Below are 136,862 nucleotides of genomic sequence, written 5' to 3'. Positions count from 1 at the left end.
GTGGTGCATGCCTGCAGTCTGGATACTTGGAAGGCCGAGACAGGAGGGTCAAGGTTTGGAGACCAATCACAGCAATGTAGTGAAATTCTCAGCAACCTAGTGAGACTGTTTCAAAAACACAAATTAAAGGTCTAGGGATGTAGCTCAGAGGTAGGTCATCCCTGTGTTCAGTCCCCAGTACCATACCATACACACATGCACACACGCAGAAATAAAAGAGCAAAGGTATAAATGTAATGCTCTTATTGACTTGGGGCCAAAATACGATAGTCGAAACTGAAATGTAGACAGAGATGGATACTCAGTGATTAAGGTGATGACTGGGCAGGTGACACACACTTGTAATTCCAGTACTTAAGAGACTGAGACAGGAGGAGCATAGGTTTGAGACCTGTCTCAGAAATTTAATGAGAGCTGGGTGTGGTGGCACACACTTGTAATCTCAGCATTTTGGAGGCTGAGACAGGAGGATCCAGGGTCATGGACAGCCTCAGCTACTTAGCCCTTTGCAACTCAGTGAGTTCCTGTTTCAAAATAAAGAATAAAATATAGGCTGGGGGTGTAGCTTGGAGGTAGAATGCCCTTGGGTTCCATCCTTAGTACTGAAAAAGGAAGGAAGGAAGGAAGGAAGGAAGGAAGGAAGGAAGGAAGGAAGGAAGGAAGGAAGATGATTCTCAACAACATAGCAAGACTGTTTCAAAAGCAAAAACGACGAGCTGGGCATGGTGGCACATGTTTGTAATCCCAGTACTTGGGAGGCTGAGACAGGAGGATTATAAATTCGAAGCCAGCCTCAGCAACTTAGTGAGGCCTTCTGCAATTTGGTGAGAACCTGTTTCAAAATAAAAAGAACAAAATAGGGCTGGAGGCGTAGCTCAAGGTAGAATGCTCCTGGGCTCCATTCCTGATACAAATAAAATAAAATAAAATAGGGCCGGGGTGTAGCTCAGAGGTAGAACGCTCCTGGATTCAGTTCCCAGCACACACACACACACACACACACACACACACACACGCACAAAGATGAATGCGATGTATTTGGGTAAGACTGGTGCAGGAATGACTTTACCACAGTTATATTTATATGGGTTTTTAGAGTAGTCTCATAAACTTTTATTGAATCATGCATGAAAATGGAAACTTCAGTTTTTCTCTGATAGCTGTCCTTTAGTAAAATTGAAAATTTGTCAGGCCAGTTTTCATGCTTTTAACCATTTTAGACATTCAAAGAAACATAAATTGGAAGAGATTTTAAGCCTTCCTCGCCTTCCTCTTTGTAAACGATGGAACTGGTGCTCCGGGTGATGAGATAACTTGCCTAACCTGCCAAATTGGTGGCAGTGCAAAATTTATGTCACTTTGTGGGCACATCCATAGTGAGGCAGTGGCTCGCATTTATTTAATAAACCTTCAATTTTCTTCGAGATAATTTCCCTTCACTTAGCATCACTCCCTAGAAGCCAGGCGCGGTGGCCTGCGAGCCTAGTACTTGGGAGGCTGGGACAGGAGGGTCACAGGCTCAACACCAGCCTCAGTGACTTAGCGTAGACCCTCAGCCACTCAGTGAGTCCCTACTTCAAAATCAAAAGTAAAATAGGGCCGAGGCTGTAGCTCAGATGGTAAATGTCCCTGAGTTCAATCCGCAGTACTGTACACACGTGCAAAAAAGAAGAGCTCCACAAACCTGGAAATTATACTGGGGTCCTAACTGTGCGGCTTTCTGTCTTGTGCATTAACGTTAAAAAGTAAAGGACTGAGCCGGGCGTGGCGGCACGCACCTGCAATCCCAGTACTTGGGAGCCTGAGACGGGAGAGTTGCAGACTTAACAGCAGCCTTAGCAATTTAGCAAGACCTTCATTTTAGTGAGACCTTGTTTCAAACTGAAAACTTAAAAATAGGCCTGGGGTATAGCTCAGAGGTAGGACACCCCTGGGTTCCGCCCCAGCACTACAGAAGAAAAGGTGAAGGAGCAAGCTACTCTGGAGGTGAGGCAGGAGGATGAAAATATCAAGGGCAGCCCGGGCAACGGCACAGCCGCCGTCTCAGAATAAAACCGCAAAGGGAATGGAGCTCAGTGGAAGAGCACCGGCCTAGCGTGTGTAAGCAGCACAAAAGGTGTGGGCCAACCTAAACAGGGTTAGCAAATTGGCAAGCTGACTAGTATATTCATTGATATACTAGTCTTCCCTTTTACAGACATATATACAATTGAATTGTACTATACTTCCCTTTTTGTTCTCTTCCTTTATCCAGACCAAGGGGGGAGGAGAGAGAGAGAGAGAGAGAGAGAGAGAGAGAGAGAGAGAGAGAGAGAGAGAGAGAGCAGCTAACCTATAATCAACCCCAGCCGCTTCAGAGGTTGAGATATACTGGCTGTGGCAGCACACGGCTGTAATCCCAGTACTTGAGAGGCTGAGACAGAAGAATTTCAGGTTCAAAGCCAGCCTCAGAACTTAGTGAGGCCCCTTTCCTAAATACAAAACTAAAATAGAGCTGAAGGTGCAGCTTGGAGTTATAATGTACACACACACACACACACACACACACACACACACACACCCCGAGTCTTTTCAGATTATCAGTGTGTATCCAATGTCCTCCAAATTTCAAAACTGTTTATTTTGAAAGAATGAGAGAAATAAGACAGAGGTATCAACTACCGAGAACAATGACACTGAAGAAAATACAATTAGTATTTCCCTGACATGACCCACCGCCCCTTTTCCCATCCCCGGCACAGGACCTTCAAAACCATCAAAGCACGCTGAACAGGAGAAACAGCAGTACTGCTCGGTCCAACTAACCCATGCCTGTCCTTCCCCCAGTCAGCTCCAGGCAGCAGATGGCCAGAGAGGAGGGCTCCAGTGTCCCTCGGCCTGCACCACCACGAGCCAAGGGCAGTGGAGAATCGATGGTGTGCTGGATCTGCCTGGCAGGGATCTATAGCTCCTCTGCTGCGTCTCGGATGGCTTCAGACAACAGCTAGTGTTGAGATTCTGACTCCTACCAGGACCCAGTTCTGCCCCCTCGACTGCAACAGCAAAGCAACTGTGGCTAGGAACCGAAAGCAGGAGAAGCCAGGCAGCTTTGGCTCACGGAAATCCCGCGGAGATGTCTGCTACCACGTTTACTGCTTCGCTTTTAAGCTGCTAGCGAAAGAACTTGATAAGCTGGGCTTTTATGAAGGCGAAGTGAAATGTCCTATTTCAATCACTTGGATGATGGACGAAGCCGGGCATGGTGGCATACGCCTAGAATTCCAGTCCTTGAGAGGCTGAAACAGAAGATTTCAGGTCCGTGGCCAGCCTCAGCAATTTAGCGAGACCCTGTTTCAAAACAAAAAATAAAAAGGTTGGATGTGCAGCTGAGAGGTAGAACACCCCTGGGTTTGGTTCCCAGTACCACAAAGAAAAAAAGAATTGGACTTAATTCACTGCATCTATCTATTGTTTGAACCAAATGCAATATGGAGTATTTAAAAGCGAAGCAAGTAGCCGGGGCGATGGCTCACACCTGTAATCTCAGCACTTGGGACTGAGTCAGGAGGACTGCAGGTTCAAGGCCAGCCTCGGCAACTTAGCGAGACCCTCGGCAACATAGAGATACCCCGTTTTAAAATAAAAAAATTAAAAAGTTGGGGGTGTAGCTCGGAGGTAGAATGCCCCTGGGTTCAACCCCAGTACCACACACAAAAAGTAAAGGAATTCTTTTTCCTAAATTGCTGAGTTTAGCTAGGTGCTATGGCACGTACTTGTAATCCCAGCCCTTGGGAAGGTGAGACGGAAGGATCACAGGTTCAAGGCCAGCCTCCGCAGCATAGCAAGGCCCTCAGCGGCTCAGAGAGACCCTGCTTCAAGAAATAAAAAGGACTGGAGATGTAGCTCAGTGCTAGATTGCCCCTGGATTCGGTGCCCAGAACCCGAAACATAAATAAATAAAGTGGTGAGTTTTAGTTTGATGTGGAGAGGGATCCCCTCCACGTGTGGAAATAGGTCACTCGTTTTATACCAGCAGGAGACTTCTCTTCCTAGGGGTTTATTTTATTCTACCTTAGCTGGGGTCAGTTTAGAAAGGGAAGGATACCTTTGCAGGATTAGTTCAAGATCAGAGCCTTCTCTACACGTGCGCGCGCACACACACACGCACACACACACGCACACACACACACACACGCACACACACAGTTAAATACATTTGCCCACACATGACCTCGGAGTCACCGGTGGGCGGAGTCCATCTCACAAATACACTTCAATAGTAGCTGTGGACATGTGCATGCAGCAGGGTGTGAGCCCCGGAGTGAGGAAAGATGGCGCACGAATGTCGACGTGGGGAGGGCCAATGACCTCGCACAGCTCCCCAAGAGAAAGAAATCAGATGAAAACTACACACAGACAGCTCCCTGGGTGTCGGGGCAGCTTCCCGGCAAGTCCGCTCACGTGCTCGCGCGTGCCTATGACACCTTCACTTTGCCCTGAGGGGCCTTCACATACAAGGAGGGCGCCTCCTCGGCGGGCGCCGAGGCCTTCTTCTCCGAAGACCGGTCCTCCGGCTTGCGGGCAATGAGCAGGCGGCAGGTGAGCAGGATGCCGAACACCAGGGCGTGCGCGTAGCGCTTGAGAGGGTCGCCCACCAGCTGGTGGAAGAAGAGCACGGCCAGCACCAGCAAGAGGAGGAAGAAGTTGGCCACGTCCTTGGGGCGCCCGGGCACGAGGGTCATGACGATGCCGCAGGCGACCTCCAGGGCGCCGATGCTTTTGCGAAGGAGGATGGAATTGATGCCCATCTTCTTCAGCAGCGGGAGGGCTCGGACATAGCTCTTGTAAGCACGTTTCTAGAGCGAGCAGAAGGAAGGACTGGATTAACCATGACTGTAACAACAGGAAACACAAGCGGCGCTCCCCTCCCCTCCCCTGGCAGCGCACCGTTCACTCTGTCCCCTAAATACAAGTCTTGTGCCAGGCCTGGGGGTGCACGCCTGTAATCCCAGGACTTGGAAGGCTGACACGGAGGGTCACAGGTTCGCGGCCAGCTTCAGCAACTTAATGAGGCTGTCTCAGCAACTGGGAGAGATTCTGTTTCAAAATAAAAATGTACCTGGGAGTAGTGGTGCCCGCTTGTCATCCCAGTGCTTGGGAGGCTGAGACAGGAGGAAGGCAGGTTTGCGGCCAGCCTCAGCTACTTAGTGAGGCCCTCAACAACTTAGTGAGACCCTATTTTCAAATAAAATATAAAATAGGTCTGGGAGTGTAGCCTGGAAGTAGAAGGCCCCTGGGTTTAATCCTCAGTACCACACACACACACCAAAAAAAAAAAAAAAAAAAAAAAAGGATTGGGGTTGTAGATTAATGGTAGAATGCCCCTGGGTTCCACCCCCAGTACTGCACAATAATAAATAAACAAACAAATAAATAAAATACAGAATAGGGCTGGAGGTGTAGCTCAGAAGGAGAATGCCCCTGGCTTCCTTCTCCAGTACTGAAAAAAAGAAAATTGAATAGAATACAAAATAGGGCTGGTGTGTAGCTCAGAGTAGAAAGCCCCTGGGTTCAGTCCCCAGTACTTCTCACAGTGAATAAATAGATAAATAAATAAGGAGATAAAATGAAAATAAAGACGGCTGGGGTCTAGCTCAGGAGCAGAATGCTCCTGCATTCTATCCGCAGTACCCAAAACTAACAAAATTTAATCTGAGCCTCATTTTCATGAGTAAAGAGTACAGAGGACACTGGCCTCAGGTACAGATTTTAAATTTAAATTTGGTTTGCACCAAACATTCATTCATCAAGGAAAATAATGTCTATGAGTAACAAAAGGCCAAACATTCTTTGGTGCTGGGGTTGAATTCAGGTGTATCCTAACCCAGAGCTGCACTTTCTCTTTATGTATTTATTTATTTATGTATTTATGAATTTATTGGTGCTGGGAATTGAACCCAGTGGCATTCTACCTCCAAGCTACATCCCCAGAATTTTTTTTCTTATTTGGAAACAGTCTCACTAGGTTGCTGAGAGCTTCCCTAAGTTGCTGAGGCTGGCCTCGAACCTGTGATCCTCCAGTCTCAGTCTTCCAAGTACTAGGATTACAAGTATGCGCCATCACACCCAGCTTTCTATTTTTTATTTTATTTCTTTATTTATCAGTGCTGGGGATCGAATCCAGAGCATTATACCTCTGAGCTAGTCCCCTGGCCGTGCGATCCTCCAGTCTCAGACTCTCAAATACTAGGATTACAGGCCGGTGTCACCATATTTTAGGTTAAAGCAGGGATTTTTTTTAAAAGAGAAATTAGGAAGCCGGGTGTGGTGGCGCAGGCTTGTAATCCCAGCATTCGGGAGGCTGAGACCGGAGGATCGTGGTTCGCAGACAGCCTCAGCTACGTAGTGAGGCCCTTTGCAACTCAGTGAGACCCAGTTTCAAAATAAAAGAATAAAACATAGGGCAGGGGGTGTAGCTCGGAGGTCGAATGCCCCTGGGTTCCATCCCCAGACCCGCAAGAAAGAAAGAAAGAAAGAAAGAAAGAAAGAAAGAAAGAAAGAAAGAAGTTAGGAGTGAAGTAGATACCAACAGGTGGAGCGGTGGAACCCTAGGCTAAGGTGAGCCTGCCCGCACGGAGCAGACGGAGGTGAGGCTCAGAGGTGATGCTGAGGGGCCCCTTTCCCTCCTGTCAAGCTACACCCTGCTCCCTCCTCCTCCACACTCTGATGAGGGCAGCAGAGGGACACTGGGGGAAGAAGTCTACGCCCAAGGGGCTTCCTTGACGCCTCTGCTAGTAAGCAAAGGTCCTCGATCCTCAGTGTAAGAGACGGACGCAGGACGCGAACCCTCCGCGTATCGTCTGAGTGGCTGAAGATAACCGCTCCTCAGACAAGACTAGATTTGGGTCTGTTCTCTACGGAATCTTTAGACTGGGGCCAAATTCCAGGTCTCTAAACCAACTTCCAAAGACTTCCGCACTCTTTTATTCTCTCAATTCCGGGTAGCTGCACATCCCTCCCGCAGTTGTACGGTGGCCTCCTAATCTGCAGCTGTGGCCATTTTCAAGCAGCAACAGCTGCTTTCTGGCCTCCTTTTGCTGAGGAGGAAACTATATATGGATAAGTCATTCCATCCCGTCTACTTCAGGATATGTTCCTCCAAGATCTCAAAGAGGAAATGTCGTTTGTTAAGATGGGGTTAATCGTGGGCGGCTCTTGACATTATAGGGGTCCCTTTGTTCTTTCCCCTTGTGGAGTGAGAGAGGGCCGTGCGAAGAATCCTACTACTTATCGCCGGCCCGTTATTGTACTTGGTCCAGGCCACCTCAGCTCTGACAGTAGAAGGGTCACAAGTCTTGAGTCCATAGTAAGTCGGTCTCTAAAGACTGTCATTAGTAAACCAAGAGCTGACCCATTCACTTTCCCAAAAGGCTCCTGCAGTTCACTTGGTGAGGTCTGTTTTCTTTCCACTGAAAAGATGCAGACCCTGAAACCAGTTTCCTTGTAGGGGAAAGAAGCAGGAAAAGAGAGGGTTTAGTCAATGTTTCAAATTCTTTTAATCAAAGGCAATCATCCAACAATACTCTTGGAGGGGCACCCCCCCTTCTCTCTCTCTCTCTCTCTCTCTCTCTCTCTCTCTCTCTCTCTGCATTTATTTATTATTTATTTATTTATTTATTTGGTGGTACTAGGGATAGAACCAGGGGCCTTCTACCTCTGGGCTACACGCCCAGACCTATTTTATATTTTATTTTGAAAACAGGGTCTCTTAAGCCAGCTGAGGCTGGCTTCAAATCAGCACGATCCTCCTGTCTCAGCCTCCCAAGCACGGGGATTACAAGCGTGCGCCACCACGCCCGGCTCTGTTTGAGTTTTTATGTTGTTTGTTTTAAAACAGAGTCTCAGCTGACGATGGTGGCACACACTTGTAATCCCAGTACTTGGGAAGCTGAGCCAGGAGGATGACAGGTTCAAAGCCAGCCTCAGCACCTTAGCAAGGCCCTCTGCAACTTAGTGAGAAGACCCAGTTTCAATATAAAAATAAAATCGCATTGGGGACATAACTTGGAGGCAGAATGCCACTGGGTTCCATCCCCACTACCAAAACACCCCACACAAACAAACAAAAACAAAACCGGGTCTCTCTAGGTTGCTGAGAGTCTTTGTATGCAGCTGTGCCTAGCCTTGAACCTGTGATCCTCGTGTCTTAGCCTCCCAAGTACTGGAATCGTGGGTGTGTGCCACTATATCCAGCTCCCTTTTTATTTTTTATTTTAAAACTGTGTCTCTCTAGGTTGCTAAGGGTCTCACTAAACTGACGAAACTGAGCAACCTGTGAGCCTCCTGCCTCAGCCTCCCAACTACTGGGATTGTAGGCATGTGCCACTGTACCCAGGTGGACAGGTAGTCTTAAAATGAGCTAAATTCAGCCTGGTGCAGTGGTGTGCTCCTGTGATCCCAGTACAGGAAGATGCCAGCCTTAGCAATTTAGTGAAACTGTTTCAAAATAAAAAAAATAAAAGTCAGACGGAGTGGCATGCATTTGTAATACAAGCCCTTGAGAGGCTGAGACAAGAAGATCACAGGTTTGAAGATAGCCTCAGCCACTTAGTAAGACACAGTTTCAAAATTAAAAAATGAAATCAAATAAGGCTAGGGATATAGTTTGGAGGTAGGATGCCCCTGGGTCCCATCCCCATACCACAAAGAAAAACTAAAACTAAAAATGATAATTAAACTGGGCGTGGCGGCCCACACTTGTAATCCCAGTACTTAGGAGGCTGAGATAGGAGGATTGCAGGTTCAAGGCCAGCCTCAGTTACTTAGTGAGGTCTTTGCAACTTAGAGAGACCCTGTTTCAAAATAAAGAATAAAAAATAGGGCTGGGGGTGTAGCTCAGAGGCAGAATGCCCCTGGGTTCAATTCCCAGTCCTGCAAAATAATTAAATTAAATTAAAAATAAATAATTAACTACAAGGGCTGGAGTATAGGTCCGAGGTAGAATGCCCCTAGATTCAATCCCCAATACAACAACAACAACAACAACAACAATAATAATAATAATAAAAGGGCCAGGGTGTAGCTCAGAGGTAGAAGGGCCCTGAGAATGGCCCTGAGTTCAGTTCCCAGTACCATAAGGAAGTGCTTAATTTCAATTTTACTTTGGTCTCTAAATTGCTTGGGGAATATCACTAAGCATCTTATGACCTCAGTTTCTCCTTCTGTTAGTCAAGTGATCACGTGGAGATTTAGTCGAAGAATCATAATGCACACATTTCAGTATTCACTAACCGCACAGTGAGGAATCCATTTGCCAGCCCGAGTAACTATGTTCGCGATAGCAGTGCTGCATCGGTCAGGGCCGATCTCGAGGCCTGAGGACCAGTGGAAAGGCGCGGGCCTTGAGTGGAGGCGCCGAGCCGTCTGGGGTCGGACCTCCCCCTCTGTACCTGCTCTTTACTCCGGGGCCCATGAGCTCGTAGTAACGCCATTACACTCGGACAGCTTAAACCATCAAGTCACATTCACTTATTACAACTAGTGACCAGCCTGTCAGCTAACAGACGACGGTGATCTGATCCATTTTACTTCACAGCTGCCAGTCAGGTGAAAGGAGGAACAACTGGGCTAGTCTCCTGGATGATATAATCACAGCGGGATGAGGCCCAGCGTCCGTGCCTGCAATCCCACTACTTGGGAGGCTGAGATAGGAGGCTCACAGGGTCGGAAGCCAGCCTCGGCAAATTAGCAAGACTCAGCTACCTAGGGAGACCCTGTTTCAAGAAGAATATCATGTTTCCATGTAGCATAAGTGCATGGTATGTAGAACTAGCATATATGTCAGATGTATGTGATATGTGTCATATGTATATATATCAATAAATATAAAATATACCATTTGTATTCTCTATATTTTATATACACACACATTTGCATAAGGTTGGAAAGTATGTAAAACTCTCTTCTGCTGGTAGGAGTGGGGCAGTAATTACCCTGGGGAAGGCAGTCGCTGCGAGGGGCCCTCACACGGGAGTATTCTGAAAGCTCCTTGCACTGTACCGTCACGCGCACATTTTGGTATATACCGTACTCCGGCATTTGGTAGGCCAAGCCAGGAGCCTTGTACTTCCAGGCCAGCCTGAGCAATTTTATTTATTTTGGGATGCTGGGGATTGAACCCAGAGACCTTCTGCCTGTCACTCTGTCTCAAAATAAAATATAAAAAGTGCTAGGAGCTGTGTGTGGTGGCACACATTTAGTCCTATAGTACTTGGGAAGCTGAGACAGGAGGATGGCAGGCTCAAGGCCAGCCTCAGTAATTTAGTGAGAACCTGTCCCCCCTCTTTCTCCCTTTCCCTCTCTCTCCTCCCTCCTCCCTTCTCTCTCTCTCTCTCTCTCTCTCTCTCTCTCTCTCTCGGTGGTAATGGGGATTGAACCCAGGGATAGTCTACCTCTGAGCGACATCCCCAGCCCTATTTTATTTTTATTTTCCATTAGGGTCTTACTAAGTTGACAAGAGTCTCACTACTTAAGAAGGCTGTCCTCGAACCTTTGATCCTCTTGTCTCAGCCTCCCAAATACTGGGATGAAAGGCGTGAGAACCTGTTCCAAATAGGCCGGGCAGGATGGCACATGCCTGTAATCCCAATACTTGAGAGGTAGAAACAGGAGGACTGCAAGTTTGAGATCAGCCTCAGCAACTTAGCGAGATCCTGTTTCCAAATAAAAAATAAAATAAAAAGGCCTGGGGGTGTAGTGTAGAGGTAGAAAACTCCTGGGTTTGACCTTTAATACTACAGAAAAATAAATAAATAATAGGACTAGTCATTTAGCTCTGAAGGAGACCGCCCTTGGGTTTAGTACACACACACACACACACACACACACACACACACACACACACACACACACACACACACGGTGCCGGGGATAGAGCTCACTGGTAGAATGACTCTAGGTTCAATTTCCAGTACTGAAAATAAATAAACTTTAAAATAAAATTCACAGAGAAAGAACTGTATGTTAGCAGAAGAGGGTACTGACAAAAATAGATTTTGGTTAAAAATCTCAGACTGGTTGCTATGTTAGAACCTAAAGCCAACCTAAGTGCTGCAAAACGTACTGACTCATGTTGGATTCTCCAGAGTCACCATAGGAAAAAAGCCAGCAATGGATCAGGGCGCATCATTTCGTGCAATGGAAAGCCCAGCACAAGTCTAATTGCCCAACAGCCATGTGAGTGGCGAACACCTTTGGAGCATTGTATTCCACTGTCACGGAATACCCACCTAGAGAGGAAGTCGGCTAGTGTGCCTTCTAGGGCCAATCAAGGGGCTCTGAAACACGCTCAGCTGGGCCTACTGAGCACCCCGCTTTCTGCCAGCGGATTGACCTTGTGATGGCTGCCGCGTGGGCTAAACGGCCGCTTGTCATGTCAGGGGCTCAGCTCGCTCTCTAAGGGGGTAAACGTGGTTGGAAGCGCAGTCTCCATACCGATGGCGGCTAGCGTATTGTCTCTTGGAAAGCGATTCATGGCAGTGATTGGAAGTACAAGACTGCCGGGAACATTCAACAAGGTGTCCGACCCTTGGGAGTGGCTCCCCAGGGTGTCACAAACTGGAGGAGTTTAACCCCAGATAACCCATCAATCAAGTCAACAAACCTGGACTATGAGGGGAAGCCAGGCGGAGGCGTGGCCCACCCGACTCAGAGCCAAGAGTTTGGTGCCTTCTCATTAATCCACATGGCTGCCCCTATGCTTATAGAATGGAGAGACTGCCACCAAAATCAAACAACACACACACACACACACACACACACACACACACACACACACACAGTAACATCAGTGGGTTCTGCGCCCCTGCCTGTAATCTCAGGACTTTCCAGGCTGAGACTGGAGGACTGCAGGTTCCTGGCCTGCCTCAGCAAATTAACCAGAGCCTCAGCCACTTAGCAAGACTTTCAAAATCAAAGACAGAAAATAGGGCTGGGGGGTATAGCTCCAAGGTAAAAGGCCCCTGGGTTTGATTCCCAGTACCCCCTCCCTCAAAAACGCTGAATGTCAAATTAAAGGCAAGTTAACTCTTCATAGTTCCCAGTACTGCACTGGGAGCAGCGTGGCCGCACCTGGAAGCGCTGCCTCCCACTTTAAGGTAAGGAAGGCATTCCGTCAAAGGCGTGGCTGATCGAGTTGGATTCGCAGGATTCAGCGCACTCTCTAATCACATTGCTGACTCTGGAGGAGGTTTGAAACATGCCAGATGGGCTATTCAGAAACGCATCTGCTAGCCCCGGCGGGGTCCGCAGCACAGCACCCGGGCGGGGGAGGGCGAGGGGATGGTCAATCCTGGCTGACCCCATAACGCGGTGCTCACCCGGGGCACAGGAAAATAGCTCGCTTCTTCGAAATGCTGGGTTTCAGTCCCCTAAACTGAGGATTCAGATTCGTTTGAAAGCTACTGAATAAGCGAGACCCTGTTTCAAAATAAAAAATAAAAGAGGCGGGGTGTAGCTCTGAGGTAGAAGGACCCTGAGTGCAATCCGTAGTGCCAGAAAGAAGGAAGAGAGCGACTGCAGAAAACAAAGCCACTTAGAATCATCACTACACCTGACTTGTTTGTTTTTCCCATGCTGGGGAGCCTCCTGGTGTGCTAGGCAAGCGCCACACCGCGGAGCTACATCCAGAGCCCTAATGGAGCATTTCCTTTTCTTTCTCAGGGTTGAGTCAAGGAGCATCCATCCCCGAGCTACACCCCCAGCCCTTTTTCTTTTCAACAGGGTGTACATTGCTAAGGCTGGCCTTGAGCCTGGGTGCTCCCGTCCTCCCAGAGCGTTTCTTGAACATCTGTAGCAAACACTGGACACTCGCATATGCAATTTCAGTTCCTATTCACTCCCTTCGGAAGAAGCGTATTTGTCCCAAAGCCAAGACTGTAAGATCTAAAGCCACTAAGCTCTCCACTAAGCTCTCCTGCGTCTCTGGTCTTCGATCTGCTTGTTTTTAGCAGTGATTTCTTCTTTTTTAGTTTTTGGGGTATTAGGGAATTGAACCCACTGCGTTACACCGCAGTCCATCTTATTCACTTATTGATTTATGTTGAAATGGTCTGTCTCCCTAAATAACTGAGGCCGGCCTTGGAACTTTGCTGCTCCTCCTGGCTCAGCCTCCGCATACTGAGATGACAGGCATGCACCAGCACTCCCAGCTTAGCTGTGATTCTTCGTGGAGGGAATAACACTGGAGAACACCAGTGGTTTTATTTATTTATGTTTTGGTGCTGAGGATTGAACCCAGGGGCATTTTATCTTTGATGTATACCCTCGGCCCTTTCTTTTCATTTTTTATTTTATTTTTATTTTTTGCAGTACCAGAGATGAAACTCAGGGGTCTTGGACCTCCAAGCTGCACCCCAGCCCTATTTTTATCCATTTTGACACAGTGTCTCCCTGAGTTGCGGAGGGCCTCACTAAGTAGCCGAGGCTGTCTGCGAACCGCGATCCTCCTGTCTCAGCCTCCCGAGTGCTGGGATTACTAGTGTGCGCCACCACGCCGGGCTTTTGTTAAGTTACACTGGTCATCTCCTGTCTGAGCCTCCCAAGCACTGGGATTAGAAATGTGCACCGCCGCATCCAGTACCCTGCAGGTGTAGAACAACGGTCAAAACTGTCAGAAAAGCAAAATCGTTTTCTAAATTTGAAAAAAAAAATGGTTTTGAAGTAAAACCAAACCCCAAAGTAAAGAACGGGGAGTTGAACTCTTGTGAGAAGAAGAGGAAGAACATGCCAGGTGTTTTTAAAAATCAGTTGTCAGTTCTGTCATTAAAAATCTACCAATTTTAACCAGGATTAGTTTTGGCATCAAAAAAAGTCTACCCATTTTAACCATGAATGGCCCCTCTACCGGGAATGTTGAGTCATGGGCTTGGCTTTTCATCTCTACCCCAAAACAGCTCCCGTGACCTCGGATAAGTCGGTCAACTTGCTTCAGTTAATCTACCTGTAAAATGAGAGTGACTAATGAAATAACTCGACCTCTCTCTCTGCTCTCTGATGTCTTAAGGAACAAATAAATCTTCAAACAATGACAGAGACGATTGGAGAGTGTATGGGAAAGACCACTGCAGTCAGTATGTGCCGAAGCCCATCAAGGCCGAGGAACTGCTCCTAAATGGAAAGCAGAGAGTCCCAGCTACCGTCCCATCTGCTGCAGGCTCGGGGTCTGGAGTAGCTGTTGGCCCTTCTAAGAAGCCATGGCCGGCTCCTGAACTTGCTCATCGTCAAGAGCAAGGCTAAGGCAGGATTACAGGTTCAAGCCTAGCCTCGGCCATGTAGCGAGCTCATGTTTCCAAATAAGAAATAAAGAAGGCTGGAGATGGAGCTCAGAGGTAGAAAGTCCCTGTGTTCAACCCCCAATACCAAAAAGAAAAAGCAAATGAAAAAAGTCAGAAGGGCGGTGACCAGACTGAGCCCTTTCTTTGTACTAGATCTGAATTCACCCTCATCCCGCAGGCTTGAGAATAAAGCGGGCCAAGCCTATGCACTGTGTAGCCCCATGCCACAGGCCCATCTCCAGCCTGGGGAGGGGCAGTGGGAACATCTTCACGCTGCCTCCCACTTAGGCTTTCCACACACACACACACACACGCGCGCGCGCGCACACACACACACACTTAGACTACAACTATTTAAATGTTCTTGTGTATGATGTGGCATCTTCACATCTGATTCTTCTTTCTTTCCTTAGGCTGCACCAGACAGCTCCACTCCCCAGGAAGAAAGCAATCTCATCAACCCACTGGCGGCTGGTCCTCCGGAGCTCCTGCCAAACTGGTAGGGAGCTTCCCGGTGACTCCATCTTAGTCGCACTCACTGCAGAACCCAACCCGTGCACTTAGGGCGCAGCTTGCGGGATCCGTAACGCAGCCGCGCAAGATCTGCAGAGCAGGGAACCCGGGTACGGTTTCCCTAAGGAAAGGGGACGCTTAAAAATACCTGCGGTGCGCGTCCATGCGCACCGAGATGCGGACCTACAGAAGTAAAGCCAAGACACACACAGCGGCATCCCCGCCCCGTCCGGTCCCTCGGCCCCCACCCCTTCGAGCCCTGGTGGCTCCTGCTGCCCCCCCCCCATATGCATTCTGACCTAATTTCAATTCCATCTGGTCAAACGTGCAGGGCGGAGGGGCCGGAGAAGCCTGTCGGGGATTTGCCACCCGCCCGACCTCGCGCAGAGTCCCGCCACCCTCCCCCACCCGCATCGCAAGGGCGAGCCCCGGGCCCAGCCCAGGACACGGATCCCGGGGCGGCTGGGAGGGGTCGCGGGTCCACGGGAGGCCGTTCTTCCCAGCCTCGGCCCCACGGCGTCCGCCCTCCGCTCCCCGTCCTCAGCCCATTTCCTCCTTGACCTTGAGAGCCCATCACCCGCGGGCAGGCGCAGGGGTCCCCTCGCGGGGCGGGGCGGGCAAGAGGGAAGGTGGTGCGAGGGGCAGACGGAAGGCGCTGGAAGCATCCCTCCTGCTCCGGGCACTCCGGGCGCCGGGTCCCACTCGCTCGGGAGGCTGCCGCGGGCCTGGCCCGGAGAACGCGGGCGGCAGCGTGGGGCGCCGGGGCCGGAGGAGAGGCGCACTTGGCAGATCGGGCACACCGAACCCGCAAACCAAGTGACCTTTCTTTGGGCTGAGCCTGCTTTGTGTTCGGGAGGCAGCCGCACGGCCGGGCCAGCGCACCCCCCTTTGTTCCCCTCTAAAATACAGCAACTCTGCCGCTGGCTCAACTCTCGGCTCCCGGAGGCGGCGGCTCTGGGCGGCGCTGGGCGGAGGAGGGCTCCTGACCGACAGGTGCGGCCAGGTCCCAGCCCTCGGCCACTCGGGCGGGGTGGGGGCTCGCCGGGGGCCTCCCCCGCGGGCACCCCGGAGTTCCCCAGCACTTGCTCCCGCAGGGCCCCGTCCAGCGGCTCCTTCGGGGCCGCAAAGTTGTTGTGGAGTAGGGAGGATGGGGTGCAGGTAGAGGGGTGGGACGGGAGGCGGGGACCTACCATCTCACTGTAGGCATCCTTGCTGAGCCTGGGGGTCAACTTGATGGTCCCCATGAAAACAAAGAAGAGTCCCAGGGCCACCGACAGGGCCACGATGGTGACGGTTCTCGGGGATGCCATGGGGGTCACCAAGGCAGGTCCCAACTAACGCTCCGGCTGGGCGCGGCGGGTCTAAGCAGAGGGGCGCGGCGGAGGCGGCGGGCGCCGGAATGACAAAGAGAGAGGGAGCTCGAGAGGAAAATTGAGAGATCGAGATGCAACCCTCTCACTACGACGAACGCTGGGTCCTAATGCCCTTCGCCTGCCCTCCCCGGCCAAAACGACTCCCGCGTTGGCGAAGCCCGGAGCCCAGGCGTGGGCGCAGGCTCACGAGCAAGCTGCGAGCTCGCGCCTCCAGCAGGCACCGAGCGGTACTGAGCGGCCCCTCGAATGAGGGATTAGGGCAAACTCCCCCCAGGCGCATCTTCTCCGCCCCAGCCTCCTGGACTGACTTTCTTTCTTTCTTTCTTTCTTTCTTTCTTTCTTTCTTTCTTTCTTTCTTTCTTTCTTTCTTTCTCCTCCTTCTCCCCCCTCCCCACCACTCCAGTTCCTTTTTATTTGGAAACAGACCTCACTATCCTTGCCGAGGGGCTCACTAAATTGCTGATACTGCCCTCGAACCGGCGAGTCTCCTGTCTCAACCTCCTAAGTACTGGGATTACAGGTATATGCCACCACGCCTGGCTTTACTTTTCACTTTTTGAAACAGGGTCTCACTAAGTTGCTGAGGCTGGCCTAAAACTTTCAGTCCTCTGAGTCTCCCTGAGTTGCTGAGGCTGTGCTCAAACCTGTGGTCCTCCTTTCTCAGCCTGCCAAGTACACCACCCATTCCCATCACTCTTATTTGAAAATAACCCTTTTATTATTTCTTTGTTTATTGTACCAGAGTATGGACCCAGAGGTATTCCACCTTTGGGTCACACCTCCAGCTCTGTTTCTATTTTTTTTTTTTTTTTTTTTGGTGGTACTGGGGGTGGAACCCAGAGGCTTTCTATCCACGTAGTTCAACAACTTCCAAATGACATGATAATGTGAATACTACGTACTCATTATAAAATGTGCAAAATACTAAGTCATAGGAAGCAAAATAACTTATGATCCCACTGTGAAGAAAACCCAGGGGTGCTCTATTATTTTGATCTTGAGACAGGGTCTCACTAAATTCCCCAGGCTGACCTTGAAATTGCAACCCTCCGGCTTCAGTCCCCCAAGCCGCTGAAATCACAGGGGTCCACCATTGCATCTTGCAAGTACCATTTTGTGAAGCTCCTAGGTGCCAGGTGTGGTGGTCCACATCTCTAATCTGGTTCTTGGGAGGTTGACATAGGAGGATCTCAAATTCAAGGCCAGCCTCAGCAACTTAGTGAGAGTCTCAGCAACTTATCAAGAACCTGTTTAAAAATTAAAACAACAACAACAACAACAACAACAACACTAAAAGGGCAGGGGTATAGTTTGGAAGTACAATGCCCCTAGGTTTAATCCCCAGTGCCAAGACAAAACAAAAAACAAGAAAAGAAAAAGGAAACAAGAAAAGTTCCTGGGCGGGCTTGGGATGACCCCGGTGACGGAGTGCTCGCCCAGCACGCACAAGGCCCTTAGTTCGACCCCAGCCCTGAAGAAGAAGTGAAAAACTCTCCCCTGTGACTGAAATGAAAAGCAAGGCTGGAGGTGCCCTTTTAATTATTTATTTAGGTACTAGGGATTGAACTCAGAGGTGTTCTACCTCTGAGCTACACTCCCAGCCCTATTTTTAAAATTTCTTAAAAGCTTTCTGTGGTACTGGGTATTGAGCCCAGGGACATTCTACCTCTGAGATACACCCCCGGTCCTATTTTACTCTTTTATTTTGAAACAGAGGCTTGCTGAGTTGCTGAGGCTGACGGAGAATCTGCCATCCCCTCTCTCAGCCTCCTGAGTACTGGGATGGCCACCAGGCAGGCTACAAGCCAGCTTTTACTACTTGCCTGGCCTAGGGCAAGGAGACAGATGGAGGCCCACTTGGTGAATTGAAGGACCAAGCGAAGCAGGAATGCCCATGCTTGTTACTACTGGGAAGCAATCTTTGTTATGGGAGAAACTATTGCTATTGAGAGAGGAAGGGTCTGACAAGTTCATTTGTCTTTTCTCTTACGAAGCACTTCCGAAGCACTTCCGCTGCTCAAATTCTCCCTGCACCTCCAAGCACCATTGACTTCGGTAGCAGGAAAAGTCGCACACCTTCATAGCACTGGACGCATTTGCCTTCTGTTTCCAGGAGGAAGAGTCGTCCTTACATTTGAATGATGCTAATTATGAGAGCCAAGTGGTTAGTTGTTGGTTTGTTTTACATTTTTTTCTTTTTGTGTGTACTGGCGCATTTTGCCACTGAGCTAGACCCCCAAACCTTTTTATTTTTTATTTTGCAGCACATCTTGCTAAGTTGTTAAGAGTTTTTCAAAGTTGCTGAGGCTGGTTTCAAACCTGCGATCGTCCTGTCTCAGGCTCCCAACTACTGGCATTGCAGGTGTGTGCTACCCTGTCCAGCTACCACGCCTTCTTTAACAAGTTTGCTTTCGTTGTGTGTGCTGGTGCACATGTATAATTCCAGTTTGCCGAGGAGGCTGAGGTAGGAGGGTGCAAATTCAAAGCTAGCCCTGGGCAACTTATTGAGATCCTGTCTCAAAATAAGTAAAAAACACTGAGAATGTAGCTCAGTGGTAGAGTGGTTTAGCATCAATCTCCAGTAACTCCCTAAAATTAATTTTTAAAATTTTTATTGTAGTCCTGGAGATTGAACCCAGGGGTATTCTAACTCTAAGCTATATTCTCAGACTTATTTTATTTTGGTACTGGGGATTGAACTCAGAGGTGTTCTACTCCCAAGCTATATTCCCAGCCCCTTTTTATTTTTTATTTTGAAACAGGGTCTCACTAAGTTGCTGAGGGTCTGGCTAAGTTGATCAGGCTGGCCTTGAACCTGTGATCTTTTTGTTTCAGCCACCTAAGTCCTGGGGTTCAGGTATAGTATCTGACCCTATTTTATTTTAATTATGAAACAGGGTCTTGCTAAGTTACCACATGCTACTAGTGGGATTATGGGGTTGTGCCACTATGGTCAGTGTTACGATTAGATATAGAATATCCCCTGAAGAACTCATGAATTAATGCTCAGAGTTGATAGACTTATTCCATAAAGGTTATAATCTCATTAATGGATACATTCTTTTTAATGGATTTACTGGGTAGTAACTTAGGGAGGTAGAGTGTGGCTGGGGGAGGTATATCTCTAGGGGTGTGGCCTTTGGAACTATGCTTTTTTAAAATTTGGTGGTACTGGGGTTCCTGGAAACCCTTCTACCTCTGGGCTACACTCCCAGACCTATTATAAATAAATAAATAAATATACATATATGTGTGTGTGTGTACATATATATATATATATATATATATATATATATTTTTTTTTTTTAATTTGGAAACAGGGTCTCTTAAGCCAGGGAGGCTGGCTTTGAATGCGATCCTCCTGTCTCCGCCTCCCAAGCGCAGGGGGATTACAAGTGCACCACCACGCCCAGCAGAACTATGCTTTTGTCTTTGAATTCCTTTGTCTGCTCTCTGGTGTCCGCCTCCATGATGTAAGAGTAGTCTTGCACTGCACTCTCCCTCTTTCTGCTTTCTGCTGCCATACCCTGAGCTCCATAGACCTAGCCTGACATGGCCTGGACCTCGGAAATCTTCAGAATTGTGAGCAAATAAAATTTTCTTCCTCTAAGTTGTATGTTCAGTTGTTTTGGACTACAGCACTGAGAATGCTACTTGAAACAGTAGGCTGAAAGGTAGTTTTTGTTTTGGTATATTTGTTCTTCATTCCAGTAAGAATGGTTTAGTTAATAGAGAGTTATTTGTTGAGATCTGACCAGGTGTCAAGTGCCATTCTAATTATTTTATATACATAATCACATTCATTCCTTACATCAATTCCTAAAAGTAGAAACTAGGATTATTAGGCCATATGTGTGTGTGTGTGTGTGTGTGTGTGTGTGTGTGTGTGTGTTAGTAGAGATGGAATGCAGAGGCATTCTACCTCCGAGTTACACCCCCAGCCATAATTTATTCTTTTATTTGGAAACAGGGTCTCACTAAGTTGCAGAGGACCTCACTAAGTAGCTGAGGCTGACCGTAAACTTGGGATCTTCCTGTCTCTGCCTCCCAACTCCTGGGATAACAAGTATGCACTAGCACACCTGGCTGGGAAATCTGGTTTGAAAGCATAAATCGGACCACCCACAGAGATCCCCATTCATTGTTCCGGTGAGTCCCCAGCACTGGCATTTTTAACGAGTTTCCAAACGCTTCTAATACCGTTACCCAAAATCTCAGTGACCGCAGTGGCGTCTGAGAGAAGCACAAGGTCCAAAGGGGAAACTGAAGTGAGAGGGCGAGGCTGGTAGGATGAGTGTTAGATTCAGCTGCGCCTCTGTCTGCTACTGTGGGCAATATATATTCTCTAGAAGGTTGGCGCGAACCACAGCTCACAGGAGAGCTGGCACCGCGATGGCTTTCCTCAGCTTTCCAAGCTAGTGCTAATGGAGACCGTCCACAGGATCAGGCTGAATGTGTCCGTTCTATCAAAACCTCAACTGACAGGTAGCTGTACTTGGCAAATACTGCTCTGAGATTTTTAACCCTTTGACTGGGTGTGGTGGAGCACTCCTGTAATCCTAGTACTTGGGAGGCTGAGACAGGAGGATCGCAGCTTCTCAGCCAGCCTCAGCTATTTAAGCGAGGCCCTCTGCAACTTAGTGAGACTTTGCTTGAAAATAAAAATAAAATAAAATAAGGCTCGGGGGCGTAGCTCGGAGCTAGAACGCCCCTGGGTTCCATCCTGAGTACCACAAAAACAGTTGGGCTGGGCTGGGGCCTAGCTCAATTGTAGGCCACCTATATGCCTTTTTAGCATGCACGAAAGCCTTGGGTTAGAGCCCTTCCCCCCCACCCCCATCCAAAGTGGAAGCGCAGGCCTTACACAGCTGAATTTAAATGCCAGTTTCATCAATTACTATGTGACCTTCGACAGTTTTTCTTCCTTTCTGTGTATCAGTTACTCTTGTGTGAAGGGCGGCGGCCGATGTCCTCTTGTGTAGAACAGGTTCCTGTGTGAGATGAATGGGTGCAGCCCTGGGCAGTGTGCGGACTCCACCCATGCGGGAGACTCATTACTGTCACAGGCTCTTCTGTGCAGTCACTTTCATTTCCAACAGGATGGAGTTCCTTCAGAAAATGCCCTAATTCACAGTTTAGGAGCCAAATAGCCCCTCTTAACTCAGAGGGGATGAGGCAGGAAGTTTTTCATCTACCAAAATAGAACATAAAAGCAATCAGGCTGAGCTTGGTGGTGCAGGCCTGTGATTCCAGTACTGAGAAGGCTGGGACGGGAGGATAGCAGGTTGAGGACAGCCTCAGCAACTCTGCAAGGCCCTCTGCAACTTAGATCCTGTCAGAAACCAAAAATAAAAAAGGGCTGAGGTTCTATATTGGAGGTCTAACTCCCCTGAGTTCAATCCCTGTACCCCCCCACGCACAAAGTAAAAGTAACTGAGTCCTACTATCCCATTAACTTACAGTGACTTAAAAAGAATTCCAAGAATATAGATACTATCATTTAAGAATGTAGAAACTAGTATCTTTATTTATTAATGTGTGTGTGTGTGTGTGTGTGTGTGTGTGTTACTGAGGTTTGAACCCAGTGACAGTCTACCTCTGAATTGTTCCCTTAGCTCTTTTTTATTTTATATTTTAAAACAAGGTCTTGCTAGGTTGCCGCGAATCTCCCTAAATTGCTGGAGCTGTCCTGGAACCTGCGATCCTCTGGTGTCAGCCCTCCCAAATAGTGGGATGACAGGTGGATGACACTTCACCCGGTAAAACCAGTGCTTTTTTTTAGTACTGGGGATTGAATCCAGAGACAGTTTATCTCTGAGCTACACTGTCAGCTGTCGTGCGCAGTGACGACTCTTACACGATCTTCCTCAAGCAGTTTTATTACCCCAGGTTCTTATACAGTTCCCGTAGATCTTCTCCATCTTTCCCCCATCACTCCACCAACCCTCTTCCGTGGCACTCTACGTCTCTGCTGCAGCACACACCGGTCACCGTGGTGGCTTTGTGAACATGTCCGTCCCAGCTCGGAGCCCGGAGCAGTCCGCCAAGGAACTGCTCTTCCTGTCCACCAACCCTCTTCTCCCCGCCCGCTAGGGCATGCGCGCTTTTTAACCTTCTCCTGGGCGGGCAGGTGGTAGCACGAGGCGCTGCGTCACTAATCATCCGTAAGGCACCTGATAGGGCTCACTGCGCAGGCTCAGGGCACCGCCAGCCTCGTGAGCCTCGTGACTTGGCTGCAAGCCCAGGCGCCATCTTGAGTCCACGCTGGCAACAAGCCTGGGTGCCACCTCGGTCCTGCCGAGTGGGCCCCGACAGTCAGCCCCTTTTAGTTCTGATTTTGAGACAGGGTCTACATTGCTGAGGGCCTCGCTAAGGCTGGCCAGGGACCTGAGATCCTCCTGTCTTCCCGTCTGAGTCTGCCAGGTGCTGGGATTACAGATGCCACTGCACTCGGTGGAACTAGTGTCTTTATGAAGGTTTTGCTGAGGACGGATTTGAAGAAGATGGAAATTAGAGCCGCTGGGTTGTTGCGGAGCTTGTGTTCTTGTGCTGAGTCTCAGGAATAAAGCCCAGGTTCACGTACTGATGATGTTCCAGTGTGGTTCAGGACATGAGCTAGAGATTCTTAGATTATTTCTCTACTTCTCGGAATGAGGGACGAGTCCTTAGCGCTGGAGAGCTAATAACACTGAGTTGCAAATTTCCACATTATTACTGTTATTTTTTTGGTGCTGGGAGTTGAGCCCAGGGGCATTCTACCACTGAGCTACGTCCCATCCCTTTTTTATTTTGGAACAGGCTCTTACTACACTGCTGAGACTGGTCTTGAACCGGCGGTCCTCCTGTTTCAGCCTTCCAAGTACCGGGACTCCAGGCCTGGGCCACCATGCCCAGCTCCACACAATTTTAAAAAGCGAAGAGTTGGGGGCTTATTAAATGAGCAAATTAACATTAGTGCCAGTCACGCAAATGCAGGGTGGGAAATATGTGTTACCCTAGAAACCAGAGTATAAAGACAGCTAGGTAGTGTGGCGACAGATTCCAGAGTAATTCCTCCCACACAACACAACTCCTCTGCCGCATGCCCACTGGACCCTCATCTGTCCAGCACCCCCGCGCCTCCTCTCTGGCTCCCCCGTCTTTGGAGGTGCTGCTCTCCTAAGCAGGCTCATCAGAACGCTCAGTGTTTAGCAGCGAGCCGATGGGCCCCTGAAGTAACGCGCGTCTCCGAACACAAGAAGTACAGTGGAGAAAAACATTAGACCCGTAAATCAGGAAATGATAGACTTCTCCAATTGAAAAACTTTCAAAAGAGAAGGCTCGGAGTGGATGAAACTAGCCATCTGTGACTCTTCCCAGAAGCGACTCCTGGTAAATACAATTTGCAGATATGCTGCAGACGAGATTAAGAGGCTTCCCAATATCCCACCTGGGAGCTCCCAGCCCGGAATGTGACTCTCGGAAGATGAGCTGTTACCTTGGAAACGGTGGCGTGTACTGAGGATCGGAGGCAGGTACTGTCGTAATGGCAGAAGATTCTGGTAACTAGTTAGACATAGTGGGGAAAGCACACTGGAGAGGCGGGGTTTCTGCGGCGCTTTTCCAGCAGCAGGAACAGCCTGGTGGACGTGTTATAAATAACGCAGCCAGAGAGCTCCCTCCACTCGCTCACGTGACAGTGACCTTCTGATTACTAGTTTGGTTTCTTGGGCACATTAATAGCCGGCAGGCATGGAACTAGAGAGCAGATAAGATATTTCTGGCACTGGAAAGAATATTCCTCGCTGGTGTTTGACTTGTAAATCTGCAAGTTAGCCCCTCTGAGTCGAATCGCCCTTCCTTCCCTTTTTCCTTCCCTCCCTTTTTCCTTCCTTCCTTCTTTCTCCTTTCTTTCTTTCTCTTTCTTTCTTCTTTCTCTCTCTCTTTCTTTCTCTCCCTTCCTTCTTTCCTGGAACTGGGAATTAAACTCAGGGGAGTTCTACCTCCAAGCCACACCCTCAGCCCTATTTTACCTAGAATCCTCCCGTCTCTGCCTCCCAAGGACTGGTATTCAGACATGTCCTGCCAAGCCTGGCTCGGTCCAATCATTTCTGCATGAATAATAAGATGTACTTCTCAGTTACAGAGCCTGGACTAGGTGGGCTTCACCAAGATTGACCAATGCACTTTTCTTTTCTTACTGGAGATTAAACGCAGGGGCATTCTATCCTGAGCTACACCCTCAGTCCATTTCATTTTATTTTAAATTTTGAAACAGGGTCTCCCTGCACGTTACGATCCTTGTATCTCAGCCTCCCTAGTACTGGGATTACAAGCATGTGCTGCCGATCTGGCTTACAACCCTTTCCCCCTTTTTTATTTTAAGAGTCCATGGAGACATTTTATTTGTATGTATGCTTTATGTCCCCATAAAAGAAAATTCCAAACCAGGCATGGCGGCACGCACCTGTAATCCCAGTACTTGGGAGGCTGAGACAGGATTGTAGGTTCAAGGACAAGCTTAGCAAGTAATGAGCCTCTCATAAACCTAAAAAGACCCTGCTCCAAAATAAAAATAAAACAGGGCTCGGGGTGTAGCTTGGAGGTAGAATGTCCCCGGACTCATTCCCAGCCAAATAGTTGGGAGGGGAGCTGATGACTCCGCTGTCATTCTGGGTCTTTGACTCATACTCCACACTTGTCTGGTCTGCTTTGTGAGGCTTTAAAAAATTTCCCCGCTCTGTGATCACTAATGATATTAAGCTCATCACTGTCATCATCCTCCATCCTTCATCATTACAGTTAGAACCTAGACAGTAATCTGGAAGCATGACCTGGGAGCATGGTCTGGCAAGGGTCTAGCATTTGACTCTCTTTTTGGCATTGTTGATGCTTTTTTGCGGCACAGGGGACGGAGCCCAGGGGCACTCTACCTCCGAGCTACACCCCCAGCCCTAGTTTTTAGTCTTAGTTTTTGAAACAGGGTCTCACTGAGTTGTGAAGGGCCTCGCTAAGTAGCTGATCCTCTGGTCTCAGCCTCCTGAACGCCGGGATGACGAGCGCGCGCCACCACGCCCGGCTGATTTGAGTGCAGATTTACACTTGGCCTTTACACACATTGTATGTTATATCGACTTGTCGATGGCATGATTTTTAAAATATTTTTATTAAATTTTTTTTGGTACTGGGAATTGAACCCAGAGGCCTTCTACCTCTGAGCTCCATTTCCCAGACCAATGTTATTTCTTATAACAAAGAAACAAAGTCTCACTAAGTGGCTGAGGCTGTCCTTGAAGCCCGGATCATCCAGACTCAGCCTCCCAAGTACCAGGATTATAAGCATGTACCTACCATGCTCAGCTTCAATGGCATAATATTTTTCCGGGTTTATTTTGGGGGTGGGTGGGTGGCGGTACTAGGGATGGAACCCAGGGACATTCTACCTTCGAGTTATACACCCAGCTCTATTTTGTATTCTTTGTTTTGAAGCAGGGTCTCACTGATTTGCAAAGGGCCTCACTAAGTAGCTGAGGCTGTCCTTGAACCATGATCCTCCTGTCTCAGCCTCCCGAATGCTGGGATTACAAGCGTGCGCCACTGCGCCTGGCTTAAATTAAAACTTTTTGTGGTGCTGGGGATTGAACCCAGAAGCATTCTACCTGTGAGACATACCTTTATCTAGGAACAGCCCTCACTAAGCTGCTGAGGCTGGCGGCGAGCCCCCAGGCCTCCTATCTTAGCCTCCCAAGTACTGGGAGCACAGGTATGCATCACCACATCTGGCCCATCTTGAGAAATCTTTATAAATTTTTATACTTTTATTGGTGCATTTTAATCATGCATCATAACGAAAATCTTCATGAATGTCCACAAAATGAACACACTTGTGTGACAGGTGCACAGATGAAGAAGTCCAAGATTGCTGCACTTGACTTCCCCCTGCCTAAGGTATTTTGTTATTTTGTTATTTTTATTTTTTTGGTGGTACTGGAGGTGGAACCCAGAGGCTTTCTACCTCCGGGCTATACTCCCAGACCTATTTTATATTTTATTTGGAAACAGGGTCTCACTAAGTAGCTGAGGCTGGCTTTGAACCTGGTCGATCTTCCTGTCTCAGCCTCCCAAGTACAGGGATTACAAGCGTGCGCCACCACACCCGGCTATTTTTTTTTAAATTTTTTGTACTGAAGATTGAACCCAGGGGTGTTCTACCTCTGAGCTACAACCCCAGATCTTTTTCAAACATTTTTATTTATTTTTATTTTTAAAATTTATTATTTTTATTTTGTGGTACTGGGGATTGAAACTGGGGGCATTCTACCTCCAAGTTCTACCTCCAACCTCATTTTCGTTTTTATTTTGAAACAGGCCCTCGGTAGATTGATGAGAATCTCACTACTTGCTGAGCCTTCGAGTGCACAGTGATTCAGTCTCAGCCTGCCAGTACTGGGATAACAGACATGCATCATCACGCAAATTTTTTTTAAATTTTTTTGCAGTACTGGGGATTGAACCCAGGGACATTCTACCTCTGAGCGAAACTCCCAGCCCCACTTTACTTTTTATTTTGAAACAGGGTCTCACTAAGTTGCAGAGGGCCTCACAACTATCTGAGGCTGGCCGAGAACCTGTGATCCTCCTGTCTCAGCCTCCCAAGTACTAGGATTACAGGTGTATACCACCACTCCCAGCTATTTTTTATTTTTGAAACAGAGTCTCTCTTAAGTTGCTGAGGGCCTCAGTAAGTTGCTGAGGCTGTCCTCCTGTCTCAGCCTCCCATATACTGGGATTCTGGGCGTGCACCGGCACGCCCAGTTTATTCCATGTCTCATGTAACCATTTCCCACTTCTGTAATATTGCACCTGGATGATGCTTTTTTTTATTAAAAAAAGAGAGCCTTTGGACACATGCCTTGGTCCACTTATCTGTTTCCTAGAATAGGTTCCAGAGATGGGATTTCTGGGACGAATGCTATGCAAGGCTTCTGCTGCTTTCTGTGAAGGCTGTATCGATTTATAATTTGACTGCTCTCATTGTATGAGAGATCCCGCCTCCCTGGCTCTGTGCTTATCTTGAGAAACATCAGTTCTTTATTAATCTTCACACCTATTTTCTGCATTACTGAGAGCTGAACCCCAGGGGTTCATATCCCAGCCCTCTGAGCCAGTGTGTCTGGCTCAATCTTTATCAATTTGACAAAAATATTATATAATTTATGTACTTTTTCTTTCTGTTATTACCAGTGAGGTAGAACAAACCACTTTAATTGAACCTTGTTGGTTTTATTTTTGTGGTACTAGAGAATGAACTCAAGGGCATTCTACCCCCAAGTTACACGCCCAGCCCTATTTTATTTTTATGTTTTGAAACTGGGTCTTGCTCGGGTCGGTGAGGGTCTTACTACTTGCTGAAGCTGACCTCAAACCCATGGATCCTCCTGTCTCAGCCTCCCAAGTACTGGGATTACAGGTGTGTGCCACCACGGTCGGCTTGAACATCTTATAGATCTTTTCTGGCCAGGCTAAGTGGCACATGCCTATAATCTTAGTCACTCAGGAGGCTGAGGCAGGAGGATTGCAAATTTGAGGCCACCCTTAGCTTTTCAGCAAGACCTTGTCTGTAAAATAAAAATTAACAGCTGGGCGTGGTGGCGCACGCTTATAATCCCAGTACTTGGGAGGCTGAGACAGGAGGATCGCGGTTCGCGGACAGCCTTGGCTACTTAGGCCCTCTGCAATGCAGTGAGACCCTGTTTTAAAAGAAAGAATGAGAAATGGAGCTGAGGGTGGAGCTCGGAGGTAGAACGCCCTTGGGTTCCATCCCCAGTACCGTAAATAAATAGATATAAAAATAAATATATTTCTATTTTAGGTGAGACTGGCGATGCAGCTGGGTGGCAGAGCGCTCGTGGGCTCAGTCCCAAGTACCACACACACGAAGTCTTCACCGTCCTGCGCATGGTCTCCGCGTGCATCCGCACAGTCTGCTGGGATCGTCATGTGGGTTTTAATGTTTTGCTTCCGCAGTTGTGGGGATCAGACCTAGAGCCTTGTGCACGCATGACGAGTGCTCTGACACTGAGCTACACCCTGCTCCTTTTAAACCAGGCCTGTGCATTCTTCTTTGTTATCTTAGTCCTGGGAATTGAACCCAGAGGCATTCTACCTCGGAGCTGCACCCCAGCCCTTTGCTTTTTTGTTCGGAGACGGGGTCTTGACTCGCGAGGCTCTCCCTAGGTCTCCGAGGCAGGCCTTGGACCTGCGATCCTCTGGTCCAGCCCGTTCCTGCTGCAGCCCCGCCCCTGTCTCCGAGCATTCACCTCCATTCTTCATCCTGACTCCTGGTCTTCCGCCCTCCCCTGCCGCCGGGTGCTGGCTGCCCGCTCCGGCTGGCCGGGCTTCCCTTCGCTGCCCGGCACACACCCTCTCCCAGCCGCAGTGCAGGCGCAGGGGTGACAGGTATTAGGAGGCGCTGGCGCAGAGCCGCCCGCCCACCCGCCCAATGACCTTCAGACATATTCTTTCCGAGAGCTAATGCCAGGGCCTCGTGGGTGTCTCTTCCTTGCGCCAAAATGAGAATATTTGACAAATTTGTGGACATTTCACTTCGTTGTGATTTGGTTTGCTGCTAACAATGCTAAGCAAAAGGTTATCTCGATCCCGGTCTATCTACCAGGACCGCCTATCGCCTGTGACATGTCGGGGTACCGACTGTCTGGGTGAACAGCCTAACCTTTGCCATCATATAGGGCGTTTCTCTCCCTGCTCACAAATGCAATGACTTATCTTGCTTAGAGGAACACGCTTTATTAAATTAAATAAATACACATGGGCTCGTGGCTAAATACTGGCATGATGGCTGCCTGCATCAGTTTTCTCACTCACCCCTCAGGGTTCTGCCTCCGGGAACAGTGATTTGCTTTAAGTGAGTTTGCTGGAAGGTTCTCCTGTTAGGCACCTGGCTCTGAGCTAGCCGCCACAGGCCAGGCCAGGTGGGAAGTGGTAAAGGAGGGCATGGCCAGGAGACACAGTGCCGCAGGTACTAGAGCAGGAGAAGGGCAAAGAGCCCCAGGTGCACTTCCCGCCCAGGCACCCCGCCCTTCAACATTCCAGGAGTTAAACCTAGGGCATTCTGTCTCCGAGCTGCACCCCCAGCCCTATTTTTGATTCTTTATTTTGAAACAGGGTCTCACTAAGTTGCAAAGGGCCTCACTAAGTAGCTGAGGCTGTCCGCCAACTGCGATCCTCCGGTGTCTGCCTTCCGAATGCTGGGATTACAAGCCGGCGCCGCCACGCCCGGCTAGCTCTTTTTATTTTGAAAGAGTCTCACTGAGGGCCTCACTAAATTGCTGAGGCTGGCCTCAAACCTGTGATCCTTTTGTCTCTGCCTCCCAACTACTGAGATTGTAGGTGTGTGCTATCATGCCCACTGCTTTGCATTTATCTTATTTGTTTTTGTAGTAGAAATTGAACCCAGGATCATTCTGCCTCCTTTTTTATTTATTTTGAAACAAGGCTCACTGCATGACTGAGGCTGGTCTTGAAACCTGCAATCTTCTTGTCTCAGCCTCCCAAGTACTGGGGTTATAGGCATGCACCACCATGCCCGACTTTTTAGTTCTTTCTTTTAAGACAGAGCCTCGCTGTGTTGCCAGGGCTGGCTTGAGTTTGCCTAAGCCTCCTGAGTTACTGGCATTGATTACAGATGTGTGCCACACGCCTGGCTTTATTGTTATTATTATTATCGTAGTACTGGGGTTTGGACACAGGGCCTCCCACGTGCTAGGCCAGAGATGTACCACTGCACCAGGCCACTAATATTTTCTTTCTAATATTTACTATGTGCTTATTTTACAATAAGCACTTTACACGCATTAACTCAGTTCATCTTTCTAACAACGCTATGAAGTAGGAACGATTATTATTATAATTTTTGGTGCAGGGAGGCTAGGATTGAACTCAGGGGCATTCTATCTCCAAGCTAAACCACCAGCATTTTAAAAATTTACCTTTTTGGTAACAGGGATTGAACCCAGGGGTATTCTACCTCTGAGCTGCACCCCCAGCCCTATTTCATTTTTTATTTGGAAGTAGGGTCCCACTGGGTTGCTGAGAGTCTCTGCGTTGCTGAGGCTGCCCTGGAACCTGCGATCCTCCTGTCTCAGCCTCCCAGGTACTAGGATTAGAGGCATGTGCCTCCGCGCCTAGCTTTTGTTCTTTGAACCTGCAATCCTACTGTCTTAGGCCACCAAGCAACAGGGTTACAGGTATCCGTCAGAGCCTGGCTCCTACTGTATACAGTTTATTTATTATTTATTTTTTTGCAGTACTAAGGATGGAACCCAGGGACATTCTACCTCAGAGCTACACCCCCAGGTTTATTTTGTATTCTTTATTTTGAAACAGGGTCTCACTGAGTTCAAAAGAGCTTCACTAAGTAGCTGAGGCTGGTCGTGAACTGCGACCCTCCTGTCTCAGCCTCCTGAGTGCTGGAAGTACAGGTGTGCACCACCACGCCCAGCTTTATTTTTTGTTTTGAATCAGAGTCTTGCTAAATATCAGAGGGCCTGACTAAATCCAGAGTCTGTCTTCCATCCCTTGACCCTCCCGTGTGATCCTGCCGTCTCAGCCTCCCAACCGCGGGGATGACAGGCCGCTGGGCCTGACCCTGGGCCTGACTCGAGCAGCAGTTTTGCAGTAGACACATCCTGTACATTCTCTTATCCATCTGGCTGGGTGACTGACCGTTCTAGAATTAGAGGGGCGGAGGCTGTGGTCGAGGGCGGCGAATAACCAGTGTGATTTAGTCCCTGAAGAGTTAGAATGTAAGAGCCTTGAGTAGGGTCCACCTAAGAAATCAGAGTTTAGCTGCAGAGGACAGAAGAGGTGCCCTCATCGTCATATGCTCAGACACCAATTCAAATACCCAAGAATTACCATGAGTAAGGGAAATAGATGTCACCACCAAAAGGAACTAGGGCCAGGGATAGAGCTTAGGAGTAGAGTGGATGCTGAGCATACGCAATGTTCTGTATTTAATCCCCAGCACTGGGATAGAAAAGAAAAGGGAAATAAAAATAAAAGTGTGTGGTGGCACACACTTGTAATCCCAGTATTCAGAAGGCAGAGACCAGAGGATGGCGGTTCGCGGCCAGCCTCAGCTACGTAGGGAGGCCCTTCGCAACTCAGTGAGACCCTGTCTCAAAAATAAAAAGCCTAAAAAATAGGGTTGGGGGTGCAGCTCAGAGGCAGAGTAGTGCTGGGTTCCATCCCCAGCACTGCACAAAAAGACAAAGAGGAAAGGAAAGAAAACAAGGAAAGGAAGTACGAAAACTCCAGTCAGGAAGCCTAATGAAAGAGATCTGCAAAATGACTGGCAATCCAGAATACCATCGTAAAAAGGCTCAAAGAACTAGAAGAAAATAGACAGAAAATTAAATACAATTTGGGGTGAAGAAAAAGAAATCAGGGTTTCGCCAGGTGTGCTGGCCCACGCTTGTGATCCCAGGACTTGGGAAGCCAGCCTTGGCAGTTTAGTGAGACCCTGTTTCAAAATAAGATACAGAATTGGGCAGGGCTGAGATGGGAGCTTAGAGGTCCCAGTACAAAAACAAAACAAAACAAAAAACAAAAAACAAAGAAAAAACAAAACCTGGGTGTGGTGGTTCATGCTTTGGTCCCAGTACTTGAGAGGCCGAGGCTTGACGATCACATGTTCAAGGCAAACAAATTCAATAAAATAAAAAGAAACTGGGCCGAGCGTGGTGGCACACGCTTGTGATCCCAGCACTTGGGAGGCTGAGACAGGAGGATCATTCGGGTTCGAAGCCAGCCTCAGCTTCTTAATGAGGCTCTCTGCAACCTGTTTCCAAGTAAAATATAAAATAGGTCTGGGACTGTAGCCCGGAGGTAGAAGGGTTTCCAGGAACCCCAGTACCACCACCACCCGGGAAAAAAAACAAAAGCTGAGAGTACTGGTGCATGCTTGTAATCTCAGGATCTCAGTACTTTGGGTCACGCCTCCGAAATTTAGAGATTCTCATAAAGCTAGTGAGATCCTGTTTCAAAAAAAAAAAGCCGGGTGTGGTGGCCCACCTCTGTAATCCCAGTACTTGGGAGGCTGAGACAGGAGGCTTGCAGATTTAAGACCAGCCTCAGCAATTTAGTAGACCCTGTTTCAAAATAAAAAAAGAAAATAGGTCTGGGGGTGTAGCTCGGAGCTATTGGGTTCAATCTCCAGTAACACACGCACACATAAATAAAATAAAAAAAGGGCTGGGGTTGCAGCTCACCTCGGATTCAGTCTTCACTACCGCAAGGAAACAGCGAAACAGCAAGGAGGCCTTTGGGCGGCGTCTGGGTGGCAAGGGTTAAAGCGCCGCTCCCGGCGGAGGGGAGGGCGAGGAGAGGGCGGAGGCGCGGCCTGGGAGCCATCCTGGGAGCCATCGCCGGCGGGAGGCGGGTGAGTAGCCGATCGCGGCCCGGGCTGGGGCGGCCCGCTGCGCCCACCTCGGCCCTGGCCTGGCCCTGCGGCCGCTGCACTTCCCGGCCAGCTACCCTAGCGGCTGCTCTTGGCCCACTTCTGGGGCTTTTCTGATTCTGGGGTGGAACCCAGGCTGCTCTACCCCAGCGCGATTTACTTACGTGTTTATTTTGGGTACTAGAGATTGGACCCAGGAACGTTCCACGGCCGAGCTACACCCCCGGCCCTATATTAGTCTGTATTTTTAATTTTTGTTATTTTTTTCCAGACGCAGTCTACCTCCGGGTGACACCCTCGGCCCTATGTTTCATTCTTTCTTTTGAAACAGGGTCTCACTGGGTTGCGAAGGGCCTCACTAAGTAGCTGAGGCTGGCCGCCAACGGGGATCCTCCTGTCTCAGCCTCCTGAATGCTGGGATGACGAGTGTGCAGCACCAGCCTAGCTCCTGTTTTAGTTTTTATTGAGAAACAGGTAGAGGCGGGCCCTACCAAGCAGCTGAGCCTGGCTTCCACCCTGTGATCCTTCTGTCTCAGCCTCCCAAGGACCACCACGCCCAGCTCTCTCTTAGTTTATTTTTTTGAAACACTAAGCTGGTCTGGAAGCTGGGATCCTACTTCACCTCCCAAGTACAGGGATTACCGCGTGTACCGCGGCCTGGGCCTGGGCCATCTCTGATCACTGAGCAATAAAATCCCCCAGCCAGCAGAGGCGACGGTAGAGGTTACAACTCCTCACACAGGAGTAGTCACACAGATTATGTGTGTGCGCGGATTATATGTATGATATGTATGAATATGTATATCTTGTGTGTATGCCCATTACAAAGAAAGACACCCCAGACACTTATTTAAAACTGTTCTAGCTGGGCGTGGTGGCGCACGCTTGGAATCCCAGCATTTAGGAGGCTGAGACAGGAGGATCGCGCAGGTTCGAAGCCAGCCTCAGCTATTTAGTAAGGCTCTCAGCAACTCAGTGAGACCCTGTTTCCAAATAAAATAGAAAATAGGTCTGGGAGGATAGCCTGGAAGTAGCAAGCCTCTGGGTTCTACCCCCAGTAACACACACACACACACACACACACACACACACACACGCAATCTCCTATTCTATTTATTTAAAAAAAAATTTTGTGGCGCTGGGGATGGAGCCCAGGGGCATTCTACCTCCAAGATACACACCCAGCCATATTTTATATTCTTTATTTTAAAACAGGGTCTAAGTTGTGGAGGGCCTCCCTAAGTAGCTGAGGCTGGCAGAGAACCTACGATTCTGCGGTCTCAGCCTTCCAGGTAGTTGGATTACAAGCATGAGCCGGCATACTCAGATTTTACTTTTTATCTATTTGTTATTGGTACTAGGGATTGACCACAAGGGCATTCTACCTCTAAGCTACACTCGCAGGCCTACTTTTTTTCTGGTACTGGGGATGGAACCCAGTGCCATTCTACGTCTGAGCTATACCCCCAGCAGTAGTTTTTATTCTTTATTTTGAAACAGAGTCTCACTGAGTTGCAGAGGCCTCCTTTAGTAACTTAGGCTGGCCATGAATCCAGATCCTTCTGTCTCGGCGTCCCAAATGACGGGATTATAAGCGTGCGCCACTGTACCTGGCTCTGCCATAATTTTTATACATGATCGTAGATTTAAACTTTCACATGACGATCTGGCCCCTCCCCTCCTCTGTACCTACCGGAGGGATTGATAGCGACGCTGCCTGGTGAGTAGGGAGAGAGACACTGCTGGAATGTGTACAGTGCTGACCTGTTTCCTAGAGGACGAAGGCTAGATTTCCTCCTGTCCTTTCCTGTCCTTTCCCTCTTGGTACTGGATTGTACTCAGGGGCATTCTACCTCTGATCTACACCCTCAGCCCTTTTTAACTTTTCTTTTTGAAACAGGGCCTAAGTTGCTGAGGCTGGCCTTGAACCTGTGATCTTCCTGTCTCAACCTCCCAAGTACTGCGATTACAGGCATGTATCACCATACCTAGCTTCATTTGGGAGCTTAAAACTGTGCCTTGTGGTGTGTGTGTGTGTGTGTGTGTGTGTGTGTGTGTGTGTGATTGGAGATTAAACCCAGGTGCACTCTAGTGCTGAGTTACATCTCCAGACTTTGGTTGTGGGAAGTGAACTCACATTCTATCTCCAAGCTACACCCCAGCCCCCCTTTTTGTGGTAACGGGGATGGAACCCAGGGACATTCTTTCTCCAAGCTATATCCCCAGCCTATGTTTTATTCTTTATGTTGAAGCAGGGTCTCACTGAGTTGCAGAGGGCCTCACTAAGTAGCTGAGGCTGGCTGCAAATCATGATCCTCCTGTCTCAGCCTCCCCACTGCTGGGATTGCAAGCGTGCGCCACTCCAGCTATTTTGTGTGTGTGTGTGTGTGTGTGTGTGGTACGGGGGGTGGAACCCAGGGGCTTTTCTACCTCTGGGCTATACTCCCAGACCTACGTTATATTTTATTTGGAAACAGGGTCTCACTAGGTTGTTGAGAGCCTCACTCACTCAGTGGTAGCTGAGGCTGGTTATGAACCTGTGTGATCCTCCTGTCTCAGCCTCCCAAACGCGGGGATTACAAGCGTGCGCCACCACGCCCGGCTTTTTTTTTTTTTTTCCAGGTCTGGGGATGGAACTCAGGGGCATTGACCTCTGAGCTACACCTCCAGCCCTATTTTTCATTCTTTACTTTGAAACAGGGTCTCACTAAGTTGTGGAGGGCCTCACGAAGTAGCTGAGTCTGGCCGCGAACCTTGATCGAACCTTGATCCTCCAGTCTCAGCCTCCCGAATGCTGGGATTACCAGCAGCGCCACCACACCTGGACCCCCCCCCCAGGCTATTTTTTATTCCTTACTTTACTTTTTGTAACAGTTTCACTAAGTTTTGAAGGGCCTCACTAAGTAGCTAAGGCTGGCTTCGAACCTGCAGTCCTCCTGTCTCAGCCTCCCAAGTACTGGGATTATAAGCGTGCGCCACTGCTCTCCGCTTTTTATTGAGACAGGGTCTGAGTTGCCCAGGCTTGTCTCAAACTCGTGAGCTCCCTGCCTCAACCTCCCAAGCCCTGCGGTTACAGGTGTCCACCATCGGGCCCACATTGCGGGCTCTTCGTTACTAGTGTTCAAGAGGCAGCCCTCCTCTGTGCCAGCACTTGTGCTAAATGCCGGCGTTCCATAAGTGTGTGCCAGTGAAGGAGGGCTTACGTGTTGTGCAGTTGTTTCCCAACTTCTCTCTGTCCACCTTTTGTGCAGGTGACCTTTTGTGCAGGTGAATTGCAGTGTGCGTGTTTGGTTGGCGGGGGTTAAAGAACGTTCGTCATGCGTGGCCCGGACCTCTTCCTCTCCAGGGTGGGTCTCTTCTCCAAACCAGGTGTGCTTCCCTGGTGTGCTAGAAAACCGTGCCGCTGCTCACAGCCCCTCTGGGCTCCCGCGTGTGTGCGGAATGCCACCTACGTGAGGGCCAAGAAGTATCTAAGAGGACAGAGGTGTTACAGGAAACCAAGCCATCTTGGACAACTTGATGGTTACTGGCAGGAAAGGTAAGACCCAGGCTGATGCCTTTTCTCTTAGCAAGTCTCAATCTCTGAGTTTTCTGACATTCTGTATTCCTATTGTGTGTGTGTATGTGTGTGGTGTTTAGCCCAGGGGCATCTGCCTCTGAGCTGCATCCCCACTCCTGTTTTATTTATTTATTTATTTATTTATTTATTTATTTATTTATTTATTGCAGTACTGGGGATGGAACCCAGGGACATTTGACCTCCGAGCTACACCCCCTGCCCTATTTTTTTTTTATTCTTTATTTTGAAACAGGTTCTCGCTGAGTTGCAAAGGGCCTCACTAAGTAGCTGGGGTCGGCTGAGAACTGAAATCCTCCTGACTCAGCTTCCCAAATGCTGGGATTACAAGCGTGCGCCACCATGTCTGGCTTCTGTTTTACTTTTAATATATTTTTTTGCAGTACTGGGGTTGGAACGCAGGGGCACTGTACCTCCGAGCTATGCCCCCAGCCCTATTTTTTATTCTTTATTTTGAAACAGGGTCTCCCTGAGTTGCAGAGAGAAATTCTGTATCTCCACCATCATTAACGTGCCATTCCAAGGATTTGAAGGGTGGTGGATGTGGGAGACACAGGCAACGCGAGGACATCTGAAAGACAGGGGTAGGAGTACTTTGAGGTCACAGGGAACGTTCTCCTAGTCTTTGAGCGCACTTTTGTCAGAAAGGAGGACAGTGCCTCTGAAAGCCATGGGCCAGAGTGATAATAGATGCACGAGAAATGAATAGTCCCGTGGTAGCTATAGAAACACAAACAGACCTCATTTTTTGGGCTGGGGATTGAATGCACAGACATTCTGTCTCCAAGCTACAATTCCAGCCACTATTATTATAATTCTATGTTTTGGTCCTGGGGGTTGAACCCAAAGGCAGTTTGCCTCTGAGCCAACCTCCCCCCAGTCCTATTTTATGTTTTCTTTTCAAACAGGGTCCTTGCTAAGTTGCTGAAGGACCTCGCTGTGTGGCTGAGGCTGGCTTCAAACCTGCAATCCTCCTGTCTCAGCCTCCCAAATACCGGATCGCAGGCATGCACCATCATGCCCGATGACACAAAGATACCTCATTTTATGCAACAAATAGAGTTTCTAAATCAAATTATATTTTAAAAGCATTAGGGCAGCGAGCTATTTAAAGGAACCCAACAGTGAAGCTCTTTGTAATATGATTAATTACCGCCTGATAAATCTGGGTCTTTCTTATATTAGGTTTGCCCATCTGTTCTTTGTTAAGTAGACAGCACCAAAATGGGCCTCGCTCTGACTCCATCTCCCTGGGGGCAGGAGAGGTGGGTCTTCTGAATGGTCAGCAAACCAGAAGCACCCCATGGAGTGGGTGCTCGGTGCAGGCGCAGAGAGTTAACGGGCACCTGGGTTCTTTTGCAAGGCTGGCTGATGTCATGACCCCACTCTGGAGGCTGAGCTACGAAGAACAACTCAAGGTGCGTGCCCGGCCGAAACCCTCGGGCCCTCCTCGCACAACAGAAAGGCCGTGGATCCTGGCGAGGCCTGGTCGGGCAGCCCTACGGGTCGCAGAGGCCCTGCCACTCACACGCTAAGGACGCTGTTTCACCTCGCGGCCGCCTTGGGCCGGTGAAGTCTAGACCACGGATCCCAGGCCGACTTCCTCGCCGTCCCTTCGCTTACTCTGATCACCGCGTGTGAGCGGCCGGGCTCTCGCGGCGTCACGCATAGGGCACTTCCTAGCACGGTAGCCACTGACCACGTGTGGCCGCGTAAGTGCAAACACAGTCAATTCTGCCATAATGCTGGCTTTGAAAACACAAACTTGTTCCAGCAGACCGACATATTAGGGTCAATTTCAGCATAACGCAGATTTCACGTTTGCTTGGTGAGCGAAGGAAGTGCCCAGCTGAACATGGGAGCGCCCACCGCCGCGCATGCGCACACGCCTCGCCAGCCTCTCCCGGTGCCTCAGCTGCACCAGTGGAGGAGACGCACCCATTTGCCTCGGCAGGCAGAACATTCCAGCACACCCGCTTTTACCACTTCACAGTAACACCAAGCTGCAGAGCTTCTACAAGCAAATCGCAGGGATTTTGGTAAAATGCTATTGCTATCGTCGTGTTCATATTTTTCAACCATTTGATACATGTGAAATGGTGCCACCAGTTTTTGATAGATTCCTATCCTTTTTTCAGTCCTAGGGATTGAACGCCGGCATTCTGCTTCCAAGCTATACCCTCAAGCCCTTTTAAACAATTTTTGTTTTGAAACAGAGTCTGGGCCAAGCGCTCATGGCATATGTTTGTAATCCCAGTACTTGGGAGGCTGGCTGAGACAGGAGGAGTACATGTTCAAGGCCAGCCTCAGCAACTTAGGGAAACCCTCTTCAACTTAGACTCCTTCCTCCTCCTCCTCCTCCTCCTCCTCCTCCTCCTCCTCCTCCTCCTCCTCTTCTTCTTCTTCTCCTCCTCCTCCTCCTCCTCCTCCTCCTCCTCCTCCCTCCCCCCCCCCCCTCACCACCAGGCCCTGCTGAGACTCTTTAAAAAATAGGGCTGGGGGTATAGCTCAGGGGTAGAATGTCCTTAGCTTCAATCCCCAGTCTGTAACAACAAAAACAAACACCCCAAAACCCAAACAGACTCTCACGGAATGATTGAGATCACTAGATTGCGTAGGCTGACCTCTAATCCACCTAGCCTTCTGTCTCAGCCTTCTGAGTTCTGGGATTACAGGTGTGTGCAGCATGCCCAGCATAAGTTCTTAGTGTGTGTGTGTGTGTGTGTGTGTGTGTGTGTGTGTGTGCATGTATGTGTGTGTGTGGTATTGGGGGCTGAACCCAGGAGCATTCAACCTCCAAGCTACACCCCCAGCCCAATTTTATGTTTTATTTGGAAACAGGGTCTTGTTACATTGCTGAGAGCCTCGCTAAGTTGTTGGGCCTGGCCTAAAACCTATGAACCTCCTGTCTCAGCCTCTTAAGTACTGGTATTACAGGTGTGCACCATCACACCCAGCTTCCTACCTTTTTTTTGTGTGTGTGTGTGGTACTGGGGGTTGAACCCGGGGTACCCTATCTCTTGAGCTATATCCAGCCCTATTTTATTTTTATTTTGAAATAGGGCCTTACTAGCTTCATGAGTCTCATTATTGCTGGGCTCTCCTTGAATCTGTGATCTCCCTTGTCTCAGCCTCTTAAGTATTGGGATAGCAGGTGTATGCCGCCATGTCAGCTTTCTGTGGGAGTTTCTGATACAATTTTGGAATATTGTGTGTCTTGCCCCGTTCTTCCCACAAGCCCTGACACTTGTGATGTGTGTGTGTGTGTGTGTGTGTGTGTGTGTGTGTGAACATGCAACATTGTACAGCGCAATAAGGAATGCTTAATATCACCTTATAGCACAGCTGACTCTATAAGTTAATTAAAATTAAATGAGACCGCCAGGAGTGGTGGCGTACACGTGTAATCCCAGTACTTGGGGGGCCGAGATAGGAGGATCACAGGTTCAAAGTCAGCCTCAGCAACTCAGTGAGGCCCTCTGCAACTTAGTGAGACCCTGTCCTGTTTCCAAATTAAAAAAATCAAGTAAGGCTGAGGGGTTTAACTCAGAGTTAGAATGCCCCTAGGTTCCTTCCCCAGTACACACACTAAAAAGAATTAAATGAGACAAAGAATTCCCCTTCTCAGCACCACGAGTCCTATTTGGTTATGCACAGATTGCCAAACTTACCCCACTTTCCTTTTTGGTACTGGGGATTGAACGTAAAGGTATTCCACCTCCCAGCGATGCCTCTGTCTCTTTTTAATTTGAAACAGGGTTTCATTAAGTTGCTGAGTCTGACTTTGAACCTAGGATCCTCCTGTCTCAGCCTTCCAAGTACTGGGATTATAGGTGATAAGTCGGGGTCCCTCACCCACGTGACCTCTGCGCGGGCAGGGGGCGGAACCCTGGAGGCAGGAAGAGTCTGCCTCGCAAGTAGTGTCTCGAGAATCGCACATTCCCACGAGTAAACCACACACCCCGAGATGCACACCTTAAAAGAAGGGCCCTCCCCTTCTCGCCTGGGATGGGCGCGCCATCGCGGAACTGCCCAGCCCCGTCCCCGGGAGAACTACCATTAAAGCTGATACCACGCGTACTAGACTTCTCTCGTGCTTTACACTGTATATGGACTTGCATTTTACTTTACAACAGGTATGTATCACCATACCCGACTTTTTCCTCCCCCTTTTCATAAAAAAAAATTAGCATCCACTGAACACTCCCTCCGCCGTGTTATTTTTTCATGCCCCAGTTGCACCCAAGGGCACTCCTGCCCTTCCCCATGGGCCCAGTCCCCCCACACCAGGTGGGGATCAGTGCCCCTTTACTGTCTGGGCCACCTGATACAGAGCACACAAGGCAGACAGAATACCCATTATATAAAGGTCTGCTGACATGGTTCAGTCTGAAAGGTCAGAAAGGAGACTCGGCCTACGCTGGCTCCCTCTTGACCTTTCCAGCCGCTTCCCATTCTGTCATTCTGGGTTCTGTGTCTGCTGAGAGGAGGGTTCGTGAATCTGAGGGACACGGTTTTCTGTCCTTCGTTTCATTGCTATGTTCTTTTGCAGGTGAAATTTGAAGCTCAGAAGAACACTTTGCAAAGACTAGAGTCTTCCCTGCAAGCGTTCCACGGTCATCATGGCACAGCAGCCGCACCCCAATGGGAAGAGCTCAGCGGTCTTCTCCACCCGATTATACCCTCCGTCAGGCCCCGTCTCCCTCTTCCTTGTATGCTCAGCGCCCTTCCTGGCTGGTGATAGCGCCATCTGTACTGGGTGTTTGCTGGGCCAGGCTCTCTGCTAGTTGATTATGCAGGGACGCCTCATTCCAAGTACCCTGAGGGTTGTGTACTATCCTTTGTAGATGAAGCCATTAAGGCTCAGAGAGATTAAGTAATTTACCCAGGACTCGCATTCGTTTTTATTATTTTATTTCTTTTGTGTGCGTTATATTGGGGATTAAACCCAGGGGCATTCTAAACCTCTGAGCTATACTCCCAGTCCTATTTATTATTTTAAAACAGGAACTTACAAGATGGTATAGTGGCGCCTGCTTGGAATTCCAGTACTTGGGAGGCTGAGACAGGAGGGTTGCAGGTTTGAGGAAAGCTTCAGCAAGTAGCGAGGCTTTCATCAACCAACTGAGACCCTGTTTCAAAACAAATATAAAGTAGGGCTGGGGGTGTACCGTGGAGGTAGAATGCCCCTGGGATCAATCCCCAGTATCACACACAAACAGAGTCTTCCTAGGTTGCTGAGCCTGGCCTGGAACCTGGAATCCTCCTGTCTCAGCCTCCCAAGTACTGGGATTACATGTGTGTGCCACTGAGTCAGTCTTATTTTCAATTTGGGTGTATGTGCGTGTGGTAGTGGGGATTGAACCCATGGGTATTCTACCTCTGAGTTATACCCCCAGTCCTATTTTATTTTTAATTTTGAAACAGGGCCTCACTATAAGTTTCTAAGGCTGGCCTCAAACCTGGGATCCTCCTGTCCTAGCCTCCCAAGTACTGGAATTCCAAGCAGGCGCCACTATACCATCTTACAGGCATGGGCCACCATGCCCGGCGAGGCCATACTTTGCACGCCAGCATCATCCGTCCTCCGAGAACACTCCTGAGTTCCCTTTGTGTTCTCCTTGGTGTTGCGTGGTCCCTCATTCCTCTCTTGTTCTTCTGCCTCCTCCAGCCTGTCATCAATGGCTACCGAAATAAGTCCACCTTCTCTGTGAACCGAGGCCCAGATGGAAATCCGAAGACTGTGGGGTACTACCTGGGAACTTGGCAAGGTCAGTGGATGGCTGTGTGTACCAAGAATAAGCCAAGGACTGAGAAGGCAGGGAAAGCCATGGAGAGGTGTCAGTAGGTTTGGAAATATGGTGACCTCAAGCCGAAGTTGAATTGGAAGCCTTTGTGCATACCCTGATCGCCTGGGGCTACTTTCTGATGGGGGGGGTCACTGTAACCTAGCAACGGAAATCACAACTCTCACCCTCCCCTGCACACTATTTGCCTAATGCCTAGTGGCCGCCTAGTAAATGTCACGACTGCAGCATTCGTGTCCTCATCACAGCTGCCTGTTCATATCCTCATATTCCTGAAAATTAGAGCTTTCGGTGGTAAATCTGCCTTAAAAGAATTGGAAGGGAGCCGGGTGTGGTGACACATGCCTGTAATCCCAGTACTTGGGAGGCTGAGACAGATTTTAGGCGAGCCTCAGCAACTTAGCACGACCCTCAGCAAGACTTGAGAACTTAGCGAGACCCTGTTTCAAAATGAAAAAAAAAAAAAAAAAAGCCAGGCGTGGTGGTGTGGGCTTATAATCCCAGCATTTGAAGGCTGAGACCGGAGGATCATGGTTCGCCGCCAGCCACAGCTACTTAGGCCCTTTGCAACTCAGTGAGACACTGTTCAAAATAAAGAATAAAAATATAGGCTTGGGGGTGTAGCTCGGAGGTAGAATGCTCCTGGGTTCCATCCCCAGTACTGCAAACAAACAAACAAACAAACAAAAAACAAAACCATGTGCTGGGGGTGTAGCTCAGAGGTAGAATGCCCCTGGCTTCCATTCTCAGGACCCCAAACCAAACAATTGGAAGTGTTGGTGGGTCCTGATGAGAGAAATCATAGTGGCATCTTTCTGACTTAATTCTTGTATCTGTTCCCAGATCCGCTCTCGAGCTTTCTGTTTGCCTGTTTTCAATGACGCCACTTGAAACACCATCATTTTCTCTAGTCGCGCTGGTTAACATCCTATGCCCTCAAGTACAGGTCATCAGGACCAGCCCCAGCCCCGAGTGCGGAGTTAAATGAGCGTGTGCTGTCGGTGTTCTATTATTCAGCAATACACAAAGCCAACTGCATTTTCTCTCCCTCTTAACAAATCTGAATAGAAAGCAGACATTAGCATACGGTGCCCTTGTGGTATGAGAGAAAATACTGAGGGCCAGCTCCATTCAAAATGAGCTGCTTGATGGCTGAACCAGGAAACAATTTGATTTTTCTCTGAAGAAAAAAAAAAAAGATACAGCCGCGTGCTTGAATTCGCCACGTGGCTTCTTGAGGGCCCCATAGGCCTCTCCAAGGCAGCGATTTCAAGTTGCTGGGTGCTTTAAGTCATCTTTTAGGAGAAAAACATGCAAATTAATTCTTTTTCTTTCCCTAGATGGGAGCATTGTCTGTGTCCAGCCAAGCCATCTGAAAAATGTCCCCGAGAAGCACCATGGAGTGGCTCAGGTAGAAAGGAGCCAGGGCTGCGGGAGCTGACCTGGGGCACTGGCAGCAGAAGGCAGCCTCCCTGATGTTTGAATATCACAGCTCCGCCCGTGCTGGAGAGGAGGGGGCTCGCGCTGAAAGCGGGCCTCTTAACCCATACAGCATTGCCGGGGGCTCCTTCCACGGAGGGTGGAGAGGGGGAGACAGAACTGCGTCCACTGTTGGAAATGCCAGGCATCCAGGCTCCTTAATAGTAGGAAAGAGGGCACCAACCCAAGTGTCGTCTGCAATGATCGGAAGGCTTGTACTTCTGGTAGAAAAAAACCAGTGGGGAAATGAGCCGGCCGCGATGGTGTGTACCTGTAATCCCAGCTACTTGGGAGGCAGAGGCACAAGGACCACAAGTTTTAGGACAGCCTGGGCAACTTGGCAAGACCCCGTCTCAAAGTAAAACAAGTGTGTGTGTGGATGTACCTCGATGGTAGAGGGCTGGCTTAATGTGTGAAGCCCTGGGTTGAGTCCCTAGCCATGGAGAGGCAAATTGAGAAGTTCCCCAAGCTGTAGGACTGGTGATGAGGTGTGTGCATCCTGAGCGTGGCCTCTGACAGCTTTCTATCTTTTCTTTCTGCTTCTTGGACTCGCTCTTTCCCGAGTGCTGGAGCTACCGTACTCATTCAGCCTGTCCTTAGACATGGAACCTTTTGCCGGGCGTTGCCATCCCAACATTCAGGAGGCTGAGACAGGAGGATCATGGTTCCCGGACAGCCTCAGCTACTTAGTGAGGCCCTCCGCAACTCAGTCAGACCCTGTCTCAAAATAAAAAACTAGGGCAGGGGGTGTAGCTTGGAGGTCGAATGCCCCTGGGTTCCATCCCCAGACCCACAAAGAAAAAAAAGAAAAAGAAAAAAAAAAAAGACATGGAACCTTTTCTTTATGGCACTGGGGAGTGAAGTCAGGGACATTTTGCCTCCCAGAATTCTATAGCCCACCCCTTTGGGCTTTTGATTGGGAAATGGGGTCATGCTATGTTACTAAGCGTGTCTGTAAGTTGCTGAGGCTGGCATTGAAGCTGCCATCTTCTTGTCTCAACCTCCCAAGTACTGGGATTCCAGGCATGTGCCATGATGCCTGGTGGATATCTCCATTTTGCCAAATCCACTGGAAACTTTCTGTCCCCATCTCAAGCTTTTTTCTTCCTTTGGCATCTTTATTATGTTCGTCTTGCTGGTTTCTGTAGTGCCGTTCTGCCCTCTCACTGGGGACTGCCTGGCGTGCCTGGTTTGCCTGGGATGCCTTTCTCCTTCCCTTTCCCAGTATGAATATTGCTGCCCCGGGCTCTGTCCCTGGCCCTTCTCTTTCTGAATATACCCACGAGGGACTGCAGCTGACCCGAACGGATCACTTGGCTGCTTCCTCGTAATGACAACTCCTAAGAACTTGTATTTGCATTCGAGCGCCGTTTCCTAAAGGCTGCTGGCACCCTTGCTGGGCTGGCACTCAGAACTCCTGAGGCCAGCGCCGCCCTGCCTAGGGCTCCGCTCCCCCCGCTATGAACACCCTGCACTGGTCGTCGTTCCGGCGGGATCCCTGCCTCCGCGCCCCACCCCACGCCATCAGCTGTGACGGTGAAAGAGGGTCTCTAGACGGTGCCAGATGGCCCCCCGGGGACCGCAGTGTCCCCGCTTGGTCTGATGCCCTGCATTTGACCTTTCCAAGTATTTTTTCTTAGTTAACGGACCCGCCATATCCTAGAAAAGCGTGTCATCCCAAACTTCCTCCGGAGCCGCCTCAAGTCAGTCTCCAAGTCCTTGTCAGTTTACTTTCTAGATTTCTTTTTGCGGGTCTGAGGATGGAGCCCAGAGGCATTTGAACTCCGAGCTCCACCCCCAGCCCTATTTTTGATTCTTTCTTTTGAAACAGGGTCTCACTGGGTTGCGGAGGGCCTCGCTAAGTAGCTGAGGCTGGCTGCGAACCGCGATCCTCCGGTCTCGGCCTCCTGAGTACTGGGGTGACAAGTGTGCCCCACCACGCCCGGCTTAGAACTGTTTCAAAGTCACCCACTTCATCCCACCATCACCCCCACCGCCCTAGTCTAAGCTCCCGTCTTGGCTCACCCGGACTGCGGTGTCAGCCCTCAAGCAGGCGTCGGTAGTTCGTCCCCTCTCCGTGTGTTTTCTCCACAGGAGCTAGAGCTGTCCTCAGATGCGCATACGAGCACGCCGGCTCTTGCTTAGAATTCTGAGCGGGTCACTCAATAGCTCTTGGAATGAGATGAAAATTCCTTACCTTCCACTTCGGTCCTCGGCGGGTGGTTTTCATCTCCTCGCCCTTCCCAGCTTCCTCCTCTCACCCCTGCCTAGGCTGGCCCCCGGCACGGGTGCCTGCGGTCGTCACCTGGCTATGTCTTCTCGCTCGCTCTTTGATTTCCCCAGTGGTACGGAGGCTCGAACCCAGGACTTGCACGCTTGAGGCAAATGCTCTCCCAATGAGCTACGCCCTCAAACTTTTTGTTTGCTATTTTGAAGCACGATCTTCCCGAGTCCCCTGGGCCGGCTTTTTCTCCATCCTCCTACCTCAGCCTTCTGCGTTGCTGGGACTACAGGCATGCGTTGTTGGTGCCTACCAATCCTCCTAAGACTTCTTTCAGGCGCGGGATGCAGTGGAAGACCCTGGTCAGCTCCTTGGTCTGACTGAGGGCCCCTCTCTGCACGCGTGTCTCTCTGCCGCAGACCTGTCACAGCGCCCGCGCTCCCTGTCTCGTGTCCGTGGGTGCTTTCCACGGGAGCGGGTGGGAGTAGCAGCGGGTCTGAGCGAGACGTGGATTCCAGCACTTGGTTTGGTACTAGGGAATGCATCTAGGGGTCTATCTCTGAGCTCCACCCCAGCCCTGGACATTGGACCCAGAGGCATTCTACTTTTGAGCCACACCCCAGGCCTTTTAAAATTCTTTTCTTTTGAAACAGGTCTCAGTAGGTTGCTGAGGGTGTCGCAAAGGGTGTCCTTGAACCTGCTGTCTCAGCCTCTCTGGTACTGGGATTAGAGGCATGAGCCGCCAAGGTTGGCCTTTTTGTGTGTGTGTATGTGTGGTACTGGGGGTGGAACCCAGGGGCTTTCTACCTCTGGGCTACACCCCCACACTATTTTATAATTTATTTGGAAACAGGGTCTCTCACTAAGTTGCTGAGAGCCTAACTAAGTAGCTGAGGCCGGCTTCAAAACTTCAAAATCCTCCTGTCTCAGCCTCCCAAGCGCAGGGATGATAAGCATGCGGCACCATGCCCAGTTATGACTGGCCCTTTCTAGTTTTTATTTTGAAACATGGTCTCGCTAAGCTGCCAGATGTTCATTGTAATGATAATAGTATTTTACTAAGGTGTTCTCAGATATTTTTTCTTTGGGTACTGGGGATTGAACCCAGGCGATTCTACTCTACGTCTAAGCTAAAACCCCAGACCTTTTCTTATTTTTATTTTATTGTTTTTGGTCCTGGGGATTGAACTCAGGGGGTTCTACCTCTGAGCTCCAGACCCCACCTGGGGTCTCATTGCATTGCCGAGGCTGGCCTTGAACCTTCCATCCTTTCTCAGCCTTTCAAATATTGGAATTTCACGTGTGCCACTACACATCTTAGTCTCAGGTGTGTGTGTGTGTGTGTGTGTGTGTGTGTGTGTGTGTGTGTGGTACTGGGGATTGAAAACAAGGGCATTCTGCCTTTGAGCTACACCCCCAGCCCTATTTTATTTTTATTTTGAAACAGTCTTGCTAGATTGATGGGAGTTTCACTACTTGCTGGGGCTGTCCTTAAACCTGCGATCCTTCCATCTCACCCTCCCAAGTATTGGGCTTACAGGCATGTACCACTATGCCCGACTTTTTATTTTTATTTTGAAAGAGGGTCTTGCTAAGTTGCTGAAGCCGGCCTTAAACCCAAGATCCTCCTGTCTCAGCCTCCCAAGTACTGGGATGACAGGTGTGTGCCACCATGCCCAGCTTGATTTTCAGGATTGAAATCATAGCAACTGAGTCAGGTTTGTGTTTGACTGACTTCACCAGGAGGAAATAGATTTGACCAGAGTGTAGTTGGCACCTGGTTATATAATCCAGAAATGATAGGCCTACGTACATCAGGAAGTTATAAGTAAACATGAATCATAACTTAGGAAGAAATTAGGAATTGCTGCCAGGAAGCATTCACAGAAATGGAAACTTAACTGGATCCCGTATTTTATATAGAAAAAAGTGAGACTCTGTGTCAGTACCTTTCCTAAACATTTACTGAGCACGTAGTATGTGCCAGGCTGGGATACAATGCTAATCCTTCATGGGGCTTACGGTTTGGATAACAGCATCTATTATCTCCTGTAAGGCCAAGAGTAGGGTTTATGACTCTCTTTTCTTTTTAGCCATACTGGACTCGACTCCGAGCACACTCTCCCGCAACCATATCCTCCAGCACATTTGTGGGGAGACATTGCCCAGGCGGGTCTTTAGCTTGGCATCATTGTGCCTCAGTTTGCCAAGCTCCTAGGACCGCAGGCATGTACCACTCGCCTAACGCTCATGTTTTTGAATCACTGTGTTATTCTTCCAGAGCTGCCATAGAAAAATAACTCTGAGTGGTAGCTGAAGTAACAGACATTGGTTACTTAGTGTCTGGAGGCTAGAAGTCTAAACATCTCTTTGTGTCCAAATTTCCTCTGATAAGGAAATTGACTCTTATTTATCAGGAGGAAATGGTGGATCTGGCCAAGCTATAGTATAGTTGGTATCTGGTTATAATTTAGAACTGATAGGCCGACAGCAGGAAGTTTTAAGAATGAATCATACACTGGGGGTGGTGGCACACACCTGTCATCCCGGTACTTGGGAAGCTGGGGCAGGAGGACCACAGGCTCAAGGCCAGCCTCAAAACTTAGTGACACCCTCAGCAACCTAGAGAGACCCTGTTCCACAAAAAACAACACTGGGGATATAGCTCAGTGGTAGAGCGCTTGCCTAGCACAAGGCCCTGGGTGTGATTTCTAATAGAAAAGATTTCATTCAGAATTTTAAAAAAGGACTGGGAGTGCAGCTCAGAAGTAGAATGCTCGTTGGGTTCCATCCTCCAAAACGAAGACTGAATCATAGCAGGCATAGCCAGGCATTAGGAATTGCTGCCAGGAGCACATGTGTTTTGTGTCCCATGGCCCTTTCTCCGTTCATACGTATCCCTGCCATCTCTGTGTCCACTTCCTTTGAAAAGGACACCAGTCCGACTGGACTGGGGCCTCATGTTTGTTAGCTTAATGACTTTTTAAAGGCCCTATCTTCAAACATAGTCACATTTTGATGTCCTGGGGTAAAGGCTTTAACATATGGGCTTTAGGGGAGCACAAAACAGCCCCCCAAAATCATGTAGCGAGAGTCATCAGCTGTGACGCTTGTTGTGCGTGAGTTGACGCTCGTTTCTTCTCAGTGCTATGAAGCATTCCTCCGCCAGTCTCCACTGGACCCGTCTTCTGTTTCACGAAGGGGGACACTGGCGTGAGCTCACTGTTCGCACCAATAGCCAAGGACACGCAATGGCCATCGTCACTTTCCACCCCCAGGAGCTAAGCCAGGTGAGCCTCACAGGCTTCTGCAGCACCCCACTGGGAACCTGGGGGAGACAGCAGACCCCCGCAGACGCTCTGGGTAGTCAAGGGTGAGAGACGGCGCCGGCGCCATTAAACCACATTGCTGGTACAGCCAGAGCGGGAGACGTGGCTGTTACCAAGTTAACGATCACTCAAGAACCCCACAAGAACTTTGCCCAGAGCGTAGTAGGTACTTAGCTGAGTTAAAGCCAATCCGTAGAGCCCAGAATGTCAGACTTTTATAGTCCAAACACTTAGATGTTTGGTGGTACAGCGGTAAGCATAGCAACCTTTCAAATTATACTTGGCATTATAGTATGCCTAGAGGTTTTGTGTGTGTGGTACTGGGGGTGGAACCCAGAGGCTTTCTACCTCCGGGCTATACTCCCACACCTATTTTTTATATTTTGTTTGGAAACAGGGTCTCACTAAGTAGCTGAGGCTGGCTTTGAACCTGTGCGATCCTCTCGTCTCAGCCTCCCGAGCGCGAGGATCACAAGTGTGCGCCACACCTGGCATGCTGGGAGATTTTAAGTATTTCCATATTAAAACATTCCTAATACTTAGGTGAGCGTGTTAAGCAACGTGTGGAGCAGGTACGAGAAAGAGGAATACTGTCCCCGTCACTTAGAGACGAGCAGCCACGGAAATCCGCGAGGCTGAGGAGCCAGGAGGAGCAGAGCTGGGGTTGGAATCCAGCCCTGTGATTCCGGTGTTTTAGCTCTGCGGCTCCATTGTGCTTTTCCTTTCTGTTGTCGTACTGGGGTTTGCACCAGGGACAGTCCACCTCTGCGCTCCAGCCCCAGACCTATTTTTGTGGCGCTGGGGATTGAACCCAAGGGCATCCTACCTCTGAGCTATGCCCCCAGCCCTGTTTTTTATTCTTTATTTTTGAAACAGGGTCTAAGTTGAGGAGTGCCTCACTAAGTAGCTGAGGATGGCCACAAACCTGCGATCCTCCCGTCTCAGCCTCTCAAGTACTGAGATTGTAAGTGGGCATCACCATGCCCGGCTCTTATTTGAAAACAGGGTCTTACTAGGTTGCTGAGAATCTCACTAAGTTGCTGAGGCTGGCTTCGAACCTGTGATCTTCCTGCGTCTGCCTCCCAAGCACTGGGATTATAGGCATGCACCACCATGCCTATTTTATTTTTTTGATACCGAGGATCGAATCCAGGGGTAGTCTACCTCCAAGCTACACCCTCAGCCCTATTTTTTTTGAAACAGGGTCTCTCTAAATTGCCGAGGGCCTTGCTAAGTTGTTGAGGTTGGCTGTGAACCTACGATCTTCCTTTCTCAGCCTCCCAAGGGTTTTAAAAATGTTCTCAAAAAGAAGAAGAAGAAAAAAAAGAGTGCCATGCTTGTTCTCGCCTGTGTCTCCTCTCTCATTCTCCCTTCTGAGAGAAGGGAGAATGAGAATTCTCGCCTCCTTCTGAGGCGGTGTTTGGGTGGGTGGTTGGGATTTCTGAAGTGCGGGGAATGAATCGAAAGGTTATTGCCTCTGAGTGATGGGCCAGAAGCTCCGCTTAGCTCTTTGTTTACAATGAGAATAACGCACGCTTTCTTTAGAGGAGCATTAGCAGCTCAAGCTAGAGAAAGTGCCAATTCTATTGTACAGGATTTGTCAAAAACTGAAAGGCCACGCAGCGCTTCTGCTGAAACAGGAAAATCGGGTGGTTGTTTTTGGTCCTGGGGAGCATCGCTTTGTGTTGAGTGTTATTTGTCTCTAGTTAGACTGCTGCAGGTCGCTCTACGCAGAGCGAGGAGGGGGAGTGTGCGGGGATGAGGCCTGTGCGTGACTCCTGGTTTTGTGGTGTGGGCAGGAGGAGCTGTGTGTTCAGAAGGAGGCCATCAAGGAATTTTTCAGCAGAGGCCCCGGAGCAGTCTGTGGCTTGACCTCACTGTACTTCCAGGAATGGTAAGCCTGGCACTCACCTTTGCCGGCCTTGGTGGATCGCAGGTACAGGAGGATCTGGCGTCGGAGCTGCTGGCTCTCGTACAGCCAGGTCTGGGAACCCAGGCCAGAGCGCCTGAGCGGGAGTGCACGCACGCGCCTGCATCTGTGTGTGTGATCCTGGGGGTGAACCCAGGGGCATTCTACCTGCAAGCTACATCCCCAGCAGTTTTTGAAAATTTGCAACCGGTTCTCGCTGTGTCGGTGAGAGGCTCACTAAGTTGCTTAGACTGGTCTTGAACCTGTGAACCTCCTGTCTCAGCCTTCTAAGTGCTGGGATTTCAGGCACGCACCACACCGTCACGGGCAATTTGTGCACATCTCCCGAGAGGACAAGTCTAGCGGAGCTCTTGGAGCCATGGCAAGAAAGCGAGGTCTCTTAGCTGAGAAGCTGGGTCCTCCCCCTTTCAACCAATCACTAGCAATAGAATTGTCTGCCATTGTTTTTTTGTACTGGGGATTTGACCCAGAGGCATTTTATTTCTGAGACATACTCCCATCTCTTGTTTCTCTATTTTGAAGCAGGGCCTCCTTAGGTTGTTATCGCCGCCCTTGAACCTGTGATCCTCCTGTCTCCGCCTCCCAAGGGCTGGCGTTAAGCGAGTGAGCCGCGCTGGGCTTCTCCGCCCTCCTGGGATGCTTTTATTCGTTTCTGGCACCATGCCCCACTGCGGCCATCAGCAGGCACCCTACCAGCTCCTGTTTGGAGAGCCGCACATCTTTGAAGACCTCCTGGGCCTGAATATCCGCATCTGTCCGGATTCGTTTTTCCAGGTTAACACCGCTGGCGCAGAGTTGCTGTATCGGACCGTGGGGAAGCTGAGTGGCGTGAACTCGAACACCTTCCTCCTCGACGTCTGCTGTGGAACCGGCAAGTCCCGGCGCCGTCCGCCCCGTGGCCAGGGCCCTCGCGGGGGGCGCGGGGTAGACAGGGTAGTGGTGCGCGCGTCACTCTGTGGCCGGAACCCCAGATACCTCGCTGCTATTTTCTTACTTCCCCAGGTGCCATTGGCCTCTCTCTGGCTCGGCAGGCATCCCAGGTCCTCGGGATTGAGTGGGTGGAGCAGGCGGTGGAGGATGCCAGGTGGACCGACCACAGCCTTCAATGGTACAGAACTCGGGGAGGCGGGGAAGGAGGAGCAGCCGAAGTGCTGGGGATGCGGCCCGGTGGCAGAGTGTTTGCCAGCGTGTGCCAAGCCCCGGGTTCTAGCCCCGGGACTGCAGGAAACCAGAGACGGCAACGTTTCCATCCGTGGGGGAGGCTTGTGTGGGCAAGAGCACCTGCTGTGTCCCTCGCTCATGGGAAGGCAGAGGCTGGAGTGGTCAGCATAGTGGTAACCCCAGTACTTGAGAGGCCGAGATGGGGGGATCGCAGGTTCGCGGCCCGCCACCACAGCTTGTAAGATCCTTCACAACTTAGTGAGACCCTGTTTCCACATAAGAAATAAAGTCGGGCTGGGAGGGTTAGCTCGGAGGTAGAATGCCTCTGAGTTCAATCTTCAGTACCACAAAAAGAAAAAAGGAAGAGGGGTCAGACAGCCAGGCATGGTAGCACACGCTGTTAGTCCCAGTACTTGGGAGGCTGAGACAAGAGGATCTCAGGTTCACAGCCAGCCTCAGCAACTTAGTGAGACCCCATATCCAAATAAAAACCAAAGTGGCTAGGGGGTATCTTGGAAATAGCCCCTGGGTTTAATCCCCAGTTAAAAAAAAAAGAATAAAAAAATAGAATGGGCTCCTAATGGTTTTCTGGAAAAGGTGACCATCACTGATTTTTTTGGTACTAGGAATTAAACCCAGTGGCATTCTATCTCAGAGCTACACCCCAGCTCCAGCTCTTCTTTTAAATTTTGAAACAGAGCCGGGTGCCTAGGTACACACTGTAATCCCCGCATTCGGGAGGCTGAGACTGGAGGATCGCGGTTCACGGACAGCCTCAGCTACTTAGTGAGGCCCTCTGCAACTTAGTGAGACCCAGTTTCAAAATAAAGAATAAAAATTAGGGCTGGGGGTGTAGTTCCAAGGTACAATGCCCCTGAGTTCCATCTCCAGTACCACAAAATAATAAATAAATAAACAAACAAATAAATACATTTTAAAACAGGTTCTCACTATGTTTCTAAATTGCCAAGGGTGGTCTTGAAGTAACCTGTGATCCTCCTGTCTCAGACTCCCAAGTACTGGGATCATAGGTGTGCATGGATTACCATGCCTGGCTACTATTTTTTTCTTTACCCAGAAGAGCTCGAGGAAAGGAACAGACCTAACTGATAGGAAGGGAAGTGGTAAAACTTTGGGCAGACTGGAAGAGCCTTCTTGACATGAGAATCATGAGGCACGTAGCCCAACACAAGAGGTTCCAGAGCGATCTTATCAGCAACAGAAGCCTTTCTTCAAATAAAACGGGTCAGACTGCAAGAGCGAAAACAGACGAAGCTGTCCCCTCCACCCCACCGCCGACGCGCTCGAGGCCGGGCGCAAGCCTCAGATACAGCAGGGAGAGCGCCTGAGTGAAAGTCCGGGTTCTCGTCTTGGGTTAGCTGCGTACATGCCCGCGTGCTTAAGCCGTGAAGTGCACCAGCTCTGCGGGAGGTGAAGCCCAGGGGTGTTTTACCTCTGAGCTACAAGCTCAGTCCTATTTTTAATTTTTATTTTGAAGCAGGGTCTCACTAAGTTTCTAAGGATCTCATTACGTTGCTGAGGCTGGCCTCCAACTTGGGATCCTCTTCTCTCAGCCTCTCAAGTACTGGGGTTATAGGCGTACACCACCACACCTGGTTTTATTTTAATGTAATTTAATTTTGTTGCTCGGGATTGAGTCCAGAAGCATTCTCTCTGAGCTACACCTCTAGGCCTATTTTTTTTTAAGTTCTTTATTATGAAACAGGGTCTCACTAAGTTGTGGAGAGCCTAAGTTGCTAAGGATGGCTGTGAACCGGTAATCCTTCTGCCTCAGACTCCCAAGTACTGGGATTACAGGGTGTGTGCCACCACACTTGTCCTATTTTTTATTTTGAAACCGGGTCTAAGTTGTTGAGACGGGCCTCGAACCTGCAATCCTCCTGTCTCAGCCTCCCAAGTACTGGGATGACAGACCTGGCCACCACGCCCTGCTCCTCTAAGTTTTTTTAGCTAACGGGTATGCCCCCGGTTGGGCTCGAGTTCTCGTGTGGGCCTCTCTTCCACAGGCATCACCAACTGTGAATTTCACGCGGGAAGAGCAGAGAAGATCTTGCCCCGGCTGCTAAGATCAAAGGACGGTGGGCAGTTCATTGTTGGTGTGGCTGCGTAAGGACTGACTGGTTGGTTGTCCCCATGACGCCTGCTAGCTCTGCTTCCCTCCCGCGCCACCAAGGGGGCTCCCGCTGGGCCCTGAATCGGCCCTCTGTCCTAACCAGCCCGAGCCGATCACGATCACGTAGCAGCTGGGGGATGGGAGCCATGAAAGGTTAACCACATTAACAATGAACTATCTCTCCCATTAGATCCCAAGGTGGTTCGAGCCATTCGCAACTGCAGGGCAATCCGCACAATAGTTTTTGTTTCCTGCAAACCCCAGGGTGAATCCACCAGGAATATCATGGAGTGAGTTTTGAATGCTTATTTAATATTATATCTTGTTTTATTTCATTCTACCACTGAGCTACACCGCTAGCCTTTTTTTTTTTTTTTTTTTGCGGTAGGGGATGGAACCCAGGGGCATTTGACCTCTGACCTACACCTGCAGCCCTATGTTTTATTCTTTATTTTGAAACAGGGTCTCACCGAGTTGCAAAGGTTAGCTCTCTTAAAATGGGCCCATATTTCTTCAATGTCAGATTCCTGCTGTCGGATATTTTTTCCTAGATTAGAAACTATGCATTCATTTTTGGAATGATCATCTTCTAAGAGCGAGATTCTATTCTCCATGTGTTCTAATCGGTTGTTTGTGCTTTGAATTGAGGCCTTTACTTCATTAATTGCATCCTTTATCTCTTTTTGGCTCTCTCTGAGTTCTTTTCGAAGCACCTCTATTATTTCTACAGTTATTTTCCTGATTTGATCTTCTAGAAATCTCTGAATTTCTGTTTTATCGGGTTCTGATGTTGTGGGCATTCATTGCTCTAGTATTATTCCTCTTTCCCATGATTTCAGAAGTTTGTGCCTTCTCTGGGTTCTTCCCTTGGGTCACTATGACTTCACTTAAGGTGTTCTGGATCTCGAATCTGTGGTATCTCAGTCCCCACTACTCCTTTACTGGGTTGTATCACAGAGTCTCAGACCCAGGAAGTCAATCGAGGCTGCTTTAGACCATTGGGGGTGGTGCCAGGTTGGGCGTTCTCCTATGGTGTGATATCTCTGCCACCGCCACTCCCCCACTGGGTCAAGTCCCAGGGAGTACAGTACTGGGATTTCTCCTCTGGGGCCCGCAATTTGACTCACTGTTCTTGAGTTCGCAGATGTAGCCGTACTGGACTTGGTGAATTCTCTGCTGCTGCCGCCGGTGGCAATATGGCATCGCTGTTATGCCCTCGGCCGTGAGGCTGGCTTATTTGTTCTTGGTTTTGAGTTCCACTCTGAGTCCCTGCAGCGTGTGCTGAGCTCAGCCACTGGGAGCTTTAGATTTTACCTGCGCCAAAAGATCCCGCCTGGCTGTTCCGCAGCGGCTCACCTCGGCATGCTGTAGCCGTCCGGTGAACTCGCCGCTGCCGCCGGCAGTATGGCGCTGCTGCCGCGGCCTCGGGCGTGAGGCCGGTGTATCTCCTCTGTGGCTCTGAGCTCTGTTCTCAGTCCGCTTTCTCTCTGGAGCCTGGTGATTTTTTTTGTTTCTCTGGTGATGGTGTTTTCTGGCTATGAAAGGTGCTGATTTTGTGGTAATGGAGATTGGTTGTTAGTGGGGCTCTTAAGCCCCGCTTTTCTCGGTCGCCATCTTCCCGGAAGTCCACCAGTTTTATGTTTTTGAATGTATGATAAAGGTGGCATCTCAAACCAGTGGGGAAAACAGACTATTCAGTGAACGTGGTAGACAGTTGTGTAGGCACAGTGAAAATATTGCAACCGTCTCTCATACCGTAAACCAGGATACATAGTAAGTCAAAGGGTTTTCTTTTGTGGTACTAGGGACCGAACCCAGGAGCATTCTGCCTCTGAGCTCCACTGCTAGCCCTGCCATTTATTCTTTATTTTGAAACAGGGTCTCAATAAGTTGCAGAAGGCCTCATAGTACCTGGAGCTAATGTCAACCCTGTGATCCTCCTGTCTCAGCCTCCAGGTGCTGGGATTATAAGCATCACCATGTACAGGTCAAAGATTTTAAATGTAAAAAGAAGGGGCAAACTCTACATGCATCCTAAGAAATCATAGAATTGCACTCTAGGAGTTTACATGCCTTTTCTAACTGAAAATTCAGAAACCATATAATAAAAAAATGTTCAATTTGACTCTATAAAGAAATTGCCTGATGTATGAATACAGTGCACCAATAAAAAAAATAAATTGCCATACCTTGCATAACTACAGGAAAACATTCTGAGAAATGACCTGTTAGGTGAATTTCTCATTGTGTAAAAATCATAGAATGTACATACAAACCCTGATGGCTCCGGTGTGACTGGGCAAGAGAGGACCACTGTCAGAACTGCACACTGCTGACAGAAATGTTATTGTGAGGCACACGATGATAACTTCTTCCTTTCTTATGCTATGCACAGAAATGAATTTGAAATATATCATGGGACTAACTGTGGGAGCTGAAAGTGTAGAATTCATAGAAGAAAATCTAGACGATTTCAGATCTGCATGACTTTAACTTAGGCAAAGTCACCTTAGGTATGATATCAAAAGCCAAAGGACAAAAACCCAATTAAACTTGTGTGTTTTAATACCCTTGGAAAAATGAGAAGAAAACCCATCGACTCAGAGCAAATATCTGGAAATCACTTATAAGGGACTGGTATCTAAAGCCAGACATAAAAATGATTCAATTTACAGGCAATGTCAAGAAGAGGCCGGTCTACACAAACAAAGTCCATTTGTCTTTCTCTAGAACTGAGACGGGCTTGGGGAGACACAGGGCTAATGACAATGTTCCAAAATTGATTATGGTGATACATTTTACAACTCTGACTATATTAAAAACCACCACACTCTGTAGATGTGTGAACCGTAGAGTATACGAATTTTACAACTCAATGAAACTTTCTTTAAAAATCAGTAACTTGTACATGAAGAAAAAGACCATAAGCAAAGACAGACTGGAAAAAAAATTTCAGTGACTATCACAAATACTTTTTTCCTTAGTCTATGAAAAACTTCTGGAAATAATAAGAAAAAGGGCAAGAGCCCAGTAGAAAAGTAAACGGACTCTGAAAAGGAAATACATTAAATGTGTCTCGGAACCATGAAAAGATAACCGTCTTGCCTATAATAATGGAAATGCAAATGAAAAACACACATAGACACCAATCTTTACATCTCAGCTTGGCAAAAGTACAAAAGTTTGATAATGCACTGCTGGCAAGAATATAGGGCAATATGAATTCTAAAAAATGGCTGGTATAAATTAAGTACTATCCCTATGCAAATTGGTACTATCCTTTGAGAGGGAAATTTAGCAATATAAATGGAAATTATGATGTATATATACCCTTTGACCCAGTAATTCCATTCTTAGATTTTATTCTATTGACAAACCATACACCTAAAATGATACATATAAAGTTAGTTATTGTGATATTTTAACAGTAAAAGATAAAATATTTGAAAAGTCCATCAGAAACGGATTAAGTCCACCTTGGTCTGACCATACAAAAGAACACTAAGTGCTACAAAGGCAGTGGAGACACTGTTGTCACCTGGTGTCTCTGAAACCAGCCTGTTTTGCTTCTTAAAACAAAAACTGGATCTAATCAGGGCGCGGTGGCATGCCGCGGTAATCCTGGGACTTGGGAGGCAGAGGAAAGATGATTGCGGGTTTGAGACGAGCCTCAGTCTCTTAGAAAGACCTCTTGCTTGCTTTTCCCTCCCTCCTTCCTTCCTTTTGGAGCTAGAGGCTGAACCCAGACACATTCTACCTCCAAGCTATACCCCAGCCCTTTTTATTTTGAAACAGGGTTTCCCTGAGTTGCTGGGGCTGGCCTTGAACCTGTAATCCTCCTGTCTCAGCCTCTCAGGTACTGAGAATACAGGTGTGAGCCACCACACACAGCTGCAAGACTGTTTCAAACAAAAAGATAAGGAACAATTGTATGAGAGAAACGTGGATGAGGTTTGCTATGAAACACAAAGGAGAAGCTTCCGTTTGTGGCCCTGTGAACTAATATTCTGATCTCTTTCTACAGGCTGTGCTGTCCTCCAAACCCCTCCAGGAAGCTTCTGGGAGAGCCTTTTGTGCTGAGACAGGCTATCCCTGTGGATCTGTTCCCGCACACCCCACACTGCGAGTTGGTGCTCCTGTTCACTCGATGATCGGCAGCCTCCTAGAGAGCTGCGGGCTCTTAGGGCGGAGGCAGCAGCAACCTCCAGGTCGGGCAGGTCGCTACGCGGCAGACCCTGGGAGCGCTACGAGAGACCAGTCTCCATTGTGCGCGGGGAGAACGTAGTAGCTCTCCTGGAGGAGATGGAGCCTTGTCAGGTTCAGCTCTCCTGGAGGAGATGGAGCCTTGTCAGGTTCAGCTGCGCTTGTGCAGGTCTGGGTTTTGGCTGCTCCTTTCCTTTGCTGTCAGCCTGTACTGGCTTTCTTTTTTCCAGATTTAATCTTGTCTACGCCATCTGATTCTGCTTCTAGTGTGGTGATAACTGAGGCTTTAGAAGCTGGTAATTTTTGTGCATTTGCTCAGCGATTTTGCTATTTGAGATATTTGTAATACTTTCAAGTTCATGAAGAGGCCAAGGATTAGTGTTCAAAACATTCCTAGCCTTTTTTGTGTGGCACTGGGGATTGAACTCGGAGGCATTTGGCCTCCAAATTTAACCCTAAGCCCTTTATTTTCTGTTTTTCAAACAGGGTCTTGCTAGGTTGCTGAGAATCTAAGTTGCTGAGGTTGGCCTTGAACTTTTGATCTTCCCGACTCGGCCTCCCAAGTACTGAGATTGTAGGCATGTACCACCAAACCCAACCTCTGTTATTTATTTTGAAACAGGGTGCCACTATGTTGTAAAGGCTGGCCTCGAACCCGCAGTCCTCTTGTCTCAGGTTCCCATGTACAGGAGTGTGCCACCATACCTGGTTAAATCTAGTTTTTCTTTTTGTGGTACTATAGTTTGAACCCAGGGGCATTCTACCTCTGAGATACATCCCAGTCCCTTTTATTATTTTTTTTTTTACTTTGAAACAGGGTCTTGCTAAGTTGCTGAGGCTGGCCTTGAACCTAGAATCCTCCTGTGTTAGCCCCTAGGGACTGGCATTACAGGTGTGCATCACCATGCCTGGCTTATATCCATTATTTTAAAAAGCAGAACTACCTACGTGATCATCAGCAGAGAGCCATTTCGTTGGGTTATTTTAGGCTTTGAGACTTCTAGAATGCCCTTTGGAAATGTGGTTATCTATAGGAGTAATAGCACCAATTAGCTCTCACCCGCAGAGAGCCAGGTTATTGAAGAGACCCTAAGGGAAAGGAGATTTTCAAAGAGACTGAATGCCTATAATGTCCTGTGTAATATGGAGGCACAAAGCTCCAAAATTCTATTTATGCCAATATGTACCATATTAAAGGAAATACAGAATATATAGTCAACATTCTCTAGTCTATGATTTCTTCAGTTTTTAGAGTTGTGAATACTTGCTCAATAACTTAGATTAAAATTTAAGGGTGTTTTTTTTTTTTGCTTTTTTATGGTACTGAAGATTGAATACAAGGGCATTTTACCTTTGAGCTACATCTCCAACCCTGTTTATGTTAATTTTTTGTTGTACTAGGGATGGAGCCCAGGGGCATTCTACCTCTGAACTACATCCCCAGCCCTATTTTTATTCTTTATTTTGAAACTGGGTCTCACTGAGTTGCAGAGGGCCGCACTAAGTAGCTGAGGCTGTCCGCGAACCCAGATACCCCTGTCTCAGCCTCCCAAATGCTAGGATTACAAGCGTGCGCCACCATGCCGGGCTTTTACATTAATTTTTGAAATAGGGTTGTGCTAGGTTGCTGAGTCTCACACTTGCGGAGGCTGTCCCTGAACCTGTGATCCTCCTGCCTCAGCCTCCTAAGTACTGGGGTTTTAGGCTTGTCCCATCATGTCCAGCTTGGCCCTATCTTTTGAATCTTTGTTTTTTGTAGGGGGTACTGGAGATTGAACCCAGGGCCTTTCTACCCCTGAGCTACACTCCCAGTTCTTTTTTTTTTTTTTTTCTGAGGTACTGGGGATGGAATACAGGGGCATTCTATCTCCGAGCTACAACCTCAGCCTTTATTTTTTATTCTTTATTTTGAAACAGGGTCTCACTGAGTTACAAAGAACCTCACTAAATAGCCGAGGCTGTCTGTGAACCACAATCCTTCTATCTCAGCCTCCCAAATGCTGGAATTAAGAGCGTGTGTCACCATGCCCAGCTCTCGGCTCTATTTAAAAAAAGTTTGAGCCAGGCTTGGTGGTGCAGGCCTGTAATCCAAGTACTTGGGAGGCTGAGGCAGGGGGATCACAGGTTCGAGGACAACCTTAGCAAGTAGTGAGACTTTCATCAACCTAACGAGACCCTGTTTCAAAATAAAAACAAAAAAATAGGGCTGGGGTGTAACTCAGGGATAGAACACTTCTGGATTCAGTCTCCACTATCAATTTTTCTTTTTACAGGGTCTTGCTAAGTTGCTGAGTTCCTGGCTAAATTGCTGAAGCTAGCCTTGAACCTGTAATCTTCCTGTCTCAGCCTCCCAAGTACTGCAATCACAGGCATATACCACCATATCCAGCTCCTTTTATCCCTTAAAGTTAGTTATCTCAGATATTTTTTCCTGTTGATGGAAAGTTGGCACACATCTTCCGGCTAAGCCCCTGCTAGTGAGTGAGTGAGTGAGAGTGTGTGTGTGTGTGTGTGTGTGTGTGTGTGTGTGTGTGCGCGCGCGCGCTCACATTACCTAGGATTGAGCCCAGGGCATTCTACCCCAGACCATTTATTTTTAAATTTTGAAACGTGGTCTTATTAAATTGTTGAGGCTGGCCTCTAACCTTTGGTTGTCCTGTCTCAGCCTCTCAAGTACTATGATTTCAGGTACGTGCCACCTGCCCAGCTCAGAAAGGTTTGTTGTTGTTGTTAACTGGGGATTGAATGAGCCGGGGTCATTCTACCGCTGAGCTACACCCCCAGCACTTTTTATTTTGAAATGAGTTTTTTTCGTGTGACACTGGGGTGCCATTGTAGACACCTCAACACTTCACCTTTAAGTACCTCAGCAGACACCTAGGCATAAGGACACGCTTCTGTATGACCACAGACTGTGATCGCAGCTGTGAAAACCGGCCATCTCCTCAGTCCCCACCAGTGCGGGATATGTAGCTCACTGGTCCTAACGTGATTTTCAGACTGCCTGATCGTTCACGGGCGGCAAGGAGCTGGCGCCATATTATCTAGCAGAGTAACATCCCCTTCATCAAGAGGTATTGCTACAAGAAAACAAAACAGCGTACTTAACTGAATGTGGTGGCACATGTGTATGATCTCAGTACTTGGGAGGCAGCACCTTAGACTCTCAGCAATTTAGCGAGACCCTATTTCCAAATGACAAAATAAAAAGGGCTAGGGGTATAGTTCAGAGGTAGAATGCCCCCGGTTCAATCCTCAGTACCAAAAACAAAGCAAGGAAACCCCAGTGGACTTGCTGGGCTCCGTGGTGCATGCCTGCTTGCCCAGTACTTGGAGGACTGAGACAAAGGATTATAGGTTCCAGGTCAGCCTCAGCAATTTAGTGAGACCCTGTTTCAAAATAAAAAGGGCCAGGGTATAGCGTGGAGGTAGACCGTCCCTGGGTTCAATTCCCAGTGCCCAAATTAACAGTAATATGTACTTGATGGCACCGTGTATTCCATGTTTGAACCGGCAGAGTTGCCATTGCTCTCATTGTACCTGAAGTGACTTTTATGGGCAAATAGACTTGCTACTCGATGGTTTTGTCTCTTTGGTCTCTTAATTTAGAATAGCATCCCACTTCATTTCAGAGCACTGACTTCTTGGGGACCAGGTCTGTCCCACATTATGGATCTGTCTGTAGGTTAACAACTCTCCTGGTTTGAGCACCGATTCTGCATCCTGGGAAACCCTTCAATCCGGGGCAAACTAGGATGGTGTGTTCAACTCCTTCGAGTCCCTGAATAGACTGCAAACTGGAACTTAGGCCTGCTGGCTTGATTAAATTCAGATTACATTTTTTTTTCGGTGCTGGGTGTGATGGCACACACTTGTAATCCCAGTACTTGGGAGGCTGAGACGAGAGGATCACAGGTTCGCAGCCAGCCTCAGCTGCTTAGTGAGTCCCTCCTCAACTTAGTGAGACCCTGTTTCAAAATAAAGAATAAAAAATAGGGCTGGGGGGTGTAGCTCAGAGGTAGAATCCCCTGGTTTCAATCTCCAGTACCACAAGAATAAAGTTTCTTGAGAACATATTTCGTGGTACTGGAGATTAAACCCAGGTCCAAGCACATGCTGGGCAAGTGCTGAGCTCGGTCCCCAGCACTTTTTATTATTTTGAGACATCAACTAACCATAAATGTTATCATTTATTAATTTTTTATGGTACTGGGATTGAGCCCTGGGACATTCAACCACTGAGCTATACCCCCAGCTCTTGAGAAACAGTCTTGCTGAGGTGGTCATTGAACCTGTGATCCTCCTGTCTCAGCCTCCCAAATACTGGGATCACGGGTGTGCACCACCGCACCCCATTGACAGTACTGGGACTTTCAGTGCTAGAACCAGGGAGCACCTCAGGCCAAGGGGACAAGTCACCAAGGGGCATTCTACCTCTCAGCTACACCGCCATTTTTATTTTTGTTTTGTTTGGAAACAGGGTCTCACTAGGTTGCTGAGAGCCATGCTGCTTGCTGAGGTTGGCCTTGAACCTGTGATCCTATCTCAGCCTCCCAAGTATTGAGATTACAGGTGTGTGCCACCATGCCCAGCTAATTGGTTACCGTGTTAATACATGAAAGGTTAAAGAAGAGCAGTGGAAATTGGGGTTGGGACATGGAAGCAGCATAACTGAAGTAGCTATAAATTCTTAGGAGATTTAAGGACTTGTACTAAGTTATCTCTTCCAGCTGCAAACTAGGTCTATGGCTGTGGATTGCTAATTTAACTGCACATCAGTACCATCTTGTGAGCAATAAAAAGAAAATGTCTAGGCTCCAGACAGTCCAATTTAATTGGTTTGGGGAGAGGTATGGGCACACACACACACACACACACACACACACACACACACACCTGCAGTACTTGGGATCAAACCCAAGGGCATTCTACCTCTGAGCTATATTCCCAGAACTCTTTTTTATTCAACACTGGGGATTTAACTCAAAGGCATTCTACCTCCGAGCTACACCCCCAGCCCTATTTTTTATTCTTTATTTTGAAACAGGGTGTCACTAAGTTACAGAAGGGCCTCACTAAGTAGAGGCTGGCCACAGAGTGATCCTCCTGTCTCCCCCTCCCGAGTACTGGCATTACAAGTGTGCGCCACGACACCTGGCTACTTCTTTATTTTGAAATAGGATCTAAGTTATAGCACACCGGTCTTGAACCTGCAATCCTTCTTTCTCAGTCTTCCAAGTAGCTGGGATTAAAGGCTTGTGCCAGCGCACCTGGCATATCAGTATTTTATTTTTGTGGTACTGGGGATGGAACCCAGGGGCATTCTACCTCTGAGCTACACCCCCAGCCCTATTTTTTATTCTTTATTTTTGAAACAGGGTCTCACTGAGTTGCAGAGGGCCTCAGGAGTTGAGGCCGTCCGTGAACCGCCATGCTCCTGTCTCAGCCTCCCAAATGCTAGGATTACAAACATGCGCCATCGTGCCGGGCCAATATTTTTGATAATGCGCTCCTTACCCTGTAATTCTCTCACACACTTAAGCTCGAGATCACCGGTGTAGGTTGAACTTGGCCCGTCAGAGCTTGGTATATGGAACAACAGCTGTAGCATCACCAGGGAGCGTGTTAGAAGTGCAAACTGGGGCTCTACCCCAGCTGAGTCGGAAGTGGGCCATGTCCCCCAGGTGAACTGGGCTGCGGGCTCAGGTCTGAGAAGCACGGTTTACATAACGATTCTCAGCCTGCTTTTCACACTCCAGTCACCTGAAGACCTTTTAAAACAGCTTCCTGTGCGTCAGCTCCTCAGATCTAATTCAATATGCGTGTGACCCGCATCATTATTTTCAGAGCTCCCCAGGTGGCTCTAACGTGTGGCCGAGGATGAGAAGCTCTGCGTAGGATTTCTGTCTCCCGGCGCATTGTCCGGCGTGATGAGTAAAAGTGTATATTAAATCGCAGATTAAACAACTAGGTGTCGCGTAGGTCAAATAGCTGACTTTTCTGCTCACCCCATCTGGACTTGGCAGAAGCCAGCATCCCTTTGAAGCGTTCACTTCCCATTCCTTCTGCAGTTGTTCAGGTGGAAGTGGTCAAAAAAATGAGCTCGGAATTACTATCAGTCGCTACTAATTCTAACCAAGCCATAAACATAACCCTCATAGATTGGGGGAAATGAGCTGACTTTAATATTAAAACAGGACAAAACTGCAGTGCTGGGAATTGATCCTAGGAGCAGTCTACCTCTGAGCTATACCCTCCAGCCCTTTTGAGTTTTTAAATTCTGAAATAGTCTTGCTAAACTGTTGAGGCTGGCCTCAAACCTTTGATCCTCCTGTTTCCGCTTCCCCAGTACAGGATTATGGGTATGAACCATCATACCCAGCTGATTTTCAGGTTCAAAACAGGGTCGCACTCAGTCAGTGTGCCGGCCTCTAACCTGTGATCCTCCTGCGTATCAGGATTCCAGGCCTGTGGCACTGTACCCAGCTCCGCATGGGACTGTATCAAAGGCTTTGTCCTCTGCCCACTCCCTGTTTCCCAGAGCTGGCCTCTTGCTATGCTCATCCTCGAGTTGCTGGAGCACTTAGCGCCGGCTTCTCATCACCCTCAGCTCAGTTTGGAGCGTCATTTCTTACAGTGATTCTGCAGTTCGGGCCACACATGGAATCACCTGTGAAGCTTTCAAAACCCTCCTTGCCGGGCGTGGTGGCACATACCTGGAATCTCAGCACTTGGGAGGCTGAGACAGGAGGACTGCAGGTTCAAGAGCATTCTCAGCAAGTAGTCATACTCACATCAGCCTAAAGAGACCCTGTTTCCAAATGAAAATAAAATAGGGCTGGGGTCACTGAGGAGCAGTGCCCCTGGGTTCAATGCTCAGTGTCACACACACGAAACCTCCTAGTTCCTGGGACTTGAGTCTTACTCCCAGATATTTTGATTTCATTGGCCTACAGTGTGTACCTTATATCTGGATATTTGAAAGATCCCCCAGGTATTCTGTTGTACGGCTACCGAGACAGCGGTCACCATGGTTTGGACTGGGGTGAGGGGTCTCTGCCCCAGACACATAGCTTACCTTGGCTCTTGTCTTCAAGAGCTAAAATGCTCAGCTCGGGAGACACAGGCATCAGGGTAGAGTGTTTAAGAGGAGACAGAGAACAGGTTCCGAAAGGGTCACCGCACCCTGCTGCTCACACTGCCTTGGCCGCCGACCCCGCTGTGGACGTGCGCATGTTGCTGGCGGCACAGCTCTGGGGCTGCAAGTGCCCTGCTCTTGTGGCCACTGCCGCTGCTGCTCTGCTCTGCTGCATTCTACCTCTTAAACCAAGCTGCTTGCTCACCCCCTGCCTGCTCTCACGCCAGTCTGCTGGCTTTGCTTGTGGAAGCTAGTTTATATAGCCTGGAAACTCTCCTGATTGGTCCATTTTCAATTCCTTCAATCTGAGCCCTGATTGGTCTATTTCCATCCCTCTTTGGAATATTTGATCAGTCTTAAGCTAGAAGTCAGGAATGGCTGCCAGCCTGGCTCTTACCCCAGCTTACTACCCTTTATTACCATGTGATCCTCCAGTTAGGGCCATGGGTCTCAAACTGCCCCTTAAAATCCTCCAGGGAGCTGGGCATGATGGCACATGCCTGTAATTCCAGTACTTAGGAAACGGAGACAGGAGGATCATAAGGTTCAAAGCCAGACTCAGCAATTTAATGAGATCTTCCGCAATTTAGAGAGACTCGGCTTCAAAATACAGAAATACAGTGGCCTGAGGATGTAGCTTAGAGGTAGAATGCCACTGGATTCAGTCTCCAGTACAAAAAACAATTCCTCCAGGTTTTTTTATTTTTTGGTGGTACTAGGGGTGGAACTCAGAGGCTTTCTACCTCCAGGCTATACTCCCAGACCTGTTTTATATTTTATTTGGAAACAGGGTCTCACTAAGTTGCTGAGAGCCTCACTAAGGAGCTGAGGCTGGCTTCGGAACCTGCGCGATCCTCCTGTCTCAGCCTCCCAAGCGCGGGGATTACAAGCGTGTGCCACCATGCCCGGCTTTCCAGGTTTGTTTTTGATTGTTGTTGTTTTTTGCAAATTAGCAAAAACCTGGGAGTGGTGGTACACACTTTTATTCTCAATACTTAGGAGGCTGAGACAGAAGGATCGCAAGTTTGAAGCCAGCCTCAGCAACTTAGCAAGGATCTCAGCAGCTCAGTGAGACCCTGTTTCCAAATAAAAAAGTAAAATTGGGCTGGGGGAGTAGTTCGGAGGTAGAATACCTCTGGGCTCAGTTCCGAGCCTCGCGCACAGCCATAGCCAGGCCACCGGCACTGATAATTGCTGTGTGTGGCCGGTAGTGAGAACCATGGAGTCGGAGTGTTTGATAGTGCTGTCTGATGACTTGGGAGCCGAAAAGGAGAAGAGAATGATTGCCATTTGCTGTTTAAGACTTCTAACCATTCACCTTGAAGATCAAGTTGCAGGTGATCGCTTTCAGGATCATTAGGAAGAATATTCAAAGGCCTATGAAGCTTCATAAACCAGTCGGAGCTGCCTTACAGCTTGCTAATTAATGCCAGCTCAAAGCACAGTTGAAATGGAATAACACTACTTTGTTTGAGATTTAAAGTTTTTCGACAAGCTCATTTAAAATTTTTTCTATTCCATCATGTATGTCTTTCTGCATTTCACTGTCTGCAGTTGTTGATAACCTTTACTTGAAAACAAGCCAAGGGATACTTGAGAACAAGAGGCTGTTCCAATTCGCTGCTCGTCTCCTCCGCGCGGACTGTCAGGTGTGAGAAGGGCAGGGCTCTGTGCCTGGTGTGCCTCTGACATCCAGCTCAGCACTGGCCATGTGGCAGGTGCTGAGGGAAGGGATGCAGCTGGCCGAGGGGAACAGCTTTTTATTTTGAAACAGGATCTCACCAGGAGGACCACGGTTCTCAGACAGCCTCAGCCACTTAGGTCCTCCGCAACTTAGTGAGACCCTGTTTCAAAATAAAAAGAATTTTAAAAATAGGGTAAGGGGTCTAGCTTGCAGGCCTAATGCCCCTGGGTTTCGTCCCTAGACCCTCAAAAAAAAAAAAAAAAAACCAGGGTTTCACTAAATTTCTGGGGGTCTTGCCAAATTGCAGACACTGGCCTAAAAGCTATTATCCTCTTGTCTCGGGCTCCCCAGTAATAGGATTACAGGAGTGTGCCACCATGGGTGGTGCATTTTCTTTTCTTTTCTTTTTCATTGAACCTGGGGGTGGTCTATCTCCAAGCTACACCTCCAGCCCTGTTTTATTTTTTAAATTTTGAAACAGGGTATCACTCAGTTGTGGAGGGCATCACTAAGTTGTTGAGGCTTGTCTCCAACCTGTGATCTTCCTTTCTCAGCCTCCCAAGTACTGGGATTCCAATTGTATGCCACCGTGCTAGGTGTGAGTCTTATTTTTTAAAAAAGGCTCAGAGCCCCTCCGTTCAATCTCCAGTGCAGAGAGAGAGAGAGAGAGAGAGAGAGAGAGAGAGAGAGAGAGAGAGAGATGAGAGAGAAGAGAGAATTTAATACATTTAATCCACCTAAGCCACCACCCGTCGTAGGTGCTGTAGTTTCCCTTTGTGACCGCGTGGCTGCCTGGGAGCTGCCAGCGTTACTAGAGTGTGGACCTGCATGTCACTAGCCTGGGAAAAGATCTCAACTCAATATTCAAAGTACAGTTTCAACTGGACGCATTTCACTTTGCACCATGGTAAAGTTGAGAAATGGCGAGGCCAACCACTCAAAGTTGCCTCTTAATTTCAGGCAAACAAGACCAAACATACGTTGGAAACAGTCCCTTCCCTGTTGGTGTGGGTGTTTCTCAGCGTTTATGTTATAGTTAAATATTACAGCTTCTAAGGAAAAGTTTAAATACAGTTGGAAGAAAAATGAATTAGAGAAAACAGACAGGGAAGGCCATCCCTCTCATTTTGTCACCTTCATAATATCGGTTGCTAAAAATAACCCACTTGTCAAATCCTTTTGTACTACTGTGAGAAGTGCTAATGGAAGACATGTTTTCTGAAAATAACTGTGATGGGGTGTCATGGATTCGGCCGTGGTGCAGAGGCAATGGGGCTTCCTCCTGCGCTAGCTCAGCATCGTGAACGCCAACACCTGCTAGCTTACCTTTCGGCCTTATTTCTGGGGTGGGGGGGGGAGCTTCAAAGCTAAACAAGTTACTGTACCTGATCCCGGATTAAATCATAAATAGAAAGAGGACATTAGTGGAAAACATGGTGAAATCAAAATAAAGTGTACGTTCATGGTTTTGATCAACGTACCAGAGCTGGGTAAGATGGTGCCATTAGAAGGCTATGGGTAAAAAGTATACACAAGCTCTCTGCCTTATATTTGACTCTAAATCTAAAATCTATTTGAACTGCAGAGTTAAAAAATCTAAAGATATTTGTTGAAATTAAAACTAAACTTACTGAGTGAAAGCTAATTCTAGAAACACTTGGTCTAGGAAGGTGTTGAGGTCAGGGCCCACCTTGCCCGGCTCCACATAGAAGTTCTTGTAAACTCCCATCCTAGAGTTATTTGCTTGTGCTGGGGTGTGGAAGAAATTTCTCTCGCAGTGCTACCCTGAAAGGGCAGTTGCATTCCAGGATGGGGAGGGGAGGACCGATCGGCCCATTTCGAAGCCCCAGGCCCTTAGCATGCGGCTCCTCTAAGTGAATCAGATCGCCTCTGGAGTTGATGCCCAAGCCAGCTAAAAGGCAGGGGTCTCTGTCACTGCGATCAGCATGGAAATTTTCTTGAAGAAAAAGAGGTCTTAAAATTTGAGGGGGAGCCTGGCATGGTGGCTCACACTTGTAATCCCAGCATTTGGGAGGCTGAGACAGGAGAATCGTGGTTTGCGGCCAGCCTTGGCTACTACTTAGTGAGGCCCTCAGCAACTCAGTGAGACCCTGTTTCAAAATAAAGACTAAAAATTAGGGCTAGGGGTGGAGCTTGAAGGTAGAATGCCCCTGGGTTCTATCCCCAGTACCGAAAACAAAAACAAAAACAAAAACGTGAGGGGTAGCCGGTTGTGGTGGCACCGGCTTCTAATCCTAGCACTTGGGCAGCTGAGACGGGAGGAGCAGTTTCTAGGCCAGACTGAGCAGGTCAGTCTCCTGGTGAGGCCCTCAGCAACTCAGTGAGACCCCACTTTAAAAATTCAAATAAAATCAGGCGTGGTGGTACATGCTTGTAATCCCAGTACTTGGGAGGCTGAGAGAGGAGGATTGTAGGTTTTCGGCCAACCTCAGCTACTTAGTGAGGCCCTCCACAATTTAGTGAGACCCTGTTTCAAAATAAAGAATAAAAAATAGGGCTGGGGATATAACTCAGAGGTAGAATGCCCCTGGGTTCCATCCCCAGTTCCACAAAAAATAAAATAAAATAGGGCTGAGGGTATAGCTTGGAGATGAAATGCCTCTGGAGTTTCCCCAGTACCACACACACCCCCACCCCAAAACAGCAACAAAAACAAAACTAACTTGTGGGGGAGAGGGTGTGGGCTCTGCCATAACCGTGGTGCTTCGGCTCTTCGGCTCTCTGGCAATGTACTGGTCTGTTTGCCTTCGACCGTCGATTTCACTTGACTTCCACATTCTGATTCCCACCCCACAGTGCCCACGAGTGCCATCTTGAGTGGCCGTGCAGCCTTCCACTGTCTCCAACAGCAGGCCGGTTCTTGGGACTGGGCTGCCTTTCCAGAGCAGCAGTAAGGGGCCTGCTGTCTCTTAGCACCAGAGGTCTATTTTAGTTCCTGGAGGTGGCGACTAGCACGAGTGTAGGACTGCGTGGGATCCTGAAGCATCCTGGCGCCGTCTCAGTGCTCCTTTCGCCTTGCTCTGCCCGCCGGGTGCGCTCCACCTGAGCCCGGCACTTGCTGGACACAGAGGCAGAAAGTACAGCCCCCACTCCCATGACCCGCACCCTGAGCTGGTAATACCACCTGCCAACGGCACGGAGTATCTGCCACTTTCTCCCTCACCGGGCACATGGCAGCGGTGTCATTGATATAGGTGTATGCGTGTGTGTGCGTGTGTTACTGAGGATTGAACTTAGGAGCATTCTACCTCCAAGCTATGCCCCCCAGCACTATTTTTATTTTTATTTGGAAACAAGGTCTCACTAGGTTGATGAGAGTCTCACTGCTTGCTGAGCCTGTCCTTGAACCTGCAGTTCTCCTGTCTCAGCCTCCCAAGTACTGATTACCACCACTCCAGGCTTCATTGATGTGTGTGTGTGTGTGTGTGTGTGTGTGTGTGTATAAATACATACATATATGTGTGTGTGTGTATATATATATATATATATATATACACACACACACACACACACACACACACACATGTTTTTGGTACTGGAGATTGAACTCAGGGGCATTGTTCTTCTGAGCTACACACCCAGCCCTTTTTTATTTTATTGATTGTATTTCTTGGTGCTGGGTATTAAACCCAGGGGCATTGTACTTCCAAGCTACACCCCCATCCCTTCTTATTTTTTGTTTTTGAAATGGTCTAAGTTGCTGAGTCTCACTAAGTTGCTGAGTCTGGCCTCAAACCTGCGATCCTCCTGTCTCAGCTTCCCAAGTACTGGGATTACAAGCACGCGCCACCATGCCCGGCAGCCTTAGTTTGTTTTGAAACAGGGTCTCACTAAATTGCGGGGGAGGGGCTTGAAAATGCCGAGGCTGGGCTTGAACCTGCAATCTTCCTGTTTCAGCCTTCCAAGTACTGGGGTTACAGGCATGTTGCCTCCACACCTGCCTACATAACATTATGTGAAGTATTCCCTTCCTCAAGACTAATTTTTCTTTTCCCTAATCCCCCAAATCTTATAAAATAATAAAATATTTAAAAAGAACACTGGTTGGCAGGATTCCCTGGGAAGAGTGAAGTTGTGGTCTGTGCACTTGATCTGGCCAGTAGCAACTGCCTGGCAAATGAGTGATTCGAAGAGGCTACTGTGAAGGAAGAACCGTTCAAACCACAAGTACTCACACCTCTGGGGGATTACATCTGGATTACCACTCCTGGTTTCCATGCTCCAAACCTAAGTTATTGCTCTTTCTCTTCCTTTCCTTCTCCCCCTCCTTCTCTCCCTCTCCCTCTCTTTTCCCTCCTTCCTTCCTTCTTTTATTTCTTTCATGAACCTAGGGCTCTGCACTTGCCAGGACATTCTTCTTTTCTTACTTTTTGCAGAGGACGATTACTGGGGGTTGAACCCAGGGACATTCTACCTCTGAGCTACACCCCCAACCCTATTTCTTATTTGAAAATGGAGTCTTGCTAAGTTGTTGAGGCTCGCCTTGAACCTGTGATCCTCCTGTCTCAGCCTAAGTAGTAGAATTACAGGTTGTGTGTAACATGGCCAGCACTGGGTACGGTGATTAGCCCGTCTGCACCCTGTATGTGCGTGTACCCCGTGGGTTCCTCGTTGGTATAACAACAGGGGTTGGACTAGAGGTTTATACATTTTTCTTGGCTCCATGATTAATAAGCTGAACTTTGAAGCCGGTCAAAGACCCAGAAAGTGCCTGGGGCAGCTCCCTTGGTGATCAGAGCAGACGTGCGTGCTTAGCGTTCGATTCTCCGGATAGGGCTGTAAGTCGGGTCTTTCTGTGCTAGATTTTTATCCCACTAAGAGAATTATGAGAGCGTGGATGGAGCTCAGTTGTGGAGGGCTTGCATAGCATGTCCAAGGGCCTGGCTTCAATTCCCAATACCATACACAAAAAAGTATGCTTATGATGATATCTGTTAAAAACAGGCAATACTCGTGGCCAGCCTCAGCAACATAGTGAGGCTCTTTGCAGCTAAGCAAGACCCTGTTTCCAAATAAAAAGTAAAATAGGGCTGGGGTTGTAGTTGAGAGGTAGAACACCCCTCAGTTCAATCCCCAGCACCACAAAACACACACACACACACACACACACACACACACCAAGTCATGATTAGCCAGGTGTGGTGGCACATGCCTGTGGGAAGCTGAGACAGGAGGATTGCAGGTTTGAGGCCAGCCTCAACAAGTTAGTGAGACCCTGTTTCCAAATAAAAATTAAAATAGCACTGAAGGCATAGCGTCGAGGTATAATACTCTTAGATTCAATCTCCAGTACCGTGAGAAAGAAAGAAGTGAAGGAAGGAGGAAAAGGAAATGAATGAATGAATCTTCCTGACCCTAATCTTTTCTGGCCTCTAGAGTTGGACAAGTCCGGATTCAATTCCCTGATCTTTACAGTTTTCTCATCGGTGAAGTGAAGTCAGGTGTAATGCGTAGCCCCAGAGGTCACTGTGAATGTGATAGATGCCTGGCATCCAGAGGGGCCCAGTGCATGGTGGCTGTGGGACTCATGACGAACACGGTGATAGTGGAAAGGACAACTGCCAGCCCCACTCCCACTCTCCGCCATGGCTTGGAAGTTAGAATGGACACCCAGCCCTCATAGAAACCGGGTAGCCATGCTAGAGGCAGGGCTTGGTTGCCACAGAGGGGCCCGGGGATGTGGCCTTGGGCCTGTCTCCTCCCCTTGTTCTCTTTGTCTTGCTTTGGCCTTCAGGATGTGCAAGCAAAGGCTCGCTTTCTCCTTCCTGCTGTCCATGGCCAGTCCCCGATCTCTGCACACCTGGCCTGACATGAACTGAACCCCTGAACTCTCGAGAACTCTGAGCAAATCCGTCCTTCCCCTCTAAGCCGTGTCGGTCACAGCAGTGAGGATGCTGACCGACCCCGGCCTGGGTGGGATTCACCCCAGCGCCGGCAGTGGCTGTGTCTGAGGGGCAGCAAAGCCACGGTCTGACTTCCCCAACAATGGCGGGGACTTCCGAGCCGAGTTGTTTGGGAGGTGTGGCTAAAAATGATTTCGCAGAGCACCATTCTCAACAAAAAGTTCCATTTATTTTGCCACTCTCTTGACGTTCAAGAACCTTGAAGAGAAAGCCCTGCACTGATGTTGCTTCACCTGGTCACGTCATCGGTCCCGCTTCGGCGGCATCCTCTGGGTAGAGAGACTGGCTGCTTGTCTAGGTGGTGTCTCTTCTCAAGTCGATGGCACCTAACATTTCCGCCTCTTGCTGGGTATGGGATTGGCTTGCTGGTGAGAGTGCAGGGATGATGGTGGTGCTCAAGGGTGTGATATCAAAGGTCAGAATAGGTGGACTGATGTGTAGAAATACCAAATAGAAGTTTGAAGAGTGTTCTGTTGGTTCTGGAGATAGGACTATTTGTTGAAGGGGTATATGAGATGTTTCTTTTGAGTCCCCTCTGTTTCTCCCTTTAGTAGCCTAAGTGTAGCAAGAGAGAGAAAAGCGCTTGTTAGCGTAAGTGAGTCCGAGTGCCAGGGCTGCTTCTTCCCAGACCACTTCAAGGAAGGAGGGTGCCGGCTGGCTTCCTAGGAGGCGGCGCCTGCGCCCCACAAGGCACCGCACTCTGCACCAGCCCTCCTACGTTCTCCCATTCTCTCTCGTTTTGTACATGTGTGCGGCACTGGGGATTGAGCCCAGGGGCATGCTACCTCTGAGCTACACCCACAGCCCGATTTTTAAAATTTTTTGTTTTGAAACCGGGTCTTGCTAGGTTGCTGAGTCTCACTATGCTGCTGAGGCTATTCTGGAGCCTCCAGTCCTCCTACCTCAGCCCTCCAAGTACAGGTGTGCACCACTGGCCCAGCCTCACTCACTCTTGCTCCCTCTCCTATGCCCTCGATTTTTATTTTATTTATTTTTTGTGGTCCTGACGATTGAACTCAGGGGCTGTACCTCTGAGCTATACCCCCAGCCCTTCTTTATTTTTTTAATTTTGAAACAAGGCCTCACTAAATTATCCTGTGCTGGCCTCCAACCTGCAATCCTCCTGCCTCAGCCTCCAAGTACTGTGAATACAGGCGTGTGCCGCTACACCCCCCATCTGCCCTTTATTTGAGTACTAACCGTAGGCACCAAAGGGTTTTCCGTGGGGACTTTCCAGTAACATCTCCTCTGTGTCCCAGGCATCCACTCTCTTTTTCATCCTGGGTATTGAGGCTGTAGAAATGAAAATGGATTTCAACTTTGGATAGCCATTTTGTGGCGGTTGCTGAGCAAGAGAAAGGCACTTCCTTTCCTGCTCCAGACCATAGGCGTGGCCACATCTAGGCCCCTCCACATGCACACCAACCCAAGGCTCCTGGGGATCCTGGAGGCCTTTCAGAGCTGCAGTGACATGATAAGGTCAACCATGACAGTTTTGAAGACTGTGGTCTCAGGGGCAGTGAGAAATCGCGGCCATTAATCACAGTGAGCCCTTGTTGTCATGGGGCTCAAGCCCAGTGATGTTCTACCTTCAGCTACACTCCTCAACCCTATTTTATTTCTTGTTTTAAAACAGTTTCGCTAGGTTGCTGAGTGCCTCCCTAAGTTGCTGAGGCTGGCCTTGAACCTGCGATCCTTCTAGATACTGGGAGAAAAGTGCTGCTCGTCTTTGTGTGTCCCGCCTCCTGTTAGCTACACAGCGTACATAGACACGCTGTGCCTTCTGGATGTTCACTTGTGGTTTGCCCTAACCACAGGCCAGGTTGTGGAAAACTCCACGTCAGTAAACGTAGGTCATCGTTAATCTTTTTAATGTGTACATAGTATTCCATTGTGTGCAGGCATCTTTCTTTAGTAATCCCCGTCATGGACATGTAGGTGGTTTCCACTATCTAGCTGTTGGGCATGATGCCAACACCCAACATCCTTGAGGTACTTTATGTGAAACTTATGGAATCATGTTTGGGTCCAGCTCAAGAAATGAGAGGACCGACTCAAAGGCCTCCCGCTGGTGTTTTGCTTCTGTTTTCTGTAACAGAGATTAAACGTAGGGACATTCTGCTTTTGAGCTATAACCCAGCCCTTTCTATTTTGAAAAAAGAGGCTCGCTAAGTTGCGGAGGCTGGGCTTGAACCAACGAGCCTTCTCTGTGAGCCTCCTAATATTGCTGGGGTGACAGGTGTGCACCACCGTGCACAGTGCCGTCCACATTTTTAAAGTTCTTGATCTCTGGTGAGAGAGGGAGGGGAAGTCAAGGTAGCCAAGCTGTCTTCCACAAAGGTTTTACCGATTTGTGCTTCTACCACAGAGAATCGCCACCTTTCAGACAGCCTTAGAGCCATCCGCAGGTCACGTGCCAGCACAACAGGAATGATGTAGAGTACTTCCCCCAGAAGGCAGTTCTCAGGTGCTCACTCGAATTCTCCTCACTAACCAAAGTGCCAGGAGATGCCCAGCCTCAAAATAGGAATGAGTATGCAACTGTGAGAGAAGTACTTTATATCAGTATTAGTTTTGTACAAGGGGTGGAATCCAGGTGCATTCTACCTCTTAGAATTACACTCTCCCACCATATATTTCATTTTTTAAAATTTTGAAATAAGGTATCACTGAGTTGCTGAGGCTGGCCTCCAACCTGTGGTACTCCTGTCTCAGCCCTCAAAGTGCAGGGCTTACAGGTATGTGCCAAGGTCTTTTCTTTCTTTCTTTCTTTCTTTCTTTTTTTTTTTTTTTGCGGGTCTAGAGATTGAACCCAGGGGCATTCGACCTCTGAGCTACACCCCCTGCCCTATTTTTTATTTTGTTTTTTTGAAACAGGGCCTCACTAAGTAGCAGAGGCTGTCTACGAACCACGATCCTCCAGTCTCAGCCTCTCGAATGCTGGGATTACAAGCGTGCCCACCACGCCCGGCTAGCCCAGATCTTTTCTATCTTTCCTTTGCTAACCACTGATTCATTACCTTCCAAAAGCTTGTTATCAATGTATGGAGCTGGCATCTGTAAGTCATTGCTTTGATTGTAGCGAGGCAGAGCAGAGTTGTGAGCTCCATTTCCTCCAGAACATTCGCCTTCCTCCATGGGTTCATCTAAAGCAAATGTTACTGATATATTCTTTTTAGGCCTTAATCTCAGCCCTTCTTTCTGTACAACAAGAAGATAGTGGGGAAGAAAAGTCAGTTGGTGCTGAGAGTTCCCGGATGTATCCCTAGGTACGAACATCTAAAGACCCGTTTACCTGCAGGATCGGCTTTAGGGGCCTGGCTTCCAATGAACATTGTACTAAGTGGTGTCTTTTCTCGAAATGGCGTCTTTTCTCTTTGGACATTCCCACTCTGGTAGAAAAGCTGGAAAAAGTTTGAAAGGACAAAAGGGTAGTAGAAACGCACATTTCAAGCTTCTTTCTCTAATGCAGTGACTACCCTGTTCCTGCCTTTAGACAGACATTTACACACGCTTTGGAGGGGGGACTAGGGATTGAAGCCAGGGGCATTCTACCTCTGAGCTCTACCTCCAGCCCATTTTTTTGAAACAGAGTCTCACTAAGTTGCTGAGGCTGGCCTCGACCCTGCCATCTTCCTGTCTCGGCCCTCACTTCACACACCTGGGCAGTTCATCTCTCCGGAGGCTGAGATGTGGTGCCCCTCCGGACACTTATTCATAGGTGGTCCGGTAGGACCCCTAGCAGTGCCGTCTCAGCCCCAAGGACTGGGGGTGCAGGTGTGGTCCTATGCTCCCATTCTCCTCCGCATCGACTGGCTGGGGAGCAGACACAGCCTACTTTGGAGAGGCTGGCATGTGGATGGGTTGGCTTTACCTTGGTGCACCCCAACCCTGGTACGGGGTGAATAGTCCTGCCAGCGGCCTAGTTGCACAGAGAACCCCGAGCGAGCTCGTGGCGAGGACTGACCCCGCTTCCAGCCTGAGAGCGGAATGTAACAGAGGCAGCCGCACCTGTCAGACGCACATCTCTCTCTGGAGCCTCTGCTACTCTTGATGGCCGGGATGCTCAGAGGGGGCGGCTTGATGTCCAGCTCTTCGTCGTTCTCTCCACTAGCAATCAATAGCCAGCGTAGCCCTTCAATCAACGGGTGATATTCTTTCCTTTGGAGACTTTTGATGGCTGAACATGGCTCCTGCAACCACAAAAAGACAAGAAGGAATCTCAGTCCTGGAGCTGGGGACGCCTGGGGTCAACAAGCCTAATCACTCTCCTCTAAAGAGCAGGCGTATTCATCCCAGTACCTGGGAAGCTGAGACAGGAGGATGGCGGTGGCCAGCCTCAGCTACTTAGGCCCTTTGCAATTTAGGAAGACCCTGCTTCAAAATAAAGAATAAAAAAAGGGCTGTGGGTTGAGCTCAGAGGTAGAATGCTCCTGGGTTCTATCCCTGGTGCTGCAAAAACAAACAAACAAACAAACAAACAGCAGGCATATGCCAGGCATAGTGGTACATGCCTGGGGTCACAGTGCTTGGGAGGTTTAGATAGGAGGATTGCAGGTTCGAGGATAACCGCAGCCAGTTAGCAAGCCCCTCAGCAACTTAATGAGGCCCTGTTTTCATGTTAAAAATAAAATAAGGCTGGGGGTGTAGCTGAAAGGTAGAACGCCCCTGGGCTTAATACCCAGTGTACATAAGTAAGTAAGTAAACAAATAAATAGCAAAGGTACATATTAGCTGTGCTGGGCCTGGGCAGACTCCAGACTCCCTAAGGCGTGCTTACCATTCACTTCTGAGAAAGTAAATGAAACACCAAAAAACCTAGTCTTTTGCTGGTTCTTTTTCTTCCATAAGATTCAAAATGGCTCTCTGAAAAATATGTGTGTGTGTGTGTGTGTGTGTGTGTGTGTGTCCGCGTGTTGTACAGGGAAGTGAATCCAAGGGTGTTCTACCACGAAGCTACATCACCAGTCTTTTTTTTCTTATGAAATAGGGTCTCACTAAGTTGACGAGGCTGGCTTTGAACCTGCAATCTTCCTGTCTCGGCCTCCCAGATGCTGGGGTTCCAGATGCTCACCACCATCCTTTAACAAAGTGATGTGTGACCTTGAATGGGATATTAAAACACTCAACTTCCCAGAGCTGTGTTTTGTTTTGGGACCGGGGATGGAGCCCAGGGGCGTTCTACTTCCGAGACATACCTCTAACCCTAATTTATACTTTTACTTGGAGGGCCCCACTAAATTGCCGAGGCTGACCGTGAACTGCGATCCTCCTGTCTCAGCCTCCCAAGTACTGGGATGGCAAGTGTGCGCCAGCACGCCCGCCGCAGAATGTGATGTCTGTTCTCAGTCTCATCACCGCAGATGTCGACTGCGGGTACACATCTTGCCCCAGCGCCAACCCCGGGGTTGATGAGGGAATGGCCAGAGCCAGGGTGGAGATGGGTGGAAAGAGGGGAGTTGGCACTTACCACGCGGCACACGGACTTGTTCTCGTTTACCAGCCCTTCCAGAAGCAGATACTCAATAATTTCGCAAGGCAGGAGAGCATCCTTCTTGTCTTGTTTGTTGGCCAGTCTAGAAAAGGCAGAGGAGAGGAAGGGAAGAATAGAGGAGTCACTCTTTCTGGTACAGTGGCCCCATATCCAGGAATTTGTTTTTGCTTTTGGTTTGGGGATGGAACCCAGGGCCATTTGATCTCTGAGATCCACTCCAAGCCCCTTTTATTTTTTATTTGAAAACGGTCTCACTAATTTATTGGTCTCCAACCTGCATTCCTCCTGTCTCAGCCTCCCAAGTACTAGGATTATAGGCGTGCGCCACCATCCCTGGCTTAGGAATTAGTTTTAAAGAAAGATATTTCTAATAAGATGAGCTGGCATTCGGGAGGCTGAGACAGGAGGATCGCAACTTGTGGACAGCCTCAGCTACTTAGTGAGGCCCTTTGCAATTCAGTGAGACCCTGTTTCAAGATAAAAGAATAAAAAAGAGGGCTGGGGGTGTAGCTCGGGGAATGACCCTGGGTTCCACCCCTAGTACTGTAAAAAGAAAAAAAAGATGAGCCCCCGATTTTCTAGCCACTTCCCAATGGAGAAAGGATTAGTGCGAATGATGTTATTGATTTAGTTTGGGTACCAGGGACTGAGCTCAGGGGCGTTCTACTTCCGAGCTCCACCTCCAACCCTTTCTTTTTGAAACGGGGTCTCGCTAAGTTGCTGAGGCCGGTTTCGACCCTGCGCTCTTCCCATCCTCCTACGTGCGGGATCGCAGGTGCGCGCCGCTTCCTCCTGCTTCATGGCATCGAACTTTAATTCAAATCGCTAGCTGGGATATGAATAGGGTTCAAGCTTTTACATCTTATGCTAAGCTCTGTGCTTGGGTTGCTAATAAGGGACGGGAAAGAGAGCTGGAAGCGGGTGGGGCCTCACTGGCCGCCTGCACTGCCAACTCAAAATAAGAGCTAGTCACAAGCTCTTCAGCAAGATAATTAGGGAGGAAGCCACTGGGAGCCGCTATACAAAACAGGAGTTGTTCTGCGCCCCCGCAGGGCTGCGGGATCTGCCAGCAAAAGCAGAAAAGACTCAGGAAGTTCAGGTCTTTCATTTTGAAACAGGGTCATGCTAAGTGGCTGAGGCTGGCCTCAAACCTGTGATCCTCCTGTCTCGGCCTCCCAAGTACTGGGATGACAGGTGTGCATCACGAGGACCTTCAGAATTCCTTTTGTATAATTAGGTAACCTGTTCCACGCGGCAACGTGCGCTCAAAAGTGGCTCTTGAAAGCAGTCCTCAGAGGACTGGGCCGTGCGCGCCACGAGCTGCGGGAGAGGCGTCTGGCTGGGTGCGGCCGGGACCAGCCAGCCCCCACATCTACACTCAAGGTATAGTTTGGGAAGGGAAAATAGGTCACGCAGCAGATCTTACAGCAAGATGGGTTTCCCTGCCAGTCTCTTATCAGCCATCAGCCGTGTTAAGACCACCTTCGCTTCGGGCATTCGTCGCAGGTCGCTGGAATCCAGCACGAAGACCAGCCCCTGCGCCTCCACATAGTAGCTGGGCCATTTCTCTCGGCCTCTCGTGTCGCCATCGAGGTCGTAGATGGACACTTCGTACTCGTCGAGCACGAGTGTAGACAGTTCTGGAGTCACACTGTGTATCCTGCTGGGAAGCACTGCACGCGGGCAGGAGGGAGACAGATGTTAGGTGAAGCCCTCCCTACGCGCTCTCCTCTTTCTGGGGGCAGAACCCAGCGGCCTTCTACCTCTGAGCCACACCCCCAGCCTTCTTGATGTTTAGTTTGGAAAGAGGGACCCTCTAAGTTCCTGCGCCCCGGCCTCCAACCTGCCATCTTCCTGTCTCAGCCTCCCCCAAACTGGGATCGCAGGCGCGCCCCACCTGCCTGGCTCTGGCTGCGTCCTTCTAAAGCAGCACTTTGCCCCGCCACCATCTCCCGCCCTGGCGGCCCTCAGGCTCGGGCCCTGCTCCCAGGAGAGCGCGCAGGCTCCACCTGCTCCTGCCTGACTCCAGGCCCTCAGGCCCCGCGCAGCCTCTCCCTGCCTCGGCCCCACGCTCATTGCCCGCTCCCTCGAGGTGCCATTCCCGCAGCCCAGCGCCTCCGCTGCCCAGCGCTTCCTTAATGCCGATTGCTGTTTTGTTTTTGTGGTACTGGGGGTGGAACCCAGGGACATTCTACCTCCGAGCTACACCCCAGCCCTTTGAAACAGAGCCTCGCTGAGTTGCTGAGGCTGGCCTCAAGCCTTCCATCCTCGTCTCAGCCTCCTAAGTACTGGGATTCCAGGCATGTGCCAGCACACTCAGAAAGCACCACTTGTTTGGGAAGCCTTCTCTGGCCTCTCTCCTCTCCTCTCCTCTCTCTCTCCTCTCTCTTCTCTCTCTCTCTCTCTCTCTCTCCTCTCTCCTCTCTCCTCTCTCTTTCTCTGCCCCAGTACCTTGTCTGCTTCTTTATCTATTTCTGTGCGTGCCCATTCGCTTATACATAGTCGGGTTCTGTGGGTTGTTCTGGTGTTTTGGTCCTGGAGATCGAACCACGGTGCGTTTTACCTCTGAGCTACGACACCTCCAGCTCTTTCATTTTTTAATTTGGAATCTGGATCTTGCTAAGTCCCCAAGGCCACCGTTCTGCGAGCCTCCTGTCTCCGCTCTGAAAGTACTAGGATTACAGGGGCGCGCCAGCTCGCCTGCCACCATGGGCTTTACTACCTTCAGTAGAGAGTGAGATTGTTCTGCTAGAAGTCTCTCACATACCTCTTCCAGGAAACTATGTCACACTCAGACACATTTCTCCTTTAAAGGCCATGGCCAGAAGCCAGGTGTGGTAGCCCATGCTTGTAATTCCAGCATTTGGGAGGCTCAGACCGGAGGATCACTGTTCGAGGCCAGTCGCAGCTACTTAGTGAGACCCTCTGCAATTCAGTGAGACCCTGTTTCAAAATAAAGAATAAAAAATAGGGCAGGGGGTGTTGCTCAGAGGTAGAATGCCCCTGGGTTCCATCCCCAGACCCTAAAAAAAAAAAAAGGCCATGGCCAGAACAATGAAACCCCACAGGGAATTCCAGTCCTCAGCTCCCAAATGACAGTCTTTATATATTGCACCCCGTTGAGCTGAAAAATCTGGCCCTCACTCTCTGCTCATGTTAGTGGCAAATGAAAATAAATCATTTTATGTATTCTTGCAACCCACACCCGGGAGTACTAAGACAGCATCAGAGCTACCTGGGACATTTCCCATGGGATTGCCAAAATGAGTCTTGAGCTAAGTAATATGTTTTTGAATCTTTGCAAGTATCTGCATCCCCAGAATTCTGATTATATAAACATATACAGTGTTTTCGTACATCTGGTTTTCCTGTTCATCAATGAGCTTTTTTATTTTTGCAGGTCTGGGGATGGAGCCCAGGGGCCTTCGACCTCCGAGCTACACCCACTGCCCTGTTTTTTATTCTTTATTTTGAAACCGGGTCTCACTAAGTTGCGGAGGGCCTCGCTAAGTAGCTGAGGCTGGCCGCGAACCGCGATCCTCCGGTCTCAGCCTCCGAATGCTGGGATGACAAGCCTGCCCACCACGCCCGGCTCTCAATGATTTTTTTAATAATAGCTTTGAGACAAACATACAGTTTCCAGCCCTAACTTTGATGTGATATTTCTTTGTATTAGACTACTTAACACTAATAAGAGAATAGATGAAATCTCGGTTATTTCAAGGTCTCGTTTCCTGCATCTCAACAAGCTTTATATTGTTTTTTTCTGTCAGGAAAACAATTTCCCTAGCGTTTTTGTTTTTTTACTTGAAGCCTAACAATTCCTCAGATAATACAATGTATTGTTGACGAACGCTCATGCCGCAAAGTCGTGTCATGACAATTTCCACTTCTCGTATTTCTTCTATCCCCTTGTAACCGCTCTGAGCCCAGCTGCGAGCCTCCGTCCTCCCGCCTGGGGCTGGCCGCACGCCGCGAGCTGGGCCGCTCCCCCGGCGGACTCGGCATCTCTAGGCCGGGAGCCGCGAGTGTAATGTGGCGACTCCCTCAGCCTGGTTCTTCTGTACTTTGCTTTGTATTGATTTGGCGCTAGAGATTGAACTAGGAGCACCCGACCTCTAAGCTACACTACACCCCCAGCTCTGTATTTAAAATTTTTGTGTGGTACTGGGGCTTGAACCCAGAAGCATTCGCCCTCCGAGCTATCCCCCAGCCCTATTTTTAGGCCTTAGTTTGAAACAGGAGCTCCCTAAGTTGCAGAGGCCTCACTAAACAGCTGAGGCTGGCTACAAACCTGGGCTCCTCCTGTCTCAGCCTCCGAAAGTACTGGGATTACAAGTGTGTCCCGCCACACTCAGTTTGTGAATTTAATTTTATTTTTTATTTTCTTGGTACTAGGGATTGAACCCAGGGCATTCTATTATTGAGTTACACCTCAGCCCTTTTAATTAAAAAAAAATTGGCACTGAGGGTTGAACCCAGGGGCCTTCTACCTCTGAGCTATACCCCCAGCCCAATTTTATCTTTTTTTAGAACAGGGTCTCACTAAGTTGTAGAAGGCCTCACTAAGGTGCTAATGCTGTCCTCAAAACCTGTGGTCCTCCTGTCTTAGCCTCCCTTGTCTTTTTTTTTATTTGGAGACAGAGACTTACTCAGTTACCGAGGGGTTCTCTAAGTTGCTGTGGGCGGCCTCAGGTCTTTGATCCTCCTGCCTGACTCTTTCAAGTACAGCGACTGCAGGAGCGCGCCACTATGCCCACCTTGAAAAGCTTCTTGAAAACAGGGTCTAAGTTGCCCGTGCTAGCTTTGAACTTGTGATCCTCCTGCCGCAGTTGCCGGGATTATAGCATGCACTACTATACCTGACAGGCAACAGGTGTCTTTCTTTCTTTCTTTTGTGGGTCTGAGGATGGAGCCCAGGGGCACTCTACCTCCGAGATACACTCCCAGCCCTATTTTTTATTCTTTATTTTGAAACAGGGTCTCACTGAGTTCCGAAGGGCCTCGCTAAGTAGCTGAGGCTGTCCGCGAACTGCGATCCTCCTGTCTCAGCCTCCCGAATGCTGGGATGACGAGCGCGCGCCACCACGCCCGGCTGCCAGCGGGTGTTTTTAAAAGCTCTTAGGTAGATGGGGGTGAAGCTCAGTAGTAGAGTGATCCCCAACACTGCAAAGAAAGGGTTAAACAGAGGCCCCAGGTGATTCCAGTGTATCAGCTCTGCACTGGTGCAGGTGCCCTTATTTAGAGCACCTGTTTGCGCTCCTGCTTGACTCTCCTGCCCCATGTGAACACGCCAGACAGCACCATTCTGGCGAGTGGTGTGTCATCAACAATAATAGCTTGCAGGCCAAAATATCTTATGGTTGGCGTCTCCAAATGTTTACGCAAGGTACTACGCGCAGACTGGAATTTCCTTCCTAGGCAATTATCTGCACTTGGCAATCATCTTCAAAACATTGCTGGGGTGGGGCGGGGAGGGGTGATGGTCAGCAACCTGCTAGAGGGACTCCGGTGGTCCCGAGTGAACAGAGGTGGGGTGAGGCCCTTTCCCGAGGTGGATGTGAGCGCCCATTCAACACTCCTGTGTGAGTGAAGTCTCCCCACAAACCGGTGCGGTGTGCAGCAGTCTCAGGTCACTCGAGCACCGAGCACCGGGCCCCTTCAGACACTGCGCTCCAGGAATGCGAATGGCAAACACTCTACTCACTAATTCCACACGCATCCGCCCCTACACTGGCTGACCATTAGAAATACCTGGGGAGTTCTCAAAATAGAGATTCCCAGGCCGCACCCAAACTGAATGGGATCTAGGTGTGAGGCTGAGGCAAAGCGCCAGAAAATTAGCCTCAGGTGTGCACGTGTGTCTGCGTGTGTGTGTTTACCAGGGATTGCACCCAGAGGTGTTGTACCTCTGAGCTATACCCCCAGCCATATATATATATATATATATATATATATATATATATATATATATATATATATATATATATATATATATATATTGGTACCTAAGTTTGAACCCAGGGGCATTCAACCTCCAGCCTACACCCCAGCCCTATTTATTTTATCTTTTTTGCAGTACTAGGGGTGGAGCACAGGGGCACTCTACCTCTGAGCTACACCCCCTGCCCTATATTTTATTCTTTCTTTTGAAACAGGGTCTCACTGAGTTGCAAAGGGCCTCACTAAGTAGCTGAGGCTGTTCGCGAACCGCGATCCTCCTGTACCAGCCTCCCGAATGCTGGGATGACAAGCGCGCGCCACCACGCCCGGCTACTCCAGCCCTATTTAATTTTTTATTTTGAAACAGGGTCTCACTGAGTTGCTGAGGGTCCTGCTAGATGGCTGAGGCTGGCCTCGAGCCTGCGACCCTATCTTAGCCTCCTAGGCACTAGGATTAAGACATACACCACCACGACTGACCACGGTCGGGTTCTGTAGAAGTCTTTCTGATAACTAGGGAGATGGTGGCAAGCTGAGCCCGAAGGCTAGCTACTCTTGTGGTTTCAGGAAACTGAGATGGCTTCAAGTAGGCCAGTGGCAGAAGACTCAAGTTTCCTGCACTTTGCTGAGGGCTGCCAGGTTAGATGTCACTCAGCCATGTCATCATACCCCTTTGTTGATTCAATAAACACAGGTGGGGGTGTCCTGTGCCGGACAGGTGCTGGCCTCCCCGTGCGCCTGACTAGCAGTTATCTGGCTCTTCCCAACTAGCATAGCAACTTCCCGATTCCTGTGCAACCGCCTCTTGAAATGTCAGGGTATTGAACTGGAGGCGTAGTACTAAACTCCCGCGTCTCCGAACTGTGGACCTCTCTCAAGCTCCTCCTGTCTAGATTAGCTGTCCCAAGAGGAGTCTCATGTTATAAAACTTCTTTATCATCTTACACTTGTCTCTTATCTAGTCCAAATTCCACCTTAATTGAGCTCTGGAACTAGGTGCCATTTCAAACACACCATCCTTCATCACTGCCTGCCATGCTTTCCACCGCTTGAGTTCATTCCTACTGACACTAGGAGACTGCCAATGAGGACATCTTATAAAGGGAACAGGTGACAGACATTACACAAATAGGCTGACAACACCAGAGGTGGAGAGAGAAAGGGGGGGAGAGACAGAGAGAGACAGAGAGAGACAGAGAGAGAGACAGAGAGAGACACAGAGAGAGAGACAGAGAGAGAGACAGAGAGAGAGACAGAGAGAGACAGAGAGAGACAGAGAGAGACAGAGAGAGACAGAGAGAGACACAGAGAGAGAGACAGAGAGAGAGACAGAGAGAGAGAGACAGAGAGAGAGACAGAGAGAGAGACAGAGAGAGAGACAGAGAGAGAGAGAGAATGATGAATGAGAGTTGGGAGGCGTCTTTCCTCAAAAGGAGGGAACCTGTGGGCCAGGAAGGAAGGCGAGGGTGAAATGATTCTCTCTCAGACCCTGGGAGGTCTACACCAGTATCTAATGCTCTGATTTCCTTACGTCTTTGAAAGGCCTCCACAAGAATAGTTTTGCCCGAGTTTTCCAGGCCGATGATAATGATAGTCACGTTCCTGGAATTAGAAAAGAAAAGTGAGTGAAAACCATAAAACCGCTGTTAACTCAAGTTAAAGGGCTCCAGTTGACCGAGTGTTTGAGGCCTTGTACTGGTTGGGAGTTAGAATACCCACCTTGATCTCATAGAAACAAGGCACGTATGCCAAGTAGGGTCCCTGGGCTGTAGCGTTGGGGATTTCCCAAGTTCCTGCTTCTCCCTGCTCTCTCCTTTACCTCCATCATGTGAGAGCCGGGCCCATGGTCTCCCACTCTCTGCTTCCCGCCACCATGCACTGAGTTCTGCAGACCTGGCCTCACATGGATTGAACCTCTAAAATCTTCCAAAAAGTCTCTGAGCAAATAAATCTACCTCTCTAAACTGTGTGGTCGGCTGCTTTGGATTACATCGGTGAGAATTCTGACCAAGACGTGGCTGCGGAAGTCCCAGTGCATGTACCATTAGCATGCATGGTACTGGTAAAGGCCAGCCAGGGCGGTAGGAGGGGGCGAGGGAGCCCTCCCCAGGCCTTCGGCAGGCTTTGCTCCCCAGTTTACATACCCCATAGGTGGCCATCCTCTGTCAACCTTGTGCCCCGTCACGCCCACGTCACTTACTTACCAAATATATCATGGTTTGTCCCTTGAGGGACTATGGGCAGATACAGAAGACACAGTGGAATGGGTTTAGAGAAATAGTTGTAATATTACCTTCGTTTTTCTTTCGTTTGCTTTAGCCAAGACCAGCAAGAGGTCAGTAGCCGGAACATGATTCAACTCGGTTCTTAAATATTAAGGGGAAGAAAGTAAATCAGAAGTCAGGGCATGATGGCAGTGATGGTGACTACTGTTATTTGGTATTGGGGACTGAGCCCAAGGGCATTCTACCTCTGAGCTACACCCCCAACCCTATTTTATTTATTTTTTTATTTTCGAACAGGGTCTCATTAAGTTGCCAAAGGCCTTGCTAATTTGCTGACACGAGCCTCGAACCTGTGACCCTCTTGTCTCAGCCTCCCCGGTCCTGGGATTACAGGCAGGCACCACCATACCTGGCTTTCTTTTTATTTTTTATTTTTAGAAGGATTCTCACTAAGTTGATTAGTCTGGCTTTAATCTTGTGATTCCCCTGTCTCTCCCATGAGGTTTGGCTTTTTCGTTCCTTTCAATGGATGAAAACTATTCTATTTTGTAGCTATATTTTATTGGGTACCACATTTTATTTATTCCTTCATAAGCTGATTGACGTGCGGGTTATTTCTACTTTGGGCTCATATAAATAATGCTGCTATCAATACTTGTGCCGGCATGTTCTTTCTCTTGGGCATAAAGTTAGGGCTGTAATTTCTGTGTCATTCAGTACATCTATGCTTAACCTCTTGAGGAAATGCCAGGCCCTTTTTCAAAGTGGTTATAACGTTTCACACCCCCTCCCCAACAATGCGGGAGAGTTCCGGTTCCTCCACATCCTTGCCAACATTTACTATTGTCTTTTCATTTGTCACTCTGTTCGTGGGTGTGAAATGGTGTCTCATTAGATTTTTTGTTACCGTTGTGGTTCTGGGGAGTGAACCCTGAGCTTCACACACCATACATGCTAGGGAAGCACTCTACTACTACTGAACTATTTCTCCAGCTCCTCATTTTCAAAGGTTTTCATTTTGCAACAAGAACTCACTTAATTCCCCGGGCTGGCCTCAAATGTACAATCCTCCTGCCTCAGCCTCCTCTGTAGCTGGGTTTAAAGGCCTGTGCCACTACGCCCAGCTCATTCTGAGTTTGATTTACATTCCCCTAATGATTATGTTGGAGCCCAGAGTTGGGTGAAGACCTGGTTTAGAAGGACTGCCACTCCCCCACACATTTGTGTGTCATAGCATTTCTTTCTGTGTGTGTGTGTGCACGTGTATGTGTGTGTGTGTGTGGTACTGAAGACTGAACCAAGAGGCACTCTCTTTCCCAGCTATACTCTGAGCCCCTTTATTTTTGTGTTTTGAGGCCCCACTAGGTTGCTGAGAGTCTGCTCTCTTGCTTGATCTGGCCTTGAACCTGTGACCATCGTGTCTCAGCCTCTCCAGTACTGGGATTATAGGTGAGTGTCAGCATGTCTTAGAGCACTGCTCACTCTCTAAGGAACCATTTAGCTTCCATATGGGCCTCCTGAAGAGCGACTCTGGCTCAGGATACACCAAAGGGAAACCTTACATAGGGATTGTGATGAAAACCCACTTTGCTCATAAAGCCAGGAAGCCTCTGGGACTTGGGACACCAGAGCCTAATTGTCTGGGCTCCATCTCCCTTCCAGACAAGGCCCAACAGCAGCTTCATGTCCTTTTCTTTTTCTTTCCTTTCTTTTTTTTTTTTTTTTTGTGGCACTGGGGATGGAACCCAGGGGGGTTCTGCCTCCGAGCTACACCCCAGCCCTATTTTTTAGTCTTTATTTTGAAACAGGGTCTCACTGAGTTGCAAAGGGCCTCACTGAGTAGCTGAGGCTGGCCCCGAACCGCGATCCTCCTGTCGCAGCCTCCCAAGGACTGGGATTCCAAGCGCGCCGCATGCCCGGCTCATGCCTGTTTCTTGATCACTGGCAGAGTTTCCGAGCTTGATCTCTGGCTCTGTGTATTTGTATCTGTATTTGTGTATCTGACCCTAAAAAGGGTCAAATTACCATCACATAAAACCGGATGTGATCACATGTACCTGTAATCCCAGTACTTGGGAGGCTGAGACAGGAAGGTCTCAGGTTCAAGGCCAGCCCCCGCAATGTAAGGAGGCCCTCATCAAAACTGAGGTTGTTTCAAAATGAAAAATAAAATAGGCTGGGGTGAAGCCTGAAGGTAGAATGCCCCTGGGTTCAGTCGCCCACCCCTACAAAATAATAATCATAATTGGCATCACGCAAATTCTTCCTTTAGAAGAAAGGGCAGGTAGGGTAACCAAGTGGGGAAACACTTGAGCTAGAGATTACTGACCTATTGCCGATCCTGTCTTTGATTTCTGGTTCCTCTCCTGGGCAGCCTAGAGTGAAATCATCGAAATTTAACTTCAAACTTTCCGATTTCTTATCATCTGTCAAATGAATATAATGATATATTTGGCTTACCTGGAGGTGGTTACTGATGGATCTGATAAGAAGTTGCTTCTCTTTGCATGAAAGATATAAGCTGTGTGGCGCACTGAAAGGTTCATTGGGTTTCTAGCCCTCTTGCCAGAGCAGCTCAGCCCGGTCGTCCGCTTTTAAAGGGTAGGCCATGCTCTAACAATGGCCCAAGGTGCCAGGATACCTACGGCAACCACCACCTGGTCCATAGCAACAAACGCACCGCCCCTTGCCTCCTGCGACTGCAGCTCACTGCCAATGCGCTTTCAGCATCCACTCTATTAGCAAAGTTTACGTAGAATTTACTGCGTGCTTTACATATATTAGCTCATTTAATGATTACAACATAAAAATTAGGACTGTCCCTTTCCTTTCTTATGGTGCTGGAGATTGAACTCAGGCCTCAAACATGCTAGTCAAGCTCTCTACCACTGAACAACCCCAGTCCTTTTTTTTTTTTTTTTTTTTTGCAGTGCATACCAGGGATGGAACCCAGGAGCATTGTACCTCTGAGCTATACCCCCAGCCCTATTTTTTAGTCTTTTTAATTTTTAAATTTTTTTATTTTTATTTTTATTTTTATTTTTTGCAGGTCTGGGGATGGAACCCAGGGACATTCGACCTCTGAGTTACACCCCCTGTCCTATTTTTTATTCTTTATTTGGAAACAGGGTCTCACTAAGTTACAGAGGGCCTCACTAAGTAGCTGAGGCTGGCCTCGAACCACGATCCTCCGGTCTCAGCCTCCCGTGTGCTAGGATTAAAGCATGTGTCACCACTCCCAGCTTGTCCTTTTTATTTTTTGAAACAGCGTCTCACTGAGTTGCAAAGGACCTTGCTAAGTAGGTGAGGCTGACTATGAACTGCGATCCTCCAGTCTCTGCCTCACGAATGCTGGGATTTCAAGCCTGTGCCACCATGCCCAGCCTCATTCTTACTTTAAGGGAGGAGATTAAGCCACTTGCCAAGGGTTACCCAGCCAGGAAGTGGCAAAGCCACCTGCACGTTTGCATGCAGGTAGTCTGCCTCCAGAGCTTATTAGGTTCCAGCTCCCGCAGGCTGAGGGAGAAGGCCCGAGGTACCAGAGGGCCTGCCTCTGCTCTGCGCCACTCTGGCTTCTGTCCGAACTCGATCATACTTATTCTTTTTAGTAAACTTAAAAAAATCGAAAACTTAGCCCGGGTATGGTGGCACATGCCTGTAATCCCAGTTCTTGGGAAACTGAGATAGAAGAATTGCAGGTTTGAGACCAGCCTCAGCAACTTAGCAAGTCAGTCAGTAATGTAGGGAGGGAGACCTTGTTTCCAACTACAAAATAGCTGGACGTGGTGGTGCTTGCCTGTAATTCCAGGACTTGGGAGGTGTACACAGGAGGATGGCGGGTTTGAGACCAGCCTCAGCAGTTTCGTGAGGCCCTCAGCAACCTAGGGAGACCTTGTTTCAGAACAAAAACTAAAGAGGGCTGCGGAGGTAGCTCAGAGATACAATGGCTCTGAGTTCAATCTCAAGGACTACAAGGGGGTGGCTGGCGTGTAGCTCAGAGGTAGGATGTCCTATACCACAAAAATCCACAGAAGGCAAAGGAAGGCTGCTGCAGCCTGCGAGGTTGCCATGGAGAAGGGGAAGTTAGGTTGTGGGAGCGGAGGAAGATGCTCAGAGTTCGCCCCACGGGGAGGGCTCTGGCGGACCAGAGCTGCTCGGGCCTGAACCTTCCCAGCGCAGCCTCGGGCTACCAGGGAGGAACGCTTGTGTCCCGGAATGCCGGCCCATCCGGAAGGTTTACCAAGGCTTGGCTCCGGCGGGGCTTTGCACAAAACTTACAAAAACCGATTTGCTTCAGCGTGACAGGACGCAGACCCAGATAAGGTCGTCTCCCCCAAACCGAAGAAGCGGTACCGCACGCCTTGTCTTCCTGGTCCACGAAGCAGACGGAGTTATCTTACGGTTTGAATCTGGGGAGACTGCCCGTCCCTCGCACCCCCTCATGGTACTGGGGTGGAACCCAGGGGCACTCTACTCTGAGCTCCACCCCCAGCCCCGTGTTTTATTCTTTATTTTGAAATAGGGTCTCACTGCGTGGCGGGGCCTCACCAAGTCGCTGAGACTGCCCATGACCCTCATCTTGTCTCACCAAACCCCTGAGGCTGGCCTCGAATCGGGGAGTCTCCCGTGTTGGCCTCCCAAGTACCGAAGTTACAGGCTTACAGCACCACACCCGACCCTGTCTTTGTTCCTATAAAGTGTGTACCCTCCTCTCATCCCCCACACCTGCTCTCCCTCTTGGTTTCCCCAGCTCTGCCCACACCTTTGCAGATAGTTGTTTTGTTAAAATTTCCACTAATTATGCTAATTGGAGCGTGCCACCTGTTTCCTGGTATGACCCTGACTGACAGCAGATGAGCTCTCAATTTTGAAGGCATTAGTGCAATGATATAAGCCGAAGGAAATATGACTAAATACGGCTCGCTCTGCCTCCCGCTAATGAATCCGCGCGTGCTTGCGGCTGATCATTCCGGATGGCAGTCTTCAGAGACTCACGGACATCTGGGAGTGCGAGGCCACGCGGTGTGCCAAAGAGCCAGCGGCCATTAATGGCTTGCTCTTCGCACGCACCGCGCGAAGCATGTTTTACCTTCACCGTGTCGCTGAAACTCCGCTGCGATGCAAGGAAGTAGCCAGTGCCTTCCATCTCCTTTCGGTAGGCCGGGAACGAAGGCTCCGCGATACCAAATCGCCTACTAGAGAGGTCACGGCTGAAAGATGGTGAAGCTGGGGTCGAAATCCAGTCTGACCCCATAGCTCACTTTCTTTTTTCTTTTTTCTTATTTATTTTTATTTACTTATTTTGAGGTACTGGAGATGGAACCTCCGAGCTATACCCCTAGCCCTATTTTTTATTCTTTCTTTCGAAGCAGGGTCTCACCAGGTTGCAGAGGGCCTCACTAAGTAGCGGAGGCTGGCCGCGAACCGCGATCGCCCTGTCTCAGCCTCCCGAGTGCTGGGATTGCAAGCGTGGCCGCCACGCCCGGCCTCCGTAGCTCATTTTCTAAAATCAAAGTGGAGCGTCTGGCAGCGTCTTAGAAATGTAGCATCACAGGCTTTGCCTCATCTTTGAGTCTGAATCTGTGTATCAGCAATACCCCCAGGTGACCTGCAGGCATAGTAATGCTTGAGAAATAAATTGGGCACCGGGATGCATGCCTGTAATTCCAATATTTGGGAATCTGAGACAGGAGGATTGCAGGCTTAAGGCCATCCTTAGCAACTTGGCTAGAGGTGTAGCTCTGAGGTAGAATGCCCCTGAGTTTCATACCTAGCGTCAGGCGTGTGTGCGGGGTCTCCCTCTCCCTCCCCTATACATTTAGAAGCTGTACTCTATACATTTAGAAGCTGTACTCTATGTTGCTATTGCAGACCTGCCTCCTACAGACTGAAGACAGCCCGGGAAGCACCGTGAGCGGCTGCTAGTTGTGGAAAGGAGAGCTTGGCCGGCCAGCGTGGTGGCCCATGCCTGTCATCCCAGTACCTGGGAGGCTGAGAAAGGAGGACCGCGGGTTTAAGATCGGTCTCAGCAACTTAACAAGACTCTGTCTCAAAATAAAAAATAAAAAGGGATGAGAATGTAGCTCAATGGTAGAATGTTCCTGGGTTGAATTTCTAGAACCAAAGTAAAAGAGAAAAAGAGAGAAAAAAAAGCTAAAGAAAACGAAGAAAGCATACCAGGTGATAAAATTGTGAAATATTTTATCTCTCTAGTTACCGAGAAAAATTTAACTTAAACCACTATTCCGCGCCCAAAGAGGGACCGAAATGAGAAAAGGCTGCAAATGCCATGTATTGCTAAAGATGTGGACCGACCGCACGTCTGGTACAACTGCTTTGGGAAATTCTTTGGCAGTATCTACTGAAGGTGAACTAGGTATGCCCTAATGACTGATATACCAGGAGGAATATTGCTCCTAGGTATATTAATCAAGAGAAACTTTCTCAACTGTGTAGAAGTCGACCTGCGCATATATGAATGTCCACTGAAGACTTTTGTTTACTATAGTTAAAAAACAATGAAAGTGACCTCTATGATCATCAACAGAATGAATACATAAATCATGGTGGAGTTATCTTGTCATAAGCAGTTCAAATGAATGAATTATAGCTACATGTAGTGTAATAATGCTTTGGATCTAGAATGTTCCCCAAGATCTCAAGGAGAGTAGGCAGCCATGTTGGAGGTGGGACTTGGTTACTGAGGAGGGGTCCCTAGGGGTGTGGCCTTGGGGATATATAAGGGCCTTTTGCGTTCTCGCTCTTGCTTCTGGCCTCCCAGATATGGGAGCAGCTCTGCTCACTTGCCACGTCCTGAGCTTCGTCAATGAACTCAGCCTCATGTGGACTGAAGCCTTGAAATCTCCAGAACTGTGAGCAAATTAAGCTCCCTTCCTTTAGTTGCGTGGTGAGTTGTTTTGGGTTACCACAGGGAGAATACTACCTGAAACATGTAGCAGCAGAGAATTAGAGCACAGTGCAGAACATTCAAGATGGAAGAACATAATATATGTCCTACCATATACGATGTTATTTATGGTCCATGCATAGATAGAATGTTTTTGGTCCATGCATAGATAGTGTGAGGAACAAAGATCTCACTGAACACTCGCACGTAGAGCTGGTCACAGAGCGAAGACAAGAAGCCAGTTTTCCTTCTTTCTTTCCTTTGCTGCTGGGACTGAATCCAGGGCCATCCAATTTCCAAGCTACATACCCATCCCTTTTAAAATTTAGTATTCTCATTCTTATTCTCCTTATTATCTGTGATACTGGGGATTAAATGGGGTGTTCCACCACCGAGCCACACCCCCAGCCCTAATTTTTTTTTTTTTTTTTTTTTTTTTTGCAGTACTGGGGATGGAACCCAGGGGCATTCTACCTGATTTATTTTTTTTTATTTTTTATTTTGAAATGGGGTTTCACTAAGTTTCTAGGGCTGGCCTCAAATCTGTGATCCTCCTGTCATAGCTTCCCAAGTCCCAGAATTACCAGCATGCGCCACTACTCTTGACTAAATTGTTTTGTTATTTTCAAACAGGGTTTCACTAAGTTGTGGACGGCCCTCTAAGTTGCTGAGGCCGGCCTCAAACCTGTGATCCTTCTGTCTCAGCCTCCTAAATCCTGGGATTACAGGCATGTACCACCACTCCTGACTAATTTTTTTAAATTTTTATTTTGAAACAAGGTTTTGCTAAGTTGCCGAAGCCTTAAAACTTGGTCTTGTCTCTGCCTCCCAAGTATTGGGAGTACAGGCCTGGACTACCGAGCCCAGCTTCCTTATCCTTCTTTAACGTGAGTACTAGAGGTTTCAAATAGGCAGAGTCTGCGCAGTAACGAACTTGGCTCTTCGCCATCAGCAGTTAGGCCTCGTGCAGCTCAGAACATACTACAGGAGCCTGGAGAGTTGGGGCAGTCGGTAGGCTTAACCCTTTTCCAGGCTGGAGCAAGGCTGCTATAAACCCTTCCACGTCCTCACTCCTGTCCACTGGCTGGGAACACCGTGTTTGCCTGGCTTCGGGGATCAGTACGGTGACCTGGAGCACTAGTGAACAGCACTGTTCCCGCCTGAGCTGAACTCCTCTAGCTGCACCAGTCGAGACTGGCCAGCTCCGGCAGCAGCCGCAGGCACAGAGCCCGGCCCAGGGAGCCAAGAGCTGCCGGTGGTCCCCGGTGTAATTACAGTGGACCACGGCAAAGTGCCGGGATGGGAAGTCTCCGTTTCGAGCAACACAGGTTGTTAATGTAAAGGGCCTACAGGGTATTGAAGACAGAACAAATTGTGGAAAATGAAAGGCCACGCGTGGTCTGTGCTTTCTTGGACCTACTGTGGTTACTTTTTTCTCAGTTACTTGGTAATTGCCTTTAAATTCCCTAGGCTGTTACGACCTTGACAGTTTCCTAGCAGGATGTGTGAGACAGGCTAAGAGAGGGTTTTAGAAGGACTGTGGGAAAGGTGAAGAGAAGAGCGGACTTTTGAGCAGGATGCCCTGTTCCTCCGTGTCCGCGCCGATGGGCCGGCCCGCCTGCTCTATCTGTTTGATCTAGGAATGACTTGAAAGAGGGCGAGATACCGCTGTCCCTCTTCTAGCTCAGTGACCTGGACCGAATTAATGAACTGCTCAGAACTTCAGATCTGGAGAAGGGAGAGGGTACACGCTGACGTGCTCGGGGCAACAGTGCTTCCCATTTCAGAGAGTTTGAAGCTTGGGGCAGCTTGCCTAGACTTTGTGTGTTGAGCATTGCTAATCTGAAAATCCGAAAGGCTTCAAAATCCAAAGACGGGTCTGGGATCCAAAGAGTTTCAACTATTTTGGATTTTCAGGATGCTCAACTTAATATGCTTTATTAATTATTATTAATTATTAATAGCATTAAATGTATTCATTATTAATGCTTTACCAAATATGGTTGTTGAGGTATTTGTGAAGTGCTTGTACAGTACCTGGCAGAGTACGTGATTAAGTGGTGACGAAATGAATGAGGATCATCTGGCGTGGTGGCACATGTTTGGGAGGCTGAAACAGGAAGATGATAGCTTCAAGGCCAGCCTCAGCAACTTATTGAGGCGCTTCACAACTTAGCGAGACCCTGTTTCAAAATAAAAAATAAAATAGGGCTGGGGATATAACTTGGAGGTAGAGCATGCCTGGGACGACAAAACTACTTAATTAATGGCCGTCCTTGTTCTTGTTGTTAGTGTCCAGGAAGCAGAGGGGGACAATGTTTTGAGCAGGAGAGGGAAGTCTCTGGTACAAAGGGGTCGAGGAAATGAGAATTAAGAAAAGGCGAGGACTGATTTTGAGTGCCGTTTACATCGGAGACTTCTCCTGAGCTCTTTCTTTTTTTTCTGGAAATAGGAATCGAGTGTAAAAAGAAAACCCATCATTTTTGGGCTCAGGATGCATGTTTACTTGAAATTACAGAGCAAGTCATGTTCACAGGAAGAATGTGTAAGGAAGTCACCGCGGACTCTTTTTGTCCTACAACTTCTGTGCTATGGAAACGTTCCCTATCTGCTGTCCCATACACATTTGGATATTGAGTGCTTCCAATGGGGATAGTGTGACTGAGGAACTGAACTTTTAATTTTACTGTTTCTTAGCTTAAATTGAAAGAGTCACGTGAACCAGGTGTGGTGGCACATACCTGTTATCCCAGTACTTGGGAGACTGAGACAGGAGGATTGCCAGTTCTAAGCCAACCTCTGCAACTGAGGCCCTCAGCAACTCAGTGGGATCCTTTTTCAAAATAAAAACTTAATAAGGCTTGGGGTGCAGCTCAGGGGCAGAGTGTTAACCCCGTACCATAAGGAGGGGAGGGGAAAGAGGATGGGTGGGCTGGGGACAGACTGTACAGGCTTCATTGTTTAGAAAGATGTGATGCTTTCTGGGCTGGAGAATTAAAGAGTGTTTTCTAGAACAGGTGAAGCTTGAGCTTGACCTAGAGGGATGTACAAGTGTTTGGATGGAGGAAAGATGGGCTGGAAGGGTGGACAAAGACCTGGAGCCGGAAATGGCCTGTACAGGAGGAGTTGGAGCACAGTAGGACATTCCTACTGGGGGTCAGCTGGGTTTGGGCACGTCATAGACAGCCTTGGATGTCGGACAAGGAGCTCAATCTGTCCACATAGGACGATGTTTTGCAAAGCTTGCTTACAACACAGATCCCAGGGCCATTACAGCCTACTAAATCAAATATTCTGGGTCAGAGCCAAGGAAATCGCATCTCTCTCTCTCTCTCTCTCTCTCTCTCTCTCTCTCTCTGTGTGTGTGTGTGTGTGTGTGTGTGTGTGTGTGTGTGTGTTACTGGAGGTTGAACCCAGGGGCACTCTACCTCTACCAAAAACCTCGGCTCTTTTTATTTTTTGAAACAGGGTCTTGCTAAGTTGCTGAGGCTGGCCATGAACCTGCAATCCTCTTGTCTCAGCATCTCAAGCACTGAGATTTACTGGTTCATGCCACCACATCTGGCTTGGAAATCAGTTATTGTTATTTTGTGAGTGTGTGTGTGGTGCTGGGGATTGAACCTAGGGGCATTATACCTCTGAGCTACATTCCCAGCCCTTTTGATTATTTGGAAACAAGGTCTCATTAAGTTTCAGAGGGCCACACTGAGTAGCTGAGGCTGGCGACAAATCTGCAGTCCTCCTGTGTCAGCCTGTCAAGTACTGGGATTGACAAGTGCGCAGCACCATGGTGGCTGGAAATCAGCTATTTTAAGCTCAACAGGTGGTTGTGATGTGCATTCAAGTTCGAGATGGATTTGCTCAAAGGACTGACATGATTTCAGACAGCTCAGTAAGTGGGAAGATAGAGGAAACCAGAGAAAGGAAAGAAATTAGGTGACTGTTAAGGTATTAAGATACTTCACAAATCCAGATTTTCCTGGCTAATATCCTTGGAATTGTCAAATCAATTCCTGAAATATCCTTGTAGGCTATATTTAAATTTTTAATGTAATTTGTTTGCAAATAGTGGTACATTGCCTCTGAGTTCAATCTCCAGTACTACAAACAAATGTACACACACACACACACACACACACACACACACACCATGCAATCAATCAGTCAACTTATCTACCATAGAAGTGCAAATGAAAAATCCACTGGGATGGTTATAATGACAAAGACAGATAACTGTGGCCGAGGATGTGGAAGAACTGGAAACCTCATACGTTGCTGATGGAACTGTAACATGGCACAGCCACTTTGGAAAGGTCTGACACCTTCTCAAAAGTTTCGACATGGATAAGATATGATCTAACATTTTAGTCCTAGGCATATACTTATGAATTTTTTGGGGGGGTAATAGGACTTCACTAAGTTGCTGAGGCTGGCTTCAAACCTGCTATCCTCCTGTATTAGCCTTGCAAGTACAGAAATTTCAGGCGTGCACCACTACACCTGGCTTCTTTAAGTGATTTGAAAAAACAAATGTACCTAGTTACTTTATTCATAAGAGCCCCAAATTGGCAACAACCCCATGATAGTTAATTGTAGGCATCAACCAGGGTAGGTTATGGGACCCGGTTGTTTGGTCAACACGGCCGGCCGGATATCGTTGTGAAGGTGTTCTTCAGATGTGATTAACAGACAATCATCAGCGGGTGAGTACCACAGACCACCCTCCATATGCGGGTGGGCCTCGCCTGCCTGGTGAAGGCCCTAAGTGTGAAGGCCTCTGCCCAGCATGGACTCTTGCCTCCAGGCTGCAATGGAGGAACCTTGCCTAAGCTTCTAGCCTTGGCCCTGGAGACCGGCTCCGACTCCTTCCTGAACTGCCGGCCTGCCCTGAATTGCACACTCACCAGCTGCCCCCCTTGTTTCTCTTTCTCTGTGGAAGTTCGGTACCATGGAAAGTTACCCACGAGCAAAAGGAGTGAAGAACTGATGCGTGCCACAACGCGGATGAACCTGGAAGATAGCATGGGAAGTGAGAGAAGCCAGGCACAAAAGGCCCCGTCGTGGCGGATTCCGGCTCCACGGTTTGCATAGGGTTTGAGTGTCCTACAGGTGCTCACGTGTTGAAAGTGTGGAAACATAATCTCCATTGTGCAGTGCTGGGAGGATGGGCACTTTATCTGACTCTGGTGTTTGGAGGCAGGTCTTTGGGGATGCCAAGGACTAGACAAGGGTCTTAGGGAGGAGCACCGTGATCAACTCCCGGTGGTTTATAAGAGGAGGGACAGAGCGCAGACACGCACGCGCACGAGCGCTCAGTGTCTCACGTTCCACCACGAGACTCTGCCCACCAGAAAGCCATCGCCAAGGTGGCCCAGCTCCCGTCCACCAGGACCATCAGCCCAAATCAACCTCTTTCTTCATAGCGCACCCCGTCTGTGGTGTTGGGTTATTGGCAATAGGAAATGGACTGATGCCGCCCAGAAGAGGCGAATCCATTTAGATGGAAAGTAGACTGGTGGGTGTTTAGGGCTGGGGAAGGAGGAGAAGGGGGAGTGAGTGCTTAATGGATACGGGCTTCTTTGGGGAGGCGATGGAGCATTATGAAACTAGTCTACAGTGATGGCCGCCTGACTTTGTACTAAGAGCACTAAACCGTACAATTTAAGTGGATGAATTGTACGATATGTGGATTATATCTTAAAGCTATTGTTTTGTGTTTCAACACAAATTTACATGTATCCAATTCTACTTTGTAGACATATTCTTGTGCAGAAAGGTTGGGCTGTAGTTGGGTGCACGCCTGTAATCCCACGAAGATTGCGGGTTTGGGCCCAGCATGGGGTAATTTAGCTAAACCCTGTTCCTTTTTTATTTTTTAATCTTTTTGTGGTACTGGAGATTGAACCCGGGGACCTTGTACCTCTGTGATACACTCCCAGCCTTAATTTGTTATTCTTTACTTTGAAACAGGGTCTCACTATGTTTGAGGAGGGCATCACTAAGTAGCTGAGGCTGGCCACGAACATGTGATGTAATCCTCTTGTCTCAGCCTTTCAAGTCCTGGGATTACAAGCATGCACCAGAAAAATAATAATAAAATAGAGCTGTCGGTGTATCAAATGTCCAGTACTATCCAACAAAAGTGGAAAGTCTACATAATTAGATATTATTAATTGTTGTTGTTATTGTTATTAGGTACTGGGCATTGAATCCAGGGGCATTCTACCTCTGGCCTACACCCCCAGAACATTTTATTTTTTATTTTGAAACAGGGTCTCACTAAATTAACGCATGCTGTCCTCAAACATGTAATCCTCCTGCCTCAGCCTCCTAAGCTCTGGGATTCCAGGAGTGGAACACAGTAGTGGGCTTAAAGCTATTATTTAAAACTGAGATTATATCTATTATATGTACCCTCCCCCTTCCCTCCACCAGGAAACAGAAGTGGAAACGGAAGTGGAGCCTGCCAGCTGCCTGGCAGCACCGTCGTCCCTAAATTCTATGCTACATTTGTGACAGAACTTTGTTTTCGTCAAGGCTAATGTAGGTGATCATTTTAACTAGTTGTTGTTTTTTTTTTTTTTTTTTTTTTTTTTGTACAAGGGATTGAACCCAGGGGCATTAACCCAGGGGCATTAACCCAGGGGCATTCTATCTCCAAGCTCCGACACCAGCCCTTTTGTCTTTTGTTTTGAAACAGGGTCTTGCTAAGTCCCTGAGGCTGGCCAAAACCCCGTCTCAGCTTTCTAAGTACTGGGATTACAGTTGTGTGCCACCGCCTTCAGCTTAACTGGGTGTGCGTGCGTATGTGTGTGCGTGCGCGTGTGTGTATGTTACTGGGACTGGAACCCAGGGGCATTGTACCTCTGAACTACACCCCAGCCTTCTCGATTCTTTTTGAAGTCCAGTAGTAGTGGGAGGGCCGCAGAGGGAACTCACTCGCGTTGGACATCAGGCCCGTATCCTGCTTTGAGACATGTTTGATGAGGGACTGAGCTCAGAATTTCAAGGCAGGAGGGTCTTTGTCCTTAAGGAGTTTACAGTGAAAACAGAAATAGGGCCCAGGGCAGACGCAGCTGCTTTTGCCTTGGTAGAGGCATGCGAATGGCCAGAGCAGAGTGAGCGCTCTTGGAAGGAAGCCGCGTCCCCCCCTCGCTATTGTCCTCTGGGCCTGGCCCACCCACTCCCACCAGCCAGTGTTCTCCACCCAGGCTGCCAGCCGCCTTGCTCGTCTTCCTCCCTTTCTTCCCCTGGAGAGGCCAGCCTCATTTTACAGAGCGGCTCCTGGGGTGTCTGACAGCATTCTTCTTCAGGCTGTGGTGAAAACTTAACCCTATCCTTAAGTTGTACAGAGTTTAGGGGCTTCTGAGCTGCTAAACATGATGACAGCTTTTAGACCAGATGGCTGTGCTTTGGTATTGGGGATTGAACTCAGGGGACTTTTACCCGAACTATACCCCATCCCCTTTTTATTATTATTATTATTATTATTATTATTATTATTTTAAAACAGAGCCTCACCAAGTTGCTGAGGCTGGCCTTGAACCTGTGATCCTCCTGTTTCAGCCTCCCAAGTACTGGGACTACAGGCATGTGTCTCCCTTCCTGGCTTAGATCAGATGGCTTTTAGACCATTCTTTCTTCCTGCTGCATCAGGGATTAGATGTGGGGTAGGTAACAAGTTGTATCTTTGGCCTTCCTTTCTTGTAGCGTTCTGCTGATTCCCAGAGGGAGAAATTGACCTTTGGACTTTACCCAGAATTCAGAGGGCTGCTTAGGGGCATCACGGAAGTTGAGCAGCCAATGGGGAAGGGGATCCTCACCGCATCAGTCTCACGATTGTCAACATTTCCAGCATCTCTTTTCCTAAGAAGAGTAAAGTTGGAATCTCATCCTAAGAAGAGCAAAGAGTGTTGGCCAGAAACAGGGCAAATTTTTGCTCAGCTTCTCCCAGCAGAGCAAAGAAACAAGGAAATTAGAGAGCAGAGGATTTAGTGACCTAAAGCGCCAGGGAGTCTTGGGACTGAAAATAGAGAAGCTGGCGGATGAGAGGAATCAGGTGGTAGGAAATGTACAGGTCTGCACAGCCATGGAGGCATCTGATAAAAGTTTCATAGCAAGAGCTCTGCCCTCATGGAAGCTGTAATTACTGTGTTGTGGCATGAAAACAATACCCTTGAGGCCGGACATGGGGTGCGAACTTGTAATCCTAGTATTTGGGGGGCTGAGAAAGGAGGATCACAGGTTCAAGGTCAGCCTCAGCTATTTAGCAAGATCCTGCTTCAAAATGTTAAAAAGAGGGCTGGGATCCCAGGTGTGGCGGTACACACCTGTAATCCCAGCATTCAGGAGGCTGAGACAGGAGGATCCCAGTTCTTGGCCAGCCTCAGCTACTTAGCGAGGCCCTCTGCAACTGAGTGAGACCTTATTTCAAAATAAAGAATAAAAAATAGGGCAAAATAAAAAATAAAAAATAGCCACACAGGGGGTGTGGCTCAGAGGTCGAATGCCCCTGGGTTCCATCCCCAGACCCGAAAAAAAAAAAAAAAAAAAAGAGCTGGAGGTACATCTCGGAGGCAGAACGCTCCTGAGTTCAATTCTAGTATCAATAACCACGACCCCCATCATCATCTAGAAACGAAATGTAACTCAGTGCCAAACATGGTGTTGATAGGTGTCTGGAAAGGGACAGATGATGTGGCCTGGCATCCTTTGAGAGCCCAATGGCTGAATGAGACAGCGCTCATTCGGCCAAAGGTCATTATGGTCTACAGCTTGTAGAGACGAGTGTCTCTGAGTCTTACCTGCATTCATGGCGGAAGTATGGGGGAGGAAGTGTCATCATCATTTGTCAGTCACCCGCTGGAGAGCCCTCTGTTGCTGTTTACACTTCTATCGGGAAGGCAGACCAAACAGCAGACAAGAGGGCATACCCAACAGGGCCAGAGTGGGAGAGTGAGGGCCGAGGCGGTGACGGGAGACTTCGCAGAGGAGCTCATACTTGAACTGACCCTGGGCAGGAGGCTAGCATGAGGACTAAGGGACAAAAGGATGGCACAGAAGTACACACCTGGCATCCCAGTACTTGAGAGGCTCAAACAGGAGGCTCGCAGGTCCGAGGCCAGTGTCCTACAACTTAGTGAGACCCTCGGCAATGTATTGAGACTCTGTTTCAAAATCCAAAGGGCGCCGGGCGTGGTGGCGCATGCTTGGAATCCCCGCGCTTGGGAGGCGGAGACGGGAGGATCGCGCAGGTTCGAAGCCAGCCTCTGCTACTTAGTGAGGCTCTCAGCAACTCAGTGAGACCCTGTTTCCAAATAAAATATAAAATAGGTCTGGGAGTATAGCCCAGAGGTAGAAAGCCTCTGGGTTCCACCCCCAGCACCACCACCAAAAAAAAAAAAAAAAAAAAAAGGCCGTGGGTGTAGCTCAGAGGTAGGATGCCCCTGGGTTCAATCCCCAGTACAAAAAAAAAAAAAAAAAGTGAGGAAACCTGCTGGGTTGGAGCAAAAGCTGTGTGGTAGGGTGGCGTGGGCCATTAAAGTTTGAGAGAAGCCGAGTGGTGGGTGATTCCAGACAGCCCTGCATGGCGGGCCAAGGGGGGCCTTCCGGAGCCAAGTGGGAAGGCTCCGAGGATTTGCATATTGGGGCGTGGCGAGGGCGAGGCTAAGAGGAAAGGCCGGAAGACTCTACCTTCTTCCTAGTCTCACTCATCGGGGTTAGGATGGCCCAGTTACCCCATCTGAGCCCAATGGAAGGAGGTGCTCACAGGGCGGGGAGCTACCTCCCAGACAGGCTGCCAGCGCGGCCGAGACCTTCCTTACCGTGTACCCCGCCCCGTGTACCGCCTCCTCCAGACTCATCCACACCGTCTGAAGTTGTTCTCACTAGTGTTGCCCTCCCCGACAGGTGGGAAGAAGGGCGTGTCGGCCGCCTTGCCCGGCTGCCAGCACAGGTGCACATCAAGATGGCAAATTTGCTTCAGAAAGCCATAACCTTTATACGCAGGATCTGTCCCTGAACCAGCCCCCGGCGACAATCAGGGAACCTTCAAAGGGAGCAAATGACAAGCCATCCTTTGGGAGCCTCAGACAGACACTTCTACCGACTTCCCGCAGCAGACGGAGAAGGGCAGGCTCTGCTCATCTGTGTCAGTACCCACGGGCAGATGTTTTCTCTGGGGTTTAGACTTATGCAAACGAGGCACGGAAACAAAGCTCAGTGGGGCAGGGAAGGGCGGCACCGAGAATCCAGACCACTTCGGAGCTCTTTGAGGAGCTCTCCCGGCTCCTCGCCAGTCTGCATAGAATCTGGCACCTCTTCCGACCTTCCAAGCAAAGACCCCACAATCCCCTCCAAAGCTCCCTCCCGGCCTCTGCTCCACACGCGCTTTCAGTCTCTGTGGGCTGCTCTTGGTCTTGAGCTCATCCTTTCTCCTCCCCCGGCTGTTCACACTGCTGCCTGCAGAGGAAACTCGGGCCCCACGGCTTCCCAGACGCCACCCCCTTGCCGCCGCCCCCGCTCAGGATAGTATCTGGAGGGCAATAGGACCTCGGGAGGCTCAACCCTGCGGCCACGGGAGACACACCTGCCCAACCGCGTGGGTTGAGCGAGTGTGGGAGCGAGCCACTTAGCTAGTGAGGCAGGGTGCCGTGCCAGCGGGTGCCGGCTGCTCTCCGGGGAGGAGGGACGCTGTGGTCCCCTCCTGGGTCCGGGGGTCGTGACGGGCAGTGCTCCGGAAGAGTGGCCCGCGGCCCTGCTGGGCGCGCTCGGCGTGAAGCGCATCCTTTGGCGGGTGGTCCTGGAACCCTAGGGCTCCTTGCTCGGCCGCCTCGCCCGGCCCCGCCGTCCAGGCGCCCGGCTCGCGACGCTGCCGACCTGTCGCGCCTGGAACCGCGGCGAAGCCAGAAGACCCCCGGCGGCGGAGGGCATCCAGGAGTTTGGCGACACCTGCCCCGCTGCCTGGTCGGCGCCCCTTGTGCTTTTCAAAAGCCAAGTTTCTCCTTGGAGAAGACCCTCCAGCCCCCGCCCGAGCCTGTGCGCTCCCGCGCGCTCCCCTTCCCTCGCCCTGCGCTGGGGACCGGGTGCGGACCGGACTCCTGCCCCTGGCCAGCGCTCTCGGAGGCGGGGCTTGGGGACCGCGGAGCCTTCCAGCGAACCCAGGCTTGGGCGAGCAGAAGAGAGGCGGGCCAATCGCCCCAACTGCTAGGGCGCCTCGGCGCTGAACCAACCCCCAGGGGCTGCCGCGCCCCCTCCTCTCCATTCTCTGCTGCATCGAGAGGGCACCCTGGGCAGAATTTCTCACCAGGAACTGCTGAGCGGCTGTGCCCCGGGGCTGGGGGGCTGCGACAGGAGCCGCCTCGGACACCGCCCTTCCCCTGGAGCCGGGCTCCAGACCGGTCGGGATGCTCGCCCTCGCCTCGGCCAACCTTCGCAGCTTGCATGTGGGCGACTGGGTTCCTAGGCCACTCAAGAGTCAAGTTCAAAGTGCGGCTCCCCGGCGCCATCCCAGACCCCAAGGGGAATGGAGTCTAGAGAGCGCTCTGTGCACATGAGCTGATCTCCGCTCTGGAACGCCACAGGGCCCACCTCGCTGATCCTTGGACCACAGTGGGTACAGACGCGCCTTGGGCGGAGGCTGCTCTGAGCACCTGGGCTGCACCGCTCAGAAGCTCCACAATGGACAGAGTCTATGAAATTCCCGAGGAGCCCAGCGTGCCTCCGGCCTCGGCTCTGGAGGAAGACGTCATCCGGGGGGCCAACCCCCGCTTCACTTTCCCACTCAGTATCCTCTTCTCCACCTTCCTGTACTGTGGGGAGGCCGCGTCTGCCTTGTACATGGTTAGACTCTATCGAAAGAATAACGAAGCCTTCTGGACGGCATACACCTTTTCCTTCTTTATGTTCTCATCCATTATGGTCCAGTTGACCCTCATTTTTGTCCACCGAGATCTGGCCAAAGATAAGCCGCTATCATTGTTTATGCATCTTATCCTCTTGGGACCTGTCATCAGGTGAGCAATCTTTAACCTTTCCCTCCGAACTTGTGCAAAGAAAGACAACGCGAATATGCACAAGCCTGTGCCTCTGATCTAGTTGCTTCTCCCTCCCACACTCGGCTTCCCTGTCTACCATCCCTACCCCATCGGAAAGCCCCAGTGCCACCACGAGGAATGCGTGGCGTTGCCTGTGTTCCAAAACTGAGGCTCCCTAGACGAAGCTTGACATCTGGGGTTGGGCTGTGAAAAGCGGTGCAACAGAGCGGCCGCGCACAGGCTGTGGCTAGTGTGGCGCGTTTCCCCGGTGCGGCACTGAGCACACACTCAGTTCCAGAGGGCTTCTGGTTTTTGTTTTTCCTGATGTGGCGTTGGGGATGGAACCCAAGGGCACTCTACCTCTGAGCTACACCCTCAGCCCTATTTTATTTTTATTTGGAAACAGAGTCTCACTAAGTTAACAAGGCTGACTTCAACCCTGTGATCCTCCTGTCTCAGATTCCCAAGTACTGGGATTACAGGTGTGTGCCACCATGCCCGACGTGTGTGTGTGTGTGTGTGTGTGTGTGTGTGTGTGTGTATTTGGGATTGAACCCAGGGGTATTCTAATTCCAAGCTACACACCCAGCCCTTCTGTGTGTGTGGTGCTGGGGATCAAACCCAGAGGTATCCTACCTCTGAGCTACACCCCCAGCCCATTTTTTTTAATTCTTTATTTTAAAACAAGATCTCACTAAGTTGTCAAGGGCCTCACTAAGTAGCTGAGGCTGGCCAAGAACCGTGATCCTCCTGTCTCAGCCTCCCAAATGCTGGGCTTAGAAGTGTGCACCACCACTCCCTGCTTACACCTAGCCCTTTAAATCTTTCTTTCTTTCTCTTGCTTTCTCTCTTCTTTCTTTCTTTCTTTTTCTTTCTTATGGTACTGGAGATGGAACCCAGGAGCATTCGACCTCTGAGCTACACCCCCAGCCCTCTTTTTTATTCTTTATTTTGAAACAGAGTCTCACTGAGTTGCAAAGGCCCTCACTAAGTAACTGAGGCTGTCCGCGAACCAGGGTCCTCTGCCTCAGCCTCCCCAATGCTGGGATGACAAGCGTGCGCCACCACGCCCAGCTTCAATCTTTTATTTTGAAACAGGGTCTCACTAAGTTGCTGCGAGCCTCTCTGAGTGGCCGAGACTGACCTCAAACCTGCTATCTCCTCTCTCAACTTCCCAAGTACTGGGATTACAAGTGTGTACCCACCATTTCTGGCTGGAATATGTAATTTGAACTCTGCCTTTTAGACTGTGCGAGTTGAATGAAAGTCCCCTTATTGCCTCCATCCCATCCCATGTTCTGTTTCTTTGCTTTCAGTTACTTGGGTTGATGCTTCTGCCTTTTTCCGATTTTCTGGAATTCTTTGATACCTGGAAGATACTTTAAACCATCTGTGGTAACCCAGCACCTCAGCCCAATGGAGTTCATTTTCTCTATTGGCTCACCAGTCTCCTGTTGGTTTCTTTGTGTATTTCTGCCATAAAGGTACACAGTTGGGAGGGGACGAGGAAGGTAGTAGTTTCCCTCTCTGGACACAGTAGCATGGTGTAATAGTACCAGGTGTTTCCATTTAGGTTACTTGGAAGGGAAGAGAATGTGCTTAATTGTAGGGAGGCAGGCATCTGTGTCAACAGTCTCATCTGGATACTATGGGGTTTGAAATGTAGAGAGATGTCGCAAAACTTGTGAGGTCAGGAGGGAGGAATGGACTAAGTTTGTCATGATTGCAAGACGCAGACACCTGTAGTCAGCTGAGGAGTATGGGTCAGAGTGTTGATATAATTGCAGTGGGAAGATATCCCATCAGATATTCCATCAGGACGCCAAACAGTGGTACACTGTGTCATCCCAGTACTTGGGAGGCTCAGACAGGAGGACCACAGGCCTGAGGTAAGCCTCAGCAATGTAGCAAGGTCCTCAGCAACTAAGTGAGATCTTCTTTGAAAAAAAGGGGGTCTGAGGATGCCAGGCGTGGTGGCGCACGCTTGTAATCCCAGTACTTGGGAGGCTGAGACAGGAGGATCGCAGGTTCACGACCAGCCTCAGCTACTTAGTGAGGCCCTGTTTCAAAATTAGCAATAATAAGGGATGGGGGTATAGTTTGGAGGTAGAATGTCCCTGGGTTCAGTCCCCAGTATAGAAGGAGGAGGAGGAGAAGATAGAGGAGGAGGAGGAGGAGGAGAAGATAGAGGAGGAGGAGGAGGAGGAGAAGATAGAGGAGGAGGAGGAGAAGATAGAGGAGGAGGAGGAGGAGGAGAAGATAGAGGAGGAGGAGGAGGAGGAGGAGGAGGAGGAGGAGGAGGAGGAGGAGGAGGAGGAATAACCAGTCTCATCACATTGCTGTGAAACTGGCTAGGAATGAAATTTACCCCATTATAAATGTTTTCTCTACCACCAGAAAAAGGGTTGAGGATGTGGCTCAGAGTTCGAATGCTTCTGGGTTTAGTTCCCAGTATGAGAGAAGAAGGAGAAGGAGAAAGATGAAAGAAGAAGAAAGAAGAGGAAGAAGGAAGAAGAAGAAATAAAATATCAAGCCTTATCACCATGCTGTGAAACTGGCTAAGAATGGAATTCACGCCTTTATAAACTTTTTATCTATCTATCTAGTCGATTATACCCCCACAAGGCTGGAAACATTCTTACTGATATAGATATAAATGGGGAGGGACTGATTAAGCCTCATCACAGAAATATGGGCTAGCTAAAACAGTGATCTGGAACTCAGGAGCCCCGGTGTCTATCCCGCTCTCTGCCACTGATTACTTTGTGACCTCGGTGAAATCTCTGAAGATGCCTTGGGCCTCAGACTGTGCTAGGTCATGAGTTTCAAACTGAAATGTGTGCAGGACCGGCAGGCATCACAGATGAGTGGAGTCAAAAGGTGTAATCCGGGTACTCGGGAGGCTGCAGCAGGAGAATTGCAAGTCCGAGGCCAGGGCCAGCCATTTAGAGACATCCTCAGCAACTTGGTGAGACCCTGTTTCTAAATAAAAATAAAAGTGTAAGGAGGGCTAGGGGTATAGCTCAGGAGTGAAATGTTTCTGAATTCAATACCCAGTATCCAAATAAATACCCGAAGTCACTAGGTGTGGTGGCACTTGCAGGTAATCCTAGTAGTTGAGAGACTGAGGCAGGAGGATTGCAGGTTTGAGGCCAATGTGCGATAATTTAGCGAGACCCTCCCTGTTTCAAAATAAAGAATAAAAAATAAGGCTTGGAGGTAGAATGCCCCTGGGTTCCATTCCCAGTACCAATACATACATACATACATACATACATACATACATACTAAGCCAAGCATGGTAGCGCATACCTCTTAGTACTTGTGAGGCTGAGACAGGAGAATCACAGGTTTGAAGGCAGCCTCAACAACTAAGTGAGGCCCCGAGCAACTTAGACTCTGTTTCAAAATTTAGAAGTCAAGTAGGGCTCAGAGGTAGAATGCCTGTGGGTTTAATCTCTAATACTGCAAAATGAATGAATGAATTCAAAATAGACAGCTCGGTATATATAGCTCGGAGTTAGACACCCCTGCGATCGGTCTCAGTGCCAAAAGGATGAATGAGTGTATGCAGGCAAGTGTGGGAAAAGCTGTCTCACACGTGACAGTGATGGAAAGACCACTTGGAAATCCACGCCCAGTATCGCCGCACCCCTGGGATTTCAGGAGAGCTCCCAGCACAGGACTTTATGGGAAACGCCACCATTTTAACCGATGGCAACTGACGGCCGGCGAGCTGGGACTCGGCTGGCCACGTGCGGTCTTCGGACTGGGCATCTGAGGGTCAGTACTAAGTCCTGGAAGTTAGCTCGTAAGGGAGGCCTTCATCTGGAACTCGGAAGCACGACGGGAACAAGGAGGCCACTCTTCCTTTTCAGCCAGGACGCAGCCCCAGTCTTCACTTCCCATTTGCTCTGTGGCCCTGGTCAGTTCTGACTCTATATGGAGTGTTGTTTGCTGTTTTTCATTTTTTGGTGTCTAGCTTCTCCTAGAAGATTGGGAGGCATTTATAACCAGGCACGTAAGCCCACAGCAGGGAAAAAGTAGTTGGAAATGCATCAATTATATTCTCTTTTCAGGGCAGTTTGACTCATTTTCTTCTTATTTCCAAGGCCAATTACTTTTTCGGTAGGTAGGAACTTGATTCGTGCTATCAGGCATATGAAAGGTGTTTGTGGGCCTGTCTCCTCTACATTAAACGCAAACATTCTTCTGGAAATGAAAAAATGTACTCTGGCTTTCTGAAGCTTATCAGCAAGGCAAACCCCCTTCCTTCAACCAGCGAGTAGCCTTAAGAATAGATGCAGAAACTGGGCGCACACCTATAACCCCAGTGCTTAGGAGGCGGAGACAGGAGGATTGCAGGTTTGAGGCCAGCCTCAGAAACTTAGTGAGATCCTGTTTCAAATAACAAATAAAAAGGGCTGGTCATGTGGCTCAGAGGTAGAATGCCCCTGGGGTTCTATCTCTAGTACTCCTCCTCTCCCTGGACCTGGCCAAAAAACCATGTATCGATGGATTTGGGCTACAATCGAAAATCTTTTGGGGAAAATGCACTTCCTTCTCTCTCCCAGGTCTTGGAGTCTGTCTCTGGACAGTTGGCATCTCTAAGAACACACTTTGGAGTAGTACCCATGAACCACACCTGGAGAAGTGCTCTGGAGAACGGCACCAGCCGTCTTTGGGGCAGCCAAAACCTAGGGAGCATTTCATCTCTACGCTTGTCTTTGATCTGTTTCTGTTAAATCGCATTGCTGTTACTATCCTCTCCTTCCGTCATTTCCCCGTGTTCATTTCCCCTTCTCGTGCTTTCATTTACTCAGTAAATGAAATCCCCCCTATGTGATATAGGCTGTGAGCAAGATAAATCTGACCCCTGACCTCAGCCTACTGGGGAAAATAATGCTCTTGCTGTCACAAGAAATATTCCCAAACTCCCATTCATTTCAGGGGGAGTGGGTAACTCACGTGTTCTAGAAAAAAAGACGTTCTGTTAGCTTCTCTTCTACTCACCACTTTAGAACTGCTAGAGACTTCGGATTTATGTGGGGGAAATGGGAGAGGTACAGCAGGAAACCTGGTCTTACCACTATTTCCTGGGTGATAGGCTCTCACAAGAACAATTTTCCACTTCCCAGTGAAGGAATCAGGTTTAAAAGGCTATTTTCCCCAAATAGGTCAAGAGGCAAAACAAAGGTGCTTTCTTGAAAAAGCAGAACCTGAAACCCTGATTATTATGGAGCTAAATGCTTTGAAGTAGGCTAAACAATTTTATAATGTTAGGGATGGAGCCCAGGGGTGGGCGACCTCTGATCTATACCATGGGCGCTATTTTGTCTTAAAATGGTCTCACTAAGCCGCTAAGCCTGGCCTCAAACCTGTGACTCTCCCGTCTCATCTTCCTAAGTATTGAGATTGCAGGCATGTACCACCAGATCCAGCTAAGAAAGCTTTGCTTTAGGAATTTAAGGTGATTTTAAATTCTAGAGCCTTTTGGAACCTTAATCCTTTTCTCTGAACATAATATTTCCTTAGTACTTTGGGTTCAAGACACTTTTTAAGAAACAACAGGCCAGGTACAGTGGTGCAAGCTTGTAATCCCATTACTTGGGAAACAAACAAGAGGATTGCAAGTTCAACACCAGCTTCAGCAACTTAGTGAAACCCTATTTCAAAATTTAAAAAAAAGGCTGGGGATATAGCTCAGAGATAGACTGCCCCTTGGTTCAATCCCCAGTACCACAAAAAAAAAAAAAAAGGAAAAAAGGGAAAGAGGCATATTCTTAAAGAGATGAAACAATTCCTTTTTCTCAAAGTGGTACTCTTAAAAAAATGTGTGGTACTGGGGATTGAAACCAGGAGCACTCTACCTCTGAGCTACACCCCCGGCCTTTTTATTTTTTGTTTTGGAAAAGGGTCTCACTAAGTTGTCTTGTTCAGTGCTGAAGCTGACCTTGAACCTGCGGGATTCCTTTCTCAGCCTCCCAAGGCCTGGGATTACAGGCATGGGTCACCACACCTAGCTAGACTGACCAAACAGAAAAGGACTTGGATGTAATGTGGAGACAGTGTGCCTAACCCTTTGCCTCATGAGAAATGAGAAGAACCAGAGAGAGAAGAAATGGCAAAGAGTTAGCACAACTCCCGGGGTTTCCCCCTTCCTTTCAAGCTCCCTTCAGGTCAGCTTTAGTTAAGCGCCCGCGATGCTTTATTTCTGCAGATGTCTGGAGGCCATGCTAAAGTACCTCACACTGTGGAAGAAAGAGGGGCAGGAAGAGCCCTATGTCAGCCTCACCCGGAAGAAGATGCTAATAGATGGCCAGGAGGTGCTGATAGAATGGGAGGTGGGCCACTCCATCCGGACCCTGGCTCTGCACCGCAATGCCTACAAACGCATGTCACAGATCCAAGCCTTCTTGGGCTCAGTGCCCCAGCTGACCTATCAGCTCTACGTGACCCTGATCTCTGCTGAGGTCCCTCTGGGTAGAGGTGAGTGGGGCCAGGAGAGGGGCGGGTTCACCTCAATCAAGAGTCAGAAACCTAAGCCGGGCGTGGGGGCGCACGCTTGGAATCCCCGAGCTGGGGAGGCGGAGACCTTAGGATGGCGCAGGTTCAAAGCCAGCCTCAGCGAGTTAGTGAGGCTCTCAACAACTTAGTGAGACCCAAATAAAATAGAAAATAGGGCTGGGAGTATAGCCCGGAGGTAGAAAGCCTCTGGGTTCCACCCCCAGTACCACACACACACAAAAAAAAGTCAGAAACCTAGACCTAAGAGATATCCATAGGACTGGCTGCTAGGTCCACATGGGGATTTAATTAAGCATTGTGTGTGTGTGTGTGTGTGTGTGTGTGTGTGTGTGTGTGTCGCACTGGGAAATGAACCCAGGGGCATTCTACCTCCGAGCTACATCCCCAGCCCTTTATATTATTTTTACTTTGAAATTGGGTCTTGCTTGAGCCAGGCATGGTGGTGCACGCTTGTAATCTCAACATTGGGGAGGCTGAGACAGGAGGATCGTGGTTTGCAGACAGCCTCAGTTACTTGCTGAGGTCCTTCGCAACTCAGTGAGACCCTGTTTCAAAATAAAGAATAAAAAAATTGGGCTGGGGGGTGGAGCTTGGGGGCAAAATGCCCCTGGGTTGCATCCCCAGACCCACACACACAAAAAAAGAATTGAAAAATATTCAACACATACTTCCTCAGGAATACTGGGCACATTTCAAGCGCTCACTGGCCACATATAGTTAGTGCTGACTGTTTTGGATGGCACAGATTTACAGCAATTCCGGCCTCACAAAATTCTATCAGATAGCATTATATTTTGATAGTCAAAGAATTTAGGACGTCGGTACCTCAGGCCGGCATGATTTCTTCAACTGGAGTACTTGGGAGGCTGAGACAGGAGGATTGCAGTTTCGAGGCCAGGGCATGGTCATTTAGTAACACCCTGCTTCAAAAACAACTAGCTAAATAAAATGGCTCAGAGGTAGAATGGCCCAGGATTCAGTCCTCAGGACCACAAAATTAATAAAATCATCACATTCCATCCCCAGAATGTGGGGGGGCCAGGCATCTTCATGTGGAAAAAGCACCCTAGTTAATTCCGGTCGATCGCCGGCCTTGGGAACTGCCGCTTGAATCCTTTCTCCGGATGGATGTGAGAGGAGGAAAAGGGCTGAGGGGTGAAGACGGACCTTCATCGCAGCCGTGGAGGCGGCTCCAAAGCAGTCGCTGTCTTCAATTCCCATCGTAACAGAGGGGTCCCGGATGAGTAAGACCAGCAGAGGATGAGGTGTGAGTCCGTGTTTTCCGAGGCAGATAAAGTGCTGTTAATGAGACAGCAGCTTGAGATGAGCTCACGCGGCGAAGCTGGTATGGTGTGGGTACAGCTGAGGGCCATGTCCTTGTTATTGCCGCTGACCCTGTTGGGCAAAGTTCCCGGTCTCAAATAAATGTAAGGGAGCAAGCGCGGTGGTGCCTGCCGGCCTGGAATCGCAGTATTTGAGAAGCCGAGACCGGAGGAGCGCAGGTTTGAGACCAGCCTCAGCAACTTAGCGAGGCCCTGTTTCCAAATGAAACAGAAAAAGAAAAAAAGCTGGGGCTAGAGTTCAGAGAGAGAGAGAGAGAGGAAAGAGGAGAGAGGAGAGAGGAGAGAGGAGGAAAGGGGAGAGAGAGGGGGAAGGAAGAAGGGGGAGAGAGAATGAATAGGAGGAGGAGGGGAAGAAAAGGAAAGAAAGAAGAAAGAAAGAAGAAAGAAAGAGAGAGAGAGAGAGAGAGAGAGAGAGAGAGAGAGAGAGAGAGAGAGGAGAGACTGGGAGTGTAGTTCAGAGGTAAGTGCCCTGGATTCCAGCCCGGTATCCAGTCCTCTAGGCAGTTCAAGGACGATTCATGACGCTCTATTGGTCTTGAATTGTTTCACATATATAGAATCGTTAGCAGTTTGAAGAGAAACTTTTTGAAATGATGATTTGAAGGCCAGCAAATTATCTAATACACACACACACACACACACACACACACACACACACACACACACACCAGGCGTGGTGGCGCACACTTGTAATCCCAGCCTTTGGGAGGCTGAGACAGGAGATTGTGGCCAGCCTCAGCTACTCAGCGAGGCCCTCTGCAACTCAGTGAGGCCCTGTTTCAAAAGAAAGAAGAAAAAATAGGGCTGGGGTGTCACTCGGAGGTAGAACGTCCCTGGGTTCCATCCCCAGTACCACACACACTACATATATATACAATACATACGTATGTAATGCTGGGCCTGGTGGCACATGCTTAATCCTAGTACTTGGGAGGCTGAGACAGGAGGATCACAGATTCAAGGCCAGACTCAGAAACTCAGTGAGACCCTGTTTCAAAATAAAGAATAAAAGATCAGGCTGGGGGTATAACTCAGAGGTAGAATGCCCCTGGGTTCCATCCCTAATACCACAAACACACACACACACACACACACACACACACACACATGCATAAACACACACATACGCACACACAGACATACATACAAATAAAAATAAATAAATAAATAAATAAATAAAAGTAATACATTAACAAACTGGCCTATAGCTAATGCTAATACTACCTACCATTTCTGGAATTGTTTGAAACAAACTACCTCTGGGGAGTGGGCTGGGCATGAGCAATCAGCAAACTTTCACGTTTTACGTAACTTAAATCCCGTGTGGCTTGAAAATTTTACCATGATCATGTGCTATTGTTTTTTTGTTTTTGTTTTTTTTTTTTTTTTTTTTTTTGTGTGTGTGTGTGTGGTACTGGGGATTTAACCCAGGGGCATCGTATTTCTGAGTTACATCCCCAGTCCTTTTTATTTCTTATTTGGAAACAGGATATTGCTAAGTTGCTGAGGCTGGCCTCAAACCTGTGATCCTCCTATCTTAGTCTCCCAAGTGCTAGGATTATAGGCATGTACCACCACACCCAGTTATGTACTAGTATCTTTAATTCTTATTTTTAACTATAAAAATTAGACCTGGCTATGGTAAAAATTCAAGCCATACTGAATAGATATGAATTAGAAAACGTAATCTCACTTCTCAAAGGTAATCTCCGTTAAGCATTCAGTATATATCTTTTCAGACATTATTTTCTATAATAAATATAAACATGGTGGCCAGGTGTGGTGGCGCATGCTTGTAATCCCTGCGCTTGGGAGGCGGAGACAGGAGGATCCTGTAGGTTCGGAGCCAGCCTCGCTGGCTTAAGAGACCCTGTTTCCAAATAAAAATATAAAAATAGGAGTGTATTCCAGAGGTAAAAGGGTTTCCAGGAACCCCAGTACCATATATTATGTAACACATAAGTACATGTTTTGTCCAAAAATGGACTGTATGAAACATTCTATTCAGTAAATTGTCTTTGTGTGTGTGTGTAACACTAGGGATGGAACCCAGGGTATTTCTACTTCTGGGCTATACCACCGACCTATTTTCTATTTTATTTGGAAACAGAGTCTCACTAAGTTGCTGAGAGCCTCACTAAGTAGCTGAGTCTGGTTTCGAACCTATGCAATCCTCCTGTCTCAGCCTCCCAAGCACGGGGATTACAAGCGTGTGCCACCATGCCCGGCTGCAAATTGTCTTTTTGAAAAGTATGCCACTTGGCCGGGCATGGTGGCGCACGCTTGTAATCCCCGTGCCTGGGAGGTGGAGACAGGAGGATGACGCAGGTTCGAAGCCAGCTGCGCTGGCTTAAGAGACCCTGTTCCCAAATAAAAAGTATAAAATAGGTCTGGGAGTGTAGCCCGGAGGTAAAAGGGCTTCCAGGAACCCCAGTACCACAAAAAAAAAGAAAAAAAAAGAAAAGTATGCCACTACAACTTCTTTCAACAGTTATTCATATCATTCATATATATATATATATATATACACACACACACACATACATGTATAACATATAAGAGCCGGGTGTGGTGGTGCACACTTGTAATCCCAGCATTCGGGAGGCAGAGACTGGAGGATCACGGTTCATGAACAGCTTCAGCTACTTAGTGAGGCCCTCTGCAACTCAGTGAGAGCCTGTTTCACAAATAAAAGTACTTAAAAAATTAGGGCTGGGGGTGTAGATCAGGGTATAATGCCCGTGGGTTTCATCCCCAGTACTGTAAACACACACACACATACACACACACACACACAATATAAGTATATAAAACATTTCTATTATATAAATTGAACATATAAGTATATAAAACATGTTTCCATTATATGAATTGAAGGATTCTTTTTCGTGCTTGAAAAAGTGGTGGTTCTATTTCATTTTTCCAATTCCCTTAAGGTTTATAATTTTTCACAAAAGCTTCTTTTTCTAATTGCAAACATTGCTAGAGGTAGCGTCTTTGTAATGATGTTAGCCTGAATGAGACTTTTATGGTAACCATATTGCAGTAGAGTTTCTGGATGAAAGGACATGCATGTCTAAGATTTCATCAGACTACCGACAGCCCTCCCAAAGGCTTGTATGAATTTCTATTCTCGCCCACAGTATGAGTGCACCTGTATCTTCATATCTCACACTGTTTATTCGCATAATTATAAGAACTATCTTGATCATGGATGATCAGTATATTTTCGTGTACTTGATAGCTCAAATTAAATATTTATATAATTATAAAAAAGATTGGGTTTTAAGCTCTGCACAGGGGCACAAGCTTAGAATCCCTCCTCTTGGGAGGCTGAGACAAGGAGATCACAAGTTTAAGGTCAGTCTCAGCGACTCAGAGAGACCCTGTTTAAAAATAAAAAATAAAAAGGGCTGGAGTATAGCTCAAAGGTAGAATGTCTCTGGTTTAGATCCCCAGAACCACACAAAGAAAAAATAACTGGCTTTTGAAATAGTTTGCTTTAGCCAGGCACAGTGATGGCCACCTGAATGTAATCCCAGTACTCGGGAGGCCGAGACAGGAAAGTCGCAGGTTCCAAGCCAGCAACTTAGCGGCTCTCAGCAACTTAGGGAGACCTTGTTCTCAAGTACAAAATAAAACAGGGCTCGGGGCGTAGTCTGGAGGTAGAATGCCCCTGAGTTTCACCCCCAGTACCACACGTAAAATATATATATTGCTTTTAGATGTTGGGCATTCCTTCCAAAGATTGTTAACAACTCTTATCTGGTAGGGAAGTTTCCTCTTTTCTTCTAAATAGGTTATTTTGTCAATTCCCAAAACACCAAAGTGAAACAATACGAAAAGAAACACAAACACATTCCATTGAGATTCTGACTGGGGTCATATCAATTATTTAGGTTATAGGGATTTATAGAATTGACCAAATGCTAAGTGAGATTATTCAGTCGCAAAAAGTAAAAATTGATGTTATTTCTGATATTCAGAAGCTAGGGGAAAAGGGGTCATCGGAGGAACGCTAGACGAAGAAGGAGAAACCACAGATGAGCGACTCAGGCGACCTGACTGAGGGCATGGGAGGAGGACGAGAGGAGACCCCTGCCGTGCACGATGTGCATTCACAAGCACATCGCTAGGCCAAGCATGAGGACGGAGGGAGGACGGGTGGGGATGGGGAGGGCCGACTGAGTGATGTGTGCAGGTGTGCCCCCGCCACCGTGTACCCCACTGAGATGTGCTACTACAGTGCACCAAGAAAAATTAAGTAAAAGTGAAAAATTATATTGAAAAATGATAAATCTCCATTTCTTTTTTTTATTTATTTTTTATTGGTGCAATGTATTCATACATCATAGTGGTATAAAGAAAATACTTTTGTAGACATACATGCACATCTCGCCCAGTTAGCCCCTACCACGATCCCCACCCCATTCCCTCCCCATCCCTCCTTCCCACGCTTGGCTTACTGGTTGACATCTAGTATTATAGCAATTTATACAATATTAACATTGATAATCTCACATAACAGTTTCATTTGTCTGGTACCAAACTTTTGATGATTTAAAGATAACATTTCAATATTTCTTTTTGCTTTCTTTCTTACCAGAGAATATTTTTTTCTTTTTTTTTTTTAGGTGAAACTATCATACATTTATTTATTTATTTTTCAGAAAAAATCTATCCTGATATGGAATATGGACTCTAGATACCCAAAACAGTCTCAAAGAAGAACAAAGCTAGAAGATGTATATTTTCTGATTTCAAACCATATAAAGCTACAATAATTGAAACAGTGTAGTACTGTTCTAAAGGCAGATATATAAACCATTGGAGCTAAATAAAAGCCTAGAGATAAATTCTTCCATACATTGTCAAGTTATTTTTGACAAGGTTTCCATGAACTTTTGGTGGAGGAAATACTAGTCTTTTAACTAAATATTGTTGAAAAATAATAATAAATGAAAAAGAATAAAATTGGACCCTTACCTAACACATATACAAATATTAACTCAAAATAGATAAAAGACCTAAATATAAATCTTAATACTATAAGCTTTTAGAAGAAAATCTGGGTCATAAAACCTCACAACATTCTCCATTTCATTAAATATTTTAAATGTACTTCAGTAAAATTATATATTTTTTCTCTATAAATCTTAAATATTTTTGTAGGGCTTATTTCTAGGTGTGGTATTAGTTTTTTTTTTCCACTACTGGGGACTCAACCCAGGGGTATTGTACCTCTGAACTATACCCCCAGCCCGATTTATTTTTATTTTGAAACTCACTAAGTGTCTAAGAGTGTTGTTAAATTGCTGAAGTGGCCTTGAATCTGTGACCTTCTTGTCTCAGCCTGTCAATCCTGGGATTACAGATGTGCACCATCGTGCCTGGGAACTCTGTACATGGTAGTGACTTTTTCATGTTAGTCTAAGACTTACTCTTAAATTCTTTTCATTATTTTTTGTATGGTACTGAGGGTTGAGCCCAGGGGCATTCTACCTCCAAGCCACACTCCACCCCGATTTTATTTTCTGTTTTGAAACAGGGTCTTGCTAGGTTGATGAGACTCTCACTACTCGCTGAGGCTGGCCTTGAACCTGTTATCCTCCTGTCTCAGCCTCCTGTATCCTCCTGTCTCTTTTTAAATGTTCATTTTGAGCTAGGTGGGGTGTGTGTTTGTAACAAGAAATGTAGAAAATATAGAAGCATAGAAAAGCATTTTCCTTTTATTTATTGATTTTGTCGTCCTGAGGACCGAACGCAGGGCTTTGTATATGCTAGGCAGTGTTGGACCTCAGAGCTACTCCTTAGCCCATATGATTAAATTCTGATACAAGCCGGGCTTGGTGATACGTGCTTGCAATCCCAGTATTTGGGAGGCTGAGACAAGAGGATCGTGGGTTCAAAGCCAGCCTCAGCCCTGCCGTGTGATGTTTTGGTATAGATATACAGCGTGGTTATTATCATGCCCATCCTAAGAGGTATGAGGTGGTGCCCGTTGTGACTATTTTTGCAGTACTTAGAATATTGACCGTCTCTCATAGATCTGTGATTTCTCTAGTGTCTTTGGAAAACGTGTACACAGTGGCGGCTGCTCCTTCCCACGTGTGTCCCCTCTCAGCTTAGGATCGCTCTGGGCCTCTGGGTGTCAGCAGGGCCTTTCCTGCCAGCACTGAACGCCTATGTTTTTCTGCCCCGTGTTTCGTTCTGGTTCTGCAGCCGTGCTGATGGCCTTTTCGCTGATGTCGGTCACCTACGGGGCTACCCTCTGCAATATGCTGGCGATCCAGATCAAGTACGATGACTACAAGATTCGCCTGGGGCCGCGGGAAGTGCTCTGCATCACCGTCTGGAGGACGCTGGAGATCACGTCCCGCCTTGTGATCCTGGTGCTTTTCTCGGCCACCTTGAAGCTGAAGGCTGTGCCCTTCCTGGTGCTCAACTTCCTCATCATCCTCTTTGAGCCTTGGGTCAGGTTCTGGAGGAGTGGTGCCCAGATGCCCAGTAATATCGAGAAGAATTTCAGCCGGGTGGGCACTCTGGTGGTACTGATTTCCATCACCATCCTCTACGCCGGCATCAACTTCTCCTGCTGGTCGGCCCTGCAGCTGAGGCTGGCAGACAGAGATCTGGTGGACAAAGGGCAGAACTGGGGGCACATGGGCCTGCACTACAGCGTGCGCTTGGTGGAGAACGTGACCATGGTGCTGGTTTTTAAGTTCTTCGGCGTCAAAGTCTTACTGAACTACTGCCACTCCTTGCTGGCCGTGCAGCTGGTGGCCGCCTACCTCACCTCCATCGGCTTCATGCTGCTCTTCTTCCAGTACCTGCACCCGCTGCGCGCGCTCTTCACCCACAACGTGCTCGACTACCTGCGCTGTGTCTGCTGCCGCCGGCCGCGCGCGGCCGCGCACTCAGAGCCAGCCTTGGAGGCGGACACCAGACCCAGCATGGTCTGATCGAGCTTCTGGGTACTACGGGATGGGGCGGGCTGGCCCGGCCAGGGCGGAATTGAAGAAGAGGACTGGCACCTTTTCTGGAATTTTTCTGGTAAGCCTATCGGAAGTAAAAGCCACTCTCCTCCAAAGTGCGTTTCCCTTCTTGAGGATTCCTGCCGCAGGGTTGGAATTCGTGCTCCATTTCCTCCTATCTAGGTAGCTTGAGATAGTTTACGTCCAAGGACCTCGGGCTCTGTGCAACATTTCAGAACTGTTCGTTTGTTTGAGGCACGGCAGAGCACGGCGTGACAGCTTGGGAGCCATGGTGCCTCCGGGCAAACAGACGATGGTGGGACGGCAGCCGCGCCTCACTGGGGAGAAGCCCTGGATGAGCGGAAGCACCCGCTTTAAAAGAGCTGGACCCGTGCGTGAGCTCCCCCTTGGGCCCCCAAGGACCTCTCCTCGGCGGCGCACCCTGAGGAGGGGGGCGGAGGAGGAGCCCTGGGCGCCGACTGCGGCTCGCAAGGCGCACGGGATGTGGAATGGCTCCGGCTCGCCTCTCCTCTACAGCAGATCTCGAGCCCAGCTTGCCCGTGCTCTGGGAATCTTACTCAGGGAAGCTGAGCTATGGTTGAAAATGTTTCTGATGTGTGAAAGAATGAAGACTGCTTGTCTCTACTTCTGAGGATTTCTTTGGGTAGTGGGGTTTCCTGTCCTAGGCTTTCTTTTCTTTTGGTACTGGAGATCAAACCCAGGAGCATTCTACTTCTGAGCTACACCCCGACTCTATTTTCTTTTTTATTTGGAAACAGGGTTTCGCTAAGTTGATGAGGGTCGCACCAAGTTGCTGCGGCTGGCCTCAAACCTATGATCCTCCTGTCTCAGCCTCCCAAGTACTGGGATTACAGGCGTGCACCACCATCCCGGCTTCTCTCCCTGGTTTTAGGAGTGAAAATCATAATGGCTGGGACATTGCCTTCACGTTGCTTCTGGGTGGGTGGGTGGCTAACACTGCAAGGTACAGTGAAGGCAGAGGAGGGAAAGCAGATCACGCGGAATTATATCAGGTACCGGGTTGTGCCTGTGGGGCTCACGCTCTCATTCCCACACCCTCAGTGGATAGGCTCACTTCCCCCTTTCCCTTGTATCTTGACGCTTATATCTCGCGTTGCGTCGGTAGTTATTTGGGTGGGCGTGTCAGCTGGACGCCTCTTGGGCAACCAAAGAACTGGGGCAACTGTGGTCACTATTGGACCCCGGAACTTGCCTACTGTCTGTCCCCCACAAACCAGCCAAGGGACAAGCACGCAGAGAGTGCGTACCAGCTGTGGCCATCACAGTGCTTCAGGAAATTATGAACACGCTTTGAATTCCCATCCAAGTCTACACTTGGGATCATGTCAGAATTTCTCTCTAGCCATTTCCCCTACTCTCATCAGGACATTATGTTGGGGGAACTCCCTCTCTTTTATTTTTTTGCACTGGGGATTGGACCGAAGCGCACTTGACCGCTGAACTATACCCCCAGTCTTATTTCTTTTTATCTTGAAACAGAGTCTCGCTAAGTTGCCGAGTCAGGTTTTGAACCTGTGGTCCTCCTGTCTCAGCCTCCCAAGCAGTGGGATTATAGGCCTGCAGCACCGTCCCTGGAGGAGCACTCCCTCTTCTAAGTAGCAGGATTGTTCATTAGAATCATCCCTACTTCCTGGAGAGCGTGGTCTTCCCAGTCCCGCTGCTGTTTGAGGCTCAGTGTTTGTCTACTTGGGGATGTGCCGATTTACCTTGGAGCAGCAGAGACTTCGCTTTACAACCCCGGCTCCTTCACTCCAGTTTTTCATGATCCCGAGACTTAGGTTGTTATTTAAAAGCTCTCACTCACTTCTGTTATTCAAGGTGAAGTTGAACGTAATAATCTACCCGGCCTCCAGAAGGCCACACTGCCTTTGTGGAACGCAAGCAAAAATTTCTCCCCAGTGGTCAACGTGCCCTCAATTAAGAGCAAGAGCGGCACGGAATGGTCATCTGCTCCATAAAAGCCATGTGAATCAGCTGATTATGAGGTGGTTACTATGGAAACAGACGCCCGCGAACGCACACACTAAGTTATACAGGCCAATTAGAGCTAGGCAGAAAAGTGTGCTCCTGACTGGACCAGGCCAGAAACCCATGCGTCCTCCCGGTGACTCCGTAGCTGAGGAATGCAGCTGAGGGAGAGGGGTGTGGAGTCGCTTCCAGCCTGAAGAACCTGTCTCACCCATGAAGAAGAGACTCTAGTGATCTTTATGCAAACGAGTCCCCGCCTCCTACCGAGGCGGCCTTCCTGTTCCACAGAGCTTTCCCACAAACCCTCGAGCGGGGCCACGAAAGGTACCCTGCCATTTGTAAACACTTCTTTAACTACTCTCTTTGATTTTATTTTTGTGGTCCTGGGGATCGAACCCAGGGGTATTCTATACTCCCAGCCCGATTTTAGTTTTTAGTTTGAAAAAAGGTCTCACTAAATTGCTGAGGGCCCAACAATGTTGCTGAGGCTGGCCTCAAACCCATGATCCTTCTGTCTCAGCTGTCCAAATTCTGGGATTACGAGTATGTACCGCCGTGCCTGGATGCTGCACAAATACTTTATAAGCGACAGGCATAGAACGGTGAGACACCGTGGGAGGATTAAAAGAGCTTGTATTTATGAGCACATACTCTGTGCCCGGCATATATATTTCTACACATTATCTGGTTCAGTCTCCACCCACCCTGATGAGGTAGGCAGCTATTATTCTCCACTTTACGGGTGAGGGTTCAAAGGCACACAAAGGGTAAGTGTCCTGAGCAGAGCCAGCTAGTGTCAGAGCCAGGCTTCGGGCTGAGAGCACAGGCTCTAGCCTTACACTCTTAATCACCTCCCAAGCTTCTAAGTGCTCTTAGGTCTCTCCAAAATTATTTTAACATGTCACTGGTTTCAGGAGTAATTTTTGAGCTATGATCGGGTTCATTCGGGCCAAACATTCTTTCCCACAAACACTTATCACCGAACGCCACTCAGTTCCCTCTAAAGAGAGAAGGTACAGTGGTGAATACCTGATCTCAGCATTTGAGACACAGAAAGGAGGATCGTAGGTGTGAGGCCAACCTCTGCCAGTTCACAATATCCGACTTCAAAACAACAACAAAAGCTGGGTGTGGTGGCAAAATCAGTTGACCATGGACTCTCCAAAATACACATCGAAAAGAGAATCCTTATTCTCTGAAGTGTTTGTACTTTTTTACGTGTGTGTGTGTGTGTGTGTGTGTGTGTGTGTGTGTGTGTTTAACTTTACTGGGAGGGTTCTAACTCTAAGGTATACTCCCAGTCCTTTTAATTTTTTTTTTATTTTGAAACAGGGTCATGCTGGCCTCGAACCTGTGATCCTCCTGTCTCAGCCTCCAAAGTGCTGGGATCACAGGTGTGTGCCAGTGTGCCCAGCTTCTTACTATCTATATCCATATCTTATGACCTTTCTCTTGAAGGACTGGAACAATTAGTCACTTACATTAGACCTTAGAGCCCCAGGGTACAAAGTGATAGTATATCATGCATATTATCAACAAAACGTGTACCAGGAGAAACAGAAATAGTGAGTTAAACATGTGTGAGTTATGAGTAAGTATGAAAGGAACATCTGCATCTGAATAGAATATACAGGGCACATCTGCACACAGCTGTAATGGATGCATCACTATTTGGACAAGCCCTCTCAGCCGTATTCATGGGTTTTTGTTGCTCTAACCTTCAAGGCAGCAAACACCATTAAGCTTTTATTTCGTTGCAGGAAAACCTCCGTGGATGACTCAAAGTGCTACATAGGTGCTGAAAGACTACAAACACTCCCTGCTGGGAATTAATGGCACGCCTGTCATCCAGTACTTGGGAGGCTGAGACAGGGGACTGCAGGTTCCAGGCCAACTTCAGCAACTTAGCAAGACCCTATTCAAAAGAAAAAAAATAGGGCTGGGTGTCTAGCGCAGAGGTAGAGTGCTCCTGGGTTCAGTCCCCATTGCCAAAAGAGAAAGAAGGAAAGAAAGAAAGGAAGGAAGGAAGGAAGGAAGGAAGGAAGGAAGGAAGGAAGGAAAAAGAAAGAAAGAAAGAAAGAAAGAAAGAAAGAAAGAAAGAAAGGGAGAAAGAAAGACCTGAATCCCAAATATCTGGTGTAAATAGTATTGGATATAAGCCCTGTATATTGCTATGCATGTAGAATACTAAAACACATTTTTGAAAGGGGATTTGACAATATTTGTAAAAATTAAATGGTTAGCCAGGTGTGAATGAAGGCATATACTTATAATCCCAGCATTTGAGAGGCTGAGACAGAAGAATCACAGGTTTGCGATCAGCCTCAGCTACTTAGTGAGGCCTTCAGCAACTTAGACCTTGTTTCAAAATAAAGAATAAAATATGGCTGGGGGTATAGCTCAGAGATAGCATGTTCTTGGCTCCAAACCCCAGTTCTGCAAAAAATAAAAAATAAAAACATAAATGGTTATCCATTTTTGTCAGACGTTTAACCTCTGAGTATTTTTCCTATGGAAACAGGACAAGGGGTGTGTGGAGAGATGGGTACAGGAACGTTCACTGCACCGCTGCTCATAATGGGGAAACCTGGAAATACATTTTCATCTGTAGGGAAATGATTGAGCGCGGGCAGCCCCCTCGCTGGGGTGCTATGTAGACGTCAAGCGTGGGGTAGGTGAGTACAGCAGGTGCTCAGTGGGACGGTAAGTGGCCAAAGCAAGCTGAAGAAAAAGCATAGGAGTTTTTCCTTTTCTTTTTGCAGCACGGGGGATGAAACTCAGCAGCACTGTACCTTTGAGCTCCGCCCCAGCCCTATTTGTTATTCTTTATTTTGAAACAGGATCTCACTAAGTTGCAGGGCATTCACTAAGCTCCTGAGGCTGTCCTCGAGCTGTGATCCTCCTGTCCCAAGTATGAGATGATAAGCGTGCGCGCCCAGCTTACGAGGTTTTAAAGAAGTATTCAACCCAAGCCCAGGGCACACCCCTGTCATCTCAGTACTTGGAAGGCTTAGATGAGAATTACAGATGGTTTGAGGCCAGCCTTGGCAAGTTAGTGAGACCCTGTTTTTAAAAAATAGAGCTGGGGGTGTAGCTCAGGAATAGAATGCCCTTGGATTTAATACTCAGTATATTCTCTCTCTCTCTCTCTCTCTCTCTCTCTCTCTCAAGTCTGGAAGTAAAGATCTGATAAGGAGCATAATGTCTGCTCCCTACATACACCCCCAAGCATGTCCACAACCTATTCCTATTCCTCAGAATCCGTGAACGTCCCTCGGCAGGGGAATCAAGGTTGCTAATCAGTTGACCTTGAGGTGGGTCATGTGGGTGTGCTTGATGTAGTCATGAGAGAATTTGATGCCGAAGAAGGCAGCGGGTTTGAGGATTCTCTGCGATTGGCTTTCATGGTGGAGGAAGAGGCCACAAAGCACGGGAGGAGAGGATGCCTGTAGAGGCTGCAGAGGGGAAGGAGCACTCTTGCTCAGAGGCTGGAGAGGGCGCGTTCCGCTGATTCTACCCGGTGGGACTGGCTGCCAGCTCCTGACCTCCGGAGCTGTAACAAGAATGTGTGTTCTTTTAAGCCGCTCCGTTTGTGGCAGTTTGTCGCAGCAGCCCTAGAAGCCAGGGAAAGATGATTATCTGATGCTCTAAAGTCACACTAAAAGCATTTTCCAACAGGCTGGAGAGGTATCTCACTGTCGAGGTCTGCAGACTGGTAATTTAGCACAATTGACTAAGGTCCAGCCATTTTACAGTTCTGCAAAACTGATAATATTCTAGCCACATAAAGGAGAGCCCACTGGAGGCGGGAGGGATGACTAGGCGGAGCATTTGACGGTGTCTTCCAGGCAGTGAAATACTCTGGATAATACCACAGTGGTGAATACAGAAGCCACGGATGTCCGACACCAAGGTGGACGCTAATGTAAACTACGAACTGGGGGCACAGCAATGTGTCCGTGGAGGTTCGTCAATCGCGGCAAGTGGACTCCTCCCCGGGGCATCTGGAAAGCGGGGGAAGCTCCCTGGGTGGGGGTGAGGGCACGAGGGAAATCTCTGCCCCTTCATCTCAGTTTTGCTGTGGACCTACAACTGCTCGAAAACAGTGTTTGATGTTTGGACCATGGCATCATTGAGGGAAAAAGTCAAGTGTGGTAGTGTCGACGGTAAGAATGTCTCAGTTCTGAACTTAGATCATTTTAGATGTGTCATTCTGAAGTAAAACCACTTTTAAACTGATTTGATTCTTATTGTCCTATATGACATCAATCACTTTCATTCTAACTTAGCAATCTTATTTTAGAATTTCTTTGTTTTTATTGACTATATATAGAAGACCAGTGTTCATATCCTCTTTTGAGTTTTGCTGGTTTCCTCCTCAATGAGTTAAATACAACTTTGAGACATGCTCTCCCTCTATTAGTCTTCCGTTCCTTCCCTCCCTCTTTTCCTTTCTTTCTCTCTTTCTCTCTTTCTTTCTTTCTTTCTTTCTTTCTTCTTTCTCAGAATCATAGTCTAGCAGAGTTTCTATTTTGTAAAAACAAAACAAGCAACAATATGGATGGGAGAAGTTGGAGAAAACTGTTCCAAGCTTCAGCAGTCCTCACTTCTTTTGGAGGGGTGGAGATTATTAGAGAGTTCTCCTGTACTGAGTATTTTTCAATATTGGGATTCTGGATATATTTACATGGTATCTGTAATCAGAAATATATATTACGTGCCAGGCATGGTGGCTTGTGATCCCAGTACTTGGGAGGCTGAGACAGGAGGATCCCAGGTTCCAGGTCAGCACTCAGTGATTATTGAGATTCTGTTTCAAAATAAAAAATACAAATGGCCGGATGTGTAGCTTGAAGGTAGAATGCCCTCGGATTAAATCCTCAGTTTCACAACAAAAGGCAATTTATGAGAGGTGCCTTGGGAGGAAGAGGGCTGACACCTGTTGCATACTTACTAGATGCCAAGGTCTGCGTCAGATCATTCAGTGATCAGTGGCTTAGCGAGGTACATGCTATCTATCTCCACTTTACAGAACTCATCTTGGGCTGTGTGTGTGTGTGTGTGTGTGTGTTGTTGTTGTTGTTGTTGTTGTTGATGTTGATTGAATCCAGGGGCATTCTGCCTCCAAGCTATACCCTTAGCACTATTTTATTTTTTGTTTTGAAACAAGGTCTCACTAAGTTGTGGAGGGCCTCACTAAGTAGCTGAGGCTGGCCGCGAACCTGTGATCCTCCTGTCCCAGCCTCCCAAGTACTGGGAATATCATCTTGGGCTCTTTAAATGGGATAAGGTTCATTTGTACATCACAAAGAGGGGCACAGACAAAAATTCTTTATTTCAGGCGGGTGTAAGCCCAGCATTCTGGAGGCTGAGACCGGAGGATGGCAATTCGCAGCCAGCCTCATCTACTTAGTGAGGCCCTTTGCAACTCAGTGAGAACCTGTTTCAAGAAAAAGAGAGAATAAAAAATAGGACTAGGGGTGTAGCTTGGAGGTAGAATGCCCCTGGGTTCTATCTGTAGTACCACAAAAAAATCCTTTATTTCTAATATTTACCTGTAGGGATGCCGATGCAGGTTGACATGGCAACAGCCAAGATGGCCTTGGCATATGTATCAACTTTACAGGATAAAAAAAATGCAGCCGGGCATGGTGGGCACACTTGTGATCCCAGTACCTGGGAGACTAAGACAGAAGATCGCAGGCTCACGGCCAGCCTCAGCTACTACTTAGTGAGGCCCTCCACAACTTGGTGAGACCCTGTTTCAAAATAAAGAATAAAAAATAGGGCTGGGGGTGTAGTTCAGAGGTAGAATGCCCCTGGGTTCCTTCCCCAGTACACCACACACACACACACGCACGCACGTACGCAAACACACACACAACTGTTTAATAGTCAGTGGAGCATTATCTCCCTGGCATCGATGCCTGAACTCTTTCTTAATGGACACTTCACATGTTTACGGTTTCTTTCTTTCCTCCCTTCCTCTCTGATACTGGAGATTGAACACAAGAACATGCTACCTCTGAGCTCTGAGCTACATTCTCAGCCATTTTTATATTTTTGCTTTGAAACAGGGTCTCACCAGGTTGCCGAATGTCTTGCTGCATTGCTGGGGCTGCTCTCAAACTTGCGATCCTCCTGTCTCAGCCTCCCAGGTACTGAGATTATTGGCATTGCCACCGTGTCCAGAGTGTTGATATTCTGAGAAAGCCAGTTGGTTGTGTCCACCTCTGTATAGCTTAGCATATTGACCCTTTCCTGTCTCACGGTGCGGGCACACTCCTGTCTCTCTCCTGCCCAAGACACACTCGTGTTAAGTCCCTGCGTTAGCACTTTGTGTGATTCTGGCTGCGCAGCCTTCTTCGGTCTCCTGGCACCTTCTGTGCCGTGAAGCCAGCATTTGTACCCCAGTTTCCTACAGCGTTGCCCAAGCCACTCTAGGGCTCCCTGCCTTTCATGAGATCGGGGCTCGGCTTTGGGTCCCCATCTTCCTTGCTTCCGCTTTTTAAAACAATAAAAGTAATCATCCGTCATAGTGAGGTTCAAAATGGTACACAGTGCCCATGGCACTCGGTGGGATCCTGCACGCTCCTCCTTCTCTGACCCAGCTGGCTCCGATCGTCCAACCTCGGCCCGTCTGCCTTGATTCTTCAACGCGCTCTTCCTCGTGGCACCGGCTCCCTTGCCAAGGCACATTCCTCCACCAGCCCCAACCCCGAGGTGCCCACACCTGCTAGACAAGCCTGGCCAGCCCTCCGATGGGCGCGTGGGCTTGAATAGGCACAGCCAGGTAAGAAAACTGGAACCTCACTGGAAGTAGCACGGGGAGTCATGTGTTTAGGGGATCAAGCCAAGAGCCTGGTGCCAGAGCAGAACACCAGGTATTTATCCCATTAAGAACGAAGCTGAGGTCAGGCAGAGTGCTACACACCTGTAATCCCAGTATTCGGCACCTGAGACAGAAGGATTGCAGGTTCAAGGCTGGCCTCGGTGATGCAGCGAGACTGTTTCAAAATAAAAAATAAAAGGCTGGGCATAGCTCAGAGGTGGAATGCCCCAGGAGTTAGTCCCCAGTACAACACACGCATGCGCACACACACACACACACACACACACACACACACACCCCAAAGTTGATAGGTGAGATTTGAAGAATGGGGAAGTAAGTAAGAGGGCAAATGTAAAGGTTCTGGGTGTAGCCTGTCCTAGAAGCCAGCGAGGCACGGGGCCCTGGGGCAGGAACGGAAGGAAAGCCGCAAACGCTGGGCCCCGTGACTACTGCTCAGCGGGCCTGGGCTTCTACTGCCCCATTGGAGTCTTGTCCGGCAATGAGGTAGAAGCCCAGTGCTGGGCTGAGCACTGCAGCAAGAGATTCGATTCTGCTTGAAGGATGTAACTAAGCCTTGAAGGATAAGCAGGGCCTCTACCTGCGGAGGAGGGCGGGGCGCATTTTAGCAGAGAGAACATTACAGGCCAAAGGCTAGAGAGAAGATAGGAAAGAAAAGGGCCTTCAGCTCCACCGAGAGCGGAAAGGGCGGAAGGGGGGTCCGGGGGAGGCCGCTCCTAGAGTGTGGTCACATATGAAGCATCACTCCCAGCCTCACCAGCATGGACAGGGACGGAGGGGCCGGGTGGGAGGTGAAAGGAAGCACACAGGTATCGCTTTGAACCTCGCATTAAGGAATCATCACCATGCACCCATGACAGGACCTAAGACACACAGGGGGTCACAGCTCGGGCGCGTACACCCACTGTGAAGCTTCTGTCGGGCGTGCCAGAGCACAGTGCTTTCTGAAGGAGGCTCGGGTGGAGGGGAGATTGGAACGGCCGGCGGAGAGGCAGGACATGCGGAGGCCCCAGATGTACTGGCTAAGAACCTGTAAGCAACGGGAAAACCCACGATGGCTTAAAAATCGTCATACAGAAAAACTGACATTCGACGGTAATGTACAGTGCTATGATTTTTTTTTTTTTGAGGTACTGGGGATGGAACCCAGGGGCATTCGACCTCTGAGTGACACCCCTTGCCCTAGTTTTTATTTTTTATTTTGAAACAGGGTCTCGCTGAATTGCAGAGGGCCTCACTAAGTAGCTGAGGCTGTCTGTGAACCGCGATCCTCCAGTCTCAGCCTCCCAATTTTGGTCCGTGAACTACAATCCTCCAGTCTCAGCCTCCTAATTTTGATGTGCCTTTTTGCCCGTACAGAGGATTAAAGCCAGGGCCTCATATGCTAGGCAAGTGCTCAACCACTGGGCTACATTCCAGCAAGTGCTATGAGTTTTATCTCGTGTGATTACGTCACAGAACAATCCCAGTAGCCCACAGAATTTCTGGTACTATCCCTTTAGAGTCATAGCCTCCCAGCCTCCCTAAGCTGACAAGCACCGATCTGCTCTCTATCTCTGGAGTTTTCTCTTGTTGAGAATGTCATGCGCGGAAGGGATTTGCATAGACGAGTAGCTGCTTGGGCTGTTCCGGGAAGATTGCGTCAGTGTCTGTTTGAAGGTGGGGTTAGAGGAGGGTGAAATGATAGATCAGATCAGCTGCGAGAGTTTAAACCGACACCAATGTTCCTTTGGCAAATGTGGTACGTAGTCATTAAAAGGCTAGTAGTAGCCAGGCACGGGGTCACATACATGTAATGCTAGTAATTGGGGGAGGCTGAGACAGGAGGATCATAGGTGGGAGGCCAGCCTCAGCAACTTAGTGAGAACCTACTTTTCAAAAGGGGGCTGGGGTGTAGCTCGGAGGTACAATGCCCCTGGGCTCGGTCCCCAGTACCAAAAGAGGAAAGAAGAAAGGCTGGTGTGGTTAGCATAACAGCTGTGAAAAGAAACGGAAACTAGGTCATGTTGGCATAGCTATAAACCAGACGGCTTTCTTCTCCTCTCGTGTGATCACCAGGGGCCGTGATAGCACACGCAAAACTGGGCTACGGAGGAATTCACAGTGCACACGGAAGCCGGACACTTCCCTTGATTGACCTGGGGATCGTGGCCAGTATATGGAGGTTGTCTACATTTCTTTCCTTTGTGGTACTGAGACTGAACCGGGGGCCTTCCACCTGAGCTCTGCCCCCAGCGCTTTGAAGTGTTTGTTTTTGAGACGGGGTCTCACTAAGTTACTGGACGCCGCCAACCTGCCACTCTCCGCCTCGGCCTTCCCAGTACTAGGATCACAGGGGTGCGCTGTTCCTGGCATCCACATTCCTTTCTCTTTTTCAGTACTGGAGATTAACCCCCTGGGCGGTCTACCTCCGAGCTGCACACCCAAACTTTCGTTTGTGTGTTTTATTTTGAAACGGGCTTGTTAATTTGCTGAGCATCTAAGCTGCCGAGGCTGTCGTCAAGCCTATGATCCTCCCGCGTCAGCCTCCTGTGTCGTCCGGGAGGAGAGGCCTGCCTCCCACGGCGGCTCCGTCCGTCCTGCGTGTGTCGCCCAGTGCTGCTGGGTGAGCTGTGGGTGCTGTCGCTCCACTGACCTTACGGTGCTGTCGCTCCACTGACCTTACGTCAATGAGGAGCCTGTTTTGCCTTGTGTTTTTCCAGTATGTCTTTCCGGTGGCTTCCCGTGCGTGTATCGTTTTGTGGATGTTGACAAGTTCCCCTCCGGCAGAGCGGTGCCACTCGGCATGCCGAGCAGCAAGGGGTTAACGGCCTCTGAACACGCGGCTCCCACTGGCACCTGTTCAGCGCCTCCCCTGGCTCTCCGCTCATCGCCCTCTCCTCTCCTACAAGCTCTGTGCTAAAGGCGGATGGGTTGCGACAAGCCTTGTGACCGGCCACTTAGCAAGCTGCCTGGCCGCGGGGCCCGAAGCCTCTGAAGCAAATGAAGGCCCTCCGCGGCCTGGGGTCCACACTGTCCCCGCCGCCGACTGCCGGGCGCGCACCGCCACGTCTGGAGGCAAAAGCCAGTACTTGGGGAAGCAGGACCCCGCGGCCTTCATGTTCCATTTTGCCTGGGTATTTGTGTTTCTGTTCTTTATTATCAGCTTTGAAATAAACCCTTTGGAGGCTCCCAAAGACTGGCCCACCTTTGTGTTATTTCTTTATTTGGGGTGGTTCTGGGGATTAAACCCAGGGGCATCCTGCCTCTGAACTATATACCCCCAGCCTTTTTATGAAACAGGGTCTCGCTACATTGCTGAGGCTGGCCTCGAACCTGCGATCCTCCTGTCTCGGCCTCCCGCCTACTGGGTCACCAGCACTCAGCAGGCACCACGCCCTGCTCAGCCTGTGGTCTCTGTTGTGGATCTTCCACTTGGGCAGTTGCCTAAACGTCCAGCGCGGGCCTCTGCCTGTGTTCTCTTGGAGCTCTCGCCATCTTGTGGCAGGTGAGCAGGCTTGAGAACTGAACTTGTGACTATGTAAGCGATGCAAAAAAACTCCACACTCCATCCCGTGCTATACTGCATGCGGGCAGTGTTTTATATTGTCTAACTGACTCACAGTGCTTCCGTATCACCTGTGCGATATGCCCTCATCTGTTCCAAGATGCAGTGTTCCTACTTGCTATCACCCCTGACGCTGGAGTCAGGGTTAATAACATGTCAGACTGGCGGCTAGCCTTCTCTTTTGATGCAGTAAAGAGTGATAGGTGTAGCCAGGTGGGATGGCACACACCTGTAATCCCAGTACTTGGGAGGCTGAGACAGGAGGATCGCAGATTCGCATCTAGCCTCAGCTACTTAGTGAGGCCGTCCACAACTTAGTGAGACCGTTTCCAAATAAAAAATTAAATAGGACTAGGGATATAGATTGGAAGTAGAATGCCCCTGAGTTCAGTTCCCAGTAACACACACACACACACACACACACACACACACACACACACGGCCCAGAATGATGACTCTTACAACTAAAACATCAATAATGAAATATTGTAGCAGTCTGTAAACAATCTGGAAATCCTGGTCTAGAGTCGGCCAGTGGAGGCAAAAGAAGGGATACGTTTGCTGCGGGTGTGAAGGACAGGAGGCCCCTGCAGTGTCTGTTCACTCTGACAAAGGATCTTCACAGCTCACTGGGAGTTCCTTGTGAGCCACGCTCTGGGAGTGCTTAGTGAACACTGGACTTGTCTAATCGGAACGCAGGCATTCGTCGGCATCGCAAACCCTGCTCGGGCATTCTATCCGGAAGGTTAACGTAGCCCAGGTTCACATTTTCCCATGTGAACCTGCACTTAATCAGGATTTCTTGACCTTTATGCCATGGCGCCTTTGGCCAACCGGTGAACTCTTTTCAAAGTCATATTTTATAATGGACTAAATAAAACATTCAGGGCCAGATATAGTAATAGCCTAGTAGTGGTACAGACACCTGGAATCCCAGTACTTGGGAGGCTGAGACAGGAGGATCGCAGATTCAAGACCAGCCTCAGCAACTGAGTAATACCCTGTTTCAAAATAAAAGGTGAAACAAGGCTGGGGGTGTAGCTGGCAAGTAGGATGCCTCTGGGGTAAAACAAATAGCCATCAGAATATTAAAAATACAGTTTAGAACCTGGATTGACTACAGATGCTTGGAGAATACAAAAATAGACATAGATGAACGGATTGCAAAATTATGGAACTACACACAGTGGAATTCTATTCAGCTATAAAGAAGAACAAAACCATGTCATTCTCAAGAAGATGGAAAGTCCTGGAGAGCATTACGTTAAGTGAGATCAGCCAAGCACAGAAGGAGAAGGGACATATGTTTTCTCTAATATGCCCAAACTAGGGAGCATTGGGGATCCCAGAGAGGCTCCAGATAATGGAGGGGAAATCTCAGCAAAGCTAGAAAGGAAGGATTGGAGAAGAAGAAGGCTGAATTTGATTAATGGAGGAGCTACATTTGAATATGTGCGTAAGTGTGAATATAGCGTGGTTAACCTGGACACTCATTGTTGGGAGGGGGAAGAGGAGCGGGGAAATAGGGCACCAAGCACATTCTAAATGTAGAATTTTCAATATGTTCCACTTATAAGTAAAAAAATAAAGACATAGATTGTAACATACTAACATTAATCTGTGTGCTTTTCCCCCCTTTCCAGCCTTATTAAGGTAAAATCGACATAAAAAATGTATGTATAGCCAGGTGTGGTGGCGCACGCTTGTAATCCTGGCATTCGGGAGGCTGAGACAGGAGGATTGCAGTTCGTGGCCAGCCTCAGCTACTTAGTGAGGCTCTCTGCAACTCAGTGGGACCCCGTTTCAAAATAAAAAATGAAAAAATAGGGCTGGGGTGGAGCTCAGAGGTAGAACGCCCCTGGCTTCCATCCCCAGACCCGCAAAAAAAAAAAAAAAGCTTCTGAGTTTGATGTGGTCCCAGGCTTGTGCTTTTTGTGTCCAGACCAAGGCCATCGAGCTCTTTCTCTGGCTTTTCTTCTAGTAGTATCTCTGGCCTTACATTGACATCCTTAATTTATTTTGAGTTGATTTTTCTTGTGGTAACATGATAAAGATCTAGTTTCATTCTTCTGCATGTGGGCGGCCAGTTTCCCCAAGAACATTTTTGAAGACACTGTCCCGTTCCCATTGTGTGCCTTGGGTCTGTGCCAAAGGTCAGCTGACCAGAAACACGCGGCCTCATTCCTGAGGGTTTTGTCTCATCTGCCGGCTCCAGGAGACGGTTCTATAGGAGCCACCCTTACATGAGTGTCGCCTATTTTAAAATAAGTACACCTACAGTATCCCTCCTTCCCAGTTAGGCAACATTCTAGGGTGCCTTCTCCCTAGGAATTTGAGGAGGACTCAGTCCAACACACCACACTGGCCTTCCTGCTTTGCCTCTAGCACACCGAGCTGATCCCCATCTCAGGCCCTTTGCACATGCTTATCCTTCCACCTAGAACCCCAAAGAAGTATGGCGGTTCCCTTGGCAGCATACCTACGCCATCCCAGGTCATCTGCTTCGAGGCCTTCCCCATCACCTCATCTCCAATGGCCTCTCGACCACATATATCACACTTTCTCCCCGCCCATCTCCGCCGTCTTCATCATGACCTGAAATATGTCTTCTACTTGTTTTGATCTGTCCTTTCCAGAATGTATGTTCCCTGGTGACAAGAAACTTCTATTATGTCTACTTCTGTGTCAGCTCCTAACACGGTACCTGCTTGAAAGCAAATACTTAATGTTTATTGTACGTTCAGGTAGGTGTCAACCAAAAATAATTAGACATAAATTAGGTCACATAAGCTTTATAAATATTTATAGAATGTACACTGAGGTTTTAGCTTCATTTATATAAATTATACGTGTAAATTTAATTGGTTTATAATATAATCAATTACTTTAATACAATTCATATTTTATTAAAAATAAAAAATAAATGTTTCTTTTGGGGGTTCTGAGTCTTGAACCCAGGGGTCTTCTAACTCTGAGTTACACCCACGGCCCTTTCCCCTTATTGATTTATTTATTTTTGGTACTGGGGATTGAATTCAGAGGCATTCTATCTCCAAGCTACACCCCCATCCCTTTTTATTTATTTTGAAACAGGGTTTCACAAACTTACCGAGGCTGGCCTTCAACCTGGGCCTCCCATCTCAGTTTCCCAAGTACTAGGACTCTGGGCGTGCGTCACCAGGCCCGGCTAAAAGGAAGTGGTCCTCGAATGAACACTGAGTGAGCAAACGCTGTTTGTTCTGGCCTGAGTTTCTGGGAGGTACAGTAGCAGGAAGTTTTCCCTGAGGAAAGTTGGGATTGCCGCAAACTCCTGAATATGCTTATTTTTCTCCTTTGAAGTGAATTAATCTTATCTCGGAGAGCAATTGTAAAACTGTAAAATAAATTTACTCCTCTCTCCCCGACGGGCCTGCTTTCCCTGTACTTGTACCAAGAGGAAACCACCTGCTCTGATCTCACTGATAGCAACATTGTCCTTATTTCATTTTATTTGATTTGTGGTATTGAGGATTGAACCCAGGGGCATTCCACTCCAAGCTACAGTTCTGGCCCTCTTGTTTATTTTTCACTTGGAAACAGGGTCTCGCTAAGTTGCTGAGGCTGGCCTGAAACCTGTGATCCTCCTGTCTCGGCCTCCCGAGTACTGGGATTATCCGCATGCACCTCTGTCTTATTTTAGAAATTGTCAACCAACCAACTATTTTGTGGTTACGTTCAAAGAGCGTCAATTCCAAAGCAATGGAAGCAACAGAGATCTGAGGG

The 136,862-nt window shown here is 48.6% G+C and overlaps 4 protein-coding genes across 4 annotated transcripts; 2 read left to right on the top strand and 2 right to left on the bottom strand.

Moving 5' to 3' along the window:
• Positions 1–4,454: 4,454 nt before the first annotated feature.
• Positions 4,455–16,135, bottom strand: TMEM35A (transmembrane protein 35A; the record flags this gene model as incomplete). Its single annotated transcript, XM_080719293.1, has 2 exons — positions 4,455–4,835; positions 16,016–16,135. The coding sequence occupies 2 exons, from the start codon at positions 16,133–16,135 to the stop codon at positions 4,455–4,457; spliced, it is 501 nt and encodes a 166-aa protein (XP_080575419.1).
• Positions 16,136–35,974: 19,839 nt separating this feature from the next.
• On the top strand, positions 35,975–58,446 carry TRMT2B (tRNA methyltransferase 2 homolog B; the record flags this gene model as incomplete). The annotated part of the gene is given in 14 exon segments (XM_080719029.1): positions 35,975–36,195; positions 37,598–37,652; positions 40,787–40,921; positions 41,906–42,005; positions 43,382–43,452; positions 48,887–48,924; positions 48,926–49,031; positions 50,870–50,964; positions 51,657–51,871; positions 52,003–52,091; positions 52,093–52,108; positions 54,189–54,278; positions 54,486–54,585; positions 58,320–58,446. Coding segments are annotated over 14 exon segments (1,458 nt in total).
• A 17,016-nt stretch (positions 58,447–75,462) lies between these two features.
• ARL13A (ARF like GTPase 13A) lies at positions 75,463–87,033 on the bottom strand (the record flags this gene model as incomplete). The annotated part of the gene is made up of 8 exons (XM_080719027.1): positions 75,463–75,533; positions 76,265–76,445; positions 76,540–76,636; positions 77,256–77,437; positions 78,715–78,820; positions 80,165–80,411; positions 86,213–86,283; positions 86,975–87,033. 8 exons carry the CDS (start codon positions 87,031–87,033, stop codon positions 75,463–75,465), a joined length of 1,014 nt encoding a protein of 337 aa, XP_080575153.1.
• Positions 87,034–105,492: 18,459 nt separating this feature from the next.
• Positions 105,493–120,681, top strand: XKRX (XK related X-linked; the record flags this gene model as incomplete). The annotated part of the gene is made up of 3 exons (XM_080719026.1): positions 105,493–105,827; positions 112,069–112,337; positions 119,942–120,681. 3 exons carry the CDS (start codon positions 105,493–105,495, stop codon positions 120,679–120,681), a joined length of 1,344 nt encoding a protein of 447 aa, XP_080575152.1.
• Positions 120,682–136,862: the final 16,181 nt, after the last annotated feature.

This window comes from Muscardinus avellanarius (genome assembly GCF_963383645.1).
Source record: "Muscardinus avellanarius genome assembly, chromosome: X".
In the NCBI taxonomy this organism is placed as follows: domain Eukaryota; kingdom Metazoa; phylum Chordata; class Mammalia; order Rodentia; family Gliridae; genus Muscardinus; species Muscardinus avellanarius.
The sequence above is the reverse complement of the archived record's forward strand: the minus strand, read 5'-3'. Positions and strand labels throughout refer to the sequence as shown.